Source organism: Opisthocomus hoazin, chromosome 2, assembly GCF_030867145.1.
Source record: "Opisthocomus hoazin isolate bOpiHoa1 chromosome 2, bOpiHoa1.hap1, whole genome shotgun sequence".
Taxonomy (NCBI): domain Eukaryota; kingdom Metazoa; phylum Chordata; class Aves; order Opisthocomiformes; family Opisthocomidae; genus Opisthocomus; species Opisthocomus hoazin.
In genome coordinates, this window is record NC_134415.1 from 33,268,283 (window position 1) to 33,410,247 (window position 141,965).

Below are 141,965 nucleotides of genomic sequence, written 5' to 3' on the forward strand. Positions count from 1 at the left end.
TTGGGGTGGGATTTTCAAAGATGATTAAGAGACTTCAATGGCACAAGATTTCATGCTGCAGAGTTATTTAGAGGATTTGGAAAATTCATGTTTTGGGTGTCTTGGTTCTCTGCGTGTGCAATGATTATAGTAATAGGCTATTCCATCAGGATGGTGAGAATAAATTTGGTATTGTGTGATCAGTGACACTGTTGAGATAAGACCTGAAGATTTATATTACTGTGTAATCTATATATAGAGGTTGCTATCATAGATGTATTTATTTTTGTATTATGCGCATAGTAGGTTGATGGGTCAAAAATAAACATGATGATGGAATATCATAAGATGCTGCTAACTGGTTTAGCAGAAAGGGATAGTTTATCTATAAGGCTATCACCAAGGCTAGGCAAAAATTTGCACATGGGATTCCTTAAACAAGAGATGACATGATTACAAGTGTTCTTTAAACCTAAGAAGAGCACTGTGCATTATAGAAAATACAGATTAGGAAACTAAGCATGTTTGATTTTAGCTGTAATGGCTAGTTGCTTTAAGATTGTTGTAACATGTTACCTGTGGTTATGAGTAATAATTGTTATTTAAAATATTGCAAAACTATTTATAAGTACTATGCTTGTGTGCACTAATTTTGAGCATGATGTTTGGTATGTGAGGGGAGTGTTCATGTAAATTTGCACATAGATATGAAGCAACAGAGCTGAAGATTTCTTGGAGAAAAGTGTCATTTTTGTAATACTGTTATACTATGAACTGGGAGGTGCCAGACAATAGGTGTCAGCACTGGTTCAGCTATGCACAACTCACTACAAATGTAGATTAAGGCAGCTGGTGTTAAGCACAAGTTTGCTGTGCACTATACTTTCAGCAAACCGAATACCTGAGAAGAAGCGCTGAGACAATGTTTGACACTTGTTATAAAAAAGCTTTTCTAGGGGATAGACTGGGCAGTAGAATATGTGAGTCAGAAGATGAAAGCTGGTAAAAATAATGTATGTATTGGATTCACTCTGATACACTGAAGGAAAGACTGTTTCTGAAAGTGGTAATTTAATTAGGTTTTCTTGTTTTGTGAATTGTTCAGAGAGGTTTTTGGGAGGGAGATTTTGATGTAGTGCTTTCCTAGGGATTTTAAGAAAGCCAGAAAACCTAGCTGAAACTAATAAGCCTCACATGCTGAAGAAGGAAAGCAAAGTCACAAAAATCAGGATGTAACAGACAGGATTAACTGCAGTGCTAGGAAGCTTCCATGAGACTTTGGAATCATGCTGTTTTGTGGAGGAACTTTAAACTGGAACTAGGGGTTAGATATCTTGTTCATGAAACCAATGCATGTCATGTCTAGGGGTCTGTGGACAATTCTGTGACAACTTTGGGAAAAAAACCTAGGAAGACTTAAAAAATGCAAAATGTACAGTTGTGTAATGGAGATGCCAGAAGAAACCACCACCAAGGACATGGAAGACAAAAAATTCTTCAGAGTTGGCTTTTCTCTGTGTTTCACTGACAACACACACCTAAGATCCAGGATGTGAGGATTAAGCCAAAAAAGGTAAGCCTAAATGCTGTAAGAGCCCAGTGAAAACATTATGATCTCAGCCCAACACCTCTTCTGAGGTGCTGGATCAGAGCATCAGTTCTCTAGAATTGCTTTTATCTGGACAAATACATATCTGTTTAAATTTGGTCCTCTCAGGTGGAGGTTACTGTAGCTTTAAAACTGTAAAGAAAAATAGTGAAATAGTCTTGCAGTCAGTCTGCTAGCTAGTGTGCATGTATCGAGGAGTTTTTAAATAAGCAGGTGCTCTCATCAGAGATCTCTGTGTGGTGAGCTGGGTGGATGGCTATGCACAGAGCAAGGGAAACCGAGCTTTTTCTTGTCAATATTCAGTGAGGGATAGTTGGGAGACTCCCTCCCCCGCGCCCTGGAGTTTGCATTGTATTGCAAAATACTGAGAGTTCCTGGCAGCCCTTGCAGTGGCATTCTCCGAGTGCCCCAAGCCTGGCAGTATAATCTAAAGGGAATGCAGTTGAATTGTGATCTATTGCTATATAAAAGGGGGCGGGTCACTCTGCTGGTTCTAGCTCCTTTTCTGTCATTACTTCTGCAGAGGCACCAACCAAACGCTGCTGGCACGCCTCCTCATTGGCTCTTTATATAATATCGGGTTTCATAGGGCACTGATGTAGAAATAAAGTCAAACATTCTTGAGGGAGACTCAGATTACTTGTCATATCGCTGGTGCTGACTTTGCTGTGGGGTGTAGGGCTGCTCTTGGAAGGGTGATCTGTGGCCCTGTTTCAGTGAATTTTGGAAGGTGTGCAGCATGGCTCCAAATGAGACAGGGGATGAACTTGTTTTCTTTGTGAATGGTAAAAAGGTAAGGAGGATTCCAGTTTTCTGTTCAGCTTGCTCCTAGATTGTGGCTTGATTAACTGTTTTTCTAGTTATCTTTTTCTTTCTCTGAAGTTTTCTAATACCAGCACAATTGCCATGACTTTTAAATATTAAATTATGAAAGCTTTTTATTGCTCTGCTAAGTGACTTTTTCTCTTCTTTGACTTTACCTTGTGAATTATTTGGAGAGTAACACAGCTATATAATGTGCCTTTTAAATTTTCATATTTGTTGGCAATAATTTACTGCAATTCTGAGGTAACTACTTTTCAATAAAGGTGCACTGACTTAATACAGGCATTTGTACTACAAAATGTAGCTCAAATGTAAGCATCCGTATATTCACTAAGTAATTCTGACATTTTATTTTTAAAAGGGATTTAAGTAAAATGTTCATTCCATTTCCATTTAAGAAGCTAGAAAATTCTTTAAAATCAAATTAACTGATACCATTTCCTAGATCAACAGCTCACAACTACCTAAGAAGTGACTGTCTTGGAGGAGGATGGGTTGGTCCTTGCACATGCTGGACACCTTTGAACAGTTTGTTTCAGAGCAGCCTTTCTCACTTTGAACTTCCCCTGGCTAGCATTGCAGCCTTGACTCTTCAAAAGCTTGTAACAAGTCAAGGCTGCCTCTTTTTTTGAACTACGAGTGCCAAGTTAGTTCTGTCTCTGAGCTCAGCTGAATGGTAATCTTGCCCTGCCTCCTTCCTCTTGCCTAGATACTTGGGCAGGGAAACTTGTGCCAAAGCAGCTTCTTGCTGGGAAACTTGGGGAGAGCAGAGGGTTGCATATCCAGCGTGTACTATGGAGCCAAGAGTTTGTGGACCTTCCCTGTGCTCTGCTGAGGGGTAAATCACATGCAGTACGAAGTCCGGGCTAAAGTGTTAACTTTTTAATCCCTTGAGGGATCACACAATGACGGAACACTGGAACAGGTTGGACTCCACTGCCCAGGGAGGTTGTGGAGTCTCCTTCTCTGGAGATATTCAAGACCCGCCTGGACGGGGTCCTGTGCAGCCTGCTGTAGGTGACCCTGCTTCGGCAGGGGGGTTGGACTAGATGACCCACAGAGGTCCCTTCCAACCCCGAACATTCTGTGATTTTGTGAAAAGCTCTGTGCCCTGCCCTGCAGACCGGCACAGGATTGCTACCAGTTTTGCTTTTGTTGATCTTTTGTGCTCATTTAATCAAGTGTAAATGTGAATAAGTTTGTTGCTACAATTAGGGTGTTTTAGTTATGAATTTGGATCCCAAACTGGATTGGAATTTGAACTTTCCAAGATACTAGGACATTTGATGTTAAAGCTTTTTTTCATCTAATTATCAATAGTTTGGTGAATCATGGAGTTTATCTAGTATGGTTTATAAGTTAGTCGAAGAGTTCTTGAGTGTAATACTGATGTAGAACCCAGGCATGGTTCTGAGACATTATAAAGGATAAGAACTGAAGCTTTGCTCACACAGATCAATAATGGTTCATATGTCAACGTTAATTGACATATCAGCTATGCATTGTTTCTAGAGGAAGGTGAAAACTTGAAGCTCCAAGTTAGTCATGACTAGCTAATTGAGTCTGGTAATAATAAAGCAGTGGCACAGGATGATCTGTGAATTTCATCTGATAAATTTTCTGCTATGATTGGCCCAGGTGGTATATCATTAACTTGTCTGGCTTGTTCTGTGAAGATTTGAGTTAATTCAGATCCCTCCATGCGAACCCCAATTTTTAGAGGGTGAACTGGGAGCTTTTCGAGTCTTGCAGTAGGAGGTTGCCACAAACACGTTGGGCAATCTGGACCCTGATACATGCCAAGTGTACTGTCTTGTTTGCTTTTTCTGGTATGCTCTAATGGAAGAGAATTGTGGTTCTGGTGCCAGACCAGCTAAGGTTCAAAACCAATATGTCACTCGTGGTAGGTATGAAGAGTTTATAAACAAATTCCTATATACATTTACAGCTAGTGCTTCTCCTTTGGTTGGTGCTCAGGTATTACAGGAGAATTCCTCTGTGTAAACTGGTAGAAAAGCTCTTCTTCCTGGAGGAGACTTTTGGATAATGTATGAAAATGTGTATTAGTCAAAACAAAAGAGAAAGAGACTGCGCTGCACAGAACTGGTTCTGTGGGACTCTTTTAAGCATTGGGGGTGAGCCAAAGAAAGGGAGAAAGAGCAGCCTGGACTCTGAAGGCCTTAAGTATCTGCTGTCTGTTTTTGCTGTGTCCTGGAGCTAACAAACATGCTGTGAATGGCATCACCCTTGGTGCATTTCAGCAATTTTTATGGAACTGCAATTACTGTCTACAAAAGCCACATCTTGAAGCTGACCTTGTGCATGTGTAAAGGGGTTTATCACAGTGTCATCTTGGCAGTTGGTTAAAAAAACACACACCAGGAAACAGTTAATACTACCAACGGTACCAGCTCATTCAACGTGTCAAGGCTGTCTTGGTATCCTTCCCTGTTGGCTCATGGAACCAGCAGTGCTAGCAAAGGAGAAGGTTCCACCTGATCAGGGAGGAGAGGACTGCTTGGATTGTGCTCTACCCAGAACCTCCAGTGACATTTTCTTTCTATCCCCTTGTTGGGTGTGCTGCAAAGTGGCTTGAGTTACACCCCCACCAAATGCAGGTTTAAGAGAGCAAATTGGACTCATGGGACAATCAGATCTGTGGCAACAAATGTGGAGTTTGTTGGGACATTTATGCACATGAGAGGTTATGTGATGGAAGGAGTGGTGGGAAGTGCCTTGGCAATGCTGCTGAAACAGCAGGTAACAAGTTAAGATACGGCTGCATCCATCTGGAGTCCTGACTAAATATTCAAAATATTCCAGTCGATTCACTGCAAAGAATGTGATAGGATGGCCAGTGGGAAAGGCTACTGCTGTGTGAATTTGTGACAGCTGGACGTTGCCAACGGGCTTCTGATAGTCTGTCACAGTACAAAACCGTGTGATAAGAGGTGGTTGATAAGATAGGGACTTTCATGGCAGAGAATCCTCTTGCATTAGCCCAGTCTGCAAGGCTGTCAAGAAAAAGTCTCCTCAGAACAGCTGAGCATACTTCACATTCAGGATTATTTTAAGCACCTGTTTACTTCACTGGGCATAAATCTTGGCACACAAGTAACACAAAGTTATCTTGATTGTCTGCCTAGACTAGAATGGAAAACAACACATGCAATTTAAAGCTAATAGTGGCAATTTTGTTTTCCTTAGCTGACAAGTCTGTCTCATGCATATGTAGCATGTGGTTTTCGTTCAAACACGTGGAGTCAATATTTCTATTTCTTTTGTGAATGTTAAGAGGGGTTCTATGCTGGAAGTCACGTTAAATCTCTTCCAAAGATGGTGGATGTTTGGCTGCAGATGGGACCAGCCAAAATACAGGATTTCTTTGAGCTTTGGGACCCTCTGAGTCCTACATAAATAGTGAATTACAAGTTTTCAGTGTGCTGGTTTCAAGCAGAACAAAATGTTCTCATGATCAATAATAGATTTACATTGTATGGTTATATTCAGCTTGTTCATCTGTGTTCTAATCCTCTTTCCTAGTAAGTGAATTTGAAATCTTTCATTGACTTCAGGAATACACATTCACAGATTTTAAGGTCCTAGGGGACCTTTACCGTTGACTAGTCTGGCTTGATGCGTGGCAGTCTGGTTAAACCCTTTCACCTTCTCTTCTTGCAACAAGCTGACTAGTGATTGAATGGGAGCTTGTCATTCAGAAAAGCATCTGTTTCTCATTTAAAGATCCTAGCTGATGGAAATCTTAGCAAGTTGTGTGGTAAAGTAGGAAAGTTTCTGTTTTGTTTTCCGTTTTGTTCCTCTCTTTATCTTGCTCAACTACTGTTCTTTTAAACTGAAAAATCCTTTCTTTAACTTTCTGGGAATACTCATTTAAATATGATGCTTTATGCTGTAAAGGCAAAGTTATCCGAGTTAGTGAAAGGCAGGTAGATAAGACAGCAAACAAAATATTTATTGAGATCAAATTTTTGTACATGGAATCACTGCGAAGTGAGCTCAACGAGTCTCTGGACCAGCCTATGGGCTGTGAGAGTATAGAGTACTGCTTAGGAACTTGTTCCGTTGTGGTACTTAGAGCTTGAAGAACTCTAGGGTGAGGCTGGGCTCCCTGCTGAGGTGATCTGAGTATTTAAGATTCCTAGAATCAGTGGACAAATAGATCTATAGTACAAACATAGCAGTACAGAGCATATTGGTTGGGGGTCATTTGTCTGTCAGTGCTACTCCGACATTTCCAGCAGAGTTTCTTTCTGCATTTAATTAATATTTAAGATACCACGTGCAGTAAAATCTGGTTTTGAATCTGTCAGAATGTAGCCATCAGTCTGATGTATTTGGCAATGTGACATGTGGTTTAAAAAAACCAAACCAACCCCCTAAAATGCAGTAACTGAACAAAACCAAAATATTTCTTTAATTACAATATCTACGTAGGCTGATCCTACTCCCACTGAAGGCAATTCAGTTTCTTTCTGTACAAGGATGCTGGGGGAGGTGAGCAAGAATTGTTTCGATGGGTTAGATATTGAGCTGTGAATCATATTGTTCTGGGCATCAGACAAGAGAAGATGTTATCCTCACCCACAGGGTTTGAAAATATTTTAAGAACAAATCACAGCAGGTGAGTGTAACAAACCACTGGAGGAATGACATGTTGGAGGACAAAATCAGAATCAATGACAACAAAAGGCAGGAACAGTAAAAAATTCTTGCTCTGTGGCCAGCAAGAAAGGCTCATAAATGAGCATCGCCCCACCAGGGGTCTGAGTGCAGAGAAATGATTCCTTGCTCTCTGACGTGTGAGACTTGGTTTAATCCAGAATGTCCTCCAAACTCTTACCCCTTATCTCCCTCTGATCCCAAGTTTCTGCCAGCATTGCAGATATACAGCTGCAGTGGAGTATTTTGAAGTGACTGAAGTAGGAATTGGGGCTATTGGTTTGAACAGGATAAGAGTGTGGATTGTTCAGGGCAGCTTCTACTGCGTAGTGGGAGCCACTTTCTGATAAAGTTGAGCAAAGGTCTGACTTTGAGAATTAACACAGGCTTAAGTACTTCGCTAGAAGTGTGTGGAGCTGAGTGGCTAAATGCTTTGCTGAATGAAGGCTTAGGCCTGTGTTTTGTTTCTTACTTAACGTCCTGAAAACAAGCCATTGGGCCAGACTTTTAATTGTTTGGTGTGAGTACATAATGGAGTGCTTCTTGGATTCTTTCAAGAAAACTTGAGACATTTTCTTTAATCTAAGCACAGAATATCTCAATAGTCTTTAACCACCTGGAAAACTATTCCGAAGTCTTTTCTCTGTGCCTGGGTATCTTGGAAGCTGATTTGGAAGGATTTACAGTGGCCATTGGCACAGCTCTGAGGAAGAAACACAACTTGACAGTGAGGATATGAGTTGCTGGGGAAGGCTCTTTGCCTGTGAAATGGCTGTGAAAGGTCTTTTGTCCATGGGATACTCGTAGTCACAGGCATTTTGGAATTATCTGCTCATTTATGTCTGTTTACCAAACTACGACAGAGGGATATATATGCTTACTCTGAACCAACTGCTTATGAGAGCGCCATTGTATGCTCCTACTTGTTTCTGTGTGTGCAGAAGGTGAGGGAACAGGAGCACTCTGCTCTGAATAGCAGCAATGTGAGTGCTGCATGATTTACAGTGACATCCCCAAACTAGAAGAATAAGCTCTGTTTCCTTGTAGCTTATACCCAATGCAGGAGTGAGATGTGCAAAAAATGAGCAAAAAATGAGCAGTTGTGTCTTGTAGCAACAACTTTTTTGGATGGTTCTAAAAATGTGGACTTAAATAGGAAGTATGAACCTTGTCTCTTTAGAATAGCTCTGTCACGTGTAAAAGGCATAAAATTGAAGCAGTACAGAGATTGTGAAGGTTTCTTATCAGTAAGAAAAAAGCCTTACACAAATGACCTCTGTTTCAATTTACCCTTCAAACTGGGAGTGATTGATTTAAATAAACTGTAACTGTTGTACTTAGGACTTGCACAACGTAAGAGCCAAGAATACATGATTACATTCTGGCACACAGTGAATTTGGAAAAGTCTCTTGATACTCTATTAATAGCAGAAAAAAGGAAGACAAGCTCTGTGGCCATTTGGAGGCAAGGGCAGAACTTTGGTTTCTGATAACTGGGCAGAGGTTGATGTAAAGTCTAATTTTATGTCTAATGGATAACTGTTAATAGTATTGCTCACTAATAGGATGGAGCTAACTCAAAATGTGCAGAGAAAATTTCTCCTTGGTTAGAATTTCACATTCCCACGCTTAGGATGGCTACTAGCGTAACACCAATTGATTTAACGTTAGCAGAGAAGAAAGAAACTTCGGGATGATTGGTACTTGCTGTCTGTCCTGCAGCACCTGTATTGGTTGTGCTAGGGTTTCCACTATTGCTTTTTTTATCTGCAAAGTCTATTACTGGTGTTGCTTCTGCCATTCTGTCTGCTCATTTTCTCTGTCTCTTCTAATACTAAGGAGAAGGGACAGAGGTCAGTTATTCATGGTCAATAAAGATGAGACGCAATTTGGGGGGATGTCCAGAATTCAAAACTCAAGTACAAAACACAGTTCTTTCTGCTTACTACTAATTTTGTTTGCCATTTTTGATGAATGCTTTATTAAGATTTGCTTCAGTGTGCCATAGCTGAAAAACTCTGATGTATATAACTTATAAACTTTTCTCTGTCACAATAAATTCAAGGAATCATTGTGTCTACGTGACCAAGATTGCTGAACTAATGTAAGGGGAATTAATCAGTGGTTCTGCTCCCTGCTTTGGAAAAGAAGTTGTGGAAAGATCAAACTTTCTCCTTCCAACTAACGTATCTGTATTGTAACACATTCTGTGTGTAACAGTACCTTTCCCTTATTGCAGGTGGTGGAAAAAGATGTGGACCCAGAAACAACTCTGCTAATCTATCTACGAAGAAAATGTATCCAGTGTTGGCAGAAACTGCAGAAGGCTTGAAATGCCTACAGCATTTCAGAATTGTTTACTGTTCTGCCTGTCACTTGGGTGCTAGGCAGAGTTTGTGCACAGAGTATAAGAGGGAGTGCAATGCATTGTCTGGTATTTCTTGCTAGCAAAGGTTACAGCTGGTATTTCAAGCTTAAACAATAGCAAATTTTACATAATATATTTAAAATAAACTTTAAATAATTTATTAATACTTTGAAGGGAAAACTCTAAGAATAGCTAGGAATTAGAATATGATGGAAAGAAAGCAATATGGAGACAATAAAATTGAAGGAAATTTAGGTTTGTTCCATGCAAATTGTAAAGAATTTTCTGGCTAAAACATTACGGCCACTTGAGCTACTTACTGTATAATCCAATGATTTGGGTATTCTTGGATATTGACTATCCAATAACTTGATTATCCTGTGGCCTGTTTATCAGATGACCCAGGGATGCAAACTCAGAGGCAGGGGTTCCCACCGCATGCTATGGCCATGTTTACAGGAGTGGATGCAAGCAGTCACGTTTCACTCCTGTGTGAAACTGGTCAACACATGAGTCAGATTAGATCCAGGAGCGGGGTAGCTATTACTGTGATGACCAGGCTGGCTGTACTAGGTCTGGTTCGGTAGGTAGTGTCATTCCATGTTTTCAGGGTTTTGGTCTGACCAGCTGGGTGTGTACATATGTCAAACTGTTCACATCTGTGTTGGTCTATTCCTTAAAGAATCATGCATACTCATTTCACCATGCTGCCATGTTCTGTTTGTCTAGGATCTGAAAGAAGTACGGGGATATAAATCACACTCCTCTTTGGGTAGTGGCATGGCTCTTGTGCCTATGTACACTTCTTGCTAGTAGACCTTCTATGTCTAAGCTTGTTGATATCTAATGTGTGTAGCTTCACAAGGAGATAATCTAATCTGAGCTCTTCAAACCCTTCTGATCATCTGCATGAGCATTCTGGTGAACTTATTTTGTAGATGCCTGGCTAGGGTCAGATAAATATTTTGAGAAACATGTTTTATTGAGGCAGATTAGCACTGTTGTCAAAAGAAGCATTGGATGGTGTAAGAAAGCTATATTTCTGCTGAAGCAAGCACATGATTGTGTGAAAATAGTTGGTTCCAGAATCTTTGTAGTGAAGGCAAAGATTATTTGAGTACCCTTTATCCTAGGCTTGTGGGGAAGCAATAGACATCAGGTTGATGGTCTCGGTACAGGCATGTGTCCATTGCCTCTGAAAGCAGCTGTACTTTTGCCACCAAAAGTGTCTCTGCATTGGCCAATCCCCTTCACAAGAAAAAACACCAGTCTAATTACCTTCTAATGAGTGAAGGAACCCAAAGCAGAAGTGACTTGAGGAATCTTCTCCTGAAATCCCTTTGCAGGACATTTGATGTAATTCCTGATTGAAAAGTACAGGCACGCACTCTGCTGCCTGTGGAGAAATCTGCTTAGGCCAGTCCGTACACTTTGTGGATTCCCAGGTGTCTGTGCAGAGGTTCTGTGCATCTCCACTGATTCTGGCTCTCAGTGTCTCCTTCCTGTGATTTTATGAGAACCAGGCTACTGGGGAGCGTGCTTGGCTGGTTTTGTCCCTAGTCTTCCACGTCACTTGGGAAGTCATCATAAATGGGGCCAACAGCGAAGCTAGGGTGGCCAGACCATGACTCATGAGATGCAGGTAGTTTGCAAGCAGTTCAAGTGCAGCTCCCATGTCAGTGCTAAACTGTGGCACTTGTAGTATTGCGTGACTGCCCTGCCTGGGCACTGCCTAGGTGGCAGGAATCACCAGGTGTAAGAAAAAGTCAACCACCACTGGGTAGAGGTGTCTCTGTGATGTGGCTGCATGCCTGAACAGCTCCTGTTCAGCAGTTACTGAGTGCTTTGTCTCCCTTATGTCATTTCCTTTTCTGGGTCTAGTGGAAAGTGGGAAGTAGTTCAGAACTTTTTTGTTTATTCTAAGAGTCTATTGGAATGTGGAGTGCCTCGTTGTTAGGGCTGTGGGTGTTGATCTCAAAGTTTATATGCCAGCATTTGAAACTTTGCTGAAGTTAAATTAAGTTATTAAGCAGAAAAAAGAAGTGCTTCATTTCCAGCAAAAATTTGTTGCTAAGCTTTGATTGACATCTGTTTGAGCAGGCTTCTGCCAACAGTCTTTGTGTTTTCCTTGATTCCTGTTCTCTCAGTGGGCCTATGTGGAACCAAACTAGGCTGTGGAGAAGGTGGATGTGGTGCTTGCACTGTTATGATATCCAAGTATGATCGTTTTAGGAAGAAAATCCTGTATCCTTTGCAATCTGAACTCTTCAACAGAAATGAAATGGGGACAGATCCAGGTTCTTGACATTCTAGGCATGGTACTATTTAAAAAAAAAAAAAATTATGTAATGTATGTTTCTGCCAAAATGTAATTCTTCACTTTCAGAACATAAACTCAGAAGGCTAAGATAAGAAGGTGTTTCTTCCCACAGCATTGCAGTGCTGATGGAGAACTATTTCATTTTGCCCTGAAATATCTGTGCTGACTCTAGCATGCAAACTATTTGCCTTTTTCCAATTCAAAAAACCTTTATGTTCCTTTCTTGCAAAGTAATATAACTTTTTTCTGTGATGACACAAATGATGATTACTGTGATAAAATCTTTATTGCTATTGTATTACTACAATATCTGGTTTCTGTATGCCAGCAGACATCAACTTTTTCTCTACTTCTGTTTTAACCCTTGAAATGGCTCTTATTTCCTGAGACATAAACTTTCTTCCTGTTCTTTCTGTAATTAATTGAAGAGTGAAGCAATGGAATCAGACAAAGAGAGGAAAGGAGAGAGAGGATGAGGCACAGGGACAGACCATATTGTTGTTTTTTTTTTTATTGTGGGGAAAGGAAAGCACTGAAATTTTCGATATATTTGGAATAATGCTTGGAGATACTTTTAACTTGGGATCATCTAACTTAGTGGTTCTGCTTAGTAATGTGGCCTTGAATATGATATCTTTAGGGTCATTATTCTCTCTTGATAGAAATGAAAAAAAGTAGCTAGATCCTATAAGAATTTTGGCAACATTATTCTATTTTACCTTCAGCCTGGACTTTTTCCCCATGTGTACCATCTCAAAATGTCTTCCTGGGTAAAAGGCCAGGAGCTCTGTGCTCTTATGTCACGGTGAGTGGGCCAGGCCAGCTGTATAACATCTTGGTATTTGTAGCCTGCCCCTATAAATCACTGACATGGGTTCTGTAACTTCACATGCAATGAAGATGTTTAATTTTGTTATTTCTAGGTTAAATCCTATAGTTCATACTCAGTTTAAAATTCAAGTGAAGTTGATGAGTACTTTGGCTGAGTAGTATATGGCTTGTAACTAACACTTGTATCACATCTGTTTAAGTTCTCCTATTGTGTCCACTGCTACAGTTTGAGTACTCTTCAGTCCTTCTGTTCCCTTTTTCCTTTATTGAGCAGCACTGTCAAGTGAAATGACCTTAATTTATTATTTTAGCCACCATACTGCCAACGCTTGCCTCTTCCCTGTCTGTGCCCTGCATCATGTAGCTGTAACTACTGTTGAAGGCATAGGAAACACAAAATCCAGGCTGCACCCAGCCCAGGTAAGCTATTCATACTGGTAACTTTGAGTCCCTCTATCCATGTTTTCTTCTGATGTTAATTAATCCTGTTCCAGGGTGTTGGGACTTCTATCATAATGTTAAAGGTGAGAGTCTGACTTTCCACATGAGTAGCCTTTACTTGCAGGAACAACTAACTGCTGGCATCAAATTCCCGCATCAATGCTGCAGCTCTGTTATGCACGAACAGTTTAACTGGTGCTATCCTGGCTGAATTGCTAATGCTTTTCTTCTAGGCTGTGTGGCTCTATTTGGTCCACATCCTGGACCAAAGCCCACGAACTGGAAAGACATTGTGGTGAGAGCCTATATAATGACTTGGAGCCAGGAAATCTGAGTTAGGTTTTGGTTCTCCTATGGCCTTCTATGAATGACCTTGGTTTCTCATCTTGTGTAGTAAGGAGCCTTCCCTGCAGTGGTGCAGTAGGATTTGGTCAGCAATGTCTCTGGAGTCCCAAAATATTCTTGGTGGAAAGGAGTGACAGGAATGTGAAGTCTTGCTCTTCTAGGAAGGTGCTATAATGCACTTTTTACAGAAGAAGACTTGCCTCAGCTTTGTCAGAGAGATACTGCTCCTTTAAGGGAAACTGATTCATCTCAGTTTGTACAGTGGGTAGGACTTGTGCCAATATCTATCTGAGACAGTAAACCACAAGGTGAAAAATAAGTTAGACACGCATGAATGGGTGGCAGTTAGTCTGACCTTTGTTTGCTTGTTGTTTTTTCCCTACCTCTCCTGAAGATTCTAACAGCTAAGCTTTGAAATTCAAACTAAGGTCTGTACAGGTAGCCCCAGCCTTTCTAGGATGGTAAATCTGAAGAACTCCTGATCTCCTTGGAAGCTTCTAGTCACCTTCAGTTATGCTGGGAATTCAAAGCCTAAATGCAAACTTTTCAGGGTGTTCTCTTCTTTGAAGTCTGCTTCACAGATTAATTGACCATCTCATCAGAGAACATCTTATAATAGTCTCAGCTCTTCTGGTGAGATTGACTTTTTTAACAGAGACATTACAGAAACAAGCACAACCAGGGACTTGCCTTGAAATTATGAGCTGATGGTTGTTTTTACTTTTTCTCAGGAGAGAATAGCAAAAAGTCATGGGTCCCAATGCGGCTTTTGCACTCCAGGTATTGTCATGTCCATGTATACATTGCTTCGCAACAATTCTGAGCCCCAAATGGAGGACATAGAAGATGCTTTCCAAGGTAATACTCATAGCCCTGCAGAGATGCAACCTGTTCTGCTTTCATTACATCTGCTTCACCGAATGGGATGGAGGTGCACCTTTGTTTAATGTATTTCGTTAAAGACAGCTGGTTGTTATGAGGTTCAGGACTAGCTTTTCCACTAGCAGACTGGCCAGGTGCTATGAAGTGAACAAAAATGGCCTGTGGAAAATCTCACAGAACCTCATTGTTTGTCCTGAAGCAGGGGCAAGTGCCCTCAGTCTTGGATTAGAACTCCACTAAGTTTAACACAGAGCAAAAGGTGGCCTGTTCCCTGGGGGGCTTAGAAGAGCCTCCACATCTGCTTGTTTATTCATTGCTGTCACAATTGCCTGCAGAGGTGACAGAGAGCATCTGGGCCAGCCAAACTCAAGTAAAGGACCAAGACAGCAATATACATGATCGAGTGGGGCAGGATCCAACTGTGTAAATCATCTGAGAGGATGCTGTTATTGCTGAGGTTAGAGCTGTTACCATGCTTCCAGCAGTGACCTGAGAGGAAATCAGATGCAGGAGTAAAGCAACCTTTTTGTAATTCAGGAGACTGGATAGTTGGTGTACTGATTAGACTCACACAACTGAGGTAAATGAATACTGAATAAGGCAGCTTGATATTTTTTTTTTCCTAAATTAGTTTCAATTTAAAATTTCAACAAAAAGTAATGGTAGGATTGTTGCAAGATTACTAATGAAATTTTCCTCCTCCCACTTTTTTCATTAGCTTTATCTAGATTTGACAAGCTTTTGTGAGAAACAGTAAAATGTTCTAAGAGAAGAAAAGTTCTCAGCCAAATGACACTAAACCTCTATCCTTTTGCTCTGGCAATGCAGGGAACTTGTGTCGGTGTACAGGGTACAGACCCATTCTGGAAGGATACAGGACGTTTGCTAAAGTAAGTGGCTTCAGATAATGTTTAAAAAAATCTGAAGGCTGGCTGTCTTTCTCTCTGTTGCTAAAATACACCGTGAGCTGAAATGGGGAGGAAGGAAACATACATGCTACAACAACCCAGGTCCAACTCTTGACCCCTTTGTATGTGCCTCATGCAATAATAAAGCAGGAAGACCAACTCTTCTACTCACTCCAGTTGCTGGAAGTGGAGCACTTTCATAAAATCCACCTGATGGTCCCTTTTTGGGTCACAGATAATCAGACTTTCCAATTTTTTTCTGTAAGTCTGTTAAAAACTCATCATCCCTGCATAATACAGCTTGCAGATGATCCCTGATGTAGAAAAAGTGTAAAGGTATGGTGCATGAATAGGGACATACTGTGGGGGAACCTGATGAGAAAGTTGCTTTCTTGAAAGATCATCTGCAGAACTGTAATAGCTCTAGAAAGAAGTTGAAGTCACTGCTGTATAGCTCTTGCCCAGAACTCATCTGCTGGTTTGCGTGAGGTACGAAGCTTTGCTATAAGTTTTCTTTAGTGCCTTTGTTCCTGAAAGACTGCTGGAGGCTGTGAAGAAAAGTAGATCGTAAGGTACTTCAGTGAGTACTAGCCACTTACAGGGCTGCATGGGTATTAAATATCAAAAACAAAGAAGTTAGGATGCTGCCCATTAATTTCATTGTATTACCCAGAATTACGATTGACAAAAGAGAACACAAGGAAAAATGAGATCCATTACAAATGGTTGATAAACCCAGTTGATATAGCCTACTTGGATTTCCAATTGGCTTTCAACAGTGTCTCACCAAAGGCTTTTAAATAAAATAGGCAGCCGTGGGGTAAGAGGGAAGATCTCTGTATGGATGAAAGATTGGTTAAAAGGCAGGAAATAGCAGGTAGGAGAAAATGGTGTGTTTTTGCAATGGAGGGAGGTCACAGGTGGAGTTCTGCTGGGACTTGTGCTGGGAGCAAGGTTGTTCAAGATATTTCTAAATGAGGTGGAAAAGAGAGTGGGCAATGATGTGAGAAAATAACTGATAGCAAGTTAGTCTGGGTAGTGAAGACAGGAACAGACTTTGAGGAATGTCAGAAGGACTTTATGAACCTGAGAGACTGGAGAATAGAATAGGATACAAAATTCAGGGCAAATAAATGCAAAGCAATTTACAGAGCAAACGGTAGTCCTCATTTTGCATGTAAAATAATAGGCTATGAGCAGATACAAGATCATCTGCCTATTACCATGGAGGAAGATGATCTTGGAGGTGTGGCAGACAGTTCCGTGGAAGCATCAGCTCAATGTTAACTGGCAGTCAAAACAACACTTCAAATGGTAGAGAACAAACTAGAAAATGCTGTCATGCCACTGTCTGCATCATGGCTTTTCCTACACTTGAGTACTCTGTGCAGTTCTGGTCCTCTCGTCTCTAGCAGGGTAGAGCAGAATAGGAAAAGAATCAGAGAACTGGAATAAACATTGCATCTGTGATAATCTGGATTCCATACAAGCAATTAGTAGGCTTGGACACTTCAGGCTGGAAAAAAGATGTCAAGGAGTGGAATGGGTTCTGCAAGGCTGATATAGTGGGTTGTGCTCACCTCTGATAGAAATCTACAAAATTATGACTGGCAGGTGGAATGTGGACAGGCATATCCTGTTTTCTGCCTCTTCCAATACAAAAGCAAGGTGTCAAGAAATGAAACTAGCAGGAGTCAAGTTGAAAACAAAGGCAGATGGTCTGCCATGTACCACGTACCTGACCTGCAGAACTCACCGAAGGGTGTTGTGCGCACCAAAAACTTACACAGGCTCCAGAGCAGACTGAGCAGGTACATGGATGGAGACCTGTTGAGGGTCACTAAAGAGACAGAAACCATGCTGGGCTAGAGTAGTCCCCTGAGCTGAATGCGGTTGGATGCTGGTAGAGTACTACGTATAGTATAGTATGTGCTTGTCCCTTTTACTCTTCTCTGGGTGTCTCCTCACAGCTCCACCGGGACCAGAGATACTAGCTGAACAGTCAGAGTAGTTCCAAACCAGAACAAGAGGTCTATCAGTAGACTGGACATGACCCAGCCATCACACTGCAGCATACTGCCTTCCATTGGCAAGTAAAACACCTACTTGCTTGGCACCTTCCATGTCCCATTTCTGCTTCGGATGTAAGAAGTGTAGGATCAAATTCTCTCAAAAAGGAATCAAGTCTATTTAATTTCCTTGGAATATGCACATTTTTCTTAGAACAGTTTTTGTCCCAACAGGACTTGAATTGCTGTGGCAGAGTAGTCAATGGCACTGGATGCTGTCGTAGTGAGAGGGAAAATAGCATGGTAAGCTGAATTTTAAAACCATAACCTCCATTTGCAATATAGCATTAAAATTTTGATGTATTAGTCGCCTCTCTGGTTCTACTGTGGTGCAGATATTCAGAGCCATCTAAGCTGGTTTGAATGTCTGTCTCTTGGAAGATGCTGCGACTGCATATGTACTGGTTAGCATGACTAGCCATCATGACACAGGTTTTACAATAGTGAGCTGGATACGTTCCTTCTGAATCTCTGAGGTGCAACACTTCTGTGAATATCATGGTGACAACAGTAAGCAATGTGTTACCAGCCTCTGGTATATTGAAAGAACCCATCTTCCTGTGAAAACAAACAGATCTAAAACCCAGTTAATTCCCCAGTATGATCTTTCCCAGTCTTTGCAGTCCAGTCATGAATGAAGTAATTTAATCATTTTTCCAATTAATTGGACTGTTGAAACTTTTTGGAATATCTGGAGGAAAAAAGTTAATCACATTTTATGTACCAGTTGAAGTACAAACAATGGAGGGATGAAACCAAGGAATTAGGGCATTAAGGTAGTGTGAGTATATCAAATGGATTTAGGAAAGAAAGAATATAACAAAATTCTTTGCCAGGAAATTCCAGTGAATTCCTGTGGATTCTTTGTTAGGGAGCATCTGGTGTTGCATGGAGTACTCCAGTAATTATGATTGCTTGGAGTTCTTTTGTCAAAGTAGTTAATTAAAAATGTTACTGCAAATTTCTGTGATCCAGGGACTGATAAAAGGGGAGGAATATATCCTGTAAAAGTTGGAATGTTCTGACTTTGTATAGACTAGCTGAAGTGTGTTTTGTTTCTTCTTCAGAATGGGGGCTGCTGTGGAGGAAAAGCCAATGGTCCGGGCTGCTGCATGAATGGAAAAGATGACAATGTGGTAAGGTGCCTCTCAAATATTATTTTTTTCTTGATTTCTGATATTTTGCAGTCTTAGCTCTGTCTTATTCTGTGCCAAAGCGCAATGCTTTTAATTTAGCTGTGTTTGTGCAAAGCAGTTTAGACTAATTTATATTTTATGCTGGTCTTACCTCAGAAAAAGTACTTTTGATGTAATTTAACATGCCAATGTGAAAGTGATGTCACTTTTGATCGGCAAAACCTGTTAGTGTGTTCACTGTTCAGGTTCAGATTTCTGACCAGACATGCATTGTGATCAGAAAAACATGACTAAAGAGCTTGAAACTCTGGATCATGTGTCATCTTTTCACTGGGTTTGCCATTCTTTGCTCCGTGTGAAATAGCACCAGAGATGTGACTGGAAAGAACAATGAGTTAGGGTTACATGTGTATAGCTTTCTGCTCTGCCGCCCAGCCATTTGTATTTTCTGTCATAGACAATGATGTCCTCCAGTCTGTTCAATTCTTCTGAGTTCCAGCCACTGGACCCTACACAGGAGCCAATCTTCCCACCAGAGTTAATGGTAAGTTAATTCAAAAAGAAATAGAATGTGGTTCATTGGTTTTGTTGTTCTGCATAGGGTTTCAGTGTTTTCAGTATCTCTGCCCTGAGGAAATGGCAGTGCAAAAGACGGCTGCTGATAAAAGAAGATGCATGGGCATGAACACTTCCTTGTTTTATAATACGGAAGGCTTTTCAGCCAGGGTGGCTTCAAAGATATGCAGGCCAAGTGCCTGCCCCAGCTGGCTGGCTTTTCTTTCTGTTTCTCACCAGACAGTCCTGGTCTTGTGTTGCCTTCCTTTCCAGTTACTGCCTATCCAGGGGTGGAACAGTTGCTGACACCTAGATCTCAATTTACTAGGTCAGATGTGAACTTCTACATTTAATACAGCCATATCTCAGCTAATTGCCCTGTGCTCCCTTTATGGTGTAGGAAGAGAAGTAGGAGCTATGGGATGTAGCTGAATATATGTTTCAACTTAGATGACGTCCTGAAAGCACCAACTTCTCTCCACTCAGTACAGCACGAGTAGAAGTTGGCTGGATGACACTGACATCAAAAGTTAGGTGAGATTAGTTTCTCTCCATGTTTCATTCCTGTCTTTTTTTGGGGTAGCTTTCCCCTAAGCAGATGTATCCCAGCCAGGAATCTAGTCCAGCACATGGCATGCTTACAGCTTCCTTCACATTTAACAAACTGAAATTCAATCGTTAGTTCTGATGTTACACCCAGTCTAAGTGTGTCATGAGCTACAGCATGAGTAGGTTCTCTCAGACCATAGCATACTCTCAGACCATAGCATAATATATATTTAGCTTGAGATAGGTCCCCTCTGTTTCTTCTCTAAGATGTTCTCCTGCCTAGGAATTGATCTGATGTTGCTGGGAGGCGGCCATGTTAGTCTGTTTTCTTCAGTCGCTGGATGAAGGAATTAAAAAAGGAACCAGAATGTGGCCTTACAGCCAGTAACTCAAATTAAGCAGTGCTAAAGACTGACATTATTGCAGTGAGATGAGAGTGGAAAACCCACTACTTCTAAGATGGATGAAGCCACATGCATCTGCCAGAACTTTGGTCAGATGAACATTGTTGCAGAGGTCTTGCTAGGGAGATGTAGCTGCAGGATGCACCTGGCAACATCAGGAAGGCAAAACTTTTGTCAGCATGAAAAAGACTCTTGTCACTGATAGGAGGATGGGGAATGGCTAACTGCTAACAGCAGTGTGGATATCACAGCCACCTGTCAGTAACTTACGCCTGGCCTGGCATAAGCATGGGCATCATGTGAGCAGGGATTCTTGGCTTAATGTAGGGTCTGAGCCTTGTCTGAATTCACTTTTGCAGACTCAGAGTAGCAAACAGCAGAAACAGCTGTGTTTCAAAGGCGAGCGTGTGATGTGGATCCAGCCTACAACTCTCAAGGAACTGGTGACTCTCAAATCCCAGTACCCCAATGCCAAGCTTGTTGTGGGGAACACAGAAGTGGGTAAGAAGAAGAGCTGATGCTCATTGTGAGCAGCTGAAAAACTTTCCACAGAGTATTTTGTGAGAACAGTGCAAATGTAAACCTCCTTCATGTCATTGCTGTTAAATAGATGTTTAATCTTCAGGTTGTATGTGTGAACAAATTTTCTTCTCAGGTAGACGAATCTCGCAGTGAATGTTTTTCCCTGTTCTTTGCTGTGTCAGGCAAAAAAATTTTATTATCTAGACCTCTGAACTTTTGTGCTAGTTTTGTGGAATTTTGAGAAGAGGGGAGTGGCACAATGTAAAATGTACTCGTAATCAAATTAATTCAGTTGTGAAACCTGTGTTTTGAAAGATTTTTCAGTGAATAAACTCTCAAGACTTGAAATCATACTGGGTTTTACCCCAAAATATGTGCTTTGGCAAACATAAGTGCGGAGGAGGAAAGTTCAGACGTGTTTAGTAGCTCTGTTATCCTGAGCAATTAGTTCAGGAGACAATCCCCAAACTTTGTATGGTTCATTGTGTTCATTGTTCTTTCCTGAAGGATTATGTACAGCAATAGCCAGGTTACACAAGTACTAAACAGTTTATTTAAGGTTATTGTAAGCCTAGAAAAGTGTCTCTAAAACTTCGCTATGAGAATTCTGGCATTAGTGGAAACCAGTTTTCAGTCTGGTATCTCTCTGACCTTATATAACCTGTGTAACAGATGGTCAATGAACTGGCTCTTTACTGGGCCTGCTGCCATTTCATTGGGAAATAGTTAACTTGGGTTCTCTGTCACCTGCATGTAACTGAAGGAGTCTTACTTTTCCTTAAGGTATTGAGATGAGGTTAAAGAACATGTTGTATCCAGTGATAATAGCACCAGCATGGGTGTCTGAAATGAACGCTGTTCAACACACTGAAACAGGTGAGCAAAGAAAAACGCAGAATGCCTGTGAAGTGAGTGGGGATTCCACGGAATAATAAAGTGGATCCCTCTGCATCTTGATGTTTGGGACAACAACAATTCTTTTCATTTGTTTGTTTACAGGGGTCACGTTCGGTGCTGCCTGTACCCTGAGCTTAGTAGAGGAGGTGCTGAGAAAACTAGTGGCAGAGCTTCCTCCTTACAAAACGGAGATCTTCCAGGCTGTCCTTGAACAGCTGCGGTGGTTTGCAGGGCCACAGATCAGGAATGTTGCTGTAAGTGACTCAGGAGCACAAGAGACTGGAATTGAAATCTCAGTCTGGGGACCTGGCCTGCCCGTCCAGTGTTGGTGTGCCTTGTGCTTCTCACACGAAAACATTTGCAAACCTAGGCAAAGAAGCTAGTACATGTAAACCAACACCAGGCACTGATAGCAACATGGGTCTTAGCTGGTGTCTGTGCTACATTGATATCACAGGTTTAGTAAACAAGGGAAATGTGGCAGTTGTCCAGATCTTCCATTGCTGTTATCAGAGCAAGTGGGGGGAAACACTAGTGAGGTTTGACTAATTGAACGAAAATGTATTTGGAGTCCTGGACAAACTTCATAGAAGCAGGTGTGTTGATTTTTGCCAGTACAACTGTGATAGTCATAGTGTTAATGCATATCTGGCAAATTTTCCTCTAGTTTTAAAGGGAAAGAGAAGGTGGGTTTGGTGTGTTCAAACTCTGTATACTAAAAGAAAAAAATATCGAGCAAGCAGATCAACGAACCTACCAAACAGAAAATTTTGTTCCACAAGATACTGTGCCATACATTTGTATTACGTTCAGGAACCAAAGTTTTTTGGCTGCTACTGAAAAGATGCTCTGTACTTTCATGGATCTTCTCTTAATTGCAGCTACGGTGATTGAATTTTGGCATTGCTGGGCATATGCAGTTCAAGCATAAGGTAGTTTTGATGCATTACCCAGAGACGGTTCCTAAAACTGTTTCAGGCAAATGTTAGTATTAACTGGGACAGCAACTGATTTCATGGCCTTTATGTCTTCCCACTTCAACAAAGGCCTAAAATTGCTGAGTGAGAAAACGAATTTATCAAAGCAAACTCAAGCAGAGCTAACCTCTAGTACACTGTGTACGGAGTAATGCAGGATTACAAGATGCTGTATAAGTTTTTTTCGTATTTATCTGATGTATATATTATCACTCTAGGCTATTGGTGGGAACATAATGACAGCAAGCCCAATTTCTGACTTAAATCCTGTGTTAATGGCAAGTGGAAGCAAACTGACTCTGATATCAAATGGTAAGCGACTTATGTTTCCTTGTGCCACTGAGGGGAGTGGGATAGTCAACAGTACTCTGCCATGGATTGTTAGGTCAGGTCAGAACTTCAAAGTGGAAGTTAACATTACGTAAAGTAGGCTTAGTCTGAGTCTTAGGGGTTTTGTCCTTTTTGAGGCTGAAGTTCTAAGGCTAGGCCTAAGGTTGGCTTCCTCAAGAATTTTGTACTTCTGTGCCAGAATGAATCTCTGGTACTTTGTATGTACTTAAAGACACATCCTTGTGAGCAGCTGGTCAAGATGTCTATTCATGAAAAACAATAGACATGAAATTGTTTCTGTCACTATCATACTTTGATCCTTGTGAATTTTTCAGATAAAGATTGAAACTTGCTTTGCTGTTTTTTTTTTTTCTGTGAAGAAAACCCAATGTCTCAATTTGTGTATCCTCTTAGGAAGAATTTTTTTGAAGTAGGACCCTTGAAGTAAGTGGGCTGTCTGAGCAGTGACTTCCTCTTGTACTGGTTTGTGTGTAGGCTAAGGAAAGGGGAAAGATGGAAGTACATTGGGATTTTGGAAACCAGTTCACCTGGAGGCTCATCTTTAATTAAATAAAGAAGGAAGGAGATCTCTTTGATTTTCTGTACAAATAAAACGTTGTATGTAGGCAGAGGCTGTCATAGATTCGGTAAGCACCAAAGTAAATCTGAGAAAATCCTCCCTGATTAGGTGAAAAGGGGTGGAAAAATGAAAACTGTTATTGTATCAAGAGTGATTTGTGCAGGTTGAAGGCTCTTTCACACATACTATTGCCATTCTACATCTGAGTTATTCATTCATCTGTCATTGATCTCTCCTTGCTCTACAGAGGGCAAAAGGACTGTCACGATGGATGACAAATTTTTCACTGGATACAGAAAGACAATAGTTAAGCCTGAAGAAATACTTCTCTCTGTTGAAATACCCTGCAGCAAGAAGGTAAGCTTGTAGGAAAAGACTTCAAGATCCATGGAGCTAAAATGCTGTTATTTGAGTGTTATTTTCAATGTTAGGCACTTTTTTCCTTGGTGACTGACCTATAAATGCTTATATAGTCCCAAGTAGACCACGAAGCAAGTAAATTTTTTGGTGAAAATCTAGCAACATACTCTTTTTGACAAGCAAGGGGATCTCATCCCTCTGCTAAATTATAGTAAGCCCAAGAAGTTTTATAGTGCAAACAATATAAATTTCACTTCATTGTCTGGAGCTTTTTGAATGCATTCAGTAATGATGAAAGGTGACAGTGATGTTCCCAGAGGTCAAAGTTCTGTTTGCAAAACAGCACAACAAAGATGCTAACTGTTCCTGAAGTAAGGTTAAGGTTCCCAAGGTCCCTGCTTCATTTCTGTGAACTGAAATGGGAAAAGAAAGGGAAAGAGTGTGTACAAGTAAGAGGGCAGTTCAGTTTCTGCATCCTTGCCTTGCAAGACTGAAACCACAAGGACTGATTATTAGGACATTTTGGCAATGTGAACTTGCAACTTCAAGTGAGCCTGCAAAACTTCCTTCTAATAGAACAATGAACACTTCTTTTCTGTAGCAGAATGAACCATAACTGATTCAGAGTGCCTAAGAGGTCAAACTCTCTTTTTTCCCTTTAGGGCTGAGAACATCAGACTGTAATTTTATGTCTGTGATGGTATTTACCTTTTTAGATTTGAGGCTACAAGTTATAGGGTGCAAGGATTCACAGTGTAGTGACAGATTTTCTTTATATAAGTAAAACACTGATTTACATGACATGCCATCATATTATGGGACAGAACCAATAAATCCTTTGTCTATCCTCTCTAATTTTTGTATCTAACTATTAAGGGAACACAGATATTTTATTTATGGTGTTTTTCCAACAATTTCTGAGTGATTTTTCTTTGATCTTGTGGTAATTGCAGGAAGCATTGCTTTTTGCCAAAATCAGAAATATGCTTGAAGTAGTCAACAGAAAACACCATATTCATCCACCTATATGACAGTCATGTGGTAATTTCACAAAATTTCAGGGCAATGGCTTCACCCCTAGGTTATATGCAGCTCATTGATCTGGAAAACTAAAACAACTTTTGAACTCTCTAATTCATGGTTTCTTGGCTGATCTTTGCTCACCAACATGAAGGCAGGAAGACTAAAGTTCTTCAAGGGATGTCTGAAGGTGCTGGCATGTGGCAGGCAGAGTCTTCTGGAACTGTGATTTCCTCACAGCTGGAAGCAGGGCTGTGTCAGCACATAGCTAGATTGAATTTTTTGGTTTATGTTGATTTAAAACTGATGTTGCCTCTTGCATTGAGGTGATTTGTCACACCAAGGGTAAGACTGGCCAAACAATAGAAAGAATTAGACTAAAGATGTTTAGCCATTTACACGATTCAGTGTTGCTGTAGGGGGACTAAGCTCAGGGTAGTCTTTATCACAAAGAGGCTCTTAAGGGAGAGGAGGTAGCACCTTTTTCTTCTGCTAGTTTTGTGTCAGATATTTAGGAAATTCAGGCAATAAAAATTTTTGAGTCTATACTTGTGAGGGGATTGCAGCTGAGCAAAGACACTAAGTAGAAAAGGAAACAGTTCACTGGATTAAAGGTGAAATATAAACAGACTCCAGAAAAGAGAACTGCTTAGCTTTTTTTATATAACAAGACATACCTAGAACAGGACATATCCTTTATTTAACAACCCTTTTTCTGTTCTTGACTATAAAAACATTTCTTATGTTCCAGATAATGTTCACAAACGTTATGCACCACTTGTTTTATTACTCACTTATTGACAACCAGTTTTTCATGTCCTTTCCCTTGTGTACATCTTTATCACATTTGTCATTGTTACTTAATTTTTATGATAATAGTATTCCATATCACATAGACATTTACTGGTTTTCAAATAGAAAATGCCTGACAACACAATGCCTATATATTTCTGTCTTTGGAAAACACTCTTAACCTACTGTTAGCTCAGTATTGCCATCATAGACTCATAGTATCACAATTTTTACTCTGCTGAAGAGACAGAAAGTGGTCATGAATTCTTACTTCATCCTTTGAATTAGTATCTTGCAGCTTTCATCCATTATTGATCTCTGTATTCTATGGTGGTGGACTGAAAAAACTGACATGGAAACAATGTTTTTTGCAATTGTGAATATTGCCTACATATGTTTTAGAGCCTGTGGATTTCTTAATGTGCTCCTACGTGATGTTGCGTCTTGTCCAGAAGGGGAGAGGGGAGACTAATCTAGGTCCCTAATATGCAGCCCTAAAGAGTAAGGATTGCTTGGTTTTCCTGTGAGAGTGACTAACACCTAGGAGCTTTCACTCTGACAGTTTAGAGGGGACATGCTCTGCTGTTTTACCAAGAGGTATGGCAGACACAGGCAGCTGATGTGATGGTTGCCTTACCTACACAGAAGTGAGGAAAAATAGCAAGTGCCTTTTCTCCCACAGGACTCTGTACCAAGAAAATTCAGGTGTCTTGTGAGCAGTGAAGGCAAATATTGCCCTCTTGTTGCAATTATGCTATTGGAAATCTTCTCTGAAGTGTGCAGTAAGAGGCTGCTTTTTCTTTTCTTTGAAAGATAATTAGTTTAACAAGCAAAGTGGCAGAATGTCTTCATTGGGAGGATGCTATTGATGCTCCTCTGCTATTATCTGCTGGCTGCCCACTAATTACTCGAATTCAGCAAACGTAATGCACCCTTCAGTTCTATCTCTAGTTACAAATTCTCAATGCACAGAAGGGATTTCTTGTGAAACTGTTCTCATTGCCAACAATAGAGGAATTGTTCTTTATAATAAAGAAAGAATTGCTGTCCGCTTCTGATTAGAAATAATTAATGGAACAGACTGCTGTGCAGAGTCACTTGGCTAAGCTATTAGAGAAGAAACTTGGCAGAAAACTCTCCAGAACGGCCATGCAAAGACATGGGATCTGATTTCTCTCTGAGTCTGCAGGATGCCTGAACAGCTATTTGTCATAATCTGCAGGACAGGCAAGGGGAAAAACTGACTGTACTGTGACACCAGGGTGACAGCAGCACTTGGTGTATACTGGTAGAGTGTTAACCTCATATTTACTGCCACTCTTCATAGGAGAGCTGCTGAGTTTTGTGACTTATAGTTGCTGGTGCATTTAAATGAATTTCCTCATGCTCTGAAGACCAGCAGAGGATTCAGGGTAGTTACTAAGAATTGTATTTGCAATAACAGATTGAAATAGTCTTATATTAATTAGTCTGGTCTGTTCTAGAACTGAGACATTTGTGATTATTGATTTCAGCTGATGCAGAGTTCAAAGACTTCCAAAGGGAAGGGGTTTAGCATATGAGTTTTACTGATTAGGCTTCCAATGTAGCAGCCTGGGAGAAAGAAAAAGTTGCTGAGGAACTGTAAGTTTGTGCAAAAAATCTGTCCTGGTTCTTCCTCTAAAGATATAGACAAATGTGACACATATGAGCAGATCTCTGTCAAAGCTCATTTCCCACACAGTCCTAGGTTGGCTAATAACCACTGATCTAATACTTTAGAATTAATTATTCAATCATGTGAAAATACACAGTGCTGGCTGAACAAACATGTCCTGCATGGCCCTGCAAAATGAATCAACCAGATACAGTTCCCTGGAATAGCTCATCCATTAGAGACAGATTAACAGCTTGTCCATATTTATACTCTAAAGCATGCCAAGGTAGAGGATAAAGAAATATTTTCCTGTCTTCTAGGGTGAATACTTCTCAGCTTTCAAGCAGGCTTCCCGTCGGGAGGATGACATTGCTATTGTGACCTGTGGGATGAGAGTCCTGTTCCAAGATGGCACTAGCCGAGTGGAGGAGATAAAACTAAGCTATGGAGGAATGGCTCCTACAACTGTCCTGGCACTAAAAACTTGCCAGGAGCTCACTGGCAGGTAGGAATTCTTCTGTGATAGAAAACCTGTCTAATGGAATGCTCTGGATTTTTACAAGAGCAGTTTGAATACCCTAAACCCTCTCTGATAGTACACAGAAGGAGGAAGGGGAAGAACTGTAGCTAGACTTCTGCAGCAGTCTGTGTTTTGTGTGGTGCCTTGCTTCCCAGTACTCCTTAACCTCAAAGATCCATGTCAGTCTTTCATTCAGAGACCCATTTCCTTGCTAAATTCACTCCTCTGTTGGAAGTGGGCAGAAGCTAGATATGGGCATGACCTACAAAACTGATTTTCTTTCAAAATGGGCTGAGAAATCCGTGCTTTTATCATTTAGTAGCTTTGTCACATCTTTAGAAAAGATGACATGAGCCCAAGATGAGAGCAAAGCTGACACCTATACTATAAACAGAGATAGAACAGGTGGCTGTTGCTTGAGAACTTGTGGGGCTGCCATGTCAGAAGAGTTAGTCTGCCCTGGTGATATTTAGGGCTCAGCAAGGATCTCTGTGTCACCTTTGTTTCCTTGCAGAGACTGGAATGAGAAGCTGCTGCAGGATGCTTGCCGCTTACTGGCGGGTGAGATGGATCTCTCTCCTTCTGCGCCTGGTGGGATGGTGGACTTCCGACGCACGCTCACACTCAGCTTCTTTTTCAAGTTTTACCTGACGGTCCTTAGGAAACTAAGCAAGAACCACAATGGAAACGTGAGGGCTGCTGGGGAAGGGGGATCTGTATGTGCTGTCTTGATGGGGAAGGCAGGGGGAGGGTTCAGATTCAAGCAGACTTGTATCTGATAGCAAACTCCATATTGCAATAGCTGCCAGAGCTACTTCTGCCCTGCATGGCAGTGATTAGCGTACCTTCCCGCTTGCTTCCTCGTGGCATCCCCACCTTGCTGTGGAAGGATGCTGATCTGTGGGTTCATAGGAGGAATCCTGGAGTTCTCCCCTTCTGTGCATTACACCTGCTCTTCTGGGTCTGTGCTTATTCTTTGCATAGAGCCTGAGCCCTGTTTGCCTTCACCCAGTAAGGGTGGATTATCTTCACTGGAGAATGGAGAATATCCTGGGCTACTGGGGAATGTGAGAAAGTGAACTAGCAGGGAAGATGATTGTTCTTTAATATGTCTTTGGCAGAACAATCTGTGTGAGCCCATCCCCTCAAACTACCTCAGTGCTACAGAGCTGTTTCACAAAGATCCCATTGCAAATGCCCAACTCTTCCAAGTAAGTAGCAGTACCTGCATGATGTAGACCCGACCTTTTCTGTAGGTCAACCTGTGCTTCTTATCATGTTGCCTCCCTGAGCAGTATGTGTACCTACGTAATGCCATCCCTGAGGCTTGTATGTGGGTCTCAGTCTCTTCCTTGCTTTAGGATACAACGTTCTTTCCTGTTGCTGCCCAAGACTGCTCCTGATATGTACAGCTTTACAAAAATTGCTGTGGGTAGCACTTTCCTCCTGCATCCACCTCTGTACCTAAAATGAAATTGCCCTCCTGCTTTCCACAGTTACAGCCAGCCTCTCTTTGAATCTCTCAGGCTTCAGATTTAGGATGTATCTCCTTCCTTATTTCTCTTTCTTTAGCTTTGAGAGTAGAAGCTAGCTGTAGAACTTGAACCTTGTATGTGAGCTGTCATGTCAAACTCATCTCTTCCATAGCAGTTTCAAAAAAACGAACCCCTTTCACTTCATTCTCTACAGCCTCCTCTGTGTAGCCGCTCCATCTTGTTTACCTTTCTTTCCCATGGGACTGAGCCCCCATCCCATTCCCCATCTTGCTAGAATGTCTCACCTTGCCTTTTGCTCTCCCATCAATGCTTCTGTCTTCTGCAATGTGAGCAGTAGTAGTCAGACATGTGTTTTGCTCCAGGAAGTGCCCAGGGGGCAGGCAGTTGAAGATATGGTGGGCCGGCCTTTGATGCACGTTTCAGCAGCCAAACAAGCGTGTGGAGAAGCTGTTTACTGTGATGACATACCTCACTATGAGAACGAGCTGTATCTAACACTGGTGACCAGCACCAAAGCCCATGCTAAAATCCTGTAAGTGTTCCTTCTGAGTTTCAGAAGTTGGAAGCATACAGTACCTGGTAGCTTAAAAAACATTGACCTGTTCAGTTGTGGGTCAGGGAAAGGTTTTTACATTAGTGGGAACTCCATCCAGTTCATTGCACATTGGTACATGCAGATGAGCTGTATGTGTTACAGCTGCCTTGCAAGTCTGTGTCATTGGGAGTTGAGGGAATTAACACCAAACTCGGAGCTTTGCTGGAACACAAAGTCCTCAGCTCTTGGCAGCTTTCTTGTATGTCCCATTTCTTATACTCAAGCATGCACAATTAAATAGGAGCAAGGTAGGAGAGCACCACAGTGTCTCAGAAAATGTAATTTTAATCACTGACCAGAACATGCAGCTTGAACATGCCCTTTCCTATCTGCCTAAGTATTTAGGTTGTAACATGCAGTTCCACTGCAGCACTCCTGCCTCCTTCTGGTGTGCAGTCAGCTGTGTGTCTTCTGGTTTTTTGCCTTGCACAGTGCTTGCTTGCACTAGCCACAATTAAGCCCTCTGCATAACAGAGTTAGCTTTAGCTATTAGATGTAGAGCTTTTGTGCTTGGCTGGATAGGTGGATAGCATCTGGAAGTGCAGCCGTCTCTGAAAGCATCTTGTCCGTACAGAGCGTGACTGATGGATAATTTATAGCTACAGTGACTAACCAAGTCTGAAAAGCCTATCCTGGCAGGTAATGCCATCTACATTCTCGTATGAGTTTTAATGCTGTTATATTGTGGGACTGACTGCCCCCCGTAATCCCTAATTGTGCTTACATTGTGGTGGCTCTGCAGGCTCTCAATTGCTTTGATGTGGGATGCTCTGCCTTACGTTGCCTGGTGTCATCTTCAATAGCCTCGCAATGTGCTGGTTGTTCCTTAGGCAATACTTCCTGCCTATTTAGGCTTCCTGCCCAGAGGCTTCCCCCAGTGGTTTGACACGGCACGGGCAGCATGGTAGTCATGAATGCACAGATGTAGTAGTCAGCTTCCAGGTTATGAAAGAAATTGCGGTGTCATCATAGTTAAATCTTAGGTATTGCAACGTCGTCACTGAGTGCTGCAAACACATAAGCATTGTTTCTACTGCTGGTGCTGATGGGGCAATAGAGAAAGCATCAGATCTGTGCCTGTGACCACAATATTGCAGTATTTTCTAGAGGTCGCTGTACACATCTTGCATTTGTGTTGTGCATTCATGTTTCAAGCTGTAAGCCTGTGTTTTTCTGCAGAGGAAGTGGTAGAATATTCCATCAGGTGACAGAGCTATCTCAGCCTATGATTTTGTCAGTCAAAATACTGGCTATGAAAACTTCCACTTCACCCAAGCCAGATCTTGACCAGCAAGTGTGAATTAGAAATCATCTGCCTCTGTGTTTCTAACTAAGGGAAACAGTCAGGGGATTCTTTGTGAGGCATTACTGCAGAAGCACAGGAAAGTGAACTTTCCAAAGAAAAATAGCATTGTTTTCAGTTCCTGCTGTCTAAGAGTTCATGTGGGGAAGTTCATTCATACATTTAATGTCTTTTTAAAAAAGTCTGTAGCTCACTGGGATGCGTAAACAGCTACTTTCAGGCACAGTTTATTTCGGGAATCTAAACAAGCATGCTGAAAAAATTGCAGCAATTTACAGAAGACAATAAATCATTCAGTAAGCAGAAACAAAGTCACAGCTTTTCTATTCGCAACAGTTCCCTTGTAAGCAAGACAACTACAGAGCCAATGTACAAAATACTGCAAAAGGAGCTTGAAAGTCTTTTGTAATACATTTTTTATGAAGTGATCCATACAAAAATTATATTGCAATTTTCTTGTTACTTTGTCCTGCTTGTCAGAGATTCAGACTCTTTTGCTGATTATGAAAGAAAACCTTTCACGAAGCTCTTTGGTTTTTGGAGAGTTATTACTTCTGAATCCTTTTAAATACCCTACAGCTTCCTTGTGATTGATACTCAGCAACTTCTTCCTGATTCACAGCCACATTTTTCTCTAGACGTAGATGATATGTGGCTGCAGTAAGATTTCTTGTTTACAAACAGACAGGAAGGATTCTTGCCTTCACAGAATCGTAGCAGCTAAGAAGACAGTGGAGGCATACCATCCCTAACACCAGTGTCTCTTTGGTAAAGGGTGTTAAGGGGTCTTTAGTACGCGTGGCAATTGTCAAGTTTAGATATGTCTTAGGGAAAAGATGTGCGATACAGTATAGCCCAAAGTAGTAGACTGGTGATCGGACTCACTGTCAGGATTCAGATTATAATATAGATCCCAAATTATTTTAGTCTAATATATTGCCCTTTCTGCCTTGGTCTCACATGATATTCATGTGACAAACTCCTCTTCTGCATAGCCAGATTCAGAGAATTAGGCCTGAAAATGTATTGGTAAATAATAAGCACTCACGGAAATAAAAATGAGAAATAATAATGCTGCCTCTCTTCCTTTCTTTAGTTCCATAGATGCATCCGAAGCCCAGAGTGTTCCTGGGTTTGTGTGTTTTGTCTCCGCCAAGGATGTTCCTGGCAGTAACATCACTGGTATCGCTAATGATGAGACTGTCTTTGCTGAGGATGTGGTATGTTGTTAAAAACAGCCCTTTTCAATCACACTGCTCAGGAGATAAGATTTCTCATACAGTCCAGTGAAGTCCTCTACCATATACAGAGATAAATCCCGATTGCACTGGAGTCGATAGAAATCTTGGTGCCAAATTTGATAAGGCCTGAGTCCCCCAGCCCTGTGCCCCTCTCCTCTGTGTATCTGTACTATTCTTCCTCTGTTCTGCAGGCCACTGGGACAGGCTAACTCACTCGGTTACTGATTGAAGTTGTTTGTGATAGCTTTCCCTTGACTAGTTTTAAATAGATCAATCCAAACAGACAGACAAAAAATTGCACAAAAGGAATAGATGAAGAGAATTATCACGAGCCTTCCAGTTACTGCATGTAGACACACACCAAATGATGGTGGGTCCCAATCTTGCCTGTAGGTCACTTGTGTTGGTCATATCATCGGTGCAGTTCTTGCAGACACACAAGAACATTCCAGAAGAGCAGCTAGAGCTGTGAAGATTAAGTATGAAGAGCTCAAACCTATTGTCACAATACAGGTAAGACGGCTCAGATCTGCTTCTACAGTTAGCTTGGGACACCCTGATGTCTAGTTAACTTCTGTTCTCAGACACATGGTTATTTAGCCATGTGTTTTGTTAGTCTTTGTGGGTGCAGCAGGATATGGATAGAAGGAATAATTTGTATGTTTAAATATAAAGAGGACTCATCTTTGATGTGGTACCGATGGGGAGTATGTTGACTTATTCTGTATTACTTAAAACTAAAACAAATAAACCAAACCGTGGCAGATATATTGTGCTTAGCACAAATTTGTTTAAATTAACAAGGTTACTGTCAGTTACATTCTTACCCAGAGGTGCTTGCTTTCAGTATTCTCTGGTACAACCCTCCTGGCTTGACTGGTATACTTTCACTCTTCATTCTCTGATTTATAAAACTCAATAAGATGGTGTGAAAACATCTCTTCCAGCTCTGTGACTGCACCGATTTTTTGAGATTTCTGCAGGTCATTTGTCTAGTTTCTGAAGCTGATGAAATTAATTTTCAGGCATTCACTCTGCACTATCAACATTTCAACTGACTGTATGGACACAGCCCCTAACTGGCTTTTCTCAAAGCTGAAGAAATTAACATCAACAATTTGTGACAATTTCATGCCTTATTTTTTTAACTAGAAGTATTCTTAACAATATTTTCTTATGTGAAATTATAAAGCAAATGATAATATGTGATACTGTATTCACATCTAGAAATGAGAAAAAAGTGTATGAAGTCATTGTTACTGGAGAGAGATTAGAGCCATGGGATTCTAATGAATTTTTTTTTAATTGTCAATATTTCATATCGTGTGTTTTGTAATCTGAATTGTATTCATGCAAATACAAAGAGTCTGTACACTGGCTAGTACAGACATTGGTACTGTCACCTATGGACAAATGTTTTGATTTGAATGATCTGTGAGTTCACAGACAGCATGTGAGGACTTCATTTTCTGAGGCTTCTAGTTGTTTATTCAACCAGGGAAGATGAGAGTGGATCCAAAAATGTGCTGATTTTTTTGTTGTTTTTATTTTATCACTGTGGGGGTTTTTTTCATTACAGAAAGCTTCAGTTTTGACAAAAGTGAAATGCAGCTGTAAAACTTCCCCAAGAAAGATTATTGTATATCAGCTCAGAAGTGAATAATTTCTACAGAAGTTCCCATCCCATCTGAGAGATGCAGTTTTCTCCTTCCGTCTCTTTTCTTTGTCTTTTTTTTTCCTTTTCCTTTTCCCCCTCTTCTGGGCCATAGACTATAGTTAACGTAAGTTTTAAGTCATAGATCTGGTGGCTACAGACACTGAGTTTCTGGGTCCAGAAGGTAAAATGGGCTACAATGAACAATCTAAGATTGTCCAATTATGGTGTTTATTGTGAAATTGCTGTGTTGACAAAAATGATTTTGTACTGCTTTAAGTCATTTGGCTATTACCATAGTTAGTGTCTGATAAGTTCTTGTGCTTTTTATCTTGGATGTTTCTTCTTCAGTCAGAGGAAGCTTGGTTTTTACTTCGCTTCCACAAAAACCTCATTGTATGATTATGTTTCCTAGGAAGCTATTGAGAAACAATCATTTTTTAAATCTATAAAGAGGATTAAAAAGGGAGACGTGAAGAAAGGATTTGAAGAATCTGATCACATTTTGGAAGGTGAGAATATGCATTAATACTTCTTTTAAAATAGGATAGTTTGTGACAGAAGACATCAAACTATCGGCCTCCTTTTTATGCGTATGATACTGAACTCATGAAAGTAAAGCCTGCTGAGCTAAATTAATTTAATATAAAGTTTCAATTAGCTGTTTATATACAAATAGCTTGTGAAAGATTTGATTTCCGTTTCAAACAGACTTGGATGCTTCCAGCTGTGCCCCTGTAAACACTCTCTTCTGATGTAAGGACACATTTTTCTTGAGCAAATATTCTGCAAAGTCATTTATTTGTTTTTTTCCTGAAATGTACCCATATAACAGCTTTTGCCTGTCCAGACATAGTCTGGTCTGAATCTTGTAGACAGTCAGTTTCTTTTAACCAGATATACGACTAAATTTTATGAAAATGGAATGTACTTGCTTTTGAAAACCTGATCCACCAACACCGGTGGCTGTATGTATCATGAATCATTGATCATGTATCATTGTTTTACATCTTAATCCCGTCATCCAGATCATTGATAGAGTGCTCCCTCAGTAAGTTTGCAGTTGACACCAAACTGGGCGGGAGTGTCGATCTGCTTGAGGGTAGGAAGGCTCTGCAGGGGGATCTGGACAGGCTGGAACAATGGGCCAAGGCCAGTTGTATGAGGTTCAACAAGACCAAAGGCCGGGTCCTGCAATTTGGTCACAACAATCCCATGCAACGCTACAGGCTTGGGGAGGAGCAGCTGGAAAGCTGCCTGACGGAAAAGGACCTTGGAGTGTTGGTCAACAGCCGGCTGAACATGAGCCAGCAGTGTGCACAGTGGCCAAGAAGGCCAATGGCATCCTGGCTTGTGTCAGGAATAGTGTGGCCAGCAGGAGTAGGGAGGTGATTGTGCCCCTGTACTCGGCACTGATGAGGCCGCACCTCAGGTACTGTGTTCATTTTTGGGCCCCTCACTACATGCTGGAGCATGTCCAGAGAAGAGCAACAAGGCTGGTGAGAGGTCTAGAGAACAAGTCTTATGAGGAATGACTGAAGGAACTGGGGCTGTTTAGTCTGAAGAAGAGGGAGCTGAGGGGGGACTTTAATGCTCTCTACAACTACCTGAAAGGAGGTTGTAGTGAGGCAGGTGTTGGTCTCTTCTCCCGGGTAACTAGCGATAGGACAAGAGGTAATGGCCTCAAGTTGCACCAGGGGAGGTTTAGATTAGATATTGGGAAAAATTTCTGTACTGACAGAGTGGTCAGGCATCGGAACAGGCTGCCCAGGAAGGTGGTTGAGTCCCCATCCCTGGAGGTGTTCAAAAAACGTGTAGATGTGGCACTTCAGGATATGGTTTAGTAGGCATGGTGGTGTTGGGTGGATGGTTGGACTCAATGACCTTAGAGGTCTTTTCTAACCTATGATTCTGTGAAGAACTTGGCACTGCCATGTAACACTTTTTCAGCATTGATTGTTGGTCTGTCTTTGAGGATGGGATTTTTTGGTGTGCTTCTTTGTTTCATTCAGTTGGAGTCTGCCAAGCAGCTTGTAGAGACATGGGTAAACAGCAATTATCAACAACTGTTTAAAACCTCTATGAGTTTGGAGGGGAGAGTGCCAGAGCTATGAACTGGAATACTCTTGTCATTGCTTGGTCTGTATGTCATTGATTAATAGCTCCTGAGAGGACGAGTCTCAAACATCAGACCTTTGGAGAACTATGTATTTAATGATAAGAGGGTGTTGTATGAAGGGATTATTCTCGCAGATCACACAGAATCATGTCCCCCTTACCTTCCTGTGGGGGAACGGGGGAGTTATTTAGCTGAAACACCCATTTCCAGTTCTGTCATTTGTTGTATTTTGGTATGCATTGCTGAAACTTTCCTCTGCAGTCAGTAACTGGCACTGGCGCTTCAAAGGTGTCATAAGCTGTTATTAACTGTTTGTTATAGAGTACTGTATTATACAAAATAAAAACACTGTGCCAGGTAAGGCAGAAATTGTTCTGAGGTAGAAGAACAGATGATTTAAAAGGCTCCGGTACTGTCTGAATGCCAGGCCAACCCACTCAAGGAGACAAGAGAAAGGCCCCTGCTATGTACCAGAGCAGGCATCGTCTCACACAGATGTGCGTTTTCTCACTGAAGTACCTAATGAAGGCAGCTATTTTGTTGTTGCCGAATTGAGTAAAAGGGAGAGAGGAACAGAATTTTGAGAACTTCTCTGAAGATTAATTTTCATGGCAGCTGAATAGACCACAGCCATGACTGAGAAAGGAGGTTGATTCTGACATTTCAAATAGTGTGTATCATGACTGGAAATTGTACCCTCAGCACTGCCAGGTAAGATGTCCTGGGAAAGAGCCACATGCAGTGACAAAGAGTTGATTCTCAGTTAGATCTTCTTACGGCATTTTGGGTTTCTATTTTTGTTCCCGTTTCAAAGTCTGTAACCTTGTATTTTATCTGCTCAGCTAGACTATACTTGATTTATTTTTATCCTTCATTTCAGTGGTGTTATCAGGGCAGTCTGAAAGGCACCAAATACTGCATCTTAAGAGGTGCTGGGTCAATGGCACGGTGTACAAGCTTATTTTTGAAATGCCAGCCAGTTGTGTTTTGGACTGAAGATTTCTAGAAAGTGGAGGGGGGTCTGTGTCTGGGTTGGGTTTGTTTTTTTTGTCTTTTGGGTATTTTTAAACATTGAACCAGAAGTGTCAATTTTAGAGCTAGGCATATCCAGTGCTGGGCAGTGCAAAGGGCTGTCATTTAACACATGTCAAAAGGGCAGTGGCTTGCAGGCAGCACATGATGAGAGACACCTTATAACTCCAGGGACACTCTATATTTGGGCCATTTATTTCGATTTTCTAGGAGAGATGTACCTTGGCGGACAGGAGCATTTCTATCTGGAAACTCACTCTACTGTGGCTGTGCCAAAGGGGGAAGATGGTGAGATGGAACTCTTTGTGTCGACCCAAAACCTAATGAAGACACAGGTACTATCGCATTGACCTGCTACCCAGAAGGCATTTGTTTTCTGTTTCAGACTAGATAAACAGTTGTTTTACAGTTGGTCCTATCTCATCTTGAATAAAAAAAAAAACACATAGGCTTAGAGTTGAGTATAGGGTCTAAAGTCCCTATCCATCCTACCGGTGTCCTGAATCCACTTCTAGGCGACAGAGTTGTTTCTGTTGGCAGCACGTCTTTGTCAGCAGGGATTACATGATTAACCCTTTCTGGAGAGGGTGCCAGCTGGTCAGTAGGCAAGGCTGTTGAATGACACGTCAGAAACGTGATGCAAACACTGACTATGTGTACCAACTCTGTCATCTTGCAAGATAGCTTACTGGCACTATGGGATGTCTTTGGCCTCTTTTTACTGGCTAACCAAGACTGTCCAAAAGTCTCATAACTGATTAAGGAGAATGGACGGAGTGGTACGGATATCAAACCCTGTGTTAAATGAGACCTATGTCTTGGTAACCTCATCTCATGTCAGTCTCTTCCTGAATCTGGTGTTGTCTGCTGAGGCATTGTATGCCTTCCCACCTCAGGGATGAAATACTGGGCTTATTGGTTCCAGTTGCAACAAACCAATTGCAGGACCAATAGGACTTGCAACATAACAGAGTATTTGCACTGTTGCAATGGTTGCAGAAAGGCAATGTACTGGTGTCTAGTTCTTAACACCAGCTCAGCTCCATACGTGTTCTTGCTGCTCTGTTTTTCTTTAGGAGTTTGTTGCTAATGCATTGGGAGTCCCTTCAAATCGGGTTGTGGTTCGAGTGAAAAGAATGGGAGGAGGATTTGGTGGAAAAGAGACTAGGAATACTATCTTGACAACTGCAGTGGCTGTCGCAGCCTTCAAGTAAGTTTGGGTGTGGGGAACAGGGCTTTTTCCTTCAGACTGTCCCAACCTGTCTCTTACTGGAGCACTTTCAAGACTCTTCATGTCTTGTTACTGTACAGCTCATAGCAAGCCTGGGATTTCCCAAAGGAGTTGCCTAACAGGCTCTTAGCTGGTAGGAGGAATTGAACCTGCTCCGAGGGGCTAAGCTTATGCAGGAATGACAGCTTTTAATAGGAAAGGGGGAAAAACCCCTTTACTGCTGTTCCTTTTCCTCTCTGAAAACTCTCTTATCTCAAATTCTCTGCCTCTCCCTTTCACTTGACCCCAAACCCTTTCAAAATCCAGCACTAGCTATGCTTGTTGTTTTGTATAATAGAGGTATGAAAGTCTCTTCCTTGCTCAAAAATGTACTGCACAAGATTTGCACCACTGTTCCTCTGCTCTTCTGCAAACTCTCTCTTTGGATTTTTTCCCCAGGAAAGGTGGCAGGCCACTGAACAGAAACCCACATTTTTCAAACCCCTAAAAGCTCAGGGAATGAACGTCGACTGTTTGTGAAGCATAGATTAGAAACGTGCTTCTGGTTTCTGGAGTTTTGATATGGGCTAACCTTTAACTGTGCAAGTTTCTGTGGCTGTGAGTGAACATGGCCTCTGAGGTTACATTTGTGCACTGCGTGTAACACTGCGCTTCCCAATACTGCGCTCGTAGGTCAGGATGCAACCTGCTGGCAGTGCTAGATGGATCTGGCAAAACAGCAGTAATTTGATAAAATACCTTTGGAAGAGAACAGCCAAAATGTAGCTTCTGTACTTAGAACCGGAAAAATAAAGCTGATTTAAGCCAAACCATCTGCTGTCTCTAATTAATCAGTAATACATGTGCATTTTTTTCTTTCCTCTATCTCTACCAGTCTAACCACTGTTTTATATCCCAGAGGTTGTGAAGTAACTTCTATGTCATTCCCTAGATATTTTTACAACCTGAAGAGAGGCACTGGGAAGGCAGAAGTGCTAGAAAATGAAAAGCAACTCCTTCTCTCCTCCTTGTTTTCCTCCTTGGATAATAAATAAGCAAACAAAAACCAAAGTCAAAATCAGGGCTAGTTAGAAATTATTATATAATTATCCTTATTATATAATTCATATGGCATTCTCTCTTGCAAAGCCAAAAGTCTGCCTTGAGAAGTAGTCTGGAAAACAGTGTTTGCTCAGTTCTTAACATCTGTCTCTGTACGGAACTATCCTTCTTTTTAATATAAGAGTGTCTGCACGAGTTTTCACGAACATGTCCCAGCTTCCAAGATATTTATTTTTTTTACTCAATCTTGCCTTTTTCTTAAGAGGAAGATATCTAAAGCAAGCAGTTTACCCCTAACTCCCCATTGCCACTCTGGAAAGACAGTGCTCACCAAAAAGAGGAGAGTTTTGCTCTGTAGGAACTGTATTGTGCGTTTCAGGCTTTGGCTGATAAATTCATCCCTTAACAGAACTGGCCGCCCAGTAAGGTGCATGCTGGATCGAGATGAGGACATGCTGATCAGTGGTGGGAGACATCCCTTCCTGGGGAGGTTCAAGGTATGCATACATATGAAATGAATGCATGTTGTCTCAGTGTTGTCACTTGAAACATCGGAAAGTAGTAAGATACTACTGTGGACAAATCGCTACTCTAGTTGTTTCACTGCAGATTTCCCGTGCTGAAAATGGATCAGGTCACTGGGTTATAGCATTTTTCCTGTTAAAGTCCTGCAGAAGTTCTTTTGGCCTGGACGGTTCCCTTCTTGTGACCTCATCATAAATATTTCCCTTTTCCTTGCAACCAAGACTTTGCCCTTGTTGGTGTCACATTGCTCTTAGATGCTACCCTGTTGGTTTACAGTATTGTACTACTGTTTGTTTTGTCAGCTTCCTTTCCTCTTCAGTCCTCATTGAACTGCTGCTGCTTTTCAAAGCAGAAACCTTTTAAGGAAGGTGTGGCTGTGACAAGTGACCAGCACTTACTTTAGAAGAGTTCTCTGGAGTGAGATTAATATGTGTACATGGACCCTTTACTGGGCAGCTTTACTGGAAGGTTACTGCCTGTGCTTGTCCTGTGCTGCAGCAGAGGACAGTCAGCCTTTCACCTGTATGAGGTCCATTCAGTTTTTGGAGGGAAGCACGAAACAGAACATTTTGTAGAAAACCAGTTACTGAGGAGACTCTCTTGACAGGTTGGTTTCATGAAGAATGGGAAAATCAAGAGTCTGGAGGTGTCATACTACAGCAATGGGGGCAACTCTGTAGACCTCTCTTACGGTGTAAGTAAAGTTTTCTGGTGGCTAATGAGGCAGAAGACATTTACCTGTGAAACCTTTTGCTCTGACTTCAGTTGTTTACAGCATTGCTTGCACATCCTGCTATCTGACATGACTGAAAACAGACCTTGATGGGATTTTGGAGCTTCTACAACTGTTCTCTGAGCCAGCTGACCTGCTTTGGCATGTGCCACATAATTTACATTGATGCTGTAACAACTTGGATTAGGCAAAAGGGTCAAGAAAGTTTGCTTTGCATTACAGTGGGCTGTGATGGGAAACTTGTACAATGCAAGATGACTGATTGTCCCTCAGATCTGGGGAAAGCTAATTCCTTCTAATAAGAAACATCCAAGCCAATAGGCTGATCAGGGTAGAGTGCCCAAATCAACAAGCTTGTTAAAGACTGGCTAAAGCTGCTGAGTTCACGGGCCCTAAGGACAAGCATGGGCCTGAGTTCTGAGTTTGTCTCCAAGAATTCTTGTGCTGATGAGTAAAAACCTCTCCTTTTCTGGTGTGAGTGACCAACCCAATTGCCTACTGTCAGTCATGTTTATTCTAGCTCCCTTTCTCTAGTCCACTGAGTCTTAGATAATTTTCTGCAAAAATGAATCCATTTCAGTAAGAGAGAACTGCAAGAGCTCTCTATGAAAGCCACATTTGATGTTAGCAATGTGGTTGGCGCTGTACAGAGCAGAATGGCAGGTAAGTGTCTTTGCATAAATTAAGGGCCTGGTTGAGCATACATCTACGTGAAATGAGTTTTTGAGTCTGAATCAAGGGACTGGAAAGTGCTCCATGTTGAAATAAGGTTGGGATGTGCATAATCTTCTCTCTGTGCTGCTGCTTGAAGGAAAATCTGGGAACACAAGCCAGAAGGAAGCTCTGGCTCTTTCCCAGTCGGACAATTAGTGGGCAAAGATCTTTAACCTTGCAGTTTAGATGCAGCTACTGAAAATCTTTATTTTATATAGTTGCCCTTACTGCTATAGCCCAGCTGCAGAGTCACTTGATAATCAGAAATACTTCTTTTCCAGTAATGGCTTATTCAGTATAATTAAAAGAAGGTTCTGGTTCTTCCAGGTGGGTAATGGCATTTAGTAGCAGTTTGGCTCAGCATGAGCCCAGGGCCAACGAAGGACTTTGAAGCTCAATCTGTCCCAGGGTCGTAAGTCTCATCAGAGAAGTGTGCTTATTGTCCTGTCCTTCAGGAGGATACTGCTTGACACTCCATTGCAAATGGGAGAGAGTACTGGCTGCACCTCAGTGCTCATCAGCTGTGTTGACTGCAGACCTGCAGGGTGCAAGGGAAAGTGCTGGTTTGTTGTGAATTAGCTTCAGAGTTTTCCAGCCTGGCTTTGGCAGCTAGCGGGAAGTCTGACGTGCTTCATGTAAAACGTGTCTACCTCCTTTCCTTCACTAGGTTATGGACAGAGCCCTGTTACATTTGGATAACTCCTACAACATTCCCAATGTCAGCAGCGTGGGCACTGTTTGCAAGACGAACTTGTCTTCCAACACAGCCTTCCGTGGCTTTGGAGGGCCTCAAGGAATGATGATTGCTGAGTGCTGGATGAGTGACCTTGCTCGGAAGTGTGGCCTGCCACCTGAGGAGGTACAGATCCACTGACATATTTTAGGGTAGTGCAGACTTTGAACAAGCTCTGAGAACTGAGCACAACCACAGAAGATTATTAAGCATACAAAATTTGCTTCATTTTTGCTAAGCCCTAAGCAGTATCTCAGACTTTCTGTATGGCAGCCACATTATAGCATGGATTATTTTCTGCTTTATCAAGTTCCCTCAGTATCCTCAATTGTGTAACATCTGCTTTAAGGATAAACTTTCAAAAAAAGTCCAAGGGCACTAGGTACCTTAATCTTACTAACTGTGTGCTTTAGTCCCAGTCTCTATTGATAATTCACATCGTAGAATCATAGAATCATTAAAGTTGGAAAAGACCTCAAGATCATCAGGACCTACTGTAAACCCAATACCACCATGCCTGCAAAACCATGTCCTGAAGTGCAGTATCTACACGTTTTTCAAACACCTCCAGGGCTGGTGACTCCGCCACTTCCCTGGGCTGCCTGTTCCAATGCTTGACCACTCTTTCAGTATAGAAATTTTTCCTAATATCTAATCTAAACCTCCCCTGGCGCAACTTGAGGCTAGTTGCTGTCATCCTATTGCTAGTTACTTGGGAGAAGAGATCAGCACCCACCCCACTACAACCTCCTCTCAGGTAGCTGTAGAGAGCAATAAGGTCTCTCCCCTCAGCCCCCTCTTCTCCAGACTAAACCCCAGTTCCCTCAGCCAGTCCTCATAAGACTTGTTCTCTAGACCCTTCACCAGCCTTGTTGCCCTTCTCTGGACACACTCCAGCAACTCAATGTCCTTCTTGTAGTGAGGGGCCCAAAAATGAACACAGTACTCGAGGTGCAGCCTCACCAGTGCCGAGCGCAGGGACATGATCACCTCCCTACTCCTGCTGGCCACACTATTCCTGACGCAGGCCGTTGGCCGCCTTGGCCACCTGGGCACACTGCTGGCTCATGTTCAGCCGGCTGTCGACCAGCACCCCAAGGTCCTTTTCCGCCAGGCAGCTTTCCAGCTGCTCCTCCCCAAGCCTGTAGCATTGCATGTGGCGTTGTTGTGACTGAAGTGCAGGACCCGGCACTTGGCCTTGTTGAACCTCATACAGTTGGCCTCAGCCCATCAATTCAGCCTGTCCAGATGCCCCTGCAGAGCCTTCCTACCCTCAACAGATGTATGCTCCCGCCCAGCTTGGTATCATCTGCAAACTTACTGAGGGAGCACTCAATCCCCTCATCCAGATCACTGATAAAGACATTAAAACTGGCCCCAAAACTGAGCCCTGGGGAACACCACTTGTGACCAGCCACCAAATGGATTTAACTCCATTCACCACCACTCTCTGGGCTCAGGCATTCAGCCACTTCTTTATCCAGCAAAGCATACACCCATCCAAACCACGAGCAGCTAGTTTCTCCAGGAGGATACTGTGGGGAACAGTCTCAAAGGCTTTACTAAAGTCCAGGTAGACAACATCCATAGCCTTTCCCTCATTCACTAGGTGGGTCACCTGGTCATATGAGGAGATCAGGTTGGTCAAGCAGGACCTGCTTTTCATGAACCCATGCTGGCTGGGCCTGAACGCCTGGTTGTCCTTCACATGCCCGGCGAGTGCACTTGGGATGAATTGCTCCATAATCTTCCCTGGTACTGAGGTAAGGCTGACAGGCCTTTAGTTCCCGGGATCCTCCTTCCAGCCCTTAAATGTTTTAGTCCCCATTTTCCCATAAATAGATATTCGTCTATTAATTTTCTTGTTCTGTAGATTGAGCAGAGGAGTGAAACTAGGAACCAACATGCTTTTGATGTCATCCATTAATAAGACCTAGTCTGAAGCATTGAACTTGGTATGTCCTTTATATGTCCCTTTTGGAAGGTGCGGAAGCTCAATCTTTACAATGAAGGAGACCTGACTCATTTTAACCAAAAGCTGGAGGGATTTACTCTACGAAGATGCTGGGATGAATGTTTGTCAAGTTCTAACTATCATGCCAGGAAGAAAATAATTGAAGAATTCAACAAGTAGGTGTTCTGGAACTGTCTCTTTACTGGATATACCTCTTGCCTACCAGCTTCTGAAGTTCTCTTAACAACTTGAGTGATGTGAAGTCAGACCATGTATTTGCAGAGTGACTTCTAAGAATTTCTCTTTTTGAAATTCCTTGAGGCTCACTGTGGCAAGAAACCTCTATCAGTAACCTGGTAACTTAGATAAGGCAGGAATCAGACCTAGCGTGACATGGTTTTGTAAGGGGATGTGGGTCTGTTGTGTCTAGCTAGACTTCTCAGATGGCTACCAAGGCAATTTGTGTAGGCTTTCCAGTGCCTTACAGTCATTTTTTGTTGGCTTGTATATACAACTGAATAGATAATTGCTTCTATAATGCCTGGGTGACCATATTCAGTTTGGTCGCCTTCTTGTTGGGACCCACAAACAGCCTAATCTTTCATAAAAATTATTGATTGACTTGGCCTATATTGCATTCAGGCATTTCATTTCTGCTTTGATACCCAAACTGTTGGAGCGAAGCATGGCACTGAGTTGTGATGAAAGCCTTGTGACTATACGAATAATGTTCTTTCCTTGCAGGCAGAATCGCTGGAAGAAGAGAGGGATGTGTATTATTCCTACCAAATTTGGCATCAGTTTCACTATCCCATTTCTGAACCAGGTCTGTAAGCGTCATTCATTTCTTCAGTACAGAGGACAGATTTATGCTGCCTTCCCCAGTCCCTCCTGCCTTTGTACCAAACTAGAGGTTTTCAGAGAAGGTAGTAAATGAGTTAAGAAAGAGCACACATTTTTCAAACCAAAATGAGCAACATAACAATTACCAGTTGATACTGTCTAAAAGACAGCACAATGCAGCTACATTTACTGTAGTTTGTAACTACAGTCTACCAGGTACTTTGCTAGTTCATTTATGATGTTTCTTGGATTAATGTTCCCTTTTATAGGCTGGAGCTCTCGTCCATGTGTATACAGATGGCTCTGTGTTACTTACACATGGTGGGACTGAGATGGGTCAAGGACTTCACACCAAAATGATCCAGGTAATAATGAGTTTGGCCTTAACTGAATGAGACAACTTTTCAAGAAAATTACACTCACTATAGTATTGCCTCAGACAGCTTGACGCTTCCTCTGTGTGTGTGCAGAGGGTAGCAAATCATTACTACTTCCTCTTAATCATTTCAGCAGCAGTGCTAGATTTCCAGAGTATTATTACAGTTAGAATATTAGAATTAGATTATCATCCTAACTTTTATTATGTAGATAACACTGGTCACCACTTACAATCTGGAGTCTCTGGCAATTTCTTTTCATCCCATAAAACTACAGTTTACATATATTTTATAGAAAAAGTAGTCATATTGCAAACATTTGAATATGCTAACATCTTTAGCATTAAAAAGGCCTAAGGGAACGATATTGCTTTGACAGGGAAATGAAAGGGACATCTAAAAGGGCTCTTTATGCTCTGATTCTTATAACTGTCGAGAGAAGAATGTAGTCCCACAATAGTGAAATGAGCACCTGTCATTTTGGCAGGAGCGTTACATGTATGTGCTCACACACATTCAGGCTGTGAAGGGCAAACTTAACAATGTTCTGGCTAGCTCTCTATCACCAAATCAACAGAGTCTCTCAAGAAAAATGAAATTTAGGGCAGGAGGGGGTAGATGTTGCAGTGTGGATTCTAGCAGTGTAAGCAATGTATCGTGCTCATGTAATGATCATGTTCATCTACAAGAGCAGCTGCTTACCAATTATTTACCTTTGCTCTGCAGGTTGCTAGCAGGTCACTGGGAATCCCAACCTCCAAAATTTACATCAGTGAGACCAGCACAAACACTGTCCCAAATACCTCCCCGACAGCTGCATCTGTCAGCGCAGACATCAATGGAATGGCCGTCCATGTATGGAACTAGTGGGTTATAAGCTGGGACTCCAGAACATGAAAAGTTGACATGTATTTATCTATTGCTTAAGGAAAATATAACTATCAAAAGGCATTTCCAGGCTAAGGATACCTCATAATTTCTTTACCTGCTATAACTACCAGTGGTGTTAGATGGTGAATGAATATGCTTTTTTTTTCAAGCTGTTAGAAATCTCCTTCAGTCCTTCTGTAGTTCTGAAATGGAGTGTTTGTGATTACTCAAAATAAACAGAACGAAGCATCCATTTAAATAGCTAGCTTCTGAGTAATTAATGTAGCCATACCTGTAACAAATATATTGTGCTGCAAATATTAATAGGAGGTGATTTATGGGCTCTGCTCCAGAATCAAAGAACTCTAGGTGTTCATGCACTCAGACCAAACATCTTTCTGTAGCAATGGTGTGGTCATGACTGTCTCTGGCGTGGTGGAGTTACGAATGCATATATTTGCAGGGTATGTGACCTCTCCATTGAAAAGAGGAATTTAGTACTGGTCATTCTCAGGTTTAAAAAAGAGAAAGCATAACCTGCAAAGTAAAAACATCAGGCTGTTTTTATTTTCTGCACGGCTTGTCTGAGTAGGTTGAATTTTGGCAAGAATTCTTTTTTTTTCTTCAGTGTTCTGGGATCGTCTTGCTAGCTATGCTACCGTGTCCTGTTATGACTTGGTACAGATAAAGTTACTGTATAAATGGGTGGGTTTTTGGTATTTTGTGTCATGGTCCAGAAAGCTGTGTGCTGTATTTGGGATTTCCTTCTGCTGTCAGCACAGCCAATCTGCTTTAAAATCCTTTTCAGTCAACATTTCTTCCTACATAGCAAGACATCTGTTAGTGAACTTTGTTCCTTTTTATGATATGCCAAAGTCCTAAAGGCAATATTGATTTAAACAGAAGGTTCTTTGTACCTCTTATAGGGGTCTTAATACTATAATCTGATTTTTCAAATCTAAAAATATTGTTTTTGTCTCTCTTTGTTTCTAGAATGCATGTCAGACTATCTTAAAAAGACTTGAGCCGATCAAAGAGGCTAATCCCAAAGGATCCTGGGAAGACTGGGTAAGCTGTTTGTATCTGTGAGACAAGTGGGCATTGCCAGGGATGTTTTAATTGGCAAACTGTATATGCAGGTATATCCTCCCGGCCTTCTGCACCTTGCTAGCAAAGATTTGAGCAAAGACAGTGAAACAGAAATCTGGCAAGGGAAGTAATCAAAGCTTGCAAGAGGTCATCCCAAAAACATTCTTGATGACTTTAATACTGAGATTTCTCCAGATTTCTGCAGCCTACCTATGACAAACTTGACCATATAAGAGTCTTGAGTGATTACATGTATCTTTCTAGTCAGGCTATAATCTTGGACAGAAAAAACCACGATTTGTAATGAAGGGATTCTATGACAATAATGACTCTTTGTTGAGCTGCCATCCACCTTCTGCAGTGCTCCTTGGCTGCGATATCTCTGTACCCTCAATAACAAGAGATTGATGTTCTGTAAGGCTCTCCAGCAATTTTCAGATCCAAGCTCTTATCTTCATGGGAAGAGCTTTGAGTTTGTGATTTGGAAGTCACGACAGCATTTCCCCTGGCCTCACTAAAGTCAAGATGACTGTCAGTTTAACCTTCGTCTCTGAGGTTGAAAGTCTAACCTGTAGCTGAGAGCTGAACAAACACTAGCAAGTACTATCCCTCTGCCAATGGGCAAGTTGTGCCCTTGGGTAGCTGCTGACAGGGCTGTTTGGGGAAGCAGCTGCATCATGATGTTTCCCTTGGCACTGCTGGCACTGGGTAGGGTGATAGCTGTCTGTCACTGGGCACCTTCTATTCATACTTTCCTGGAAATGTGTTTGGGGTAGCTATTTTGCAGGGACTGGCTGGACAATTACTGTTTTCAAACTCTTTTTCACTTTGCCAGATTAAAGCCGCCTATGAGAACTGTATTAGCCTGTCGGCCACGGGGTATTATAGGTGAGTGAATATTCACACTGCAGAGGCACAGCTCTTACTTCATTGCATGGATTGCAACCAGGGAAATTCTGGGAGGATTTATAGTCCCTATGCCCCTGTCACTGCTCTAAATTAGGGCTGCATTCCCTTTCCTACCTGGGAATGTTAAACTGAGGTTAACACTCTCCTGACTGGGGAGAATCAGTTTCTAATGGGGCACAGTTCTTGGGGCCAAGTTCAGATCTGATGTAAATCTGGAGTAGATTTAACTTTGCTCTAGCTGACCTAGGTCTGAGGAGGCATAAATGGAGTCACAGGTTTGCCTGGGGCTCTGCTCTATGTCAGCCTCATGACCTAGTGTTGCACTAAAACAGTCATTCAGGGAAAAAGGGCGCAGGGGTTGTCCTAGAGGACAAAGCTACTTACAGCACTAGGCTGGAGCAGCATCGTGTCTGTTGTGGCGTGAGCAGATAACAGCATTTTCAATTTCATTCTCGTACTTTAAAGTCTTGCTGGTTCCTGTGCAATTCTGAAATGAGGCACTTTTCTTAGTCAGCTTTACTGCTGGAGGAAAGCAGAGATCCATCACCTTTGAGGCAGAGGGGTTGACACAAAAAACTAAACACAGTGTTGAGAAAAGCCTATTTAGGACTAAAACAACATGAGCTCATTTCTGTTGCATCTCTGAAATGTGTTCGTCTCAACCAAGTGACCATCAGTATTTTAATAAACCGGTTTTCAGATAAAGTATAAGTAGCCATATACAAAGTTTGCCGTGAACTGTGCTTAAAACCAGTTCTTAGCTTAATCCAGTTTCTGGTTCAACTTGATTATGCTCTGAAATTTAATGACCTCCAAGAAATGTTCAGCTGCACTCTAAAAGCGAAAGATTTGCTACTGAATTGGTGGGAATGAGTTCACAATAGTCATCACAAGCCCTGAGATTCATGGGAAAATAAAGATGGCTAGAATATTTCAATAGTTTCAGTCAGGTTTTGGAATACAGAGCAGCTTGAGCAGATTTCTGTTTAGAGTTGTTTACACTTTTCATTTCTGCATTGACTTGACAGAAAGGATGGAAAAAAGTGAATAAGGATTTCAGTAAGTTGCAATGTGTTTGTATTCATTTTGACTGTTCATGGAATGAAAAGTGGTTTTGTTTTTCTTTGTATCAAGAATTCCTGACCTTGGCTACGACTTCGAAAAGAATGAAGGGAAACCATTCTGCTACTTCAGTTATGGCGTTGCTTGCTCTGAGGTTGAGATAGATTGCCTGACAGGCGACCACAAGGTGAGGGGTTCAGCAGTGAAATAGCCCTCTGTGCTTAGGTGAAGGAAACATTCACAGGGAGTTAGAACAAATACTGGGTGTCAGCCTGTTCCTAGCTGTCATTGGTCTGGTGTGACCTTCAGTAAATTTCTTAACTCCTCTGTTCCACAGTGCAATAATCCATAAAGTACAATAAAATGATAATTATCTACCCTGCAGGGATATTAGGACACCTAATGAATGATTGCAAAAGTTATTGGATTTATTTAAGCAAGAGACAGCGGTACTGTGTTAGCACAAAAGAACAGAAACGTACTGGTATTGCGTTAATCATTAAAAATAGCACTGAAGACTTTTCTAAAGAAAGAAAAAAAGAAAAAAAAATTCATCAGAATCTGACCTAGATGGTTATGGTCAGGTACAGAGCACTGACACTAGCAGCTTGGAACTGATATAAATTGGGTCCTTTGGATCTCTGGGGAAAACTACAGTGAGTTCCTTTGATATACTTTAGGGATGAATTCAGATTAAAAATCAGCGTGAAAAGTTGAACTGAAATGGATTGTTGAACACTGGCCAAATGTGGGTAGTGGCTAGATGCATTACTCTTCCTCATACATGACCATGGTGTACCAGTCCAATGTTCTGTGCTAATTTATTCTTTTTTCTGCCTTTTAGAACATTCGCACAGACATTGTTATGGATGTTGGTACCAGTCTGAACCCAGCCATAGATATAGGACAGGTAAGTGAAATAGTGTTGCTATTTCCACCATGTTAAAGCCATCACACTACTCTCAGGCTTTTCTGGATGAGCCATTATTCCTCTCCAGGTTTGTGCCTTTGCAAACAGAGTATTTTAAGCTTGGGCATCCGGTGAGGCATTTTAGACTAGCTAGGAAAACTAGTTTGACCTACACTTAACTATGTAATAGGCACAGAATTATGTAGGGAAATATCCTGTGGGGTTGGTTTTGCCTTGGATGTTAAGACTACAGGATATTCTCCACTTAGCACCACACTGCTTTTCAGCATCTGCCTTGCCTAAGGAATGAATCCAGATAATACTAATATGATGGAGTAACCTCATCCCAGACTTAGTTTCTACAATGTGGCATGTGAGACTAAATCCCACGCCTGATTTTTTTACTCTAGTCTGTCAATATCAAGTCCCATTTAACTCAGTGAAAATTCTTCTGTGAATAAAGAGTTTGGTTGGTAGATTCTGTCCTCCAACTACTACTGTGCAGGGATCTCAGTGGGAAGTTGGACCAGTCACTTAGCTTGCAAATTCCTTGGGTGGGGACAAGCTTACTTGCATATCTTGTGCAGTAATAATCACAATGATACTTCTCAGCAAATAAAGGTAATAAATGTAGGGTTGTTTGGTATACCAAGAAATTAATTGTTAGACACTTGCACATGCTCGTCTAGCCATCTTAGCTCCCTTGCTAACTGTAGATCTTGATGTAGTGTAACTACAGTGAACTGCTGCAGGATTTGGGGTTTACAGGAGAGCATGAGTTGCAGAGCTCTGCTATAGTTAAAATGAAACGTCTTTGAAAGCAATATTTTTTCTGAAAGTTTTTTTTTTCTGGAAGTGGCCAAGGGGAGAAGGATCCTTTCTGTCTTTGCAGCCTGTCAGTTTGGGTCTGGAAGTAAAGAGATGGGCTACACAGAGTTTGTCAAAGAGGTCTCAGTTTCCTGTGTTCTTCCAACAACAGCTGCAGAGAGAAAGGATGTTGTATGATTGCAGGAAAACAAGTACGCAGAGCTGGGTTAATGAATGTTTGTACCAAATATTTAGACTGGTCTGCTTTGCAGATCTCTCTGTGGGCTCAGAGAGCAGAGCTTTTTCGAGTAGGGTTGTTCAAGAACATCCTCCTCTCATAGCTGCTCCCCTTCTTTTTTTTTCCCTCCTAAAATTTACAGTAGAAAAATTATACAAAGTCTTTAGTACTTGAATGGATATGGGCGTATTGTTGCAAGTGTCTGTGCTGGTGACTTGCAAATATGTAGTACCTAAGAAAGCATTTATACTGAAATAGAAAGCGTAAAGTAGTTTGTCTTCAGATATGTCATCTTCAGTCCTGTTAATTTTCTTGTCCTTTGAAGTATCAGCAAGTACGACTCCTTCAGTGTTAATCTGCTTGTGAAGGAATCAATATTTTAGCACTGATTTTCTCTCCCCCTCCACCCCCCCTTGCAGCATCAGAAAATTCCTGTCCTGTGTTTACAGCATATCTGTTTGCAAGTGTTTGTAAATTGCTTCACCTGCCAGGGAAATGCAGCCATATCTATACGGGAACACAGGAATTGTGCAAAGATGCAAGCTGTACTCAGCAGAAGGGACAAAGGTTTACAGATGAAAAGTGGGAAATTAGTCAGGAGGGGCGGGCTGAAAACTGCAGTGAAAATCATCACTGGCTGTTCATGTGCAAGGAAGAACAACAACAATAAAAAGAATGTAACCTTGTTTGGATGTGTTTGTAGATAGAAGGAGCATTTGTCCAAGGCCTCGGGCTCTTCACCATGGAGGAGCTGCGCTATTCTCCTGAAGGAAACTTGTACACTCGAGGGCCTGGGATGTACAAGATCCCAGCATTCGGAGACATCCCAACAGAATTCTATGTGTCTCTTCTCCGTGACTGTCCAAACAGCAAGGCGGTTTATTCATCCAAGGTATACTTACAGGATCTGCAGGCCTCCTACTGCTCTATAATTCTGTGAAATTGAGTGTGAGAAAGTGATGATGCATGTGTCTAAATAGTTAATCTTGTTATGCTGGTTTTATTCTGGGGTCAGGATGTTTTCCCGTTCCTTACCAGAGATATGTTTACTATGCTTTATAGTTAGGAAGAACTGAAATAACCTGCACACTGCTGCTCCCTGATTGTCCATTAGGGAGAACTGAAGTGGCTTTGCTGTGCCAGCTCTTATGTAGCAGAGGCTGCCAGCCTTCTCCTGCATGTCAGCTCCCTGGTTACCCTTCCCTGGTGCCAGAGCCACCACTGGGGATAACATTTCCAGCAGTGTCATTTCCTCAGATCTGACATACCAAGGTCTTGTGTCTGAGTTTTTGTGTTTTGCTTTCTTTATTGTTTCACAGTGCTCATGTTACCCTTAAAGGTCCATTACTAATCCATGTGTCCTTCAGGTGTTTCCGCTACAGTCAGTGCTGTTCTCTGCAGGTAGTGAGCCCTTCTCTGCACAGGGAAGGGGTGCCTGTACAGCATCGATGAATTTGCTTTACTTACAGTGCAACAGAGCCTTTAGAGAGGCCACTCACCATCCTTATCTGTATATTCCTGGCCTGGCTCCTTACTGTTTCCCTTCTCATGTCCATCCATCCACAGGAACATCTTTATCAATGAGGAGAACTTTTGGGTGATTAGTGCTGATGACAGAAAGAAGAAAAAAGGGGCTGGCAGGGACCTCAGCACTAGATAATACTTGTGTAATCCCTGAGGGAGGCATTCCTGCTGCTTTGCGGGGACCTCCAGCGATGGAACATCGTGCTCTCTGTCCAGACATCTCACCACTGACTTATCTGAATTCCCTTTGCTGCAGTTTTAGCACCATCCAAAAGGTTGTGGGAATGGGCTAGTCTCTTTTCCTTTATAACAGCCTTGCTGTGTTAGAAAGCTTATGTTTTCCTACTGTCTCTTCTTTAAATGAACTGGGGGTTGTTTTAGCTTGATCCTTCCTCACTGGTCACACCTGGCAGACTAGGGGCTGTTTCAGCTTGGTGTTTCCTCACTGATCACATCTGGTAGACTGAGGTTCACATCTGGAAGGCAAGGGGCTGTTTTGGCTTGGCCTTCCCTTCCTGATCACACCAGGGAGACTGAGAAGTCACAAAGAAGGAATGAGGAATGAGAACAATTCCTGATTGTCACCTAGGGCTTGCTCATCTTTCTGTTAGCCTCATTAGTGTTTCCAGGGCCAGGACTGTTTTGGGCTGCAGCCTCACCCTTGCTTTTGTTCTGTCTAGGCTGTGGGAGAGCCACCTCTGTTCCTGTCTGCCTCGGTGTTTTATGCCATTAAAGATGCCATCTACTCAGCAAGGAAGGACTCTGGCCTGACTGAACCATTCAGGCTGGACAGCCCTGCCACCCCAGAGAAGATCCGCAATGCTTGTGTGGACATCTTCACCAAAATGGTAACAGCTTCTGGTTTCATAGTCTGCTCCCTAGTAGGCCTACCCGCTCATGGAGCGTGTGTGCTGGTCACAGTGGCCCAGGTCTGGGATTAGAGCAGGATGGGGGGAGGCTGTGGCCCTACTTAAAGAGCTGTTTTTTATTTCATGGGTATTATCGTTCACCTAACATGCCACCAAATGAGAGACAACTCCAAAGACCAGCATTGCTAGGGCTCCCATTGCAGGAAGGGCTGCTATACAGTTACCACTGAAGCTGCAGTTCATCCCTCCACCCTCCAGGTGCTGCCTGTAGAACAAAGGCACTGACTTCTTGTCCTGATGCTCCTGACCATCATCTCTTAGGGGATCACCACCACTAACATATCTTGCAGGTCCACTCTGCAATTTAGTGGTGTCTCTCGGGTAAGGAGACACCTTATTGTTCTGCTGAACATTATGACCACAGGAGCCTCCTTAGAGGCTGCAGGCATGATATGAAGGAGTGCAGGATTTAACCCTGTGACTGTCTCTTCATGGACTCCTTCTCTGTCACTGTGTTGTGACAGGGCTGCATAGGATTGGGTCCCTGCAGAGTCCTGATGACTCCTGTGACTCTGAAAACACAGTTGTTTGTCCATGTGGGCATCTTCTAGGCTTTCATCAGTTTGAATCCCGCTGTGGTTAACAGCAAAACCTGGTCATCTTAGTCCTCCTCACCTGATGCTTGCATCACTCTCTGGGGAGAAGGACTCAGAGATGGCTTTGAGAACTTGCACAAACTGTTGACTATCAAGTCTTCAGCCAGAGCCAGGCACAGCCTGTAACAGAAATGCCATGAGACAGGCGTCTCTGTTTTGAAAGACTGAGATATGAGCTCAGATCTTCAACAGTATAAAGTCACCTACCTTAAAGGGAGCACAACAGGGCACACCAAACCCAGGCTAAGGCCCTTCTTTGTTGCTGCTGTTGCTAATTTTTTTTCTCCTCTCCTCTTTACAGTGCCCTTCTGCTGAGCCAGGGACCTTTAAGCCATGGTCTGTGCGTGTGTAAAAGTGAAGTTTGAGGAGCAAACTATTCTCGTGAAACTGTGCTTACACCAGAGGGACCACAAGGCAGTAGGACTATAATGGAGAAGAAAAAAAAAAAATCTGTGTTCATGTGGCTCATCCACTGATTCAGGGAGCTTTCACATTTAGTTGCTCAATCATTGTTTTCTCTACAAAAGGGAATTGCTGCCAGATTATAGCTGTGATGTAAACTCAAATGAAGAGTAGTGGAAGGTGATGTTATCCAGGTGTAATTGAAAAACCTTACAGGTTTCATTTAAAATTGCTGCAAGGATGGGAGACAAGCCACTGTGAAATGGTAGGGTGGTTATTTCTTCTTTTCCTGCTGTTGGGAAGAGATGGATCACCTTGTGATGCTATGCCGAGAAGGACTTAAATGCATTGAACCCAGACAAACAGTCCTCTAGTGGAGATGGGGGAAGATACGAGAGGCACGGAGGGCTGGACCCTGTTGTGTCTTCTCTGCACACAAAGCCAGATATATACTAGAGGAAGGTAAGGAGGAATTTTGATGTTAGCTAATGAAGATGAAGGTCTTACCTATGTAACAGAAGTGGTTCAGAGGAAAACCCTGAATTGTGACCGGTAGCTGATTTATCCCAAGTTAAATGAGAATTGCTTTTTCTACACTGGGGCTTTAATGAATTTTTAGTTCATGTGCTACCTTGTCTTCTCTGATTAGAGATAAAAACTACAGAGATACCAAGAGGACTTTCAGCAAGATGCTGCTTCACTTGACACAGCCTTCTTCCTCCTCCACCTCTATATCTTTCCCCCATCTTTTAAAAAGGAGAGGACATCAGAGAAGGGACCTTGAGGTTACAGAGAAAGTTGCTCATCGTTGTTCCCAAGGCAATTTATACCAGCCCAGGCAAGGGACAGGAATAAGATGGACGCATCTGGGGATTAGTTGGCTCTGGGTGCCCTCTAGGGTCAATCCCTTGCTGTCATGCTATGGCCTTGCCTTCTTTTCAAGACAACTCTTAGTTTTGTTGAATGTAAGAGAATAGGTACGTTTTGCTACAGGGACTGCTTGTATGAAAAATGTGCAGACTATGTGATGACCTCATGCCTTTTGGGCTGAATGCATTTCTCATGTTGGATTTAATTCTGGGCTTCCCTCTTTGCAGGTTTTGTCACTGTGAGATTTAACACTGTAGTATCATGTTAGCTCTAGATGATGTCAGCCATGTACTGTACCTGCTCATCATGTGCAAACTTTTATCTGTTTCTCTGGCCCACAGCTTTATGAAAATGTCCTTTTTATATTTTTGCACTCCCAGGGCCACCAAAACATATGGTGCAAGAGGATGTAACTCCATTGCCTTATACAAAATTTTGCTCACGTATGTCCTGCTTAAAATTGGCCTCCATCTTAGGACTTAACACTGTATGCACAGTTTGAAATAGATTTTTGAAGCACTCCAGAGCATATAGTTTGGAAACGTGTAAATTTATTTCTCAACTTAAAATATTATGGTTCTACCATCTAGAAAAATCTGCATTTGTATATCTGCATCGCAGAAAGTGTTTTGTGCCTGCTGGGCTTATTATGTAATTGTTTTATTAATTGAATTATGATATTGGTGTTTCCTAAGCTCTGAGGTACTCTGCAAGAATACATGTTTGTTTTGTCCTGAAAGTTGGCATTATGTAAAAAAAACTCTTAGAGAAGAAAATGTGGGTGGTGAAACACTGGAACGGGTTGCCCAGAGAGGTAGTGGAGGCCCCATCCCTGGAAACATTCAAGACCAGGTTGGACAGGGCTCTGAGCAACCTGATCTAGTTAGTGGTGTCCCTGCTCGCTGCAGGGGGGTTGGACTAGGTGACCTTTAGGGGTCCCTTCTGACCCAAAACTTTCTATGATTCTAAGAAAATGTGATCATTTGTGTGCAAGAACAGCTATTGGAACCTGTGTATTCATGTTCTTGGATGTCCAGGAAGGGATGCAAAATACAAAGTCTGTAAGGTAGCTTGGTATTGGCAGTGTTTCTGTGGCATTCCACCTCATGGGATGGCTGGACATGCTCATTCAAACCAGGCCGAGAAGCAGTACAAAGGGAGCGTGATGTGTGTTAATATGGAACACGGGGAGCTCCAGGCAAAGAGTTGCGATATCGAGGAGCTTCCAGCGTCATCTCGGGGGAAAGCTGCCAGTGTTGATGAGAGGCCTGCTCCCTGTGAGGGTCCTGGGACGTGACGGGATGTCACTAGCAGGATGAGTTAAGTGCTCTTTATCCCCCGTGAGTCTGGGAACACCTTTTTCATCATTTCAGAATAGGTTTGCGGTGACTGCCCAGTCAGTTGAAATTTTTAAAATGAGATGTATCGAGTCTCTCTGGTACTTGCTTTGTGCATTAATTTGATGTGTATTTGCCAAGTTACATGTATATGCAATGGTCGGTGCAGGCTAGTGCAGTGCAGACCTTAGCCTGTGGAGCCATTTTTGCTGCAGCATCAGTGACCTGCTGTTTCCCAGGCACCATTCCTTGCCCTCGAGCCCACCCCAGCTCAGGGACCTCTTCTTGCCCTTCCACAGCCACTGGCTGATGGGAGGAGAAGCATCTTCCTTTAGGCATGCACTGGAATTGAATGCAGATGATATCAAACACCTGAGGGGAGGAGGGGTGGTAGTGGTATAAAATCAGGGTTGCAAAGTAATTACAGAAACTGGTTTTGAGGGTGTAGGAAAAAGAGACATTTGGAGACTAAAAGGAATTAATGAAGAGATCAATGTAATACCTGGCTGGGCTGTGGGTGGCACAGGGACCCTAAGGAATATGAAGCTGCAATTTTCATTTCATTTCACCTCTGATAGTGTCTTAACATTTCGTACATTGCTTTCCCATGGAACGAAGTGCCAGATACCTTGGGGGAGGACTGGGACCTGCTGCGGAGGGCTGGGAGGAAGAGGTGATACTGCTGTAGGACAGCCCAATTTAAAATGTGTCTGTACTACGAAGCTGCCTGAGAACGGCTCTCCCGCTGTGAGTGCACAGCACTGTCCTCTGCTAGGTGCTGCATCGGGTCTCTTCATGCACATCGTGCTGCGTGGGATTTCAGCTTGCAATCACTGAAGGGAAAGCTGCTTATGAAGAGAAAATGTTCCTTTCCTAGTACTTTTCAGTGAAATACAGCATGGATGTGTGACTCTAATGTTACATATAACGGGAAATTTGCTGCTTCTCTCCTTCCAGGACTGTATCCTCAGAAGAGAAGCTACGCCATCTTGCTAGACTGTAAAGTATTACGCACAAGAACGGCACTTTAGTAATTGCTGTAGCTGGATAGTTTGTGGGAGGATGAAAGGAGGCCATCTGATCTGATGTCTTATCACTATTAATTGCGTGTTCTTCAATGAGAGAGGGAGGCCAAGTCTGCGGTAATTGTTTTAGGTCAATTCTAATCAACAGTTTTCACTATTGTTCTTTAATGAACATTGTCAAATAGGTGTCTTTGTCACATGATTGTATGTGGAATTCTCTGTGAATGTCACAACATTGCAAAATAAAGCTAAAAACTATTCTGGAAACTACTATGCTATGGTAAAAGCCTGCCACGATTTTGAAAGCTGGACAACTTCATCTCATCCTTGGGTGTTTTGGTAAGGATGGACCCTTCCCAGAGGCTGTGAGGCAGAGCAGCTCAGTGGCCAAGGCTGGGAGAGGGTGGTTGGTTGCTCCAGGCTACCCAGCCGGATGCAGCAGGTGAGCCAGCTGGAGAGCCTGGGCCTTCATCCAGGCCATGCTAGTAGCCAAGTCTGAAAGAAAGCAGAGTTGGTCCTTGTGCTTCTCTGCCAGGAGGAGCTTGCAGTAGCCATGTTGTTTTCCGCAGCAGCACAGTGACGCATCCTGATGCTTCTAGCCACCTCCACTGGGCCCACCAGCGGCTGAGACAAGGGTGGAGGGCTGGCTGTCCATGTGGCGTGGCTGCTACCTGGTCCAGACTGCCATATCCTTATCTCATTGCTAGTGAGTAGAGCTGAAAGCTCAGCTTGGCCCATTTGACTCAGCTCTGTGGAGGGGAGAACCTCACTCAAAACTTGTGAATGGAGCAAGCATCACATTGCTTTCCTGGGGCCCTCTTGAGCCTAATCATGCAGCAGATGTGAGCTCATAAAACAGGAACAGTTCACACAGATAAGACCAAATGATGGGCTGGGCGGGGCCTGGTCTTCCCCGAGCATGAAAGGATTTAGGGATATCATCAGTTTTTCCCCAGGAAGGCCTGCCATGCTGCGCCATACCTCACCTACTCGTGCAGAGTAGACAGACTCCAGATAATGTGCTCCTTTGGGAGTGCTTCTTGCATCTGCCTGGGGAGATTTGTCACAAATAAGACATTGCCAAACTTCTTGGCCAAAAGACAGCCCAGAACATAAAATGGCAGCGCAGGCGGAGCATGTGCAGATGCTGCTGTAGCTTGCTGTGGGTCCAACCCAACCTACCCCAAAACGTGAGTTTTGCTGAGAGCTGTTTACCCCATCCCAGTTCGGTTCATGCAGTTTTTCCAAGCCCCAATTCCATGTGTTTTGCTAGCGCCTGCTCCTGCGGCATTTAAACGCAATTCAGCCCTGTGAAGAGCCTTGATACCCTGTCACTGTAAGTGGTCCAGTTCAGCTCTCTGACATGCCTACTGGAGCTGGCACATGGACATGGACAAATGTGTTGCTTGCAGCCATGAAGCAAGGGTCTGTCTATGACCCGGCTGGTATCTCAAAGTGCTAGCATTTGGATTAACGCTCTTCAAAACAGTCCCTCCAGTTTGAGGTATTTCTACCAGGTCTCTGGGGTGCTGAGAAGGTCTGACAGCAAACTGCTAGAAAACAGGAAAGCAGAAAGGTCCCAGCGGTAGAAATGAGACAATTGCTTCTTCTGTTGGAGAGACAGCTCGCTGAACATCTGCTCTGACAACCAGCTGTAGGTCCACCGCACTTGGGTGTCAGTGAACTCGCGGAGGGGGATGTCTGCGGGCAGCCCAGCTCGCCGCAGCAGATGACCCAGCTCCTGCCTGAGGAAACCAAACATCACCACATAGTCATACTGGACGAGACAGGGCCGGCAGAGACTGACAAGCGGTTTCCAATTCTCTCTGGCGTTGTGCTGCCCGCTGTCTAAAACGTCCTGAACAAAGCTGCTGAAGGAAGGGCTGCCGCCCATGCCTTGCATGAACGCGGAGACCAGCCTCTGGAAAGGGTCCCTGACAAACAGCACTTTGGTGTAAGACCCTAACATGGCTTCTATCGCCGTCAGGTTGAACTCGCTCAGCCGTGTCTCCAGAGCATGGCTCTGAGGGTAGGGAATTGGCACCTGGAGTGTCACGTTTTCCTTCTCCTCTAGCTTCCCTAAAAGCTGCTGCCACCCCTCCATCCCTGTCGATGGCACTTGGCAGTAGAGGAGGTCCAGTTTGGTGCTCACCCTCAAACTTGAGAGCAGGTGGGCTCTCTCTTCCTGGCTCCTCGGAAGCGTGGTGACTCTGCCTGGTTGGCTGCAGAAAGCTCTCAGTCTCTTCTTCCTGAGCTGCTGAACGTGAAGGAAGGTGTCCAGTGTCAAAGTGAAGCCCTCCTTCATCTTGGGGGACACGTCACCTGGGAAACACCAATTGAAGATAGGGGTGAGGAAAGCCCACAGCGGACCTCTGCCCTGAGCCAGCACCCCAGCGCAGGACGCAGTGGCAGGCTCTTTTCCAGTTATTCTAGCGTGGAAAGAGTATGACATGAATGAAGAAGATGGGTAGGAGAGGGGAGGCCAGCCCTGCCTGGCAAAGAGCTCAGTTTTGCTGGGGAAATAGGTTTCTGTCCCCGTGAACACGCAAGCTCATGGACACCCAGACCCCACTTTCCCCAAACTGCTGTGTCTGGGCACGGTCTCGACCGTAGCTTTGTGCTGCGGACCCTGTTCTCCACTAAATCATAATTTTTCCTTTTAACTCCTTGCTTTTGACCGAGCTTAGCTGAGGTGGGTTTACCAAAGAAAGTCAGAAATATTCTGACAGACTGAGTGGTAAATTGGTTTGTAGCTACAAATACACAACTCCCTGCAAACTCTTTTGCATCTGTTAATTGGTTAACACCAGCTATCAAATGTATGGAACGCAAGAGATTACTCTTCACAGCTCCGGGCCATTTAGGAATTCAGCTGACATAACTTCTTGCATCACTTCCATATGTAAATTTTTTTCTCCTGTAGATAAAAAGGCAAAAGCAAATAAAAAGCAAAAAGCAAATAGAAGCAAAAAGGCAACAGATCAAATACAAAAGGCAAAAACAAATAAAAAGGTTCCATGACAGTCGGTTTAATTTCGCAAAGTTCAGCTTTGCTTCTTGCTCTTTATCTTCTCATTTTGGATGTGAAGGGACCATAGTGAGTTTGAATGCGGAGGATGAAGGCCTGTCTTGCCACTTTGTTTTTAGCAGCAGCATGTCTGCCTCATCGCTCAGTGTAGGCATTTGGCAGCCCTGGGGAGACAGTTAGCTTGATGGTTTCTCCGCGGTCCTTGGAAAGTTAAATATTTCCCATTGATTTGGGGAGGCTGTCGCGCAGGGAAAAGCAGCACGGTTAAAATTAGGAAAAGGACGCCGGGAGCGCAGGAAGAAACGCAGCGGTGCCTGAAGCTACCCTGGGCTGCTCTTCGATTTGCCCAGAACGACAGTGTCTGCAAAACCTAGTGATGACTTTGCCCTGGATTGACCAGGACCAGAGGGGAGGGATGCATATTTTAGGCAAAGGCGACATTAATCACTGATTTGCCTGCTCCCTCCTGCCTCCCCAACAGCATTTCACCCTTCACAGCAAAGGTTTGAGGAGTTCCCTCCAGCAGCCTGACACCTGGTTTCCCCACCACACCTGAGATCAATGACCCCACTAAGGACATAAAGCTGCAGGGTTCCCCAGAAAGGGCTTTCTCTGCAGGTTCTCCTGCCCCTGGGGCTGTGTAGGCAGCGTTTCCATGCCACAGGCATTTGCTCCCCAAGAACCTCCAAAAAAAGCTCCTGCGCAGCACTGAAATGCTGCCAGCCATGAAGAACCACCACAGTACCCAGATGTTACCTCCTTGGCCGGTGGTCGGGCTCTGGAGAAGCAGCCTCCAGCCCAGGAAGGTGGCGATGCCCAGGGCAGCCGAGATGACGAGGCGGGGAAGGAAACGCATTTCTTGGGTGCTGCTGTGGTGCTGGGAGCCGAACGCCGTGCTGGTGAGCAGATGGGGACCGGAAGAAGGGTATCAGGGAACCTCCTGTGTTTATTTAAGAGGAAACACACCCAGAGCTGGGTTAAAGTACTGTTTGGGCAGCAGCTCAGCTAGGGGCAGGGAAATGGCCTGAGGCACAAAAGGTGCCTCCTGCCCTGTGTTTACAAGGTGAGCTTTTTGAGGCTGAATCTGCCTTTTTAGTCAATGTTCATGCCACCCCCATTGTTCAGCCATGCCAGACGGCTGCAGTCCCTGTGAGAAATGAGCTGCACACCCACGTCCTCATGCAGGGTCCTGTGGAGCCAGGTGGGGTGAGGTGTCCCATGTCCCCTGAAACACCTTGCTCTCTGCTGGCTTTGCTGCTCTGCTTCTTTTTGTCGAATGCTGCCGCTGTGGGGAGCGGTGTGTCTTGGGATTGGGGCTGAACAAGCCATGGGGCTGGGGCATGGGTCCTGCCTCTGTGGTGCTGGTGGATCTGTTGAGGTGGAAGCTGGGGCAGGAGAGGGGATGTGATGGGACACATCCAGTGTAGCCTGGCAGGTCCGTGACTGACCAGGGATGGTAAGCTCTTAGCTGTTTCCCATGCCCTTTTCGCTGACGGCTGCTTAAAATTTGTGAGTGCTGCTTGTTTTGTGAGAGCAGCCGGAGACCCCAGGCAGAGCCCAGGCCCCGTTGTACCAAAAAGGGGCCGCACACACATGCGGGCGAGCGCACACGCTGCTACTCCCCTTCCCCAAGGAGACGCAGCCTGACTGGGGCCGGTGAGCGTGACAACCATGAAGACCGAGGCAAAAGGGACTGCAGCAGCCTGGGGAGCGTGACCCGCTTCTGTCCAACCCCATGGTTATTGCAGCCACAAAGACTGCAATGTTGGGAAGCGACCCTGCGTGGTGGAAACCCACTCCCGGGAGGTCTCAGTGGAGCCTGGTCTTGTGCCACGGGTGGATTTGGTCTCTTTCAGACAACCGTGATTTTCCCACCAGAGGGTGCTCCATGCCCAAGGAACCCCTGCATGCCTCCAGTCCAGCCGATGGACTCGGACTACACGCAACGCTTCCCCAGTGCCACTCAAAGAACCAACTTCATGGCTGTTGTGGCTACGTTTGTGACTTTTAAAGTCTGCTGGGTCTCCTTCCAGTCCTGGGAAAGCTGCTGGGACTTTGGGAATGGCTGTGAAATACTTTTGATCTCTCAGCAAGAAGGATATGTCTCCTGTAGGTGATGGGATCCCCATGTTGGGAGGTCAGGTTTTGGGACCTGACCCTGCTGCATGTGTCCCTGCAACCTGTCCACCCAAACCCAGGAGAAGCGCAGTACAACCCTGAGGTCAGGGTGCATGAGGGCAGGAGCGAATGGCCACCCTTTGCTTCTTTTCCCAGCAGAAGACACGCACTTTACTTTGAGCTGCAGTGCCACGCTTGGTCCTTCTGGCTCGATCGGTCTTAGGGCAGGAGAGTGCCTGAGGAAGGAAAAATGTTAACTGAAAATGATTGTTTCTTGTGTTGCTGTAGTGTTGACCACCCCACAAGGGCTGCATGATCACTGGGAAGTGACTGCGGAGCAGGGCTCTGCACAAGCCAGCGCACCCTGCTTTGTCCCCAGCGCAGGCTGGCTGGTGCGGAGAGCGGTGCCGTGTGCCCTCCCTGCTCCGGGTGACCAAACTGGGGCTGAACAGGGCTTCTCCTCCCCAGCTGAGCGCAAGGAGGTCCGTTTTATTCATGGTCTGCAGTAAGGTTAAAGAGCAGAAGAAACTCTGCAAGTTCTCTCAGTTAAGCAGGTGGCAGCAGCGTGTGCCTTCCTGCATGAAAATACAACATTTCAGCAGGGACTGTCCCAACTGCAGCCCTGGCAAGCAAAAGTGCAGCTGAAACTGGTAGGGAGAAACACAGTTTATTTTTATTTTCCAGTCATAAGGTGAAAGCAAAGAGATGCTCTCTGTCTGAGGGGCAGAAAAAAAAGAGTGGAAAAAAACCCCCTTTGCTTTGCATTGCAAGGGAACAGCACTTATAATGTTTTATCAGTATGGGTCTCTTCAAAGGAGCGTGAGATACAGCGTCTGCGAGCTGGAGGAAACTGCTCCTGAGCTGCTTGGGGCTGGTTCTGGGGAGCAGCTGCTTTGCTGTGTCCCCTTCAGCTGAGGGGCTGCGGGGGGCTTGTGCCCCAAATGCAGATTTCCCTTCATTAATGAAGCATAACTGGTGAAGTTTGCTAACGGGAGGTTGGACTCCCCCTTGGTGACTGGCGGTGCTGGGGCTCGGCTGACTGGTGATGCCCTGTGGGGCCTCATGGGTGCTAGCATGCGGAGGCCGCTCAGATGCCCGTGTGAAACCCGTGTGGTGGTCACCATCTTCCTCCCAAGCAACAGCAGCACTAACAGGCTGGGGGTGTGAGGACCTCGCAAAGCTGGCGTTACCCTCTGACTGCAGAGCCACCTCCCAAACATGCCCAAGACCACAGCAGAGGCAGGTATGGGGGACGAGAGAAGCCTCTCCTCTCTCTCTCTAACTTGTATCTGCCATTTAAATGCTTAATGAAGTGATTTTTTTTTTTTTTCCCCAGGTTGCCTTTTGTTTTTTTGTGATGAAAAATTTTTCTCAAGTGTCTGTAGACAATCTTTAAATTTAAACTTACTGCTAGACTTCCCTTGCTCATCTTCCATGGACCTCTTAGAAGGGGCCAACAAGCCTGAGACTGCAATTCTTGAATGGAAAGGCTTCCTGCTCTATGTTGTAGGGGGGCAGCACCCTTTTTTGGGAGCAGAGGCTGAGCCAGGCATGGAAACGCACTTGCACCCTGCTAGTTAATGCAATTACATGAGGAATTAATTAGGGAATTCATTTGAAGCTTCACCTTATTTAGGAAAAGTCTTACTGCCATGAACATGAGAAAAAACTGTTCTTTTTTTTCTTTACACCAGCAATAGGATCACCAAATAAGGATTTCCAGATTTAGCCCCACCGATGGCTCAGACTGGATTGCTTCAGGCTCCCTGTTTTTTCTCGTAGGACACAAACCGTTTGGAGATATTCTTATATGTTAGTAAACATCCTGGTCTTCAGCCTTCCCGCATTCCTCCCACACTTCCAAATTTTGCAAAGTATTGTCTTGTGTGACCGTGACCCGCGGGTGCTGGTGTGCTGGTCCCCCGCCTTGTTCCTCCTCGTGCCCGCCTGCGCTTGTGGGAATGTGAACTTTGCAAAGTGACGGCAAACGCCGTCTCATTTGGCCAGAGATGTTTCTACACTGAGAGTAAAGGAAGAGCAGATAGGAAACCTTCTTCTCCTGCTTCTTGTTTGGAAACTCTGATATGATGTCTACATTTTGCATGTGACATTGGGCCCGTTGCTCAGCAGAAATGCAGGAGCAGACAGAGAAGGAATGAGCTGGCCGGTTCCCAGAGCCTCATTTATCATGGAAAGAGTCTCTTGCTTTCAGGAAGGATGGTCCTGAGAGTAGGGCCCCAGGTGTTGCACTGAGCGCAGGGGGATTGCTTGAAATCAAACCAAAAAGTCGAGGGCAGGAGTGGGTGGATAAACCAGGGGTGCCACAAGCAGAGCAAGTGGCCTCTTCTCCATCACACCTGCTGTTTCCCAAGCTCCTCTCTGCGTGCTTGTGGAGAAGCTTGGCTGCCCAGCTGGCTTCGACACCGGGGCACAGACTTACCCCATCGCCCACCCCCAGGACTGCCTTAGTTGCAGGGGCTGCTTGGGACCGGGTTTAGCACTTTAATGCATGAGCCCAAGCATGTCTGTAAACATCAGGTCCTTTGGTCTTGGGGTCATTTAAGAGATTTGGCCAAAAGCATCCATTCTTGGCTGCTTTTGGGCTTTACTGTGGGGAGGATTTGGGATTTTCTTCTACCTAGCTCCTGCCAGATGCAGGCAGCTGTGGGGTAAGACAATCTGCCTGGAGCCCTGGGCCCGTCTGTATCTCCTCCAGCGCCTGCATTCAGCGCTGCTGCCAGTGCTGGCGGTGGGTTAGAAAGGTGGACACTTGTTCTTCTGTGTTGGACACAGAGCACCAGGCTGTCTTCAGGCAGGCAGGGAGAAGCGGGAGGCCGCAGGGACTGCCCCGTGCAGCAGCATCCCAGGACTGCCCAGAGCTGGACCAGAAATAGTTAGGCAAGGCGGAAAGGAAAGGAAAGCAAGTTCACGTTGCACCCAAGGAGTGGAGCAGGTAGGACAATGTTTGGAGTGGTTGTACAACTCCGGCGCTTCCTGTTTTCCCGCGGGCAGGAGCTGTGATTGTCACTTCTTATTCAGCTCCTCATCCTGGGAGGAAGACGATATCGGGCTGTTGGGGGGCAGCAGGATGTTTATATGGTAGGCTGAGTCAAGGTGCTGCTTTTAATACTCCCTGGAGCAGAGTCACTGGGGGAAATGTACGTTTTAGATTTTTATTTTTATTTTAAAAAATAAAAGGCTCATAAACATCCAAAGTGCTTTGCAATTGCCATGCGGGCTGTGTGGCTTACTGCCAGTGCTGTGTCATTTTTTTTCTAAGGCTGTTACATGAGGATTTTACAATGTGCCATGAACTATTGGTAATTTAGTGAGGATTCACGTAATTAGTGATGCTATATTGAGAGGCTTTGCTTAACTTCTACATAAGCTGTAAAACTTCTCATGGACATCAACATGAACACCAAATCGTGGCAGAGAGAGGCTGAGGCAGCCGTGCAGCCTCCGCCATGTGCCCGCCCGGAGGACTTCTCTCTCTCTGCTTGATTAGGCACAAGGGCATTTTCCTGGGAGAGGTGGACCGGGGGACTCAATGAGCCTGAATGTTTTAAAAATTAAGGGGCTTACAGCCATCATCTCTCTTCAGTAGCAGATGGGAATCTCATGGAGAAAAACAATGTGTGTTTGGATCCATGCATGCCGGGGAAGGATGCTCATGGAACTAGATGCCATCACCTCCATCCCATCACTTGTCATGGGACTAGAAGCCACCCATCCCATCGCCTTCATCCCATCACTTGCCATGGGACTAGCAGCCATCCCATCACCTCTGTCCCATTGCTTGCCATAGGACTAGCAGCCATCACCTCAACCCAAGCAGGTCCTCACAGAGCTTCATGCTGCTGCCCAAACAGTGCAGAACCTTTTGCCACCCAGGATTTGTTTAACCAGATCCCAGTCTTGCTTTGCATCCCAAGCACCTCCCATCTCCTCCTGGCCTTTCTCTCTTCCTCTGACTCTTAAGATGCAGCAGCACCACAGGGACCTGGGAGAAACCTGAAGCACTCATGGACAAACTAGGCAGCACCTATGCATGTGTGGTAATTTGGAAAATCTAGTCCTTCCCCTTTTCTTTTTCACATGTTTTTAAAGTGAAGCAAGTCTTATCCTGGCTGTTATGTTCTTTAACAACACGCACTTTAGGGTGTGAACTTTCAGCTAATTTTATGTTTTCGGGCCCTGACTGCAAGCAGTTAGCGTAGGCAGATATTTAATCCAGACGCTTCTCCTCTTTGGACAGCTCTTCCCTTTGGGACCAGAGTAAGAGGTGGATCCTCAAAGCACCCTCAGGAGGCACTTCTCCACTCTGCTGATATGGGGGCAAACCCTCTGCTTGGCCCCCACCTTCACAGAGATTGTAGGGTTTTTTCCTGGGTGGCCACAGCAGCAATGCTGGGGGCTGCATGGGGGAGCTTTGGGTCTGAAACATCCCAGGACCTCCTGGAAAAGAGGTGAAAAATGCTGAGAAGGAAACCTTGGACATAAAACTTCACTCACTGGAGCCAGACTTTGATCTCCCTCCTGCAGTCCCTGAAGTGAAGGGGAGGTGTGGGCTGGGAGGAGATGGGCAAAGCAAGATGGGATCTCTTGGGAGCTGGGCTTGTGCCTCCCATGGGTCCTGTTTTCCCGAGTCTCAGCTCCCTCACTGCAAAACAAAGAGCCCTTCCCCAGGCTTCACACCCTGCACCTGCCCTGTTTTTCAGGGGGAAGCACTTTCGCTTTACATTTACGGGAGCATTTCCCCCTTTTTGCCTCATTTTTTTTTTTTTGTGCTCCTGCCTGGCAGGGCAAGGAATGCTCTCTCTCGTGTCTGTTGCTGGACATGGGGGGATGGCTTCTCAGGCAGCTTTTGGCCCAGGGACGGGCTGTTTTCTATGCCCTGAAAGATGATCTTGTTTGATAGGGCACCCAGACATCTGCCTATCGCTCCTGGCCTCTCCCGAGGGAGCGCTGCCACGTTACGCTGCTGGCTATCACGTGTTCTTGGTCACCGGGTGCTTCTATTATTCATGTAGAAACCCTTCAACTATTCAGAGACCTCTGACTTTCTGTGAGCCACTTTCAGAGGAGGCATCAGCAGGGCTCACTTGGGCTACCTCCGCACCTGGCTGTGCGGGATGTTATTTCTGACGAGTGAGGTTTTCGGGAACTCTGGAGTCTCTGGTCCCAACAGTTTTACTGCACCAGAAGTGTCAGGGGGAAAAGGGTTTAAGGTCTGTTTGTTTTACTTTCTTGTCCAGACAATAAGGCAGCAAATACTCCCAGGTTGTTTATATTTGGATAAGGCTGCTCCACGTCCTGTGAAAGGAAAATGACACATCTACTTCTCATCGGGAGAGACGGTGTGGGACAAATGGACCCAGCTGCAGGCAGGCATGGCTGCCAGAAGCCTCTTGATGCCACTTGTGTTATGCGTGGGGTGGCCTGGGTGCTTTGGTCCAGATGGGGAGTGCATGAGTGCCTGGTTTTTCCCTGTTGGTGGCATTAAGGTTGGTGGCAGATGCGCAGGAAGGGCAGAGCTCGTCCCCCAGCACCAGCCCCACACCGCTGCCTCGTCCTCCTCTCCCACCAGCTCCTGCGGGGTGCAGGGCTGTGGACACCGGGAGATGGCCTCGTCAGTCTCCCCATCCAACAGGTTGTTTTTGGAATCCCTGGGACGTGAACTGCAAACAAAAATTCTGCTTCCCTGCATTTTTCCCCGAAGCACGGCACCTCCAGGCGTGATGCCGTGCAGGGAGAGGGCAGGAGGTGGCACGGGGGGTTCAGCTGCAGGGCTTTGGGCTGGCTCTGCTTGGCTCCCACCCTCCCCTCCCTGGGCACCAGGCCCCTGACCCCTTGTGGACACCAGCTCATCATGCCTGCGTGTCCCCGTCCCTCGCCAGGCCCGAGCCTCCCACCTTCCCGCAGCTAACGGGATTTAGCTGCTGCAAACAGGACCGGCAGCAAAGCCGGGGCTGAGGCAGTGAGGGTCGATGCCCGGTCCTGTCCAGCCGGCTGACAGAGCCCCTTGCCTCGCCGCAAGCCTTGTCCGAGCATGAGCGACTGCAGGATTCATTTAGGGACACACCACGTACAGCGTCCCTGCTCGGGGACACCCACCCAGGGCCGGGTCTTGTGGATGTGGGAGCTTCTCACCCCCTAGTCTGGCCGTGCAGGGCCAAGTGATGCTCTGCCCTCCTCTCCTCCGTGCTGACACGCTCCTGCAAGCCAGACGCATACCTGAGATGTTTCCATAGAGCTGGGCAGCCCTTCACAACTAGGCACAACCAGGAAGCTGATAAAAACAATCCCAAACGATTTTTCTTTTTTTAATTGATTTTTTAAATCACACGCTTGCGGAGAGCACTAGCTGCTTGTCTGACAGGGAAAGGTCAGGGAGGGGAAAAAACATGTGACCTCCAGGTCCCACAGCACCACCATCGCCGAGACACGCCCGGGGAAAGGAATTTTCTTGGCTGGGGAGATCAAGCACCTATTTTACCCCCATGGAGCCTCAACAGCTCCCGAGGTCGCTCTGCTGGCTTCGCCCTGGGGCAGGAGCTTTGAGAAAGCTCCAGGAGCTCACAGCTCCACCACAGTCTGTAGCTCCAGCTGGGTCCAGCATCCTCCTCCGTGATCTCCAAATTGGTCAGATTATTTTTTTTTTAATATCCTTGGGGTTATTTTTATCTAAAAGTGAAGAAAAGAGAAACTTCTCTTCCTATTGTTTTTTCCCAGAGCTTTCAGAAGGAGGAAGAGGAGAAATGTCTTTCCTCCCTCATTCACAGCTGGCAAACATAGCCAACAATTGCCGCCTCCTCATGTTATTTTACTTTTATTTGTAAACCTCGCCTAACTGTCTGTAAATTGGGAATTTCTGTGGATATTTTTGTCCTGTGAGAAAACCCCACTCCCCTGTCTCTCATCTCTGAGGAGCCTACGTGGCAGACACAGGTCGAAGGAACCACTCTCCAGGAGCTCAGGGCTTTGATGGACCCACCTGGGGGTATTTGGGGAGATGGGAATGTAAGAGCCCTGCACTTCTGTCATTCCTGTTTATCCACATCTTCGCCTGTACATCTTGGTTGACAAGAAGTGTTGCCTTATCACAAAATCCTCCATTACCCTGCTACCTACCACCCTCCCAGGCACCTCCATTGTGCCGTGAAAGACATCACTTTTGGTGACCAGCCTTGCTACTGAAAATGGGCATGACCTCCTCCTTGGTGCTGCCCCTTCCATGTTGGGGTGCAGCGATTTCAGCATGGCCACGTAATGTGTGAAATTACATTGATTTAAAGATGATTTTTATTTTCCTCTTCAAATGGTTGTTCTCAAACAGTTGTGACAATATTATTCAGCAGGATCGCATTTGTCTCCCTGCAGGTGCTGAGGTGCATTTGATTTAAATCTTTCCAAACAGGCTGGAGACAAGGGAAGCAGCTTCTTGTCACCTGCAGCACCAAGTTTCCGCAGAATAAAAGCATGATGTTACGAATGAAAGGGCCTGGAAACACTGAAAAAGCACTTGAGAAGAAAAATTATGCCAATGAGCAAATTGCTATCCTTTCACACATTGCCATGATTAAAGAAGCAGCAGATCCTGGAGCTGAGGCAGTTTCAGTCTGAAGAAGCCCAGAGGATTTCAGCTATGCTTCCTAGTGCAGGGCATAAAATGCGGCAGCTGCTAAAAGTCACGCTCTGGTGCTCCACCTGCCCCGTGTGCTGAATTCAAAAGCAGGTAATGAAACTCATAACTAACAGGGCAAGAAAGGCATAAAATGGAGGACCAGAGATCTCTGTGCCTGAAGAGAAGGTCCAGGAGGGGTGAAGAGCTGTTTCACCCCAGCAGCCACCTGACTCTATGAGCCTTCATCTTCCCCTACACCTATTTCCACTGAATGCGGTGGGTGGGAACAAATCCCATTTTGGGAGCCCTTTGGAAGCAGAGAACTCAGACTCACCATTGCTAGCTCTGACCTAAGACCTTGAGGCAGGTTTTGCCTCTGGGATCTTGTGACTCCAACAGGTCGCTGCACCCTGGCTGAGCGTCCTCAGCTGATTCTCCTGGCGAAGATGAAGAAGGATGCAGAGAAGATGGGTGGTGGAGAGGCAGCACCGGGTTCTCCCCCATGCGAGCCCTACACTCTGCACAGACCTTGGGGAAAGGCACCCACAAGCAGGCACTCATCGCTCGCTTCAGCCCCCGAGGGAGGGCGAGCCAGCAGGGGACACAGCAGGAAAGGGCTGGGGAGATGCTGTAGACCTCATGCCATAGCCATGCTTTCAGCAGCTCCTGAGTGGTAGGAACTGGCATCGCTGCTGGCATCGCTGCGGAAGTGCTGCCCCAGCCCCCGCCCTTGGGGTTTAACTGGAGCGGAGCACTGAAATGCACCTGAGGACCTGGCTCTCAGGTCCTCCTGAGGCTTTTTTAGACCCTTGGCTGGTGGTCTGGTGTTGCTCCAGCACATTCGCACTCCCTTACTCCTTCCCTGGCAGCCCCTTTGCGGAAGACCGTGCTGGTGTCCCAGGAGAGCTGCCAGTGCCAGCTGCCTCTATAAATACTCCTGCTATAAATTCAGAGAGCTCGGTTCCTGGCAGGCACAGCCGTGCCTCCGATCACTGCGCTGTAGGGTGCTGGCCTGGAAACTCGCAGGCTGTGAGCCCTGCCACAAGGGAAGCAGCTATTAACGCCTTGTTAGAAGGCTTACATTTCGATTTTCGATTGATTAATAAAAGCGGTGCAGTGGTGGCTCTCTGGTACTGCAACATTTCCACTTCCTTGGTCTTCTTTAAGTCAAATATTTTAATTTTTGTAGCGGGATAAATTGTTTTTAGAAAGCAAACTTAGACACTCACGCACGCAAAAGCCCTGCAGGCTCGGTGGCAATGAGCCTGGGAGCTGGGGTTAGGTGTCAGTGAGCTGGGGTCAGACCTGCGGGCCTTTGTTCCGCCATCTTACGGAGGAGCCAGCCTGAAGCTTCCCACGGTCGCAGGAGATGTCCTTCCCTTTCGAAGGCTCGAGCTTCCCCAGCGTCAGCGGGCTGAAGGCAGCCCTTGCCCCTCTGGTCCCCCTTGCTCTCCCCAGCCTGGGGAACAGCAGCAGCAGAGGTATTTCTCAGGTTGACCTAAAGGGACATTTCTTTACGCTGTCTTTGCCTGGATTGACTTTCCGAGCCTTTTCTTGTGGTGAGGCCGAGTCCCCGGGAATGGCCCCATTGGATTCAGACCTGCGCAAAGAGGAGGAAAACCTCACCTGTCTCTGGCAGCCCCCTGCGATACCAAAGGAGATCTCAGGGATGGGCTGCAGCCAGAGCTGCTTTCAGTCCCAAACACCAGGTTTTCTACATCCGCAGCCCCAGTGAGAGAACTGAGATTTATTCTTAAAAGGAAAAAAATAATGCACATTTCCCCTTCTTAGGGAAAACTCTCACTCCCTTTTACTCGTTTGCCAGGTGGAACGGCTTGCTGGGGGTTGAGGGAAGCTTCTGCTCGAGACCTGGGAAACGCGTGAATTCCTCTTCATGTTCCTCTCGGCACATCCCCTTTTAGCACTTCAGGATTTCTTCTCTGGTCGCAGAGAAAAGCAGGCAAGAGTGTACGAGCTGGCGGGCAGCAGAGCCCTTGCCAGTGTTTTTATTCCATAAATGATGTTAGTGACCTTGGTGTCTTTGGAATAAGATTTCGGTGTGTGAGTACCTGCCCAGGGCAGACACAGCTAAGAAAAGCGATGCTTTTGCATTACAGGAGACTGAAAACCATCGGCATTCAGGCTTAAGACAGCCTGTCCTGAAACTGCAGAGAAGTGGGGAGCATCCCCCGAGGCAGGCCCATACATACTGGTGCTCCCCGCAGCTCCGGGAGCTGTGTTGGGCAGCGTGGGTACGCGTGTGTTGGGGAGCGTGGGTGCCGTGTTGTGGGGGAGCGGAAAGGAGCGGAGGGATAACTGTTCTCCCTCACTTACGTTTGTCTCCCGGTTGACGACCAGGCTCAAAAGGCAGGATACGCCTCCCTGGAGCCTGGCAAGCTCACAAACATCTACCTGGGAAGGATGCAAACCCGAACCCCGCTACTAAAAATACTCAGGCAAACAGACATTTTCCAAAACAGAGTTCCGGAAATGATAAATTTGGTGTTGTTTCGTCAAGGGAGAGGGGCACAACAGCTTTATTTTCTTTTTCCCCTAAGGCGAGCAGGAACAATGTAAATCCCGAACGCCGCCGTTTGTCCCAGCCCCTCAGCTGGGCTGCTGGGCTTTGAAGCATCCATCAGTAACCCCGTAGGCACCGGCTTCCCAAGAAGGCGGACCTGCCGCAAAAACAGGAATCCCTTATCGGGCGGCAGGAAATTCTATTTTTACATGAAGTTCAGATTAAAAATAAAAGAGAAAGATACGCACCGGGAGTGCGGGCTAAAATTAAACCTTGAGCTTCTCCCCTGATGGCTGGCTCCTGCTGCTTGCCTGGTTGAGAAACCGATGGCGAACGCCAAGCAGGAGCCCGCTGTCACTGGCTGCTCTCAGTGGGATTTGCTCTGCTGTCGTGCTTTTCTCCTCCCTGAGAACTTTATGAGCGTGGCTTAAGTAAACCACCTTGGAGCACTGCTGCGGCTAAGCCTCCTGTCCCAAGCAAGCAGAAAGAGGCTCTTTTGTGTCTTCTTGACAATATTTCTGAGCCAAAGGCTTCAGTTTCTAACTGCCCTGTGAGCTGCCCCAACCTACGTCCCACCCAAGCCTTTCTCTGACCAAAATTTCTGCATCCAGGTGGTCTGACTTGAGGTACTGAGGCATCATGAGGGTTTGTCTTGCCCAAGTGACTCCACCATTGCCAGCTGTGGGTCTGATCCCCTGCAAGGACTGGCACATCTGGTCTTGATTTTGAGCATCGCCTTACAAAGTTCTGTGGGATCCAAATGAATGAAACAAGCCCTGTGCCCCAATCCCCAAATCTGTTCCTTTCCTGCAGGCCAACACTGAGAAGCGACTGCCAAAACAGCGCTGTGGCTGTGTATTTTTCTTACCACTGTGATTTGTACAACAAATGCAACCCATTTGCAGCCCGGCTTTTGTTCTTTGGCATCTTGGGGCTCTGCCAGCTGAAGCCATGCTTGGGGCTTTCCTTGGAGCTGCACCAGCTTTACCAGCTCTGTGGGCAGGGTAGCGCTGGGGCAAGTTCCACAGGGGCTGTCGGTGATGGAGGTGGCCCTGATGGCACCTTGTCGGCAATTCTGTCAGGCAGCTCATTTCAGGCTGATCTGTATTGGACCGTGGGCCAAAAGTCTTTTTGCTTGGCTTGCAAAAAGCAATTGAAATGTTTCCGGAAAAGTCACACGGTAAAACGAATGCACGAGGTGCACATGTCCTGACTGACCACACTGACATGTTTTATGTGTGTGTATATGTATATATATAGAGCTATAGGTACAGTCTACCTCCTGCCTGGGAAAAGTCCCTCTGAAGTGTGAATGGAAAGCAGGAGGGCTTCTGAGCTCAGCTGGGGCCTCTTTGCACCATGGCCAGGTGTTCAGCTGGGTCAGAGCTGCCCCAGTCCCACAGGGGGCTATGACCAGCTGCCAGGGGGTTGCAGAGGCAGCAGGACACCCACAGCTTGCTTTATCAGTGCTAGGCCAGGGATGGGTGTTTTACGGCTTGGAGGATGAGCAGTGTAGGAGCCCAGCCTGTTTACACTGACCCGGCCCAGGAGAGCAGCAATTCTCCAAAAGGCAGTGAGAGGAATGTAAATGGCAGTCAGAGACCATAAACCCCACGGGCGAGACGAATGTTTTGAAGCTCAACAAGAGAATCAAAGCAAATGTCCTGAGCCTGGGAGGGAGGGCTCAGCCCTCGCTTGCGCTGGGGGTACCCCACCGCCAGCTCTCCCCAGGCTGACTCTACGCAAACTTTTCCCAGCTGAGTTGCTTATTCTGAGAGGGGATAAATCAAAAGTGTGTGATGACCTGTATCTGCAGCAAAGCTTTGCTCTGAGCCTTTGGCTGCAAAACACAACCTGAAAGGTTGTTTGCTTGGAAGAAGCGCTTGAGAGCATTTGCAGCCTTCATCGGGAGAGACAAGCCCAGAAAAATCGAGTGGGGCAGCCTGAGTTAGCCAGACCCCTGCAAAGGCTCAGCAGAGGTCTGGCTTGACAGGTGAACAGGAGTTTGAGAGCAGAATTTCTTTCACCTGAGCTGGTCTCTTTGTATTTAATGCAATTATAGGCAGGCTTGAAAGGTTGGGGAGTGGAGGGTGGTGTTGGGTTGTTGCTGCTTTTGCTGTTGAGAGTTGTGTGAAGAGAACAGCTGCTGGAGAACAGGAAGGGGAGGGGAGGGATGATGAATGATGAGAAGCTGGTTTTGATACTCTTGAACACCTAGGGCAGGAGGGAACTGCCTGGTTCAGCCATACTGTTGTTTTTAGAATATGGTGTTTTGTTTGTTTTTGGGAAATGGTGGGATTGCAGCATTCATCGCTGCTCCTATTTGTGGCTGGCCTGGCCAGCTGCATGTATTGAAATTAAATGCTGTATCATCATTTGCTTTGCCTGTCTTCTTGTGCTCTGAAGTGGGTATGTGGGAAGAGCCACTGTCAGCCTTGCTAGATAATATGGGCAAGAAATGAAGCTGTGTTGGGCAGCCCCATGTGTGAATGCTTGCATGTGGCTCATGGGCAGGGAAAAATGAACGTCTGAAAACCCATGAAAATGCAAGTCTGTGATCTCTGCTATGTTGTGTAAGTAATTCTCACTTCTGTCGTTTACTGTAAGATGAAGTGGTGAAATTTGGCCTAAAGGAGAAGTCATGTGAAACGGTGCCTAGTCTGATTTGGAAAAAGCACTGATCAGAGGGCTGCCCTTCCTCTGTGGGGTGCAATCTATTTTGAACTTCACCCTTTAAAACTGTCTTGCTTATACATACAACGTTTTGCTTTGAAAAACATCACCTTGCTGTTTTGCCCCCTTGAAATCACTGTCGTGACTCTCCAGGCTATTCCTGTGCTGGAGAAGCCGGGGGGTTCTGCCCTGGATTTTGCTTTTCCCAGGGGTAGGGACTATGTACCAGAGGGCAAACGGAGCATTTAAAGTTACTTTTACTTCATTTTCTGGAGTGGACTGAATTTCTAGCTGGCTGTTCCTCTTGTAATGAGAGGTGATTTGGGGGATTAATTGTTAAAATACTGTGTGGAAATCTGGTGCTCTGGGGAGGCATCACATATCCATTTCTGATGTTGAGTCAAGCGTGTGCAATGATTTTTCTCTTATCTCTGAAGAAGAGAGGCTTGCAGGGCCAGTGAAATCAGAGGCACCTGTGAACACGATTGGGCTGGGACTGAGGAGGGCTGAATCCTCCACCAAAAGCCCCTTAGGCAGGGTAGCACTTAGAGGGAAGGGGCAACTGCGAGGTACTTGTTTCTCTGAGACAGCTTCTTTGGCCTGGGTCTGGAGCCTATGGTCTGACCCCAGCAATCAGGAGCAGCTTGTCCAGGAGGCGCACTGAGTCGATGGAAAGGAGAGGGCTTCCCATGGAGGCCATTGGGATCCCCGAGCTGCTGCAAACACAGGGCAATCTGCGCGGGAGAGCTCACTGGTGACTTTAGGGTTTCAGATGAAAAACCTGTGTCTGAGGTCCCCCATGTGGGTATAGGGTTGGTTGGCAGCAAGGAGAAATCGCCACCCGTCTGGTGCCTTTCCTCAAGCGTGCATACGCGCCCAGGCGTAATGGAGGTCATGGCACCCCCAGTAAGGCAGGTAAATGCAGAGCTCTTTCCCTGGAGATTTCAGCAGTTTTTGCCTGCATTAGAAACGGCAACTGTTGCCAGAGGCAGTGCAAAACGCAAGAGTTGAGAGGAGAGAGTACAGGGTAGGAACAAAGGTGTGTGCTGAAGCTGACCCATCATCCCTAAGTGGTGATGGACTCAACATGCTTCTCTCAGCTGACGTGCTCAGGTTTCTTGGGCATGGTCCCTATTTCACATTCAGTGAAACGGAACGTATTTTGCAATGAAACATCTTGGGGGGGGGGGGGGGGGGCGGAATCTGTCAGTCCTTCCTTTTCTAGAGATGTTTGAACAAGTCAGTTTGTATCGGAAAAAAACCCCAAACCCAACTCAAAACAGGAAACTCTTATCAGCTTGCCAGGAAGCTCTATTGCTTTGTGGAAGTGTTACCCTACGGTCATTGCTACTTTCAGTAGCTGTTTGTGAGTAATTTATGGCTTTAAGATGGGCGTCAAATCTTCCATGCAAGCAGGGGAGAGGCCCTAAAGCTGGAAGGGGTAGTGGTAGAAGCGGAGGGTGGAGGGGAAATACCAGGGAACAGGATTTGTATTATCTTACTACGTATATTTACAACGATAAGATTTTCATTGTCTTCTATGGTAAATTATGACCCTGTTTTTGTTCTGTATTTGGATCAGGAAACAAACCTATGTCTTCAAAAATGCACAAGCTTAGTCTTCAGTGACTTTTATTCAGCAGACTAAGAATTGAGGGACTCGGGGTGATATGTAATTTATTTGCAGGAGAATGTCTAAATTACTACCTTATGAAATTCTGTATGCTTGTATTCCAAATGTGTGCATGTGTCTCTGTGTATAAAACTATGCATACATATGCAAAAGCTATTAAAACTTGTCACAGAGGGTTGGCTGGTTCTTTTTGGCCCCAGTGTTGGTGTGCCCATCTCCAACATAGAGGGCTTGTGCATGTCCAGCAGTCATTTCTTTACAAAGAGCATTCGTCCCAAGTGTCTTTGGGATTTTTTTTTTATTTTTAAGAAGTGGTATGTGATGTGGTAAAATGTATCTGAAAACTGTGTGTGTGTGCGTGCTTTACATATTGAGATCAGGAGCTTACAATTCAAATCTGCCAGGTAGCTGTGCAGAACAGTGCTGGCTTCTTGCCCGGTATTTCCTTTTATTTTGCTTTCTTGTCCCCTGGTCTATCTGTTTGAGTGCTTTGTGGACTGCTGTCACCCCTGTAGCTGCTTGACATTACGGCAATCTTTCCAACAAAGATATCTGTTGTCCAGTGAGCTGTACTGGGCATGCACGATGTGAAGAAGGAAGCACAATGCTGCTGCCAGGTTATCGTGTTCGTTGTGTTGACTGCTGACTCAAGTGCTTGTTTATCTTTTAATTTGTGCTGGCAAATCTCTTTTGCTTAAAAACAAGAATTGAACTTTTGTCTGGAAAGCTGAGCTTCTGGACCATGAAGCAAAAAGCATTTCTGAGTGTGTCACCCATGACCATCTCTCTTAAAAGCAGTTTGGCATCCGGGCTGCATGAAGGAGCTGGGATGATGTCCCTGGTCAGCTCGCTGAGTGCCACCAGCGACCTAGAGCATGTTTCCGTGGGCTCCTGGGCTCTGGTCTGGGGTTTAGTAATACACCATGGTGTGACCAGGCTTTGGGAGTGTGCGGAATGATGCTTCTTTGGGAGCAATGCATTTCTCAGCATGGCTTGCAGTCACTCTCAGCTGGAAGAGTCCCTGTGAAATCAACATCAGAGCGGTTAAAGAGCTCGATCCTTCCATCTCATAACAGATAATGAGTGCACTTTGAAACCTGGCTGTGCTTATCTGCTTCTGGTCTGATATCCCTCTCTGAAACAGATCTTTAAATACAAAAATTTTCACCCCCGGTTTTTAAACGAACTCCAGAGCACCCTGTGCAAAGAGGTTCAGCAGTTCTGGAAACTAGGGTTGTTGCATGATCACGTGAAGTCTTTGGCTAGGCTGATAGCTGATACACACAGGTACTGCATTTGTGTGTGGACTCATTTTTCTCTCTTAATATGCACTTATTTTTCTAATAGGGCATTTGGAGACATTTGTCTGAAACCCAGTAAACAATGGCCTTTTTCACTCTTTGGACTACGTTCAGTGTTTGCACTTGCACTTTGTTAGGAAGTAAAGAGCTATTTGCTGGGGCTGTAAAAATCACTCTTCCTCTCCTAGTACCTTATCTCATCTTCCTGGGCAGAAGTCAAGAGCCTCTTTCTTCCCCCCGCCCCTTCCCTCTTGGCTATACAATTGAACACAAATGACCCAAGGGGTATAATATGCCAGGTATTTTGCAGACTCATCTCTGGGGAGCTGATAACAGCAGCCTGACTCTCTTGGAAACGGCCTCTTGGCCCGCTCTCTCTTGCTGGAGTCAGCAGTTGCTGACAAGGCCAGGAGGTGCTTGTTTCCCTTGATGCCCCAGTGAAAGGCTTTGGGGCAGGCGATGAGGCTGCATCTGATGCTTTGAGGTGCCTCAAGAATAATTAATGCTATGAGATCATTGGCAGGTCTAGTGGCTCAATTACCTCCAGCTAGGGTGGCTGGGTCCTTGAAAGGAAATTTCTCAGCTAGAGGTGGAAAAATGGGCTGTGAACAGGTCTGATCAGCCCTGGAGAAGGTGGGAAGCCCAGTCTGAGCATCCTCTTTCCCCAGGGGTCTCCAAGTGGCTCAGGTGAGCCTGCCACCCCTGTGTCATCCTGACTTTGGCAGATTTCCGTGCAAATCACAGCTCTGACATTCACGTCTGCAGCGAGAAGCTGGATGAGTAAACACCCTTCTGGGGAAAGGCTGCAGCCAGCGTCTGCCTCTCTGGCTCTGACAATGGCCCGTGGCTCTCAGCAGGACCATGCCAGCTTTTATTTGTAACTGTCCTCCTGAAAGGAAGCGGTGAAAGGCCGCCAGTCCACCTTTATTTCTGTGAAATGAAGTGAAACAAGTGAGGCGACCCATTCGAAGCAGATCCTTGGAAATACTTGTGACCTTATGTGATCCCTGCAGGGTTGGGGTAGAGGCAGCTGGAAAGGACAAGGTGTCCTTGTTGTGTTAGCTGTTTTTAATCCCCTGCTCTGCAGGGCTTATTTCTCTCTTCCACGAAGGAGACATCCATGTTTTCTGCTGGGTGGGGAGTAGCTGCTCTGAGATGACTGGACAGACCCTCTATGGAAGCATGATCTGCTTGCACCACACTGCACCAGCTGGACCCATGTCACACCTCAGCCAACTTCCAGCAGCTTCCCCCTTGTACTGTGTTCCCACCTTTGAGCCCCTTCGTGCCTCTGGCAGCTTCTCCTTAGGGCTGAGAAGCTGCCTCTGCCATACTGCTTTGGGGTCCTGAGGTGGACTGGCTTTCTGCAGGGGGCTACAGGACAAGGGCTGTCATTCCTCACCTATCTCAGAAGGTCTTTGGGGTGCCAGGATAAGCACTCTTCTTCCCCCCCTCCCACTGTGCAGGTTGGATGGAGATCTGTACTTCCCCAAAGCCCTAACGGGAGGGGAAGAAGGAAGGAAGGGCCTTGAGAAGAGGAATTGCTATGTAAAAAACCCAACCAAAGCCCATAACTGCTCCTTCCAGGTTCTCACAAAAGCTCTGAAACTCTGACCTTGGATCTATACTGAAATGCTGCCAAGGCTGAGGTGATGTGGCACTTCTTGGGTTTGACTGAGCTGTGGGAAGGACTGAGTGGGAGGGAAAAGCTGTTCAAGCCTAGACTTTGCCGCTTCATAGGCAGTACGTGGTCTGTTCTCTGTGCTGTTCTGGCTAAGGGCTGCGCTTGAGGCCTGGTAGAGCCTCCTCCCAAGCATGCCCTCTCCCCACACACATGAAGAATATAGCTTGCATGGCTGGGAAAGTACTGCAGGCAAAGGGCTGGGGCAATTGAAGCGGCAGAGCTTAAAGGAAAGTACTGCTGCCAAACCTCGCTGCCTCATCAGTCACCATTCCTGCAAAGTCTTCACAGCAGAAAAAAACCAAAACCACCAAAAACCCCACCACCATAAAGGTCACGTGGTTGCACAGACAGCTTTAGGCCAAGTGCCACAGTCTGAGACCATCAATGGTCCATGGGCTGTGGGCCTGGATGTTTGAGGCATTCAACCAGTTTTATTGCATAGCATTGCTATACCAGATGCTTGCAGCTGGCAAGGCGAAGTCCACGTGTAGCTCTGTGAAGAACTAATTTCTGGTTATAGCACGTACTGCCTGCCTCAGGCTGAAGCAGGTTTGAACCAGAGCTTAAAAACTAGGTCCCAATGTATCATCAGTACTTGATCACGGCAGGTTTTTTGATTAAGCCTACTGAAAGACCTGGGGCTAGCATTTACTGCTTGCATAATTCTTGTTCTGTAAATATCTCTGTCCGCTCCTGTGCGTGCAAGACATATCTGGGCAGTAAAATTTTTTTCTCAATTGCTCTTCCAGTTGCTGGATTATCTATTGTCCCTGAGCAGCCTCCAAAGCTCCAGACTAGTGCTAAATGGCCGCTACTATATCATCCCCTTTCCTCTTTCCCCCCCCTGCTCAGTTTCAGAAGGAAGAGTCAGGTCTTGCAAGGCTCAGAAGGTAGAAGGGATTTAGGTGTGCTCTGCTAATGTATGTTGGTGACTGCTGGTGGGACCCCAGGAAGCATACCACCATTTCTTTTCACAATTTAGTTTGTAAGCTGTGGTTTCTTGGCAGAGAGGATGGTCATTGGTCTGCTTTTTCCCTTTGGCAGGATGAGTCATCAAAGATGATGCTGTTAACTGGAGAACTAATCTTCCTTGTGGCAAAAGGTGTGAGCTCCCTAGTTTGCCAGTGGTTTGCTCCATGCTAGAACTGGATTAATGGGTGCTAGTTAGCTATGATGGATGCTTAAGCTGCTTATGACCTTTCTGTGTATACAGAGGAATTAAAACTCCTGACTGGCACAGGAAGGAACTCTTTACTGATGGATTGGGTCCTTGCATCCCAATCAGGGAGCACCTCTGCTTTTGAGAATTTAACATACCTGCTAGCTGCCAGCTGGGACCCCAGTTATGTGGTTTTGGTACAAACTGGAGACACCTGTGCTGTGACATGCAGACTTTAAAGATGGTTGGATGCAGATAATTCTCCCTTGTCCTTTTTGTGAATGGCTTAAACATGGTAGGCAGACAGGTGGTGAGCTCTTATTTTGATTCTTTTCCGCTGTCTTTAAAAAAAAATGTTGCTGAAAACCTGCCTTGAAAGCTACCCATTGAAGGAGATAAGAGAAGCGGCCAGAGAGCTTCTCCTGGGAGCTGTGCTTCCTTCTGGCCCCTGTGCTGCCATTGCCTTATAAGGACCTTGTGTGATTCTCATCCTGCTGACAGATGTGTAGGGTGGTGGACTGAGCGATGGGTAAAAGCTATGGAGAGTTTCTAGTTGGCATTTGCTTGCAGTGATCTCGGGAGGTGTAAAGAGAGGAATTCAACACGTACAACCTTCATTTGTCCGTGCAACGGCATGGGCGAGGAGGACAATATAATCCAAGGCCCATAAATATCTCCCATGTTCACGTCTTCAGATGTTAATGGAGCCCTCGCTGACTGTTTACATGATGCGTAACTAGCTGGAGAAGAGCCCATTTTAAACCCTAGCAACTCATACAGTGTTTGATGTGCTACTGGCCAGTGAAGGGATCGGTGGGACAGGCATGCTGTGGAGAATGTGTGCCATACTCACCAGGGATTTCTCTCCCTTCAGGCAGACAGGAATTGTTTCAAAATGCAGTCATCCCACTTCAGATACTGGCTTTGTTGCTCTTTCCACGCTGCCTGAAGGAGTTGGAAAGCTACACAGTGATTGACTTGCCTGCACTAGCCTTGAACGTTGCATGTCGAGTTTCCAAGCTAAGCCTTGCTTTCCCCTGCCCTTGCACAGACTGAGAAGAGGAGGGAGAGGCTCATGAGCACAAGGAAGGAAAGGGAATGACCAGAAAATAATGGATGCTGTATTGTGAAAGCTCCACAAGGATGGTATGTCAAGATGCTCCTCTGGAATATCTCCATACTACTCTCCATGAGTGTTTCCAAACACCCATCTGTCAAACTTTGAAGCACTTGAGGACTTCTGAGCCTAGGAAGGAGTTAAATAGTCTATCATGTCCTTGGATTTGCCAAAGCCTAAATGTGGAGTCCCCTAATCCATCTTCCCACAGCTTGTCCCTATAATAAAGGAAACACTGAGGTAAACAATAGCAGAGGAGGAAGCTATCAGTGATGCAAGAGGTGTAGCAGGTTCCCAGGTGAATTCTGGAGAAGCTTGTCCGTGGTTCCTGCTGGCCTCGGAGGAACACTGTCACTCTCTAAGGTCAGATCGCCTGTAACTCTGTGTTCCCCAACCAAAGGGTGCCGTCACACGGACAAAGCATTAAGGCATAATAAGGAGAGCAAGTTAAAAGAACTGTTTCCAGACCTAAATCTGAGTTTCATTGTTGTATGAAGTTTATGTTGGAACTTAAGATGATGGAAAAACTGATTCTACGCTTTTCTGTTTGATTAAACATCCCTCTGAACTCCGGCATGCTGGATAAATTCCAGCTCACAGAAGTTAATTGCCTTTTGCCAAACAGCACACCTCCTGTGAAATCTTATTCAGGGAACCTAGTGTAATTACTATCCTTCCCTTCAAATAAATGGTTGCATGGCGCTGTTGATCCAATCTGCCTGTCGTGTTCCACAGAAGAGACAACTTAATTGCCAAGAAGCCTATGTATTAGCCCATATAGCATGTAGGTACAGATTTTTTTCTTCTCGAAATCCTTCCCAGAAAGGAACAGAGAAGACCAAATGCAGTTTCTACTTTGAGAAAGAAAAGACCTCTTTGTTCTTCTGACCTTGTGGAAGCTTTTCTGTCTGAGGATGGGTAGTGAGGGGCATGAGAGCATCAGAAAAATGAAGGATCCTGGTATGCGCATGTGATATAACCCCCCACCCACAGACATGAGCAAATGAAGCATGAATAGGCTCCCCCACGTAACTTACCGGGGGAACCTTGTTGGGTAACTGAGAGCTGCTCTGAGAAAAAGGAAGCCCTGCTGGGCGCGATAATGGTCTGTGGGAGCCTGGCTCCATGAACCAGCAAGAACAGGTGCAGGCTGGAGGGCTGCATGCCCAGGCTGAGGTCCTGGCCACTGGGGAAATCACAAGCTTGCACAGATGTGGGGGACACTACAGGCCCTGGGATTGCCCAAACAGTCCTAACTCTGAAGGGAAGAAAAAAAAAAAAGGGGGTGGGGGAGGTGTGTGCATGTGCAGCTGCTGTCTGTGGGAAGGGGGTGAGAAATACGTGCATCTTTACATGGCCGTACCAGAGGGACGGGGCTGCCTCTATTTTTGTGTAAAGAACCTCAGGGTGCTTGAGGCTTGGTGTGAGGGGTTTTGTTTGTTTATTAAATTTCCTGAATAACTTGAGAGTAAAATGTGCTGGATAAACTTACCTGAACACAGAGGATGACTTGTAAACTGCCTCTCTGGGAACACAGCCTTTCAAGTTGCTGTCCTGCTCCCTCTCGGTAACGAGGTTGCTCTGTTTCCTGCCTTTGTTGCTGCACCACAGCGCACAATGAACTGCGTGTTTGTCACCAAAGTGGCTGTGGGTTTTTTCCCCCCCAACGCGACTGGGGAAGTTGCACTCTTACAGCACCAGCGGTTTTGGAGCGAGTGTTGCAGGAAACCCCCTGCAGCGCTGCGGTGCAGTTTGTGCCCTTGACCTGTGCTGGCAGAGCTCGCTGTCCCTGCGGAGTGAATCCCACCGAGGCACCCCGGGGCGGCTGGCGTGGGGATGTGCAGAGCGGGACCCCCGCACCAGGCACGGGGCAGGAGCGGTGGCGTGGGGGTGGCTGCCGCTGCCAGCGATGCGGAGAATCTCTGGCTGTTTCCTGCTGAGCAGTGAGCGTCTTTTCGAGATGGCTACAGCACAACTGCTGTCAATGCGATGAAAACTGACCTACCACACGTGTTCCAACAACTGCCCACTGGTTTGGTTTGTGAACTTGTGAACGATCAAGCACACAAGGCTTTGTGCCCTGAAGGCCGTCTGACACCCATTACAATGAACTTTTGGCCTACCTGAGCCCCATGCTGGTGTATACTGGGAAAAGACTAACAGACCTCACCTTCTCCCATCCCCCTTGAGAGAAAAGCAACCTTCTGCTCTTTAAGAAAATATTAAACTCCAGGGTGACACGACTGGCACTGCAGCATGCTGTACAAGCAGTCATGGGAAAGTCACTCCTGCGTGGTGGCAGGGCTGATTCGGGGTGCTCTGTTCAGTCTCAGCCTGGAGTCAGGTGGACGCCAAGTTCCACAAAGACCTGGACAGCACTGGCAGATGCACATGCTGTAATGATGGTTAAACTGGGGGTTACTGGGTAGTTGAACTGGAGTGACAGTCTGCTGACTTCTCTCTGAATTTGCATTTATTGCTTCTCGCTCTCCACCCTATGATTTCCTCTCCCCTCTGTCTCTCATCCTGTACAAACGCTAAATGGAAACTCGGCCAACCATTGCTGCCCACACCCTCTTTCCGACTGCTTCTCCAGCACTGCCCTAGCTGCTCTCGCTGTCCCGCTCTGGGGATAACAGTCCCTGTCATGAACATGTAAAGAAAGAGCAATGAAGACAATTAAAGTAAATGAGAGCCAGCAAGATTTAAGACTAAGGATTTTTGTGTCCTTTCCAGATTTTGATAAATCTGTAGCGTTCTCATCCATGACTGGCAGGAGGAAACTTTTTCAATATATTCCTTTTCCTAATGAAGTATTTATCTGGCTGTAACTTCTCCCCTATGTTGAACAAGGTGAATCACGGTACAATTCCACTTGCTTCAGCGAGTTCTGAGGTTGTGATCAGACTGCCAGGAGAGAAAGCAGATGCTGCAGATGTTAACCAGTCATTCAGCAGTGCACACCCGAGTCTGGCAGGGCTGAGCTGTACAAGCACACTTGGGAATGTGCTAAGGATGATTTCCTTGCTTTGTTACATGTAGAAAGAAGCTTTTTTTCTTTTCAGCTGCACTTCACTCTGCTATGTAAAGAAATAGACAGATCTGGCCTTTCTTTTTTAATAATGTTTTAGGACCAGGGTACAAAAAAGGTTAATGCATTAATTTTTAAGACAAGTGATAAATGTACTGCAATAAGCACATCCTACATACACAGAATATATTTCTCTATATAATATGAACACAGAGATATAAAATAAGTTATAATTGTCTTGGTTTTTCATCACAGTAGGAGCTCAGCTTATATAAAGTGACAACAGGAATTGGAACAACACGCTGCTCCAAAGCAACAACAAAAACCAGCAGAGTGCCTGCGTGCGTGCATGTGTGTGTGTTTGGGAAACAAAATAGGAAATAGAAGGATTTCTGCCAAAATCAGGCCTTGAAAACAAGAATCTTGTAGAGCATGAAAGAGGGGGGAAGGTCTCTGGGCTCAGGGTGGAGGTTCTGGAGGGGATCAAGTGTTACTGAGTGGCGGGGAGGAAGGTGGGTGAAGGCTGTCAACATCTTGGCTATATTTGTGGGGGCACAGGCAGCACAGCAAGCTCTGCCCGCTGCCCCGCTGTGTTCTCTGCTCTTGCAATGGACCATCTACCTGACAGCGCAGGGTTTTCATCATCAGCACGAATGGGACCTGGTAGCTTTCACTGTGCACTATGAGTGTAACCCTATTGCTTCACAGGAACGAAGCTCCACCATCATTCAAAGTGAAAATGCTATCCACTGGTCGTGAAATGTTCGGTGAGCCTGGGAGGGGAGCTCCTCCCTTCCAGCCCGCCTGGTGTCTGTCTCTGGTGCTCCCTCCTTCTGTTTCCCTTGGTGGGGTGGTTCCTTCAACCACGCCAGCAGAACAAATCGACCCTGGGGACTGAATGGGAGGTAGAGGTGTTTGGGAACTCTTCGGTGCCTGTCCCACAGCGAACAATGAGGAACTCCAGCTGCCCAGTTCAGAACTGTTTCAGATTTTATTTATTTTTTCTTTAATGACAGGGAAACACTTGTAAAATTTGCATCTAACAGTGAACTGAGGTTCCTAAAATTCTTAACTCTGGGATTGAGTATCTAGTATTTTAGTGTGGGCTTATGTTAATTAGGAAGTGCTCTTTAGTTTGGCAAATAGCTTAGAGATCTTGTGGTTTCCTCTTCACTATCAAGATCTCAGTCTCCTGAAGTTTGCAAGACCCAATGAACAGCAGAAGGTGCAGCCCAAGCTCAGGAGTGATACTGGCTGTTAGCAGATTTCTACTGGTGCCTACTCCACTCTCAAAAAATGCAGCCCATTTCAGTTTTTATTCCGCTCCTGCTTATCAGATTCTCCTAGTCTCAACATCCTTTCTTTGCCTTCATATTTACAGACTAGACGTTAGAAAGCAGGGACATTACACTGGAAGAGTTAATTGCATATTATCATGAACAAGGATTGGACATTTTTGTTCTGCTTTAGTTTTTTCCTTCATACAGCAAAATATGTATAAATCTGAAGGTGATCTCACATCTAAAGGTATAATTTAAGTAAACATGTTTTTCTAGATCTTTTTTCCCCTTCCCTTTCACTCTCCCCCGTAACCATTGCTTCACTCTGTTATTTTCCTTTTGGATGGAGGGAGGAGATGGGAAGGGAGCTCATTTGGCAGCTCATGACCCTCCAACTTGACTTTAATGAGATGATTCGCCAAGGCAAACTCCTCATCATCCAGCATGCCATCTTTGTCGATGTCAGCCAGTTTCCATATCTTGCCCAGCACAGTGTTGGGCAGTTTAGACCTTACCATCTCCTTCTTCGCATTGGCACCAGTTATTTTACCATCGACAGGCGAGAGTGTGTAGAAGATCTCATCATACATGGGCTTGTCCCTGGCCACCACCCACTCGGCATCATCAATCCCTTCACCAGCGCCTTCGCCATAGCCATGGCCAAATGGACCATGCAAGGTGCCCTCGAAGGCTCCTCCCTTCACCATCTGGGTTGGCCGCTGTGACTCCTCCTGGCGTACGAGCACCATGAGCTGGGCAATGTCATTGGCCAGCATGTCTTCCACGGTCTCCAGCAGCTTGCTCTTCAGAGGCTGGAACTTGCTAAAATCCTGGGCTTGCAACTGATCCTTAAAGTGGGACAACATAGCAAGAGGTGAGTGACGTGGCTGTGCACAGGGCAGTAACAGTGTAGAGTGGGATACCTGTCTGCCATTTGACTCAAAAACTTGCTATTACAGGAGAGGGGTGGTGAGCTCAGCGTTCCCTCCTCTCATAGCCCTGCTTCTCAGCATGGGATGAGGTCTCCCTGGCTGGCCTTGATCTTACTTAAATCTTCTTTAAGCCCTACAGAAATCTCAGCTTACAAAGGGGGGCTTGACATGGTACAGAGAGGGCAAATGGTTTACTCAAAGGCCCAGATGATGGCTGTATGCAAATAAGACTCTTCCTTTCCAAGCCACATAAAAGCAATCTCCTTGAAGACCAAACTGTTCAAGGCAAACTGGTTGTGCAGCTCTTGCTGCAGCCTGTGCTCTGCATTCCCTCCCCCTCTGCACCCTGGGAAGGAGGTGCCACTCTGGCAAAAGACTATTTTACTCATCATTATGCAGTGCATCTTTCAGATGCCATAAAAACAGTAGCATGTGTGTAAAGAGGTGAGCATGTCTTTACAGCATGGCTCAGTTTCTGTAATTTTCACAGCTAAGCAAAAGTGCTTTGAGCAGGGCCTGCAGATAACTCTCTTCTAAAGACTGCAAAATGACCTACAGCTTTATCCTTCACCCTCTACTTGTTAAATCCACACTACTCACTCCTACTGGATTGGTATAGTTATTTTTAAACACCTAAACACACATTTTAACAAGCAGTGAATGGGATCTTCTATTGGACACACTTCATAGATCTCATTCCCAAGAACTTACAGAAAATATATCCCCCCCCAAAAAAAAGCAGATGCTGTGTTTTCCATAGGGAGCTATTAATGACTTCAACAGCTAGCAACTCGGAGCAGGTTTCTGCTTGGACTGCAGCCACGCAGCAACGCAGAAGTGTCCAGCATTGTTTGAATATACAATATAAGGCTCTGATCCAAGGTCCTTTGAAGTCTTTGACTTACATAAATGCTGGGTCAGGTCTCAGCTCTGCAGAACAGAAAACCTGCTCCTCTGCTTAAACAGAAAAGGGGCTTTAAGTTTTCACAGCCTCCTTTCTCTCTTTCTAGAAACAGAGTGTGAAGTAGAAGACAAAAATACAGCTCTTGAGGAGAGGGGCATAGGTAGGCTTTTCAGGATATAACTTTCCTTTTAATATACACTAGCAGTATTCTTAGGCCTGAAAAATCTGGAAATGGAACCTCAAATGAAAACCGAAGAAAAATAGAAGAAATAATTTGCTGTAAAGTGCTATTCAGGCAAAGATTTGAGAAGTGAAGGCAGCTGTAGCTGCGCATGAGCGCTACGTGCAAAAAGCGTTCGTGTCCAAATATAGTCTGCACATATTTCAAGGCTCATTTCAACATCACAGCAGGCCTTTCCCACAAGCAACAACAATCAATGTCTGCATGGCTTCTGTCGTATTCCCTGTGGTTACTCTAATGATCTTTCCTTGGATGTCTGGTGCTCCGCCCAAAATGCCACTGCTTACCTGCATCTTTCTCAGATTAGGGAAGTCTCCTGGTGAGATCTGATGCTCCCGTTCAATCCGGGCATAAATCTCTCCCAAATTGTTAACAAGCTCTTTCTTTTTATTGTCTTTCCCAAACATTGAAGGCATTTCCTTCTTTAGGGAGCTGATGATGTAGGCATGGACCTGAAGGGCATTAAATGATATGGAATGAAGAAGTTGAGTATTAAAGAACACATCAGAAAATTCTTCCCAGCAGAGAGTATCTGTGCTTAGGACTCAACCCCATCTTGTCCCACCCTGAAGAGCAAACTCAGCTTCTCAGCTTGCCTGTACCTACTGATTATCGCTCCAGTGCTCACTGCTGCTCAGCTGCATGCTCTGGCTGTGCTGAGACAAGGTGAAGACAGCATACGCACTTCCTGGAGGCACTGGTGGTGTGGTGTGTGTTGTGTGGTTTTTCTTTCTCCTTCCACTGGGCATGGCCTTCCAGGGAACAGTCCCTTTCCAGTCCAAACCAAACATACAGGATTAGGAGCTCTCCAGACTTTGTTTAATGTTTTAATACAAATACTAGTACCTAACTTTACATGACATTCTGGCTTTTTTTTTTTTTTGAATGGTGGACCAAGTGTTTTTTCTCTTAGAAATAAAGACCCTTGCACAGAAAGCTTTTTAGGTATCTCTTCTCAATTGATATGGGGTTCTTCCCTGTATACTGGTGGGCTTCAATATTCAGTGATATAGCAGGCTTATTTGCCGTTCTTGTGAGTCTCCACCTCCTCTGCATCCATTTTAGCCAGGGATCTCTCTTGGCTAAGAAAGTTTAAGGCAAAAGACCTAGAGCTTATCAATTCCCTTGGTGTATGATTCCAACATGCTGAACTGGTCCTAATTCTCCAGTCGCTACTATAGAGCAACTGCTTTCCAGATCCCTTCAAGTGCTATCTGCTTTGATCTGTGGCTTTCATCCTCACTCTGGCCTGTCATGATTGACACACCAAGCAAAGGAGGTGCTTTCTTCCTTGAAGTACACAGGACTAATCTGCTGGGCCTGAGTGAAATGAAAAAGAGTACGATTCACCAGCTTTGCAAGCCAAACTGGCCAAAACCACTTCCCCACAGCCTGCGTACTGCAGACAATCCAAACAGAATGCTTGGGTTCTTCTATGTCAACACCCACCTTGGCTAGCCGTGCTCGCTTGATGAGATCGTTCAGCTTCCTCAGGGCTGCATTGCGGGGCAGGCTCTGGATATCCCTGAACAGGTCCTGCTCCTCTGCCTCAAACAACTTGCGGTTGTCGGGGATGAGCAGCGGATGGGACCAGAAGGAGCCAATGTAGACCCTGATGACCTCAGGAGTGTTGACGATCTTTCCCAGGGACCACATGAGGGCACCGTACACCCGCATCAGCTGTTGAGTCTCTATCTGGTCAGCCTTGTTGAGAACAACTCTCATCTTGTCCTCATGGTTCTTCAGGGCCTTGATGACTTCAGAGAATTCATCAGAGATGTCCAGCTTATGCGCATCAAAAAGGAGAATGATGCGGTCAACTCGCTCTGCAAACCACTCCAGTACAGCAGCGAAGTCATAACCTGCAAGGGGTGGAGGAAGAGCAGAGATGCGCATGCATGGAGTAGAGAAGCCTGCTTGCTGTACCTGAACTATGCCAGCTGAGGGTACGCTTGCAAATAGGAAGCTTCTCCAGTATATCAGGTAGTTTGATAAAGGAAACATGAAACATCATTCTTTGTCCCAAAGAAGGTGAATATGAGGCACTGTCCTTCACACTGAAACACCCAAGATGCGTACCATTAAGGATAGCTCTCATCTTCTCCACATTAAGAGATCACCTACAGAAGTCCTGAACTTGTGCTACAGATGCTTCATTCAAATGCGTCATCATGGGGAAACTGCTATATTCAAACAGCTAGTGCAGAAGTCCTGCATGTGGCAACAAGAGAGGTCTAGCTTCTGAAATACTGGCCACCAGCATAGCCTACAAAGGCTGTAGAAAGCTGGATAATTGCAGTACTTGCATCCAGACTGGTTTGAAATGCACCTCTTCACTCCTTAGTAACTCTCAGGTCTTGTCTAGTTGTGTGAGACTAACTTTGTCCCATCCATTTCAAAACTTGGGATGCAAATAACCTGCTTTACCTGAGTAATTATCCTGTCATACCTGCACAAAGCAAAATAATTTACTTTGCTAAGTACTTGATACTTAGAAGATGCATTGCTGTGAACACCAGAGGTAGACTCAAGCTATAAACAGTGGGTTCAAATTTCACATGCCTCAGAACTAAGGACAATGGATGCACAGTGTTAGACTTGGGTCCATCTCCAGGCAATAGAAGGCATGATACATCATGTGTGTGGAGATGCTTTTAAAACAACAGCAATGACAGCATCAAAATGACTTTCCCTTCTAGCTCTGTGGTGTTTTTTACCTCCTTTAAAGAGTCACTGGGAGACTGGTGCTCTCCCTCTGCTCTTTAAGGCTCTCTTATTCTGTGCAACATTTTGGTTATCTGTGTTGCCAGTGCTGCACTCTGTTAGAAGAGATCAGGACAGAGCATATGCTATTTGCATTCAAATCCTTTAGCATGCTATTTTAGTCTTGGCTTTCATGAATAAATGTATGATAATTAGTTTGGTGATTTTTTTTTTTTTTTAACTTCTCCTCCCTCCCTTTTTTTCTTTTTCTTCCTTCTCTCCAAAACCTAGAGGGCAATCGGTGCATCCTAGTCTTCAGATCAGAACTACAGATGGGAGGACTGCTGAGCTCTGATCTTGATTTTTGCCACTGGCTTTTTCTCCCTTGTGACTAAGCAAACTGGTGTGAAATCTTGGCTCTCAAGTCAAGAGGAAAGCCTATGTGAACTTTCTATTCAGCTGGATAAATTGGTATTAACTGTTTGCTACTGAGAACTTTTATACAACTGCAAAGTATTATTACTGGGCAGTGTTTTGCTGTGGTCAATTCCAATTTGCTCCTTACAAGAAAAGGATGGGGTGGGAAAGAAGTGAGCTTGGATGTGGATGGCTTGCCCTGCTTTCTTCCATGGGATCTACAGAAATTGTAGATGGAGGAGATAAATGTTTGTCCCACCAGTGGCTTTCTGCTCTCTCAGGACACCAGTGCTGACTCCAGCAGCAGCAAGCGATGCTGAGCCCTGCCTCTTTGTTCACCTATGTTTGATGCTGAGAACTTCAGAGAATTCAGAATTGGTATTACCTTTGGCAGAGGCCTGCTGAGCATTCAATATATTATACTGATATCTGTGTATCTTGCCCAGTCCATGTTGTCTGACCTCAATAACAATCACAAGTCAGACCCTCTTACAATTGAAATAAACTTGGTCCTGCTTGTTTTCAGATATTAACAGCCTTTTAACCTGAGATGTTCTCACTGTAGGGAGCTCAGCTCCGTGGGTCTAACTGCGTATCTGCTGTAGAGCTGTGCGTGCTGACTCCTTCCCAGATTGCACCAGGAGACACTGGCAGCAAGACAGAGTCAATGCCAATAACTCACTTCACTTGGAGTGGGTTCAGGCTATAAGCTGTCCCTCTGCAAGCAGATCAATGAATTTGCAAATGGGGACTGCGTTCCCCCCCACTTCCTGACTTTGCAAAACACAGCATGCACACCCACACCTAATGCTCAGTCCTGCCTGGGCTGTACTGGAAGTCATCTAGCATGGCAGCATAGTTTATTCCTCGTACACAGCGCTACACAGCTTGCTTTTTCACCATGGAAGCAATGAGTCAGGGTGACTTTGTTTGGACATATTTGTGCATTTAATCTCGTCAGATCTCATTGACTGGGATGCTTTCTTGTCAAGCTGGCATGTGTTTGAATTGCACCATGACTACTTCTTCCAGACTTTTTCTTGTGGGGATCAAGGAGGAAACAGAGTTATGCTCTCTAGTGCACCTTGTAATACTACAGTGATGTCCTGTCACAGATGGTGTGGATGGTTTCCCGCTGGTATTAGAGGAACAGCCCCTGTTAGCCTCTTTGTGTGTGTTAATAGGGGCTGGGATGAGGTGCGGAAAGTGTCTTCACTTGACACTCAGCCCACCTTTTAGTGATTCAGTAAAAGTGGGGACTGATTATTTTAACAAAAAAAAGGGGGAGGGGTGAAGAAAAACAGAGGCGAAGGGTGGTATTGTAGTTTTGGTATTGGCAGAGGACTTGCAAGACTGACTTTAGCCCTTCGATCTGCCTGGGTCTCGGGGTTTGTCCAAAAGTATCTTTAGGTACTTGGCTCTGTTGATTTTTATCACGTGTCAAGTCTGGGTCCACAGTAGCACTTAGAAGGTATCTGCTCTGTAAGCCTTTCTTCCCTATTTGTGAACAAAAATGTTGCTCTACCCAACAAGGAATTAATGTCTGCCTAGGCCTTTTGTACGTTCCCAGCTGCTACAGTAACATACAGCAAGTGTTGAATGTCCCTGTGGACTTCATTAAAGGTCTAGATTGATTAGCAGACTTCTTTGCTTGTTCAGAGATATTCTCCTGACAGCTATCCTGCATATCTCCATTAAAGAGAGAACAAAGCCCTGGGGAGTAACACTTGGTGGTGTTTTAGAACAGTCACAACAGCATGGATTCACGTGCATCCTATGCTGGGACAAAGGCCCAAGCCACACGTTCCTCTTGTATGTCCTGCTTGCTTCAGTGGTTAAGGGAACGTGAGAGACCTCTCCTGTTGGTGCCCAGCTAAGCAAGAAACATCTCCGTGTGCAGCTCTTCACAAGTCCTGATCATGCATGCATCCTCCTGTATGGAGGTAGTTGGCAGGAAAACTAAGGTGTATGTGTATTTATTTTATTCTTAAGTGACAGATTACTTTAGAGGAGGAAAGAAAGGAAAATCATCGTGAATGTTGTATTGCTGCTTAATGCACAGTAGGACATGGAAAAGGCAGGTGGGACAGACCTCTGTTTACAACCACCTACTTGGAGTCACTGAGTGTGGTGGTGGTGTCTCACACAGGCAGGTGCCTAGAGAACTGCCATAGGGGTGATTCATAGGCTTGACTCTTTAGTTTTTCTTTTAGCGTATAAGAGTATATTGCTACTAAAGCATTTGGATAGCAGGGCGACAGTGTAAAACTCTAAGGACAAGCTATTAATAAAGATGTTTAAAAATAGGGTCTTAAATTTGTATTTTAATGTTTAGTTCAGAGCTTTCATTTTCAGGAGACTTTCCAACAGCATAGAGAACTCTAGATGTTTTGTCTGACTCCAACCAGAGCTGGAGGCCATCAACACTTGAAAACACATAAAGGTTATTCTGTAACTAAATCTAAGCATACGGCCTCACTTCAGTTCCCCTCCTGCCCCTTTTTTATTTCACAGGTGCATAGGGCCTGACTCTACTTTCTTCAGGCTAGTTTATTACAGTGTGAGCTTAGACCAAGAACTCATCTTGATCTACAGTTAAATTCGGGGTTTTCAAAGTGTCCCCTTGCTCATTCCACCGCAAACGTGTTATGTCTCTTTCTGCCCTCTCTTAGTGTTGTAGAGTGTTCCTAAAGCCTCTCTCAAACGCAACCAGTTGCTATCTCTGATTTGGCAGTGTTTCAGTGATGGGCAAAGCTATCCACATAAAGCACAGTTTTATTGTGAAGTTACAGGGCATTTGGGAAGCCGTTGCTTGCCAAAGCTTTGTAAATGCAAAACCACTATTACAGGGATGTTCAGACAGAAATGTAAAGGGGAGAATCTTCTGTTCACTAATTCCTGACTGCTTGTGGTTGCACTTGCATTTCTGCTGAAAAATATGATGTGTATTTAAACATTCTCTAATATCACTGATGCAGCTCCTTTCACAACCTCCAGATAAGGTGAACACGAAGAGAAAATGAATTCCAACCACACAGCACGAGGAGGACGAGATGAACATGATAATAACTTTATCAGATGTTTTTTCATGGGACAGATTTCCTTCTGACAGCATGAAAAGGACTCAACAGATTTAATACAAAGCTGACAAGTCAGCAGGACTGTTGGTGGATTTCGCCTACGGAGAAAAAATGATCTTGCAGACACCCTGTCACCTAGACTCCATAAAGCAGACTGGCTTAATGAATACTTGTCTGTGCACTATTGGAATACCTGGCAGCACGCATTTCACTAAGATCTGGCAGGATTATGCAATTGCGTTTCTGTCAAGTCAGACCAGGCATGATACAGTCTTTATGCTGACTGTGGGAAGATGGATGATACCCAACCCAGCACAAAACCTGCCTGGCTGTAACATTTTTAAGCCAATTTAAACCAGCAATGAATCTGCATGTTTTGGTTCAGCATTTCTCACCATGTAGCTACACTGGTGGTTGTTTTTTGTTTGGTTGTTTTTTTTGTCTGATAGTAAGCTCACTACTGGATTTCCTGTCTTGTGGAACGTGGCCACAGGTCCTGTGGTGGTGGAATTCAGGTGGGATTGAAGGGGCATAATAAGATCAAGAAATGCTCAAAAACCCAAAGCTGCTGCCTTGCACTAGTTATCTTGCAGCTTGCTGTCAGTACTGCTTAAAACTGTGTTGCTGTTCTTAGGAATTTATCTTTCTTACTGAATTTTAGTTACTAAGAGCTCCCTTCTAATCCTTTTAAAGCTACTATTATCCAGAGACTGAAAATCCACTAGATTGCGGCCCTCTGTAGGGCAGAGTTTTATGGCTGTGTCCCTATTTCTCAACTGATAGATTGGCTCAGTGTGTCTGAGGGCAGCATCAGAAGGTGGGATAGCTGGCATAGTGAACACTGACTGCCTAGAGAGGCAGCAGCTCTTGGAGATGAAATGAGTGTCTATTCCAGGGAGCTAATGACTTGATCTGAATTCTTAAATTGAACAAGAGGGTTTGGAGGCTTAGTCTAACTGTTAACACTGATGTCCTGTCCAAAAGCCTTTCAAAGTTCAAGGAAGAAGGCGATATTATGGCAAAACAAGCAGGCAGCCAACATTGGAGGGGGAGAATGTGCCAGCAGGGGCAGGTGTTACCCAAGCGTGACAGATGGCTTTAAGTAAAAGAGAAGGAAGGTGACATGATGGTCAGGGGAAGAAAGTAAGGGGAAGTGAGACATCTCTCCGAGGACACACAAAGCGAGTGGGAAGCAGGGTGGGTGGCTGTTGTGAGACCCAGGGAGGGATGGCACAGGGGAGAGAAGAAGGTGCTGGGGAAGAGCATGAGAGATGAAACAGCTGGGACTGAGTGGAAGAACAGTGATTTGGGCAAGTTTCTTTCAAGGTGATCAACATGTCATAATTTCTAAAGCAGGTCTCAGCTTGCCTATCACTTCTGCCTTTGCCTATACTTAAAGAAATAATCTGTCCTGGAGTTGGTGATCCATAGCAGTAAGAGCTACATCCTCCAGCCAGCGCGATACATTTCTTCACCTTCAATACCATAGAACTAATGGAAACATTACATACATTTTGGAGACCTACAGGTTTCCAAAGCAAAAGCAAAAGGACTCAAAGAACAACAAATCTGCCTATGTTCTCAGCTAGGAAAGATGGGCTGGTGTCAGATTTCTAATGCTAACACTTACATTAACCAGTTCCCGGAGTGGCAGACTGTGGCCTTTTGCTTTTGTGTTGTTTATTACAAGGGTTTCAGGGCTGGGAAGCGACCTGGAGCCTGGCAGGGCTCTTGCTCTATGTCAGTGGAAACTGAGTGAAACCTCACACACTTTCAAGTCAGGTAGAGTAAAACTGATGAGAGCATTGTCCAGAGCAAAGCTTCCTTACAACAGCCTATTTAGCATCTGCACACAGCAGAACTTGTCCTCTTTATACATTTGTGTCTTTGTCATTTGTGACAGATGGACTGAGTGGTTCCTGGTACTTGGGCAAATCCTCAAAACAGTTCCCAGCCAGAGTTTGAGACCTCAGCAGACATCTTAATACAGGCCAAGTTTTCCAGAGAGGTCAGTGCAGAGCAGCACTGATGCATAGCTGGAATTCCAAGGAAGTTTTTGTTACTATAGTGTCCAAACACAAACTGAATTTTCCCAGTGCACATAGTTTAAATGTGGGGAGAAATGATGTTTGGAAACCTGGCCTGAAATGGCCATCAGTAACTGATAGCTGCTACCAGCGACCAGAAAACACAGTCCTTCTCTATTGTTACTCAGGATGCTGAAATACACAATGGGCATAAATAATGCAAATTGATGATACTGATGGGCATGACTATCTTTCCTTGATGAAACAGATACTTAGGATAGTTCTGGAGCGCACAATGGACAACAAAACAGACAAATTGAACAGCTGATCTAAAAATCAGACTTGTTAGATCAACTGCTCAAAATTGGACAAAATTAAGTACTTGCTGTATGTTAACAGGAGTGTGTGTGTGTGGGAAACAGCACAGCCCTTTCTATCCACGTTCAACTATTCATCTCAGTTCTTTTGCATTACTTTTTTTTTCTTTTCCAGTTCTGGAAATGTAAAACATAGCAGTATTTCCAACCCAAATCATGAGGACAGCACCTCACTTCTCACCCTGAACAAAATCATGGTTTGGTCTTCCCAAAACCCAAATATAACCTTGAGTTTTTGTTTGCATCCTGCTTTTAGTTCAGAAGAGTTAGGCTTGAGGCTTCACGTATTTCTACAAATAAAAAGGCCCAGAACTGTGCAGATTTTATGCTAATTTTTGCATTGCTCTTGGAGGAAGTGCAGAACTGTGTGACTGTAGGAACTGAGCCTTTCCGTGGAACTGACTGTGATAAAATCAAGAAAATTGGCAGAGCAGCTACTGCACTGCAGTAATAGAGGTGAACTGGGAAGTCAAAACTTACCAGTGCACTCTCAACCTCCCAGGCAGAGTGAAATAAAAAATATAAGCAAACATTGCCAGCGGGGAGTATTATAGCAAATATTTGAAATGCCTCCCTTTTAGAGGCTTTCAGGGTGGATGCTTTCAGTTGTGTATCATGCTGTTGCTAGCACACGTGACAAAACTCTTTAGAAAAAATATTTTCTTGTTGCCATTGTACCCTAAATAATGTTGCATGAAGTGGAAGAACATAAATTCCCCTGGTGCTTGCCTTTCCCTTTCAAGCATGGCTACTTTAGACACAGTCAGTCTGAGAGCTCTGTACTGCCTAAGACTCTGTTGTCCATTAGCATTTTTCTTCTCACTGTCCGGCTAGCGAGTGACTAAACATCCCTGGTGCTGCTTTCTTCCCAGAAGAGACAGCAAGGCTAGCATGTGGTTTCCCTGGCTATGGGAAGCCTGGGATTCACTGCAGCCAGCAGAATGGAACTGGGTGGAAAGCTGGAAAAAGGCTGGAATAGTGTGTACTGGAAAGAAAGCTGGTGGGGAATGACGCTGCCAGTCCTCACCTCCTGCCTAGGACCTTGTGCTCATGGCTAATGCGACAAAGGGAGGAGGTCACATATTTAGGGTGAAGATGAAGTGTTCAGGATATATTCAGGAAGTACTCCCCTGCAACAGGGATCAAATACAACTTGGCCAGGGCATCACGGAACTTGGCAGGCTTGGATCTGCTTGGCTCAGTGCATGTGTAGGTTACTGAGATAAGACTGATGGATAGCAGAGCATGTAAGGCTCAGCCCCTCAGGGATGGCCCCGCTACTGAAGCGCATGAGTTGCTGTTACCAGGTGGCTCACTTAACATGGCAGACTGCTAAGATGATGAATTATGAGGAAGTCCTAACTCCTGCCCTGGCTCTGCTGCACTGTGTGACCTGACCTGTGGTCCTCCTCTTTGTCCTCATTTATTTCAGTATGGTCATCGCTTTCTCATCTTCCCTCCCAGCAGGATGGCCTAGGCTCATTATATCACACCAGAACAGTGTTTTGCAAATGGACAGCATCCATATTATTATCAAATTGTCAAGGCATCCCAAACTGTGCTGCTTTGGTACAAATACCTCCCCTGCAGGCATCTCTGCAGCCTGCTGTTTCCTCAGGCTCAGCTGAGAACAAGAAAAGAAAGGAGAAGGACACAGAGTGAGGGACACAGCAATGCAATGACTAGTTCTTTACACGTGGACATAGATCCACACCCCAGTGTGTTAAATAAAGACCAGAAGAGAAATGGCTGCTCTCCAGGCAAGGATAATATAGAAGCAGTGAAGGTCAGGATGCTTCAGGCCATGACATCCTGGGAACACTTCTCACCAGGCCTGTAAATGAAACCTGTGTATCCTAGGGGTCTAGCTACCACACCTGTGACACCATGGGTGCCCACCACAAAGTGCATGAGTCACAGGAGCTCAGCAGGACAAACCACTGCAGGCAGCTCCTTGGCTCCTTTTTACCAGAGCCTGAGAGCAGCAGCGGAAGCTGTGTCAGTGTTGGTGATCTCACTGCATGCCAAGGGGATGTGGATGTCAGCTATGACAGACTGCATCACCCTCAACAGCTTGACAGGCCTAAACCTGCAGGTCTGCTACTGGTAGACTTCATGGGCTGCTCTGTTGCAGGAAGGCAGCTCTTAAGATCATGCAGTGATGCCCCAGAAAAGAGCCAGAACAGAGCTCTGTTTCTCAGGATTATACAGCATTCCTTGGAGAAAAGCTTGCTACCCCTTTGCAGAGCCCTGCTGCTGGCTACGTGAGGCTGACTGCTGCTAGCACCAACACTGGAGCACTGGTGCTTCTGCATGCTGTCTGTCCATCAGGGAAGGGATTGCATTATCTGTCATGTCAGTCTTTCCAACAGCAACAAGGTGGTGAACATAATTCACAGTTGAGTTCAGACAAATGAAAACCTTCAGAACCTGGTATTGGCCCCTGAATCATTCCTTTAAACCCAGTTTCCTTGTTCCTGCTCCTTGAAACATGGATGCAGTAACAGGAACAGCTACTGCATTGAAATTCAGGGGTATAAGGTGGCCCTCATGGGTTGCTAAGCTTTGGTATCATGGTATTCTGCTAAGCTGGCACTGTATAGATTAGCTAATGCTCTTGACGTCTAATGGGAGAGGAGACAGACTTGTGATGTTCCCAGTGAGAGGAATTTCCTATTTTTAGAAATGCTGCTGGTTCTCATGGGATGGGCAGGCTGGAAAGCCTGCCACATCTTTGCATACTTTTCCCCTCAGATTTAGGACAGAAAGCTGCTTTACTATCCACTCCATTCCCTGAGCTTGCATCACAGGTACCCCAGTCTATGGGTCTTAAAACTTACTACTACCAGACAACAAGGGTAAGAAGAGCTCCCCTGTTCCCAGCAGTTAAGAAACTTCAAAGTGTCTCTTGGGAAACCTCTGTAAGACTCCCTCAGGTCTTGCTTCATTCCCAAGTGAAATCTGAGCAGGCTGGGAAGGTATAGAAGGGCAGGAGCATTTTGTTGTGTCAGCAGTTTTTAGCACTGTCTTGTTTTCTGCCTAGAAACCACATTATTGCTCTATCTGCCTCCAAAACCAACTAGCTAATGAGGGAAGCTGGCTCGTAAGCTTGGTGGCAAAGGCGCCAGCCTCACCACTTTTCCCTACTCCTCTTCCACGGGAGCCAAGAGGTAAGCATTCCCTTTCAAACACCAGCTTCCTTCAGATAAGCTCAAGCCAATGCCTGGCAGCATCCCTTCCTAAACATAAGCACCTCTGCACTCTTTCGACTCTTTCTGCTCCCTGGGCTGGATCCCCTGCAGGCAGAAATTGCTGGAGTTCTGCCAGCTTCAACAAAGCTATGTTGATCTAAACCAGATGAGGATCTTGTCCTGTAGCTATTGAAAGGCCATCTGAATGTGGCCCACATGAGTTTCAAGCTGTCTCGGATACAAACGGTGACGTAGTGAGACCCCACCCACCCTGTCCTTTAACTCTTGTGATTAGGTCAGTTGACAGCCAGGTTGTGACAGCACCCTTGTCTGGCTGGAGGTGTAGGAGAGCAAATTCCTGGGATGGTAGGATGAGCAGGAGATGGCTGTGCTTCATCTAGAGATCTTGACTCCTGGCAAAAGGGTGGAGTGACCACATACTGTAGTCACAGGGCCAATGCACAAGCACTTAATTGCACTAAGGGCAGAAAAGTTGTTCAGGAAGAAATTGCCCCACATGCTGGGATGGGCTTCCAGTCCTACAAACTGGTAAAGCACGCAAAAGCTTACAGAATTGGGACTCCCCTTTAGCCTTCTCTGCTTATGAGGAACATTCCCTCAGCTGTTCCCAGATGTTTGGAGAGGCATTACTGGTTCAGGTCAAAGTGCACCAGTGACTTTCCTAACAGTGCACAGCTGTGCGTCTGCATGTTCTGGCATTGCTGGCACTTACTAGAGTAGCTGCAGGAATGGGACACCAAAGCCCACTGGGAGGCTGGTAGAAAAATTTTGCAAAAGGAGGAGCAAGAAATGCCAGTACATTTTGCAGGAGGATGAATTTAGTACTCGAAGTAACTGGAAAATAGGAAGAATCTTGCAATATATGTCAGGATTTGAACTGCTGAGGAGATTTGGGAAAGCGACTATGGAAACTTTTTTGGGGACTTGAAATGGGTCCACTTTGACTCTGTGACAATGTATTTTTTTTTCTTTAGAAATTACAATATTTCCTCCTAAGCAAGTTTTCTTCACAGTGATAGTTCCAAAAGCAAACTGGTAGCTTTCAGTGGCATTTTTTGACTGAAGAATGTTTACACCATGGAATATAAATTTTTGGTTATCTCCACTTGTAAACACTTTCTGCTGAAGGGAAGAATGCTTGCACAGCGTGTTTTTCAACCTTCTGATGAAGGCTTTTGCATCTTGTTACCTTTTGTAGACTGCTTGGAAGGAATTTATGACCCCCTAGCAGTGCAGAGACCCAAGCTGGCAAAGCTTAATGTGAGTTTTGAACTAACTCTAGCTGTCCTTTATAGCTTTATTGACACTTCTTTAGCTAAGGTCCCTGTGGTGGAAGATCCCAGTAAAACAAACAAGACCTAGCTCAGTGCAAGATGGCTGCTCAATTAAAAGAGAAAAAGAAGTTTCCACGAACAATTTCAATGCAAAGGCACATTACAAAAGTGGCAAAGGCATGAGTCACCAGGAATCACTGCAATATGGGAAAGGCCTCAGCATTCTGCATAAAGTCCATACTGATGAAACTTAACTCTGCATTGTTAATAGACACTGTGAATGAGAACTGATCTTCTCAAACCTGAACGCTGCAATTACTACTCTTGGCTTTCTTCCAATAAAATGATGCATAGCTATCAGCTTTGTCTAAGGAACCTGCAAGCAAAGTGAGCCATGCCACCACCACCTTTCAGAGTATGAAAATGCCTACAGATGTTAAGTTTGAAGTATCAACATGTTGCCCACTTCAGAGGATTGGCCTGAGACACTCAGAAGTTCATTAAGACCTTGTGCTATTCATCAGATCCATTTAGTGTCCCCCGGATTTCCAGATTGCCCTCTGCAATGAGGAACCCGGTGCCAATGGCTCCTAAGACCAATCCAGTCCTGGCTAGATTTAGGAAGCCTGGACAATGCAAGATACCTGCTAGGTCAACTGGAAAGAAATCAGGCTGATTGCCACGGGAGCCTTGCCTGTGGCTCATCAATAAGTCACTGAAAGCAAGTGTTTCTGCAAAGCAGATAGGTATTAATTGATTCTTTCTAATGGAAATCTGTTCCACTGCGAAATACTGGACTGTGACACAGCTACTGCTGACCCTGTCAGCAATCTTCCCTGAAAACATTCAAATTCTCTATAGCAGATTGCAAATCGAGTCCAAAGGGACATTGGTAAAGTCATGCTGTATCTCTGACAGGCTCCTACTAGTATTTCTGTCTACAGCTTATACACAGCTTGAGGTGAAACTCATACAGAATCCCTTTCATTTTCACTACCGTCGTTTGGAAGACTTACCTCTGCTTATTCTCTGTTTTTCTCCAGAAAGGATTCCTGGTGTATCAATGACACTGATGCTCTCTAACACAGGATTAGGTAGCTGGGCACAAACGAACCTGTGTGAAAATAAATGCATTTAAAATAAAAGCAAAAGGTACTTATGAAGTGCTGAACATCACAGGCATCACAGGACAAGCCAAGCTCATCTCATTTACAAGTCTTCAGTTGGAGCTCGGAGCTAGTCTTGATTTAAAGAAATTCCTTAAAGAAAGAAGCCAGAACCGAGGACTTTCTTTGACTATTTTGCTGCTTCTGGAACACGGGTTTCAGTCATGACCTATGAAAGGGGTTTTTTTGTGGCCCCCAAATTGTGAATTATTAATGAAAGTGTGGAAATCCAAATGTTTTAATTTGCTGTTTAGATTTTAGCAAGAAGTGGTATTTGTTTTTCTTCACTTAAGCGTTCCCCTGCAGAGTCCTGAACTCAAATGAACTGAAATAACTTGTTTTAAAAAAAAGTCAGCAAAGTTGTAGGATTTTTGTTCTCTTTTAAATCTGGTCTTAAACAGAAAGCGTGCTACTCTTGCACCACAGGCACCATGAGCTCTCAAAAGGTTGCTTAGTCTATCCTTCTGCCTCAAGGCACGATCAATCAGATGTTTGTCTAAAGTGTTCTTCAAATCCATAATAACGCAGACACACCAATATTTGCTGGGAGTCTACTCCATTACTTAATTATCCTTACAGCAAAACCTCTTTTTCCTAACATCTAATCTAAATCTTCCATGCCACAATGCTTTTCAGTCTCAAACACAGTAGATGTGGAAAATGATTTATCTTTCCCTTCTTGTCGCAATGTATACTGCAGTCATTCTGTCTCCCTCAGTCTTTCATCTAACGAAAACAGTTTGGGTTTTTTTCCCCCCCTATCTCTTTCAGTTCTCTCTAGCTGCCTTTCCAGCTCATTTCTAAATCCCCGAAGACGCTTGCAGCTTTCCTTTGGGTCCTCTCAAACTGCTCCACATATTTCTACAGGCTTGATGCCCCAAGCTGACATAGTACTCCAGCTGTGACTTTGCCAGTGGTGAACAGAGTGGATGGATTGCTCTTTATCTCTTACATATGACAGTTCTGTTTATGTATCTCAGTAAGATGTTTGCTTTTTTAACAGCAGTATGACACTGTTGAATTACATTCCGTTTGTAATTCACTCCTCCCCCCTCTGCAGCTCCATTTCTAAGTAACTGTTCTGTAGCTAGTTGTTCCCCATCTTGCATCTATGCAAATAACTGCCTAAGGAGAGTAACTTGTGCTTGTTCTTAGTGGGTTGCAGCTCATCCATTTCAGTTGCTGGTAACAGCAAAGGACAGTAAAAGCCTATCCACTTACGTGACTCCCGGTAGCATTTTATGGACAGCCTTTTTGTGATGGCATTCCAGACAGCTATAAGTATGTGTGTGTATGTACATATGCATATTAATAGGGTGGTGTGACATCCAGGCATAAAAAATGTGTTACTGTGGGAGGAAGCAGAACCACATACAGGATGGGGGTTAGCACAAGGGTCACTAGATGCAGTCAAGGCAGACAGAGCCCTGCAGCGCTCTGATGAGTGGCTGGTTCTGCTGAAGTCCCTGCAGCCATGAACTCTTCCAGGCTATGCTACAAATTCACCCCATTTTTTCTAGCTGTATGACTCCAAGGAAATTCTGACAAGAATGAATTCTCATGGGTTAGAGGAGTGTCTGCTCTGCTAAGCTGTCAGCTATTTCAGACCACATATTACAGACTCTCTCTCCCACATCCGCAGACAGGCAAGTGGCAACAGGGAGCATTTCTGAATGTGCGACACCTCATGTAGAAGATGGGGATCGGCTCGATTCTCCTGTGGAGTGCCAGGCATAGCAGCAGAGAGCAAATGGCTCAGGAGGTCACGGTATTCCCCTTTCCTCCCACCCCACGTCTGCTCTCCATTGTTAGAGTCCTGAGCATTCCTTGTGGTCTAATATTCAATGGCTCAGGCAAGGGGATTTTCCATCAGTTTCTCTAGGGAAAGTACTCCACAGGAGATTTCAGATACAAGGTCAGAGGCCAGCATGAGTAAGTGCATTCTGGCTCTGTTGGCAAGGCTGTTAGGCTGCTGCCATTCCAGCAGAACTGCAGGGAGCCTGACCTAATTCTGTCCAGGGCCATATGAAGGCAAGACCGTGGTGCCAAACTAGACTTTCACTACCTTTACAGGCAGAGCATGAGGGTGAAGGAGGAACCTGTTATCCATGATGTCTCCTGCTGTTGACAACACAAAAGCAGGACTGACTCCACCTTATTTTCCCAAGACAGACTTTGGGGGTGGAAGGAAACTTGCAATCAAGCCAATGTGATATGAAAGTAATGGCTAAGATTCCTGATTTTGCTCCAGGCCCTTGGTGCCAAACAAGTCCTCCTGATAACGAGGCACAACCTGTAATCTCTCTGCTGGGACCCATCCAGAGCTGGGGTAGTGCCAGCAGAGTTGGAGTGAGGAAAACAAGCCTTTCTCAATACTCAGAAACCCCCTGGGGCAAGGAGAAGAGGACAAGAGATAGGGCTGGTCAGAGCATGGTACTGCAGAGCTGCTATCCTTTTGGCCTTGGGCAGCTTGTCAGCCCTAGCTCTGCCCTTAGCCAGGAAGGTAGGGCTAGACACTCCATCTCCTGGGAATGAAGGGAGGGAGGAGACAGGCTCTGAGCAGCACAATTAGCTGCTGTCTCCCAGCCAAATCCTGACTGTACCGCTTTTCCCTTGGTTCCTGGAAGGCACCAGACCCCAGTCTCTGCTGGGAAGGGAGTACCATTCCTTCTGTTCCTTCCCTTAGCTCCCCTGGAATAGCAGGCTCCGCACCCCACAGGACACAGTGCTGTGGGATGCCACCTCTCAGCTGAGACCATCATGGTCTATGTGAATGCTACTGCCCTGTGCTGCCCTATTCCTTTCCACTGGTGCCCATAGCCAATTGCTACTTTTAACCACCCATGGATAAAGTGCACTTGTTCATGGTTGCTCTCTTCTCTCAGCTGAGAGGGGTGACTCCTGGAGATCACGTCCCGTCTCCAAATTTCCTACTTACAGCCTCCTAGCTGAGGTCAGCGCCCTAGTAAACATACAGCAGCAGCAAGATACATGCAAGGCAGAGACACCTCTTGCCAACGAGCCAGGCCCACTACAGGGGTAAGTGTGGGTGGCTTGATTCAGTCCAGTGGGTATACCCTGACTTACATCTGCTAAATTTCTGGCCCTCTGAGTCAATTCTTGCATGTGCTTCATTTCCTAATTAGCTGGGTATTACCACTTGCATTTTCAGCATTGTGATGCTCATACTGCTGAGCTAGTCCCCCTTAGCATGTCTTCCTGTGCCAGTTTAGAAATCATTACCCCTTTTTTTTTTATCCATCAGCAGAAAAGGGGTTAATTAGCTGTTGTAGCTACCTCCTGCACTGCTAGCAGGACTGCACTTCTGCTGCTGCAGAATCACTGCTGTGCCCCTGTGCCCTGCTGTCCTCCTAGGCACACACATGACTCTTTCCTCCTAGGAGAAGGAAGAGTAGCAGGCAAGTAACAAGAGCACAGCATGACACAGTGAACTAGGCTAATGGACACAGAGATCCCCCACTGCATTAGGAGCAAACTGCACTCAGGACACATCAGTCAGTCCAGTTCAGGAGTGTTTGCTTTTTTACCCTCCATGCCTGGCCTCCTTGCTCCTGACGTTGCTTCTCCTCTGCAGTGAACTGTCTGCCAGCAGAGCTGCTCTGAATGATGTTCTCTTCATCTACCACCTCCATGCTCCAGGCAGGCAGCCTGTTACTTTCTTAGGGCAAAGCAGTTTCCTCCCCTGGTGAGCAGTCACCTGACCTAACTGTTGGCCAGGTGCAGATGTTCTGGGCCCTACAAAATACTGAAAACATCTCAAAGTATCTCCAGTGCAGGACCATGTTGACATATTTGAATGATGAGCCTGTTAGTGATCAGATATTGCTTCCAGAGTCACCCTGAGGCACTGTGAGGTTCTCTGCATAGCAGTGACTCCAGCTAGGTCCCTTTTCTCTCATCAAGCTTCTCCCCTTGCTTCCAGGCAGGTCCCTTCCCTGTCTCACTGCAGCCCACACCAGCACTCCTGTGGGGTCAGTGTTGGTAGGAAATGCTACACTCTCTGGGCAGACACCCTAAGCTCAGAAGTTAGAAAGGGAGCCAAAGCCCAGCTGTCCTGTCTGTTTGGCTGACCAGCTGCCATGTTTGCAACATCTCCCACACTGTGTTAGAAGGGAAAGCGCTAATGAGGGGCGTAGTCAGACGGTTTGTTCCCATCTGCCTGCTGTAGCACAGTTTGTGCTCATCTAGGATATGGGTGTGTGCGGCTGGCTTCCTGCAAGGCCTAGATCCAAAACTCAGTATGGTTAGGCTAGGTCTAGGGGATGGAAAGGTTACATTCCTCATGTCACAGAGCCACTGCCCAAAGCCCCTGCTAGACCGTTTTTTTTTTTTACAGGAAAGACATTAGAGCTGTCATCAATTTGTGCCTGAAGTTACATGTATAAGACATCAGAATGGAGAGAGTCTGGTTTTGTTACAAGGGGGACATTCAAGCAATGTTTAAGAATGCAAGAAAGCAAATACGCATACATTGTGCCAGTTCCACTTCTCTACTGACTTCAATGGCTACATCTGCTTGGAGTATTTAATTTCAGGGAACTGAACTGATGGCAGAACGGACAAAGCTAGAAATACAAAAGCAAGGGAGAGCAAAGCGTAATGAAGATATTTACTTCTAGACTCCTACAGGATGAGCTTGACAGGCTGTGCTGTGTTGTTTGTTTTGTTTGTTCAAGTAAAATCAAGGTTTGTCCCACTTGAATTTGTTGATCTGCCCTTCAGTGAGTGACTGATGTGCACCCAGTCGGACTAGAATGGCTTTTCATCAGCCTTGTGGATGGGGAAAAAAGGTATAGTGTAACACCTTATCCCTCTAAATTGCTAGCTATGCTGCTTATTATGTTCTAGCTTTATTCTCCAGAGCAACTAAGTTCTCGAGTACTGACCTGTTCAAAAAGGCATTGCCAAAGGCGTTGAGTTTCCTGAACGGTTTTTTGGGATCCACCACCAACGCGTTTCCAGGAACGATTCCTTCCACATCTCCTTGCATAACTGCTATAAAAGAGTCAGTTGTAGGCTCTGGTCCAATTCTCATCCCTGGGAAATCCTGCTCCAGCAGGTACCTGTAGGCAAAAAAAACAGTGCCTAAGTCCTGAACAAGTTGTACAGAGGATTGCAGTGTAACTATAAAGCTCAAGAGTATGGATCCTTCTGAGACTATTTTTAGCACTGTCACTGAATCATCTGATAAGTGTCATGGTAGCTTTTCTACTCAAGATCTCCACAGTTAGGGCTTTCTTATTTCAGGTGGATTAAGAAATTGAGAAGCTTATAGCTGCTGTGAAGAGATTCTCATCATGTTTGATCATTTTGTGTATTTTAATCCTCAAGACATTTGGAACAGACTTAGCATAGCAAAGTAAAAACAGCCGTTCACTGCAATCGCAGAGTTAATCCCGAAACCTTACTGGCCTTTAGTGCCAATATCAATTACTTCATTGCTGCTCATTTAATCAGACTCATCCAAGTAATGTGCTTAGCCCCCAGTCCAAATCAGTCATTCAAATACCAACTTCTGTGCTTGACTGTTGAAACCTCAAGTCTCCCTTTCTGTGCACTTCTGCAATGCAGCTACAGGTCTGCAATACAAACTATCAAGCATATCGAGCATTAAGCATGTGGGTTGCAGAGTATATCCCAATATTTGTTATCAAACTGAATACCACAGTAAGCACAGCATTCCTTATTGTTTCCTAAGCCTCTGGCAGCCTCTCTGCAAGTATAGTTCGGCAAATTTCAGGGAATGATAGCCACCCTTGGGACTGCAGGGCTTTGACTAGGACTCTGCCAGATTCAGCCAGGGGTGTGCATGGGACAGTTCTCTTTGGCTCACGAAGTAGCCAAACGCCATCACTGAGGTCAGATCTGTCTTTGTGTGTGTGAGTGCAGAAAACACCCCACCTGCTTATCTTGTGCTGAGAACTAAGACCATTGTGTCCACATGGCTTGCAAAAGGGAACTAGAACTGATCTAGTGCTTAGTATGGGATGGTGTCAAACCACCTGATCTGATAATAAGCTCTGCATTGTTATATGAGGAACATTTGACTGCCAGGTTATGAAAGTTAGTATAATACCGTGCTGCTTGTTGGCAGCAGACAGCTGGCACTTCCTCTTCCATTGCTTTGACCTAATTTTTAGTAGGTAGAAAGTAGAAATATAGAATTCCTATGATGTTAAAAGTAGATTCAGGGAATGGGGAAAAAAGAACTGGAAAAAAGGAACAGGAAGAAGGGCTGAGGATTTTTCATGACTGAGACCAGTGTGTTTAATGACCAGCATTGGTTCACTCAGGTGAGTCTTACCAGAGAGGGTAAGTTCCTATGTGAGGGACTACAGGACCACTAGCCTGCAGGCTTGTGATAACTTTTTTGGGGTTCCTGCTTTTACCACCATTTTAATAGAGGTAATCACCATCCAGTATTTTAGGAACAACAAAAAATTGTAATTGTTCAGCAGGGCTATTTTTTGACACTGTGTCAGCAAATGCCTCTTCAGTTCTCAGTGGTCAAGGCCAAATCAACTGGATCTAGAATTAAAATAAGCAAGGGCATGGCCAGAATACAATGCAAATCATAGCTATTTGTCTGGCTTGGTATACATTAAAGAGAAAGGCTGCAGCAAGAACAACTCCAGCAATGATATCCATAATAGCTTTAGGAGCTGACCACCTACCTAATCAGTATTATATCACGTATTTTCTTACATCTTTTATCCAAAGTGATTTCCAAGTCCTGTGTTCACCAGACTGTCACCAGAAGTGACTTCTCTTACTGGGAGCAACTCTGAGATGAAACAGCAGCTGTTTAGCAGTTCCCAAAAACCTGAGATAATCCAGGAAGCATTCCAAGAAGTGCACAGCCCTCTGACCTCCTACACTAGGGTGAACATCCTATCTACCTAAAGCCTACGCAGGGATTTCCAAAACTTTCCTGTAGAAGTGGGTCATTACTTAAAAGCAGACTGCAGCTAATGCTGGTGGGTGCCACCTCCCTGGCTGGTGATCACAATACACCTTTCTAGCAGCTACGATTAACTTCTCTCTAGCTTGAAGCAGCTGAGAACAAGGAGGAACCACTTCTCTCCCACCAAGGGCTCTGTGGACTATAATACGAATGTTCTTGGCTCTGTTCCCTGGAAAGCTCTTTACATTGAAATAACTATTTGCTAAGTTAGAAGCCACTTGGCCAGACTCTGGAAACTAAGCTCAGTCCTCCTGGATGGCAATTCAAAAATGTTAGCCCCTGGCAGACATGGCTGCGATGCTAGTCACTGCTATTTTCTCTCCTCCGCTCCTGCTTTGTACTTGGTTTTGGTCTGACATAGTATATTTAAGAGTGATATACAGATGGGCATTCACTGAATCCATAGAAATAAATCTTTGAGCTCTCCCTTTGCAAATACTAGAGAGAAAAACAGACAGTAATAACAATTGTCAAATACAACAAGTGTAGTGTTTTTAAGAAACATCCCTTACTCTCAAAGCCAGGTCACAGTCTTGCCATAACAATAACCTACTTGTTTTTTTACAGGTTTTAGATGCACATGTAATATGATAACTTTTGAGCAACAGGAGAAAAAAAGCCTGAAGGTTTTGTTTGTCATTCACAAATAAAGCTTCTGAGAAAGCCTAAGCAAAAGTCCTGCATATAATAGCAATGCTCCTCCTCCAGCCAGGCTCCTCAAAAGAATTTTATCACGGCTCCACTCAGCTAATGTTTCAAAGCATTTCTGTGTCCATTTAAGTCTAAGACTTAAAAAAAAAAGCAAAACAAAACAAATCAACCAAAGCAGACTCATATAGAATTAGCTACAAGAGGAATTTTAATTGACTTCATGTGCAACAAGTGGTATGAAATCAGAGAGATGAAGATTTGCACTGCCTAGTATCACAGCATCTATTTTAAGTAAGGTTCCTCTGGGAGATTTGGGTATATTGTGCAGCAGGGTGTCCGCAGCACAAGAATGTTATTGTACACAGGACAAATACAAGGGTATTTATTGACACTTGTCTGAGGGGGTGGGGAGAGAAGGCAATTCTTCTAGGCAGTGATGCCAGCTGCCTCTGCTAACAGAGGCAAGCTACAGAGCACATGCAATTGTCATATTTGTGGGGATTTCTGGGAGAGGAGAGCAGCAAACAATGGCTGTGGAAAACTGACTGACAGTGAGCAATTTCCTCTGCCAGTGCAGCATGCCTTACTCTGAGCTGCTGAACGCCTTCACAAGCCTGGGCAGTGACCTCCAGGCAGGTTGGGGAAGCCTGCAGAGTGCCAGGCAAGGGGTGAGCTTTTTTCTAAATGGCCAGTCTGCTTTTTGGAGGAGCATCTGGAGCTGATGTGTGGCTGTTTGCCCCCTTTCAGGCCTGTCCCTGCTCCTGGTGGGGGACAAGGGCAGGAAAGCTGCACTAATGCCAGCCTAGCTTCAGGTAGCCTTTCCCAGGCAGGTTTGGAGCAGCGCAGGAGCCAGGCAAGGTGATCCCAGGCTCTCCAGGCAGGAGTGCTGCAGGATGTGGGGGAAGGCGCCATTTGCCTGTGATGAGTCATGCAGGAGCAGTGCAGGATGCTGTGTGTGGCAGCAGAGGTGATGCAGAGCAGGAAAGGGAAGAAGGGCAGAGCAGGAGGAAACAGTGACAACTGCCTGGTGCAGGCAGAGATGAAAGGTTCAGGGTCACATGGGGAGGCCACACCAGAGCTCTGCGTGTAGCCTGTGACAAACAGTCTGGAGAGGCCAGGGCGTGTAAATGATTAGCTGTAGGAGGAAGGGGTGGCTACACCAGAAAACCAAGCCATGTTGACAGTTAGTAGGGCTCTGGCAGGCTTGTTTATTTTATTAGCAGGATGACTGGACAGAAGCCAGGATTATTTTTAGAAAAGACCACAGAATCTAAGTTCATTAGGAGAGTAATGTTATGTCCTGCACTCCTACCCTCTTACAGGAAACATAAAAAGCAATAACGTGACAAAGGCAGGTTCCAGAGACATCCTGCTGTGGCAGTCAGATATTCCCAGGTAGAGGTGTTGCCTTGCCCTTGCCATCACAGCCTTTCAGACCTTGGCCCTGTGGAAAAGCCTCAGTCAAATGTATGCTGAGGACAGCAACGGGAGTGAATGAGAAGAGAGGATACAGCAGGAAGCAGGCATGGAAAAGCTGCAGTTAGGGACACTCCATCTTTCACATGGCAAAATAAGGCTCCATTCTCCGAGTCCCTGAAAGCAGGGGAAAGAACAGCCTGGTTCCACTGAAAACAAGCCAATGCTCTGGTCTCGCTACACTGGCTTTAACACACAACTCACCTCCCTCCTCCCCGCCTCAGCCTCTAGGAACGTGTCTTGCTGCTGACCTTGACTGCCTTCTTTCTGCCATCAGACCCTGACAAGAGAGCAGCCTCACTGCAAGATGCTGCAGCTTAGGCACTTCAGAGCCTTGCATTTCCTTCTCATTTCACCTCAGATTGCCCAGTAACAAGGAAAGATGTCTGGGAGACAAACACACCTCAGGTAGGTGGCTAAGATTATTTGTCCTTTTTTAAAAATGGTATACTGGGATCGAGTTCTTTCCACACAAGTGTTTAGTGGCACTAAGTCATCTCCCTAAATTGCATGGCATTATGAGCAGGATGCAATCTAAGTGGAATGGATACACAGAGATAACACTATTATCCCCTATCCCGACAAGATTATGTCCAGAGGCTGTTTCTTGCTTTAATACCAAGACATCATGGTTGTTTCTCCTCCCACTTCCTCGCCCAGTCCTCTTTAACTCCTCCCTGCTCTCAGTTGTAGCTCCCACTTTCCTTCCCACAATAACCCTGGATGCTAATCTGGTGTTTATCCCAGCTGTCTAATGACTAGTGCCTGCAAGCTCACAGTGGAACCCTATTATAAGCAGCACCCATTTTTCTGGCACCTCCTGCCTTTGCTTGGTTTGGAACATACTGAAATACCAGTCCCTCACACTGCTACTATAGGAGGCCCCAGGTTCTCAGAGTTCTCAACTTTCACCTTCTTACATGCTGTTTTACACAGAGAAAACTCTGCCTTCCTGGAAGGCCTTCTCAGGTGCATTTTGCACTCCTGTGAAGCAGAAGCTCCTGGTCACTTCTGCTTGACCACAGTCTCTGTGCAGGCTCATCCCACTGCTGTACAGAGAGAAGGCTGGGAGAAGAGGACACAGGCATGAATGAAATGTAGTGGTCAGAGAGGATTAGATCAGCTTTACTGATGGCAGAGCAAAGGGATTGCTGCTGTCCCACAGAAGCAAAAACCTCAATTTTCTCCTTTTGCCTGGAACACTCTTCAAGCACTTAAACTTCTTGCAAAAGGAGCTTGGGCTACAGAAAAAGGACTTTACTGAAGAAGCAGGGGCAAAAGCAGAAGTCTCTGCTAACAACAGCATGCAGGTGAGACTGCAGGGAAAAGCTGATGCTGGCAATCCAGAGAGAAGCATTAGGAAGAGATGCTCTAGTTACACAACCAGCAACCTCCTCATGTTCAGGGGAAGTTCTGCTCCAAGCGTCAGTAATTCAGAGGGCAGAAAAAGCCTTTGATCAGATAGGTTTGGGACCAAGTCACAGAATAAAGATCTGGGGTGGAACCAGACATACTATCCAAGCTAGCCTCTCCAACTTCCAGAAAAGCAACTCCCTTTCCAACCATGTGCCAAATGCTTCTTAGGGTCATTCACACTCCTTCACCATCTACCTGAGCTGCTCACATGAGAAAATCCTTTTGGCTCTTAAAGTTTGTTTGCCAGGTGCATGACAAAGTAGCAGAAATGCATTCTGTTCTCAGCTCCTGGCTGGGGCATTAAGCAGCAGGAGTACTACAGGACACAAAAAAACCCCCCTTCATCTCTCAAGGTCACTCCTGAAGAGGTACAGTCAATTTGATTCACACCTCTCTACTCTCCACAGCTCCCTCCTCCACCAAGAAATACTAGTAGAACAAAGGGCTGGCTGCTTGTGGCTTGCGTCCAGATTTACACTGGGGTAATTCCACAGATTTCAACACAGCCACACCAGCAAAAGGCTGGAATTTAACGCTAAGCTTATGAATCACATAGGAAACACAGACAGCACAGCTTCAGCTATGATCCCAAGAGAAAGGCTGCTGCAAGCTGAACAGAGATCCCTGCAACCAAGTCCAGCTGGAAGAGTTTAACCCTCTCTTTGACAGCTTCACATTAAACCTGCTGCTGCTGGCAACTGCCTTTTCTTTAGTTAGGAACGAAATTGCTGCTCCCAGCCCCTCAGTAAAGCAGGGCACAGTTAAAACAGGGCTTACTTTTGGAGCCCTGAAGATGGGCAGGTATCTCTTCTGCAGACACACACCCTCCCGAGCACACATGCTTCTCAAAGTAGGCTCTGAGCACTGCCTCTGGGAACAGTGCAGAGAAAGACAGACACAAGCACGAAAACCAGATGATTACAAACCCAAGCACCCACTGGGAGGTTCCCAAGGCCGTAGGTTGCCCCACCACCCGAAACATACATCAGTTTGTAAAGAATGTCTGTTATAGGGGCTACCCTGACCCGAGCAGTCACGGGGATGCCCTGTGCGAGGCTTCCCGCAGCCTTTGCACTTTGAACAGTCAAGAGGGCCCCAAGTGACTCACGTACCCGGGCTAATGCCCTGGCTGCACTCCTCAGCCCTGCCCTGGGCTACTTTTGCCACGTTGGTGTTTCACTGGACACCTCACCCACCCTGTCCTTGTGAAGGAACGCTCTTAGACTCTTGAGTGGAGGTGGCCTTTCAGTTGAAACCTGCTGACCGGCACCAGGCAGGGGAGCAGAAGAGGGATCCAGGCGTAGCGCGGGTAGCAGAGACCCCTTCTGCCCCACCACGGCCCATGGGCATCGAGGGTGCGGGCACGCCCGGGAGGCAGGCAGGCGAGTTTTACCTGATGAAGGTGGTCTTCCCAGTGGAGTACTGCCCCACGAGGAGCACCATGGGCTTGTTGTCGAAGTCGGCATCCTCCAAGGCGGGCGAGTGGAACTCGTGAAACTTGTAGTGCTCTTCCAGGGGGAGCAGCTTGGTTTTGTAGAGCTTTTTCAGGCCCTCGCTCACCGTCTGAAACACCTCGGGGTCTTTCCTCCGGCGGTCGTCGGTGCCCAGCCAGCTGAACATCTTGGGGCCGCCTGAAGCCAGCTCCGCAGCGGGCACTGGGGCCGGGGCGGGCGAGGCGCTGCTGGCTGCCGGCGCGGGCTACCCCCGCATGCCGGGCGGGCGGGCGGCGGGGCGCGGGGGACGGCCTGGCAGGCCTCGCTCCCCTCCAACGCCCACCCGCGAGGGCCGCCTTCCCTTACAGCGACCCGCACCAGCGGTTTCAGTCAGAAAACCGGTCCCCGCGGGAGGCTAAAAGAGCCGCTTCTCCTCCCGGCCTCGGCTGAGCGGCGCCGGCAGACGCCGCCTCCCGTCACGCCGCCGGCTCGCGGCGTGGGCATGCCGCGGAGGCAGGGCGGAGGGGCGGGCGGTGGCTGCGGCAGCGCCCTCCGAGCGCCGCGGCCGGCGTTTAAGGGCGGCCCTCCAGGAAATGGACCGGCGGCGGAAGTGGCCGGCTCCTGGCAGGCGCCGCCCGTTCTACCCGGCGGGTGAAGCCGCACTGGGCGGCGCCATGTTGGGGCGGGGCGCGACGCGGAGGAAAAGCCGGGGGGGCGGGCCCGCCCTGCGGCGCGCGGCGAAGCACAGTGCCCCCTGGGGGCCGCTGCGGGAGATCGCAGCCCGGCCGCCATTTTATTCCCCTTCGTACCTCGCTTTACAATAAACCCCTGCGTGTGCAAAATCGGCAGGGAGTCGGCTGATTCTGAACGCTGCCAGCCCCAGCTGGGTCCCCAGCCCTTCCCCAGGCCAATGACTGGGCCGCAGTGCTGCTGCCCCTCGCTTCTCAGGGGCTCGCGGAGAGGAGGCTGGCTGTGCCTACAGGAGTTCACCGTTTAAGCAGATGAGACAGGGAAATTAGCTGCTGTCTGCCCTCCTTTGTTCCTCCAGCAATTAGGGCTGACAAGACAGCTGCTGAGCGAAGGCTGCAGTGCTCGGGCCGAGCCTGCACCGTTTTTCCAGCAGTGGCCCATGGCTCGGTATGTCCCAGGGCTGGCGTCGGCCGTAACACCCCGCTGCCAGGCTCTGCCCATCACCGCTTGCAATGACAGCTGGGTGCCGAGCAGGGGGTTCTTCCTAAAATATGTCCAAGTGGCTTTTTCACCTGAGTTTCTCCAGCAGGTCCGAGAACTGTGGCAAGAGGCCGTTCTGGAAGCGGTCCTGCTGCGTGGCAGGCTCCTGCCCTTTCCCAGCCATGTGCAGACGGGACGAGCCTGGGCCTGGCGTAAGCGGAGGCAGCCGGGCGTTGAAAGTGGTTGTTTTTAACGGGGAGAGGGGGGACACCCGGAGACGCGCGTGGCCCCGTGTGCCTGGACGACGACCCAGGTCCCTTCCTGTGCATCTGGCTGCAGGAGCAGCCATTTCCCTGGCCGTGCCCGTGGTGCGATCCCATGCGCTTGTACGCTCTGTGGCATGGCCTGGCCTGCGAGGTGCGAGCGGTGACTCCAGGGAGCGGTTTTCTTTTTCTGGAAGAAAATAGCAAGCTGACTGTATTTTCTGAAGGTCAAGCTTCGCTGCTTTCCTGCCAATGCCTAAAGCTAGTCTGAAAGTGGAATGAATATTTTGAAACCTCCTTAAAAGTAATTTCCTTCATTTCTTTGGTTTTATAAATAGAGACTTTTTGCCTTTAAGAATTTGATGACTCCTTTCCAGTGAAAACTCCTGAAAAAGAAAGGCCCTGTAGAAATCAACATGTTTTGGCAAGAATTCCTCATTTTGTAGGAAAAAAATCGCTTTCATCTTCTAGATAGTTCTGCCATTTAAGGCTGCGGTCCCCCGATGCCATTCTGGTGTTTCTACAGCTATATATGGAGTCTCTTTGGTGCTTGCTCGTGGTATCCTCAGAGCTGAGTAAAGGTCAGGCCAGGAAGCCTTTGATTGTAAATCTCCCCAGGCCACCTTGATGCCCTTCCTGAATGCAATGAATGGGGGAGGAAAGCAAGGCTTCTGTTGTGCAAGCTGCGGGAGCTAACCGCTACAGGTACAGCAGAGGCACGCTTGTCCCACGCTTACAAGAAGAGGATATATATTAATCATTAAGTTGCACTCATCATAAATATGTATACCTGATGCCCAAATGGCCAAAAAAAATGTTTTGTTGCCTTGTCTGAAGAGAGTCCCTTTCCTTTGGATTCCGTATTGCTGCGGCAGATCACAACCATATTTGACAGTTTTTATAGACTTTCTTTAGGTGACTTACAAACATTGCACAATTTTATTTATTTTTCAGTCTGTTTTCTTAGTCATCTCTCTCTGGAAGGCCGACTTTCTCAAGGATTCTCTTTAGCTTGAAGTATAGAACTTATCAAAAACAAAGGAAAGAAAAATTAGGAAAGGAAGTTTAGAGTATAATTAGACTTTTCTTTATGCCACGATCTGAAATGAAAATTTTAATAAATTTTCATTATTTATTCCTTTTAATTTCAAAAACAGGGTTTTTTTAATGTATGGTTTTCTGTTGGACAGATTGGTCTCATGATATGATCTTTAGCCAATTTTTTTTTTATTAATTTACATTTTTTAAATTTTGAAAGCAGAGAAATAACAAAACAAAATAAATATTTTTTTTCCCCACAAACAATGATTTTTCTTTTAAAATGTCACTGCTGGAAGAAGGGCTGTTTTTCCTGAAAGTTTCTGAGTGGTTCAAATGCAAAAGCACTCTCTTGAATGCCCTACAGCCAAACTAGTGTACTGCACTGCTCAGGACATACCCACACCTGATACTGATGGTGGTCTGCTACTGCCCTCTGCTATCGAATTTGTCTTTTTCTCTTAAGCCATGACAAATTACATTTTTAGCTCTGTAGCTTCTCAGTCTTGTCCCTTCTGTTGGTAACGTGGTAGGCAGTCACTTAGCTGGATGCGTGCCTTGACCGGGAGGGAGAGACTTTGCCCAAGAAGATTCACTTCCAGTTTGCTGGAAGTGAATGGGGCTGGACTAAGTCACGTAGTATTTGCATTCAAAACGAAACCTAATTTTGGGGGCTGAAACACAACGTTGTAGAACTGAAATTCCTTTCATATGAAATCAAGTCATCGTGATGTGTGTGTTTGCTTATCTCCTGCCTTAGGTGGGACAGGTTTACTTCCTACAAAAGATCATCTGAGGATGGGGACGTTAGCAAGTCACCAGGTTTGAAAAAAGATGGTGACTCAGTCAGTACCAGAACACTTTGACAGTCTGAAGAAGCTTGTGGGAGCAGTGTAGTTCAGTAGAATCCACTTCCTGCCAGAGCAGTTACTGTCACTGCTTGTTTAGTTCCAAGTAAGAAACCTGAGTAGACAGTGTCAAAAGTTCAGGTAGTGATAGGTTCAACAGAGAACAGCCGGGTTTGTGGGAAAGTTAGGAGGGGAGAGGAAGAAGCAGGCCCCCAGAATTAAACCAAATACACTAATTTGGTAAATAAGGGAAGGCGATTTTCCTCTGGTTCAGCTAGATCAAGCTTCTTGACCCCTGCTGTTGCCGTGTGGCCTGGGAATAAAATAATCTCCAGCATAGTCTATCCCTTTCCTCACTCGTTGCTTTACCTTTACAACTTTGCCTTCTCCTGCCCTCGCTGCTCCTCCATATTAATCTGAAATATTTCCCATTAGGTGTCTCTTGCCTACAAGACATCTCTGATGGCTTGGTATGCGCATGCTGTCCTTTTCCCTGCCCTCACCACGCTGCTCTTACACACTCATTGCCTGGGGTGGAACATGGTGCTGGTACCCAGAAGTGCCACCAGAAATGGAGAGCGTGGGGTTGGAGAATGTATATACATGAGTGGGAAGAACACTCGCCTCCAGAGAGATCATTCCTTACATTTGTACAGCAAAGAAAGCATGTTGTATTCCACATAGGAGACCTAGCCTATGTGATGTCTGCAATAGTGCTGGAAAGAATATTGGAGGTTTCCCCTGTAACTTCTGGATGGTTTTGACTGCATCTGTTGTAAAACATATGCTTCTCTTCATCTTACTTACATGTTCTTTTTAGAAATAGGTCTGATTTAGTGATTGGCAAAATGGAGACACTGTCATGGCCCCACATGTTCTGAGACAATGTGGGGTTTTTGAGGGTATTTCCTTTATGAACTTTTTCTTACCTGAAAACAGAAACCCTGTTAAAATGTATTAAGACACAGTTGAATGCATCTTCCTGTTCTACCTTGTCAGTGATATGGAGAGACACGAAGTTTTGTGCTTTGAATAATCAAATGGCTAACTAAACAAGGAAGCTGCCATCCACTGAAGCGATCAGTGAGTCAAACAGTAGTCTGCATGATGGGCTGACCTGTTCTTTCCTGTCTTCTGTAGAATTTTTTGCATTGGGCTTTTCAGAAATTTTCTGGCATTACTCAATGTATTTTTTTTTCCCCACCTCCTGCTTTTACCGCAGTGCTTGACAGGTGAGGGCTAGCTCTCAGGGTTACGTAGGCAAGATGTATATATACCTGCACGCATGCATGCATACAAATACACACATAGGTAGAGATAACACATATACCATTTATAAGCAGCAGGCATCGCTGCCAGTGGAACAATTATCCTTTGCTGTGAGGACGCACCTGGAGAAGGTAGGACATCAAACGCCAAGTGCTATGTAGAGGGATTTGCCGCTGGCATTCAGTAGTCATCAGTGGCCAGAAGAGTTAGGATTTTCTGGGAGTTTGAAAGGCTTATAACTCTGTCACCACTTCTTGGAGGCACAGTGCTAAGATAAAGCTGTCCTCTCGAATCAAATGACTGTATTACTTACATGATACTGCTGGCCGTGCTGAATGTAGCAGCTGCTGCTGTACTTTTCTCTAAAGTGATGAAGGGAAAGGCAAAAAGTTCGTATCAGCAAACATGAGAAGAATGGGTGTGATGTAAAGCAACTAGATGAGCTGCATCAGCTGCCCTGCATGTCACAGCTTCAAAGATTCTGCCTGCCGAATGGTTGGGAACACAGGCTGGTGTTTCAGCTAACCCAGATATTGTGCACCCTTGCTCTCTCAGTTTTGCTGTTTAGGGGTGGTTTAGCTGATACTTCATTACAAAGTATTCTGCAGAGATCAAAGATTTTGTCATGGTTTTAACAGGAGTTATGGGCAGTCAGGATCTCTGATGATTAGCATGATTGTGAATAGGATGTTGTAACCTTAAGTGCTAAAGGACGGATCTTGAGTAAATGGGATTTTCATATTTCCACTGATTTCAGTGTAGCTTGGACAATTCATGCAGCAAGGAGTATGTCTTTTAAATTCTCAACCAGAGTCTTGAAAAGTGAATCTTTGCTTAGGAAGGTATTGTTTGAAGTTCTGAAAGCCATCCAGGCATTTTTGCTACAAACCTTTTGTTAACGTCAGTGGGAGGCTCTGGGGCAGATTCATGGCTCGGCCTTGAAAATCTCAGCACCAGAAGGTGTTTATCAACTTTTGGGCCAATAATTTAAGCATGGGAAATTCAGAGCAAGGTCCTCCACTTGTATGTACGTTCATTCATTTTGTGAGAAAACACAGTTTAATGCTTCTTTTCAGGGTATTTCTGTTTGCTAAAAAGCCCACAGGAAGAGTGGGAGTCAGCTTTGAGTTTTTGCTCCTGAAATATCCACTATGTTTAATCAAAGCCTTGAAGTTCTACCTGCAAGTGCTGTTTTCTTACTGTGTGTTTAGAGACTAGTAAAGATTAGCAAAGCCTAATTTCTGTTGCTAATGATCTGCTGTATTACAAGAGTGGTTGTAAAAGATGGCCCTGCATCATTTGTTCTGCTCACCCTAAAATTTATTATTTTGCATGCAAACATTTGCTCTGTTCCACACAATCAGGAGCGGCTCCTCAGCCCAGATACCGATTGTCTTCATTAAATCACAGCTGGGCTGAGCTCTGTCAGCTCCAGGTTTAGCCCTCGAATTGCCCACTGCTCCAGTGTTGCCTGAGATAAATCCTCTCATAGAGAGAGTAAGAGGGTCTTGGAGAATTCTTTCATGGTTCAATTACTTTTACTAAAAATGAAGGATTTTCTATGGATTCTTCAGATTCTTATTTTAAGACTTAGGGATGAGGGCACTTCATGGCATCTAAGATGTTGAGAAAGATCAGTGGAGATCATAGGATGCTAGTGTAGTGGAAAGAGTTACATCAGAGGGCAAATCTACTAATTAGGGAAATGTGCAAAGAACAGAGGATCAAATCCATCCAGCCTACTCGTTCACGGCTTCCATCTGAAGTGTCTAACCTCTGCTACACTTGGCTGCTTTCCCTTAGAAATTATAATTGCTAGAAGAGACATGCACACGCTCTGCTCCACCTGTGCCGTAGGACATGGTGGGACACTCCGATTCAGTCTGGTTCCAGTAACATTGCTGAGTGGAGAACAAGTCTTTTCCAGGTATACCTTGCCTAGTCGTATACAACTGTATCTATCACCTGCTCGTACACATGGCTGTGGTCAGACAGCAGGCAGAAGGTTAAAACACGAGGTGGAACACTTTGTGACTGTCTAAGCAGTGACTGTTCATGACACATAAAATGCTTCGTTGCGTCTTTTGTTCAAAGATTTCCAGGTAATTTGGAAAAGAGTTAATACACCTACAGGCAGGTTCAGTTGGGAGGTTTTCAAAACATGTAAAGTAGCTGCATCATTGACTCTCGACACATACTCTTATAGTTTGGGCCTGCTCGCTCAGTTTCTTGAAAATAAGGCTACGTATTCCAGTGATTTAAACCTCCATTTTTGAGAGCGTTGGGTTTTTTTCATAGTATCTCTGGGTTTCAAGGCCTATCTAGAAAGGTTAATTCTTTTTTCGAACAAACGCCAGACCGAGGTGAGAACTGCTGAAGTGTTATAGTGATTTTATCAGGCATTGTGGATGCTCTGCACACCCGAAAATCAAGACTCAAGTATTTGCTTTTCGGTGTAGCTCAAAGTATGTCAGTTGCTCACCACTTCTTTTGCCGGGGAGCAGCAAAATGAGAAATTCTTCTTCATACATGTTTTGTCTGTCTATATAAAGTGCAGCCAGTCTCCAGGCTGTTTTCTTCCTCTTGTTCTTCTTTTAAATCTATCTCTCTGTTGCTCATGTTGTTGTAGCTATGAAGGTCAATGGCTGTAAAAAGGCAAGGCTTGAAGGGAGAGACAGTATTTTTCATCTGGGGAAAAAGTAGGCAAGTTGTTATGCACGTCAATCATTTTTCAGGTCTGAAATACGAAAATTGAATTCTTTTTTTTCCAGGGTTGTATTTTGAAGATTTTCTCTTTGTTGCCCTTGAGGATCAAGCTATGTGGATCAGTTGTAGAGTGGTTTTGTAACAAATAAGGGCTCTGTGTGGGAGGACGGCGCAATCTGCGGTTGTTTGGTTTCTCACAGGGAATGCTGGTGACCTTCATCTTCGATGGGAGTAACAATCAACTGACTCCTAAGTGAGACCAGTTTCCTAGGGTGCCTGGGGCAGTGATTTTGAGTCTGAGGGAGCCTCCTCTGCAGGGAAGGCTTCCAAATACTCTGTCATTATGGCACATGAGCCACCTATTGGACTTTGTATCCCAATTTATTTCTTCAGTCCACACTGTAATGAGAAGGCTATGATTACAATCATCTTGTTACCACTGATGGGTGTGATTTGCCTGCTGAGATTTTCATCACGATTTCTCCCAGGAGCCCACCACTTGCAACACAAGGTGATAGCTGCTAATATTTAGCATAGCTGCTAATATCAACAAAGGGCTACAAAATCACTCTGCTGTTTTCAGTGGGGGGATGAGAAACATCTGTCTTGAATGTTACAAGAAAAAAAATATCTCAGTATGCAATTTCATGTGTGAATCTGTGGTAATCAGCATGATGGAATGATATCTCTTGGGGGAGATTGTATGGTTCTCCAAAATGAGGCAGAAAATGCAAAATAACCATTGGGGTGTGTGTAAGTAATGGCTTTGTAACACCTACTGTATTCCATTTTTCTGTTAGCATTTGGTTTATCTTGCTGTTTTTCATTTTTTGGGAGGGGAAATGTCAACATGCCAGAATGTGATTGTCTGAATGAAGACTGTCATTCGTCTTGCAGCACATTATGAAAATATCCTGGAGGGTCTAAATAATCCAGAGGGAAACTGAGAATAACCATGCCTATGGCTTCAAAGCCCCAGTAAAAGTCAACAAGGTCACTGATTTTGATTTCACTCAGATCTACAGAGAATGTAAAGCTTTGAAAATGCAGTGATAGGTGCCAGATTAGAATTGGATAGGTCCCTCACTTCTCTTGGGAGTGCTACCTCCCCTGCCACCCCCGCTAGCTAAAGAGAAAATTTTGAAAGCCATGATTAAATTGATGTTTTACACTTATTTTAGTGAGCAGGACTTCTTCTGGAGAAGACACACCTCACCCAAGAAACAAGAGTTTGCAGCAGGACTGTGCAGGGCGAGATCCCTGCAGAGTCCTCAGTGGAAAAAATTATCCTGACTTTACTGTGGACATCACCATGCCTTTTCTGCCGTGCTTGAAAAAACAGAAGCCACCTGTGCCTTTAGGCAGGAGTATCTTTCAGAAACACACCCCACCTGTCCAGCAGAACTACCAGGCCTTGCTGGAGATGTGCTTGAAGAACAAATGCCTATTCACAGATGACAACTTCCCTGCTCACATCAGCTCTATTGGAACTGGAGCACTGCTAAAGAAACTACCCCAAAATTTACAGTGGAAGAGGCCACATGTAAGTGACTTTCAGTGAATAATCTCGTGTAAGAAGATGATTACAGCTGATTGATAGCCAGCAAATAGTGTTAGTATTGAGCAGACTACTCTTAGACTTTAATTTAGGTGTGTCTTAATGCCTCCAGAGATTACACTTACTGTGTCAGCTGTCGTTTTGGAAACTGGGGTACATGGATTTTCATAATTGCTTTTGAAGCATTTGTTGACTGAAATCATAACCAGCTGTGTTCAGTTTATATCCAGTAATGCTCGGAGCAGGCAGGGAGTGCAAGTGAATGGAGTGGAGGGAGCCGGTGTCCTTGGAGCTCACAGCTCGATGATCCTAGCATGATTCTGTGATGATAGTTCTTATGGTGGTGATGCCTCTTCCCAGAATTCAAGATATTGACCTTTTAGATTTTTGAGTTTCTAGACAGTTCTTAGCCTTTGACCCCTCTCCCATGGACCACATACTGTTGCTATGCTGGAGGCTGCTACTTTCACCGGCAGCAGCAGGTGCCTTATCCTGTTGCTGGTCTGGTTTTTTTCCTGCTTAACTGTTTAGTCTATTGTACTTAGAGCAGTCTTTTCCCAGGTCTCAAGGTTGAGCTTCTACCACAACCAGTAATTGACCATCAGTCAGTCAGTTGTTTTTAGTTCTGGGGCCTCTGTTTTCTACTTGTGCCCATATTTCCAAGGCCTTTGCTGGTATCCCATGCTTAAACTGAACATCGCAACGACAGACACGTGGTTGCAAGTGCCGGTCACAGAACAAGTTCCCATAACAAATGGATAGATAACAAATTTAGGAGGCCAGGACAGCGATCTGGCACAGTTAGATAAGCTCTGTTACTAGCAGTGGCAGTTCTGTTCTTACTGAGCCGCTGAGCATTGATAATCAGATCTTCCAGAAAGTAAAGTGCAGAATTGTCTGAGGATTTCAGTAGCACTGACTTCTTATGTTACTGTGTCTGTAAGGGAATTCTGCCAGGTAATAGCAGATAGCATCTCCTAGCGAAGTTATTTTCTAGATTTAACCGATCTCTTAGAAGGGCTGAATTTCTGCAAAACTCTTGAAAATCACTGAGAAAGTAGAGGCACCTTTGCAAAGTGAGCAGGAGAGCTTGGGAATAGCAGCCCTGGTTCTCAGAGATTCATATGTAATTCGATCTCGAAGGTGGTTTTTGTTAAGTCAGGATCTGCAGGTGGAGGAAGAGTGCAGTCCTCAGGGGCCTGAGCTGGGTTGTGCTGGGCACTGCGGCTGAGGCAGCTATATCAGCATTGCGGTATTTGTGAGGGGAAGGTCAACATGAGTCCTAGCCTCTACAAAGCCCCTCAGGTGTCCTGCCACCCCAGAGATATTGGAATGGACTTGAAGCCTCCAATGTCTCTCAGTCAACTGTTCTGCTGCTCTAAAACCTCCTCGTGAAGAAGGCTGCCATTTGCTCTGAATGCCAAACTTAGCCCAGCAAAGGCTCTCTAAGGATGTGTGCTGTGCATCCTTCAGTCCCTGTGCAGCAGAGGAAACACTAAGATTCTGCCATGCAGCCTGCAGGCTTTTAGCTTGCTGCATTTATGACTGATGGCCTGCAAACAGAACACCCAAATTCACCAAGGATAGGAGCTGGTGTCTACTGTAACTGCCTGCTGAGGGTTTGCTGTTTCTCTGCTGCTGCCTGAAGAGGAAGACAACAGTGTGAAAATTATCTTGAGCAATTTGTGAGTCATTAGAGTGAAAAGTAATTTTGACACTTACGTTATTAGTTTGACTCCAGAGGCACTTGTGAGAGGAAAAAAATAGCAACATAATCTCTTTCTGAAAAATTCTTCACAGACCCACTCATGTCACAGCAACAGGAACTTGTGTAGCAGCTGCCAGTTAGTCTGTAGCTCAATTGTCAGTCAAATTGTGGAGACATCAGCCAGATTAGCTGAAAGTTTGAACAGTTGTGCTCTGCCATTGTAGCATCTTTTGGCTGAAACCTGTTGGTAATTACAGAATAGCAGGGCTGGCAGGTCTGAAGGATTGTCTTCTCAGTGAGGTGCTTGTGGAAACCCATGGTGATGCATGTGAGCACCAGTGGCTTACGTTGGAGACCAAATTCAGTGCAGACCAAACACAAATGTGTGCCCAGGCTTACGTCACATTAGCCACAGCATACGATAACACTAAAGTTATACCTGAACCAGAACAATGTCTGCTGGGACAAAAGGATCCTAAGTATTTTGAAAGCTTTGAACAGGCAGAGGGCATGTTATGGTACGTGTCACATATCCATGAGATTTTTACATCCTGGACTAGGAACTCACTGGATTTCCCATCTTACGAGATTGCAGGCAGAAAGTCCTTGACTGCAAGCTAAACCAGCTCATATTACTGACTTGGCTCTCTCCCTCTTTTCTGTTTGGTTGTGTGCTTCCCAGGCTTTGCACAGAAGTCCTTTATTTTATGCTGCAAACAGAAAGCAACTTGATCTTTGCCAAGGATTGGTGGGTAAGGAAGCTCCTTTGCATAAATATCTAAGTATTCCTATACAAGATAACATTTTGTGTGGAATTTTGACTTTATAAAACTTTGCATAGAAATAGAAGGTGCATATATCCTTATCTCTTCATTTGGCATGGTGTGGATGAAGCAATTGTTAAGATGGAATAGGCTCAGTAAAAAACCTGGCAAGCTTTGAGGTGGGATTTGATGAATTAGAGGTGTCTCCATAAGCTGAAATTGCTACTCTCTGTGTTGCTTCTGTGACTGCTAGTACTGCGATAGGAAGTGATCCTGTGCTCTTACTGGTCTGTAACGTTGCTGCTTGACAACTGAACAGAGACCACAGAAGCAGAAAAATCTGAGACTTTCACTATCTTTGTATCTAAGGCTTAATGTAAGCGTGTTCTCTTCCCAGATTTGCAGTTAGAAAAATCATTTTTATGCCCATGTTACCTAAAGTAAAAGGACTTCTTTTCATCTGCAAAACAGGTAGGGGCAGGACTAAATTAATTTTTAAGTGCTTTAAGTCCTTAAACACAAAGTCTGATAAGTACAGTCTTGCATGTGAGATCCATTGGAAATGATTTTTCTCTTCTGAAAAGTTAATGTTTTTAAAAAAAGGAAAAAGTTTTCTTTGAATAGTGTGCCTTTACAGAGAACAGAAAAAAACCAGGCAGTGTCAGTAAAAAACCGGAATATTTCCCTTGAGAGCTATTTCTTGCTAAATTTCTTATGTAGCCAAACAGTATCCAAACGAAAAGATCGTGAGAGAACAATTATAAACCAATGATGTTTTCATTAAATAAAACACACGTCTGGATCATCTAATTTTCTGTATGTGACTTGTTATAATTTTAAAGACATCAGCACAACAGCTCTTCTGTTAGGATCTTGGTGGTGTTCGTGAACTTGGCTGACAACTCTTGCTTTTCAGCCAACTGCATGTGTCTGTTTGTCTTGGTGCAGAGAACTGCTGGTTCCTGGCGGCCCTGGAAGCCCTGACGTTCCACCAGGACATCTTGGCTGCAGTCGTGCCACAAAACCAGAGCTTTGAGAGGAAATACGCCGGCATTTTCCACTTCCGGGTACATCTGGTCCCCTGCAGTGCAGGGAGGTCTGCAGAAATTCTCCATCATGTTTTGTGTCACACCTTTAGATAATTTGTACATGGTTCCCCCTGGACAGGGGCAAATGGCCATAGGGTATCCCAGCCTGGAGAGCGGCCCGTCAGCCCTCACACAAAGCAGTGCAGGCACTGGATCAACTACAAGCCAGTCTGAGGATATACCTCCACTTAGCCCTTCTCTCTCCATTAAGAGACCACAGCTCGTATGGATAGAGCTGTGCCCTGCCCGTGTTTTAATCCAGGCAAAAGTCTTCCTCCATAGTGGCAATGGTCAGCAGGACTTGAACACATCCACTCCAGTCTTGTACCCCTTTGCCCAGCTCTTGATGCAACTCTGCCACTCTGCAGATAGGAACTCTTCCCCAGAAGCCCAGCTGTGCCTAATTTCCCTGCTTAATCCTTTTACACCTAATAGAGGCTTTGTTTTCTACTCTGGTAGAGCGGGACTGAGGAGTTGGCTTTGTGGGTGAGTCATCACATCCCACTGACCCAAAGTAGTCCTCCCCTCAAGGCAGCTTGTCCTGTGCTCATAGCTAAACTCTCTTGCCTTTCCTGTTGTTTCAAGGGGAGGTTCCTTTCAAGGGAAACATCAGATCATTCCTTTTCCCTGACAGTTCTGGCACTTTGGTGAATGGGTTGACGTGGTGGTTGATGATCGTCTGCCGGTGAATGAGGCAGGGGAGCTGGTCTTTGTTTCCTCAGTCTACAAGAACGTGTTCTGGGGAGCCCTTCTGGAGAAGGCATATGCTAAGTAAGTGACTCATTCCAAGTTATGCAAATAGTCTCTCTAAAATATGTTGGTTGGTGCCTACGCAGTTAGTTCTTGTTTATAAAGGCATCTCCTAGGCCTTTCCATATTTGGAGTGTAGTAAATGGTTCTCATCCTTCTATTGTTACAGAGTAAAAGCTGCCATTGCAGTAGCTGTTATCAATCCAGGCCTGTGAGTTGAAATCCAAGGGTTTAGGAGTAGGTGTGAAAACAGACCTATCCTGGGGGGGTTGCCCTCTGAGTGTTATCCCAGTTGGGAGTGTATTGACTAGGATGCTATCTTCCTTGTAAACACTACAGAGGAGTGGAAGGCCACAGATAGGGATTTTCAAAGATGGATGATTTCTGATGCCTCCTTTTGTGTATTATCAGTTTGAGAAACCTCCAAGGAGTTTTGTTTTGGGAGTCTGCTGAAGCATTGTGCTTTGGTTTTGGCAGAGGTTCCCACTCTCTTTGGGTCCCCCAAAGCTGAGGCATTTAAGAAGTCACATGCCATGGTGACAATACCAGCTTTGCTCCAGGGTGTTTTGTCTAGAGTGGTTTATCAGGACTAAGAAGAAAGCAACAAGGCATAACTGATGGAGTTTGTTAATACTGGGCTGAAATAATCTCTGCAGAGCAGGGAAAAATCCTAGTTAACACTGAGAAAAAGATCACAGCAGAGGGGAGGAATTTCAGTTATTTTCATTTGGTGTTAGTGTTAGAGCAAAAAGACTAGGGAAGGTTGCACTGCAATGGTAATGAGAATCAGATTGGAGAATGCGCTCTCAAGACAGTGTGCCTCTTGAGGCACTATATCTTTGATACAGCACAGTGTCTGGTGATAAATTCAGGCAATGTGCATTAAGACAGAGTTATTAAAGAAGTAGTGATGGGCATGTTCTCACTACTGTGCAGTGAGGGATGGCAGTGAGTGAAGAGTCCCTTTCAGACTGTGGCTATTTTGGAGACAATTTCCCAGATGCCCCTCTTTCTAAATGCCAGAGATTCCGCTAAAATTGAACATGAGTTACAGTCTTCCTTTTGTAAACCTTTATTGTATGTTTTCATTTGTACCCTGTTCTCAACTTCTCATCTCTGACTATAACCCCAAGAACATACTGGTGTCTTCTTTGCTAGACTTTATGGCTCCTATGAAGATCTGCAGACTGGGCAAGTTTCAGAAGCCTTGGTGGATTTTACAGGTGGTGTTAATATAAGAATCAAGCTTGCAGCAGCTCCTCCTGATCTGTGGGATATCCTGACAAGAGCAACCTACAGCAGATCTCTCATGGGCTGTCAGACACATTCAGGGGTGAGACTTTGAGTCTGATTTCACAGCAAAAAAACCTTTCCAGACCTGTTTCTCTCTGCTCAGCTAGTCATTGTGACTCAGAGTATCAAAGCGCTAACATGTTACTTTTTGTAGAAACCACAACCTTCATGTTAAAGTTTGCACATGTATTGATTCCCTGCTGCTCTCAGCTCCCTTGTTGTTATGTTTAGGGACTGGTTTATCTATCAAAGAACCTTTACTAAATAAAGACCTACTGCATTTTGCCATTGTTAAATAAATTTTCCATTTTTACAGATGGTGCAGTGAGGCACAGAGACTTGTGGAATAAGCTTATAGTTAGAGAGGTGTGTAGTTCAGAACACAGATTCAAATCTTAGTTTCCAAGCCTTGTGCTTCAGCTGTTGGGGAAAGCCTACTATTCTGAAAAATCAAAACCTAGCCTCCTGGATATTCTAAAAGTGAGATGGTCTCTTGCCAAAGAGCCACAACTGAGGAAGTGACTTTTCCAATCAACCTCCCAATTCCAAACATGCTGCAAAATATGGCTGTTAGGAGCTCAGACTTTATTTTTTCTTTTCAGTTAAAACCATTTGCATTGAGAGTCATTGCTTGCACAAGTACAGGTCTCTGATATCGATATGAGTCTGCTGTGTAGGTAGGGATAGAATGAAAGGTTTATTTTTCCTTTTGTTTCTCTTTCTTGTATACAGGAAACAAAGGTCCTGAAGAATGGGCTTGTTGCTGGCCATGCCTACACAGTAACTGGTATTAGAAAGGTAAGAATAGCTCCACTGTCCTGGGTCCAGGTTTATTTGGATGTCAGCAGTATTTATTGCAATCATAGGTTCGGCCCTTAATCAGAGCAACTATGGTATCTGCTCCCCCAATGCCTTCTCTTAATCTAGGGCTAAAAGAGATGGTGTGCTTTATAAAGATTCACTTTCAAGCATATCTGTTTTAGTATCATGACCTTGACATAAAGGACAATGGTAATAGATCAGCATATCTCTAAGGGTGGGAATGATTCATAGGGCTCTGCTGAGAGCATCACCTAAAAATGCATCTTAGCAGTTAAGGAGGAAGGGACTGGGTGTGATGGGAGGATGAGCTGGAACCTGCTTGGGGTAAAAAGCCTTCCTCTGAAGTCAGAGTAGAGGCCATAGAGTAGTGAAGATAATTAAATACAAGGGCCAAAATATGAAAAACTGCAGAGGGAATTGTGAGTCAAGGCTAACGTATGGGAACCAGACTGGGCTTCTGTATGGAGAATACCAGGTGGACCCCACGGATCTGCAGAAGTATCATTTGGGAATCCCCTAAAGATATCTATCTAGAGATATGGGACAGTAAAATAGTAGATCCTAAGGAGTGGAAGCAAGCTCAAGCTTTCTCCTCCTGGATTGATGGCCGACTGTCTTGTCAAGCCTCAAAAGGAGGTTGACAAGGAGAACAAAGGACTTTGTGGGGCTTTGGACATGTGATATAGATGTGGGTGAAAGCACATTCAGTACATCTGCAAGAGATACTAGGAAAGCTGGAAGAGATAGATGCTATGAGCTGGATGATGCACGCCTGTGTCTCCTGCACGCAGCAGGAGAGTTTCAGGTATGCACTGTATCAGCGACACGTCTGTCAGTCTGACGCCTCTGATGGGATGAAGAGCCAGGCAGGAATAAGGGACTGACTGAGCACGTGGAGCCCATGTGAAGTCAGCTGTTCTGCTGTATGCTGCCAATAAAGCCCCTAGCTGGCCTGCCTCCCTCTTCTCCCACCATGGCATCCCAGTTCAGGAGGCACTAATCCTTGTGGTCGCCCCGTGGGCTGCATTGTGTGGTGCTGTTGCACTGGGGTAGGACTTAGCTTTCATAGTAGTACAGTCCTGCTCTCACATAAGCACAAAATGAGCAGATCTTGGAAAGGAAGGGGAATTTATGGCCAAGCCTGCAAATTAGGAATATGTGAGGTCTCTGCTTTCAGTTGTAGAAGGTAAGATAAAGCATATTAATGTCTTTGGGCCTGCGTTCAGACTTGCATGTTCATAGATTTTTATCATTGTACTTGTTGGCATCTATGAGAACAAACAAAATCTTTGTTAGTATCTGATGTAGTACGGTGATATAGACCAGATGGTAACTCCTGAGACCTTGGTAAGCACAGTGTTACTGTGTTCTGCAGGTGACCTGTCAGTATGGACCAGAAAACCTAGTGAGACTGAGAAATCCGTGGGGAAAAATTGAATGGAAAGGAGACTGGAGTGATAGGTGAGTTTAAAAAAGGGAAGGTCTGATGCTGAGTGAGGGGGAAAGTTTCTTGGAGGAAAGATGCTGCCACCTTCAGGCGTGAAGGAGTGCTGAGAGCAGCATAAAGATAAATAGCAGTCACTTGCACAGACCCTCTGGTTTCAAAGCAATGACTTGATAGATTTATATTTCTCCAGCAGACTGTGCTCACGTAGCTGGGCTCATTTCACATACGCAGCTTCAGCAAGCTCTGTTCTGCTTTTCCATTCACTGAATGCCAAAGGAAACATAATATGGACATAGGACACTGGCCAAGTTGCTGTGATCCGGATGGCATACGAAGTGACAGATAGCTGTGCAGAAGGCTCGAAACAAACAGGATATTTTGGGGCATACCACCGTTTATCATGGGAGGGACCGTGCAAAGTCCTCCATGGACTGCAAAGCATTGGACTTGGGTGGCTGCGAAGGAGTCCTCCATCCTGGCTGTTTGGGGAAATACCATTGGGTGTGAGATCAGAGGAAGCAACTAGTGAGGCAGATGGGCTCTATGTGTGCATCTGTCTGAATTTGTTGATTGCTATCTATGAAAGACAGTGGTTTGTGTTCTATACCATGGGCAATTGTGGACTTGTGCCTATGCCTCTGAAGCGGAGCGTGTTCTTTCCTCCCAAGCTTCGCTTCATTCCATGTACAGGCTCTGTTTGCTGAGGCTTAGGGGTAGGGAAGAAGGATGAGCACAGGGAGGTGCTGGGAATGTGAATGACTTTCACCTTGTCTGCAGAGCAGTAACTTCTCTGATGCGTGTCTGTCACATAATGACAACATACCAGCTGTTCCTCTTAAAGAGCATAATGAGCAACATACTGCAGGCCTGCCTTTTAAACGATTCCCAGCTGCCTCTTGTGCTGCCCTAGTCATTCATTCGTTATGCCAAACACTCTTCCTGTTATGTCTCCTTTGACAGAAAATTAGCCAACAAAACAGGTCTAGACTTTTATATTTTAAATATTTGGAAGCTGTGTGTGCGAGTGAATGGATTGGCTGATGGAAATGGAGCATTTCTGGCTTCGGTTGGAGAAAACTGGAGCCATTTAGCTACATCTCATGGAAACCCAGAGTGCTTGCGGAGAGTCTCCTGTGGCTGAAGGTGTAGGAGGCTGGAGTTTAGTGGAGGATAAATGTGGAGATATGTGGGGACAAGGATTTGACTTCTTTTTACAGAGGAAAGCTCTGTACTCTGCCTTGAATTTGAGGCCATGCTGGGTTAGTCACCTCATGTTTTTGCCCTCAGCTCTTACAAATGGGAGCTGCTGAGCCCGAAGGAGAAGATTTTGCTGAGGAAAAAGAAGGAGGATGGAGAATTCTGGTAATGGCACAGTCTTGGCCCTCCCTTCTCTGTCGGTAGCTCTGAGGCTGCATGGGGAGATGAAGCAGCACATTGCCACTTAGGTTGAGGCGTAGGTGATCTGCTTTATAACAGCCCATGCTTGCTTTCTTGTTCTCCTTTTCTGCTTGGCGTTGCGAGAAGCAGTAGCTGTGCTGACACGGAAGAGATGCACTGTTCTTCAGTGGCAGGAGTGAGGTAGGAGCGGGATACTGCCAGGTCTCCCGGGACTGCTGGAGACATGGTCAGCTTTCAGGAGCTTTTGTCCTGCCTTTTGTTTTAAGATAGCTTTGGGAAGCTCTTGCTTGACTTACATCTGGTCGTGGTTTCTCCACAGCTTCTACCACGAGGTGGCAATGTTGTCGCCCGTGTCATTTTACTGCGGTCCCTTTGGTGGCGATGTTATTTTAATCTCTGTGCCGCTATGCTTTGCTGAAACTTCGGTCGTGCATTTGCTACTGCTAGATGCTGCTGTTGGAGCAGACTCTCTCTTCTTTACTGCCTAATAAAATATGAGCGTTAGCATATGTAACACAGAATGGTACAGCTTCGAAGTTCCCTGCTCCCTTTCCTTTTCTTTTTGTAAGCCATATGGACTAAACTAAACTGCTGACAAGATGTCTCTTGGCACTCTTTTCCCAGGATGTCTCTGCGAGATTTTAAGATTCATTTTGTAGATCTGATGATCTGTAAATTAACTCCAGACCTGATGAGCCAGGAAGATGGGAAGAAGTGGATGTACTCCCTGAAGAGTGGGAGATGGGTTAAAGGAAGCACAGCGGGAGGAAGTCTGGGATTCTGTAATGGTGAGAGGTGCTTAGGGCTTTTTTGGATGACTCTGGGGTAACATTGTTCTGCCGACTCAGTTACTGGCACCTTCTATCTGTTAGCACAAAATTGACAACAGAAACATGCTCTTTCTGCTTAACCTTCCACACAAGCATCAGAAATAAGCAGCTGAACAACTTTGACTAGCTTCTGCTATCATAGAAGGTGCATCACTTGCAAACATAGGGCAGTGGGCTGGTTATGGTATGAAATGAGCTACAGGAGTCTTAGGATCAATTGCCAACACTGAGCTTCTTTGGGGCATTAGACTTGTCTGTTAAAATTTGCATCGCCAGCATCTCCAGGGAGCGTTATTTTAAGTAAAGTGAATGGGAAATGCAGAGGCTCAGCCCTTCTGGAAGCAGAGTGGGTGGGGTCTGAAGTCAGCTAGCCCATGGAAGGTGGTGGAGGAATACTGATACATTTATAAACAAAATGAGCTCTTAGTTTCAGGTGAGTGGAAATGTAGTTCCTTATTCCCGGGCCGTCCTCCTTTCTTACATAGTGGTTGCACTGCTAAACTTGTAAACTGCACCCTAAGATCAAATCCCTGTGGGGTCGGGAGGTCCAGACCACCTGTCACATATTCATTCTGATGCCAGGCATTGTGTGGGAAGCTGGCAACCAGTTTTGTGAAGGAAAATGACATAAAAATGTTTTTCTTGTTTTGCTTAGGCACCTTTTGGATGAACCCTCAGTACTGGCTGAATGTTTTACCCGTTGAAGACAGTAAGAAAAGCCTGTGTTCCTGCAATGTGGTTATATCCATGATGCAGAAGCACACCAGCAAACACCGGAACCGAGCTCCGCACCTCTTCATTGGCTTTTCACTCTACAAGGTGTGAAGAATTGCTTTGACATTTTTGCTTTCACCATCTAGGGATACTTCCAGCCCCTTAAAATTGGACAGCTTTGCAGACCAAGAATTCTGTTGTGTGCAGGGTGATCTGTGCCATTTTAGAATCGTAGAGTAGTTTGGGTTGGAAGGGACCATTAGAGGTCATCTAGCCCAACCCTCCCTGCAGTAAACAGGGACATCTTCAACTAGATCAGGTTGCTCAGAGCCCCATCCAACCTGACCTTGAAAGTTTCCAGGGATGGCATCTACCACCTGCCTGGGCAACCTGTTCCAGTGTTTCACCACCCTTATGGTAAAAAATTTCTTCCTTATATCTAGTCTAAATCTACCGTCTTTTAGTTTAAAACCACTATCTCTTGTCCTATTGCAACAGGCCCTGCTAAAACATTTGTCCCCATCTTTCTTATAAGCCCCCCTTAAGTACTGGAAGGCTGCTATAAGGTCTCCCTGCAGTCTTCTCTCATCTAGGCTGAACAACCCCAACTCTCTCAGCCTTTCCCCATAGGAGAGGTGTTCCATCCCTCTGAGCATTTTTGTGGCCCTCCTCTGGGCCCCCTCCAACAGGTCCATGTCCTTCCTGTGCTGAGGACTCCAGAGCTGGCTGCAGGACTCCAGGTGAGGTCTCATCAGAGCAAAGTAGAGGGGCAGTCACCTCCCTTGCCCTGCTCCCATGCTGCTTTTCATGCAGCTCAGGATACAGCTGGCTTTCTGGGCTGCAAGTGCACGTTGCAGGGTCATGTCCAGCTTTTCATCCCCCAGTACCCCCAAGTCCTTCTCAGCAGGGGTGCTCTCAGTCCCTTCATCCCCCAGCCTGTATTGATAGCGGGGGTTGCCCCAACCCAGGTGCAGGACCTTGCACTTGGCCTTGTTGAACCTCATGAGATTCACACAGGCCCACTTCTTGACCTTGTCCAGGTCCCTCTGGATTGCATCCTGTCCCTTAGGCATGTCAACCACTCAGCTTGGTGTCATCTGCGAACTTGCTGACGGTGCACTTGATGCCGCTGACTATGTCATTGATTAAGATATTACACAGTACTGATCCCAGTACAGACCCCTGAGGGATACCACTTGTCACTGATTTCCATCTGGACATTGAGCTATTGACCACTACCCTCTGGATGCGACCATCCAACCAATTCCTCATCCACGAAACAATACACCCACAAAACCCGTATCTGACCAATTTAGAGAGAAAGATGTTTTGGGGGATCGTGTCAAAGGCCTTGAAGTCCAGATAGATGACATTCATAGCTCTTCCCTCATCCACTCATGTAGTCCCTGTATCGCAGAAGGCCACTAGGTGGGTCAGGCAGGACTTGCCCTTGGTGAAGCCATGCTGGCTGTCTCGAATCACATCCCTGTCCTCCATGTGCCTTAGCATAGCTTCTAGGAGGATCTGTTCCATGATCTTTCCAGGCACAGAAGTGAGGTTGACAGGTCAGCAGTTTCCAGGGTCCTCCTTTCTACCCATTTTTAAAATGGGTGCAATGTTTCCCTTCTAGTCACCGGGGACTTCACCTGACTGCCATGACTTTACTCAGGGATGCATCTCGTCAGGTCCCATAGACTTATGTATACTCAGGTTCCTCAGGCGGTCACGAGCCTGATCTTCCCTTATGGTGGGAGGGGCTTTGCTCCCCCAGTCCCCGCCTTGCAGTCCATCCACTCGAGCGGTGTGGGAAGAGAGGTTGCCAGTGAAGAATGAGGCAAAAAAGTTGTTGGGTACCTCAGCCTTGTCCTCTTCCGTTGTTAACAGTTTGCTAGTCTTCCTCATGATGGGAGTTACACTTTCCTTGATCTTTGACCTTTTCTCCTTGCCTGTGCCTGGTCTCCTCAGACATCAGGGCTGGGCTCCCTCAGGTTCTGTGCCCTGCCTGCTGCCTCTCTGGCATGCTAGGTGTCAGACTGCAGAACAGTGAGAAATGCCTCTTGCCCTAGAGCACACAGGACGTTACTTTGCCCTCTCTGAGAATAAGTGCAAGAGCTAGGAAGGGCTTCTGGGAGTCCCCTTACTTCATGGCAGGGAGAGCACTGCCCTCAGGTTATTTCCAGCCGTGGTAAAGTGCTTGAGAAGTGTTCCTAGTATGATGTTGGCAGCTGTCCATGTGTGGATACTGCTAGTTCCCTGTGTATCCAAGGGTGAGTGGATATCACAAGGAGTGAGAGTTCTCCCCACGACCCCCCTCCGATTCTCTGCTTATCAGAGTGCCTTGCAGAGCCACTCTCATTCCTTGAACAAAGCCACAGATCTTGCTGCTGCTGTGAATTTGCACAGTTAGAGAGATAGCTGTGGGGAAGGGTTTTTAGGTGGAGGGGCTGAGGTTTCTGAAGGCAAAGACCCCAGCTGGATATATGTAGTTGCTTCTCAGCAATGCTATGGCTATGTTGTGTGAGACCCAGAGGTCCCTGTCTGACAGATGCTCTGTTTATTTTCTTCCTGCAGGTGGACCTGGAGGTGAGTCCCTTGTCACTGCTGCTGGCTGTTTGCTGGGTGACCTGGGCTGGTGCAGCTGTTATGACAACACTGAAGGTGGTGTGTTTGCCTTTGTTCCTTGGCTGACAGCTAGTAACTGTACCTTTGAGTTCAGTGAGGCACCACAGTAAGTCACTGTTAACACAGAGCTATCCACTGACTCTTCTGAGGACCAGCCGTATCAGGAGGGCTCAGTGGCCTTAAAAAGGGGCATCAGCTGTTCCGCTTCTGCGCTGCATCCTCAAAGGTATTAGAAGTGGCATCAGTGTTTACCCAATCAGCACTTTGTCCCTCCTACAGTTGTGGGATGGTGCCCCAGTTCTTGGCTGTGCCTGAGCTGGACTCGCTGCAACTCTCAGGGGAGCCAGAGCTACTTTTCTGCTGCCTTCCAGTCTTGGGATAAGGTGGGAATAGAGCCTGTGTACCATGCAAGTCAGGGGTCTCCTAGGGAGCTCAGGTTCCTTCCTGGCTAGGGATGCTCTGGAGCTGATGCTACAAGTGCGTTCAGCTTCCTCAGGCCACCTGTATTTCTAGTATTTTCTTTAGCCAGGAGCCTCTGGGACCTGAGGAAGGGCCCGGGAATTTAAACCCTGACGTATGTCGCAATTTTGGCCCTGACCTCAGAGGGCTTTTTAAAGCAGGAAAAGGTTTAGCTCCTTTTATCTTGAAAGGGTAGATCTTCCAGTCTGTTATTACTCAGAACACCTCTCAGATGGAGTCCCTGTGAATTTGGGCTGGCAAAGAACTAGTTTGGGTGTATGGTCAGGGCAGCACAACTGTATTTCCAATTACTCTATTTCCAACATGGTAACCATGAGGGAAGGTGCCACTCCTTCCTGACTTAAATATTTTGGGCACCATCAGGGTTGCAAGTGAGTTAAACTTCCTGGTAGAGGGGTTCTGAGTGTGGCCCTAGCACCTGAGGGGGGATGGTGGCAGCCAGGACTTTAATTTCAGATTTGTAGCTGTTGCCAAGATCAATACTTAGAGATGGCAAGCTGAGAGCCTCTAAGGTATTGGAACTACAATCAAGAAAGTATTGACCAGAATATAAAAACTTTGAATTTAACATAAGGGGCCTGAAGACGAGTAACCCTGAACCCTGCAGAAGAAAGATTGCTGTATTAGTAAGAAAAATACTGGCAAAGGAAAAGGAATAGCATCTCCACTACAAAGCTGCGGAGTAAAATGGCTAAATGTTTTGAGGAACAGCCAGGATCAGAAGGTGACAGTGGTCTTAGCTAGCGGGATTATTTATTTGGCTTGTGTACTGTGCACTCAGTGGCATAAAAAACTGGTTCAGTGTTGCCTGGATCAACACTTTATCTATCTTCCTAGTGCAGAAAAGTGCCCGCAGAGCGAAACATCTGTAAGAGCCAGGCATATCAAGAACGCCAGGCATATCAAAGACAAGGAGTCAGGGCAAGGGATTAGGTTGCCCCTGCAGTATGCTGAGATCATGTGTGCTCTGAAAAATCCTCTGTTACCAGATTCCTAGTGAAAAGGACAATCTGGGTCAAAGTGCATGGCTCGTTTGGGGTGGGAGGGGTGTTCTGGCTAGTGAAGAGCAGTCTCTAGAGCAGTTCTTGCCTGCAGTCATTCCTGCTAGTATGGAAATGACTTTTGCAGTAGTTTAGATTGACAGAAGCCATTTCTCCCTGTCCTTGCTGCTGTTCCTTGCAAGTACTATTATATTGCTGATAAGGTTGCAGGAAGCCCTGTTCTTTGTCATTTTAGTATTGGGCAGGTGCGGTGCGTGGTGAAAACTGCTGTGCCCTGGGAGGAGACTGAGTCCTTTGGGCCCTGTTATCTGCTTGTGCTGTAAAGAAATCAGAGGTGCAAAGGCAGGCTGTCTCTGTGCCATGCCTGTGAATTCTCCACGTGTCTTTCATTTGTTTGTTCAGCTGGTGCAGAACACATTTCTGTTCTGTTTCTTCCTTTAACAGTACCAGGAAAGCAACAGAAAGCTGCCCCCAGCTTTCTTCACCCGACATCAGCCTGTGAACAAGCACCAGGTCTTCGTTGATGAGCGTGAAGTGACTCATGACTTCCATCTGGAGCCTGGTGTCTATGTGATTGTCCCGTCCACCCTGGAGCCTCAGCAGGAGTCTGAATTCATCCTGCGGGTCTTCTCCAGGAAGCATGTTTTTTGGTGAGTTGCTGCTGCCTCTCTGCCAGCACCTAATTCTCTGGCACAGTGGGATGGTCTGGTCTTTCTAGTCTAAAGGGAGACAGCATAAAGACTTTCTCACACAAAAGGCATCACAGTGTCTTTTGGGTGAGGCTGGTTGTGGGTCTCTCCCAGCGTAGGATGCTCAGTGGATGAAGCACTGCTTTTGGCCTTATTCTTTCAGGAAGTGTTGAGCTAGACCCACACAAAGGATTCTTGCAGCATGCTTGTGTTTGAGGCTGTGGAGAGGGACAACAGTTTTCAATGTACCCTTAGTTTACCAGGAGACCCTGCTGGCAATGCTAGGATGGTTGCTTGTGCAGAAATGTTGCTTTTGAGGCTTCAAATGCCAGCAGCCCCTGGGGAGCTGTATGGACATGAGGGCTTCCCTTAATGCAGCTGTAACACTGGGGAAAAAATATGCTGCAACAGCGGGTTGGGGCCCCATCTGGGGATGGGGGGGGCCACCTGTGATGAGACAAAGCACAACTCTGGGATATCCCCTTAATATGTCTGCTTTTTTGCATCTCCAGGGAAATGGGCGGGAACACCAGTTTCACTCTCTCTAAGGTTGGTGAGTATGAGGGGAGAGGGGGGGTCTGTGGTTCGGTTGTCAGCTCCAGCTGTTGATTTTTTCCTGTTGCTCTGCCCTGTGGAGAAGCTGAGTGAGAATGTGAGTGCTTGTGTTGCAGCACTTTTGAAAGGGCAGCTTGAGTTTAGCAACAGAGTCCCTTGGTCCATGTGGACAAATGCATTCAGGTGTGGGGGTCGGGCAAATTTTTAGATGCCTTTGTTAGCTGCCTTTTTGAAAACTTCTTTCAGTGACACCAGCTTGCACACTGTACAGTCTTTCCTATTCATGGCTTTTTGGAAACTCCGGCTCCATTCTTGCACTTTTCCTTGCTCACTTCATGCCTTGAAAGTTTTGAAGACATCATGGGACCAGAGCAGTACTGTTCCCGTGTAGCGCTTTGTAGGTTATTTTCTGAATAACTGAGCTCAATGGCAGTGCATGCATGTCTGGAACTTGTGGAAGGGAATTTATAGTACAGTCTGTTCTGCTGGCATATACAGGGCCATTCCTTGTTTCGTCTCCTCTAGTCTCTCGTATAAAGAAGGACAGAGACCCTTCTCTTTCTTCTTGCTGTGGAGTGAGCCCCATCCTTTGTTGCTGCACAGCTGGAGGGGGGGTGGGAATATTTCTCCCCACTGAGTGTTATCTGAGTATTTCTTTCCAAGAAATAGCATTTCTATGAGGTGGGGAGCTATCTTGGCGGTGTGTTGCATTAGTGATGTAGCATTGATTGCAGTGGTGGGGAGAAGGTGGAAGGGCAGGGAATGAAAGTGCAGTTCGGGGAAAGCGTCTTTGGTAACTCTGTCTTGAATGGTGATATTTTTCTTCCTTGAGTTAATGATTTTTTCTTTTTAATATCTTAAAGGAAATTGTTGATAGGTATGAAGGCAAGATTTGGGAGGATTTCTTCACCAAGCATTTTGAACAAGTAAGTGTGTGTGTGAGCTCCCAGGGTAAACTCCTCCAGAGCTATTATGTAGCTCTGTGAAAGTACAAGCATGTGGATGTTCAAGGGTGGCCTGGACATGGAAGTGTGGGGAACAGAGACGCCATAGGAGGTTGGGCTGTGTGCACAGTGCTGATTCCGTGCAGCATATTTGATCACAAAGTTTGGGAGTACGTTAGCATTGAGACAAGTATACTTCTCCGCACAACAGCAGGGTGTGAATGCCTGAAACACAGGACACTGTGGATGTGACGGTATCAACAGGCTCAAAAGGTATTAGCAAGCTGATAGGCAGCAGGTCCATAAACGGATATTAAAGGACTAGGCAGGGATGTACCCTCTAACATCCCTTTTCCGACGGGTGTGGGTGCCAGGGGAACAGTAGAATGGACTGCAGAAGCTGACCAGGCTTATGTTAATTCCTATTACCCGTATTGGGGACAAAGCGGTGGGCTGTGTGCATCCATTCTACCCTTCAGGGTGTTCTTACACTAAATGGGGAAAGTTGCTTATTAGAGAACACTCCCTGAAATATTGACATTTGTGTCACACAGCCTTGATCACACTTTGATGGCGCCTACCTTGCTATGAGGGTGAAGTAGGTACCAGGTGTCCCATCACCTCCTTTTTTCACTAATTGTCCAGTGAAATATGATCTTTATTATGAAAGATTGTTTTTAATGATCTCTCTGGCCTGATTTGGGACAGAGTTGGTCTGCAGGGATACTGCCAGCCATGGTGAGGGGTGCAAGTGTTTCACCTTTCAGAAAAGATGACTGCATTTATTTAACAGCATACTTTGTATTTGGCAAACAAAATTTCACAAAAACACATTTGCACTTTTGTTA

General features: G+C 45.3%; 4 protein-coding genes across 5 annotated transcripts in view; 2 read left to right on the forward strand and 2 right to left on the reverse strand.

Annotated features, from left to right (window-relative positions):
- The first annotated feature begins 2,120 nt into the window (after nt 1–2,120).
- Nucleotides 2,121–57,965, forward strand: XDH (xanthine dehydrogenase). The gene is made up of 37 exons (XM_075413125.1): nt 2,121–2,381; nt 9,333–9,390; nt 11,609–11,705; nt 12,924–13,032; nt 14,130–14,256; nt 15,109–15,170; nt 17,432–17,500; nt 18,325–18,393; nt 18,851–18,937; nt 20,261–20,402; nt 21,207–21,299; nt 21,423–21,574; nt 22,516–22,609; nt 23,455–23,564; nt 27,336–27,520; nt 28,050–28,224; nt 28,657–28,746; nt 29,394–29,563; nt 32,026–32,149; nt 32,564–32,683; nt 34,240–34,336; nt 37,186–37,310; nt 38,052–38,185; nt 39,657–39,744; nt 40,380–40,466; nt 41,887–42,078; nt 43,937–44,082; nt 44,651–44,732; nt 45,019–45,114; nt 45,853–45,981; nt 46,990–47,064; nt 47,921–47,973; nt 49,129–49,243; nt 49,901–49,966; nt 51,715–51,903; nt 53,216–53,383; nt 54,362–57,965. Exons 1-37 carry the CDS (start codon nt 2,328–2,330, stop codon nt 54,410–54,412), a joined length of 4,080 nt encoding a protein of 1,359 aa, XP_075269240.1. The 5' UTR covers nt 2,121–2,327; the 3' UTR covers nt 54,413–57,965.
- LOC142360484 (carbohydrate sulfotransferase 9-like) lies at nt 57,954–61,629 on the reverse strand. Of its 2 annotated transcripts, none has more exons than XM_075413127.1 (2): nt 61,479–61,629; nt 57,954–60,016 (listed from the first exon to the last, which is right to left on the reverse strand). In XM_075413127.1, exons 1-2 carry the CDS (start codon nt 61,576–61,578, stop codon nt 59,205–59,207), a joined length of 912 nt encoding a protein of 303 aa, XP_075269242.1. In that variant the 5' UTR covers nt 61,579–61,629; the 3' UTR covers nt 57,954–59,204. The 2 variants fall into 2 exon arrangements, 1 of the variants encoding a protein (XP_075269242.1); XR_012763094.1 differs by lacking the exon at nt 57,954–60,016 and adding an exon at nt 60,717–60,960.
- Nucleotides 61,630–86,558: 24,929 nt separating this feature from the next.
- Nucleotides 86,559–115,718, reverse strand: EHD3 (EH domain containing 3). Its single transcript, XM_075413128.1, has 6 exons — nt 115,121–115,718; nt 108,107–108,283; nt 103,050–103,147; nt 90,393–90,805; nt 89,231–89,395; nt 86,559–87,714 (listed from the first exon to the last, which is right to left on the reverse strand). The coding sequence occupies exons 1-6, from the start codon at nt 115,345–115,347 to the stop codon at nt 87,187–87,189; spliced, it is 1,608 nt and encodes a 535-aa protein (XP_075269243.1). The 5' UTR covers nt 115,348–115,718; the 3' UTR covers nt 86,559–87,186.
- An 8,048-nt stretch (nt 115,719–123,766) lies between these two features.
- Nucleotides 123,767–141,965, forward strand: part of CAPN14 (calpain 14) — a 23,910-nt gene continuing 5,711 nt past the window's right edge. The window contains 13 exon segments of the mRNA XM_075445951.1: nt 123,767–123,997; nt 126,403–126,472; nt 127,433–127,551; nt 128,207–128,343; nt 129,481–129,655; nt 130,348–130,413; nt 131,813–131,898; nt 133,172–133,246; nt 133,907–134,070; nt 134,768–134,943; nt 139,374–139,579; nt 140,131–140,167; nt 141,037–141,099. Coding sequence (XP_075302066.1) covers nt 123,767–123,997; nt 126,403–126,472; nt 127,433–127,551; nt 128,207–128,343; nt 129,481–129,655; nt 130,348–130,413; nt 131,813–131,898; nt 133,172–133,246; nt 133,907–134,070; nt 134,768–134,943; nt 139,374–139,579; nt 140,131–140,167; nt 141,037–141,099 — 1,605 coding nt within the window.

What these genes read in the sequence shown, in the direction of transcription:
- XDH (XM_075413125.1), top strand. Translation starts at nt 2,328, where the DNA reads ATGGCTCCAAATGAGACAGGGGATGAACTTGTTTTCTTTGTGAATGGT. An exon ending in GCAAGAACCACAATGGAAAC is followed by an intron (nt 28,225 to 28,656) that starts GTGAGGGCTGCT and finishes TGTCTTTGGCAG; the next exon opens with AACAATCTGTGTGAGCCCAT. An exon ending in ATAATTGAAGAATTCAACAA is followed by an intron (nt 44,083 to 44,650) that starts GTAGGTGTTCTG and finishes CTTTCCTTGCAG; the next exon opens with GCAGAATCGCTGGAAGAAGA.
- LOC142360484 (XM_075413127.1), bottom strand. Translation starts at nt 61,578, where the DNA reads ATGCGTTTCCTTCCCCGCCTCGTCATCTCGGCTGCCCTGGGCATCGCC. An exon ending in CCCGACCACCGGCCAAGGAG is followed by an intron (nt 60,017 to 61,478) that starts GTAACATCTGGG and finishes GGTGTTTCCCAG; the next exon opens with GTGACGTGTCCCCCAAGATG.
- EHD3 (XM_075413128.1), bottom strand. Translation starts at nt 115,347, where the DNA reads ATGTTCAGCTGGCTGGGCACCGACGACCGCCGGAGGAAAGACCCCGAG. An exon ending in AAAACAGAGAATAAGCAGAG is followed by an intron (nt 90,806 to 103,049) that starts GTAAGTCTTCCA and finishes CACCCCTTGCAG; the next exon opens with GTTATGACTTCGCTGCTGTA. An exon ending in CTAATCTGAGAAAGATGCAG is followed by an intron (nt 87,715 to 89,230) that starts GTAAGCAGTGGC and finishes TCCCACTTTAAG; the next exon opens with GATCAGTTGCAAGCCCAGGA.